The 144,179-nt window shown below is 43.6% G+C and overlaps 1 protein-coding gene and 1 non-coding gene across 3 annotated transcripts; both read right to left on the reverse strand.

The window, feature by feature from the left end:
* Positions 1-22,911: 22,911 nt before the first annotated feature.
* Positions 22,912-53,841, reverse strand: LOC139356308 (actin, cytoplasmic 1-like). 2 transcript variants are annotated; one of them, XM_071070037.1, is made up of 11 exons: positions 53,117-53,841; positions 48,644-48,758; positions 48,311-48,484; positions 45,536-45,642; positions 44,070-44,207; positions 41,546-41,616; positions 36,784-36,854; positions 35,350-35,394; positions 34,148-34,314; positions 25,682-25,805; positions 22,912-24,333 (listed from the first exon to the last, which is right to left on the reverse strand). In XM_071070037.1, exons 1-11 carry the CDS (start codon positions 53,698-53,700, stop codon positions 23,005-23,007), a joined length of 2,925 nt encoding a protein of 974 aa, XP_070926138.1. In that variant the 5' UTR covers positions 53,701-53,841; the 3' UTR covers positions 22,912-23,004. The 2 variants fall into 2 exon arrangements, with proteins under 2 accessions (XP_070926138.1, XP_070926139.1); XM_071070038.1 differs by lacking the exon at positions 53,117-53,841 and adding an exon at positions 50,245-50,473.
* LOC139356449 (U6 spliceosomal RNA) lies at positions 42,729-42,835 on the reverse strand. Its single transcript, XR_011608421.1, has one exon. It is a non-coding gene; the product is annotated as a U6 spliceosomal RNA (small nuclear RNA).
* Positions 53,842-144,179: the final 90,338 nt, after the last annotated feature.

Genomic DNA, 144,179 nt, shown 5'->3' on the forward strand with positions numbered 1-144,179 from the left:
TCAGTCAGCTCGCCCTGCCTTCGCCCAAATTCTACGTCTGGCCAGGGCCACAGAAGGCCGAGTCCCCTGGGTGGTAATACTGCCTGCTTCCTACGCTTGAATATGAAGTGCTCCTCAAGATGGCCTGTGGTCCGCCTCTTGGCAACCAACAAGCACGCATTGCCATATGAGGCCTGAGGCACTGACTGGAGCCCCAAAGGCAGCACACAGTCTGCTCCTGAGCCTGCTGCTCATTTCCTTTACGTGGCTCCATGTGTAGCACGTTTGTTGAACTGAGGCTTCCTCATGCCGGGCAAGGCCAAGTTGGCTCAAAGAGCAACCAGCCACCTCTACAAGGGTGTGCCAGGAGCAGGTGGACCAGCCACCAACCTCACTCGCTGATGGACATGGTACATCAGTTCTTCTACCCTAAAGGTAGGGCCGAGAGGCAGACCACGGGCCGTCTTGAGGAGGACTTTATGTTCAAGTGCAGAAAGCAGGCAGGATTACCACCCAGGGGACTTGGCCTTCTGTGGCCTACAGTGCCATATGAGCCCTGAGGCATGGACTGGTGCCATCTCTTTTATACAAAAATTAAAGATGGATTAAACAGTTCAACATGCCGTCTGTGTTTCCTCAGCCCTCTGTTCCATCAGTCATTAGGTGGAGGCCATTTAGCCTGTGGGAACCTGGCCATTACTGCTTCCTTGAGTAGCTGAGGCTGCTGGCTGGCCCACCTGCTCCAGGTGCACCCTTGCAGAGGTGGCTGGTTGCTCTTTGAGCCGGCTTGGCCTTGCCTAGCATGCACAGGCCCCAGCTATTTACACCCTACTCCGAATTAGCTTGTCCCAAAGTCTGAGTCAGGCCAGGACCAGAGAAGGCCGAGTCCCATGGGTGGTAATCCTGCCTGCTTTCTGCACTTCAACATAAAGTCCTCCTCAAGACGGCCTGTGCTCTGCCTCTTGGCAACCAACAAGCCTGCACTTCGATAGGAGCCCTGAGACGTGGACTGGAACCCCAAAGGCAGCACTCACCCTGCTCCTGAGCCTGCTGCTCGTTTCCTCTATATGGTTCCATTTGTAGCACGGTTGTTGCACTGAGGCTTGTGCGTGTCAGGCAAGGCCAAGCAGACTCAAAGAGTAACCAGCCACCTCTGCAAGGGTGTGCCACGAACAGGTGGAGCAGCCACCAATGTCACTCGCTGATGGACATGGTACATCAGTTCTTCTACCCTAAAGGTAGGGCCAAGAGGTAGACTATGGGCCGTCTTCAGGAGAACTTTATGTTCAAGTGCAGAAAGAAGGCAGCATTACCACCCAGGGGACTCGGCCTTCTGTGGCTACAGGGCCACACGAGCCCTGAGGAATGAACTGGTGCCATCTCCTTTATACAAAAATTAACTTAAGATGGATTAAACAGTTCAACATGCCATCTGATTTTCCTCAGGCCTCTGCTCCATCTGGTGGCTTCCACTCAGGTTGTGGGAATCAGGCCATTCCTGCGTCCTTGAGTAGCTGAGGCTGCTGGATGGTGCACCTGCTGCAGGTGCACCCTTGCAGAGGTGGCTGGTTGCTCTTTGAGCCAGCTTGGCCTCGCCTGGCATGCACAGGCCACAGCTACTTACACACTGCTCCAAATCAGCTTTTCCAGAGTCTAAGTCTGGCAAGGGCCACAGAAGGCCGAGTCCCATTGGTGGTAATCCTGCCCGCTTTCTGCACTTGAACATAAAGTCCTCCTCAAGATGGCCTGTGCTCTGCCTCTTGGCAACCAACAAGCCTGCAGTTCCATTGGAGCCCTGAGACATGGACTGGAACCCCAAAGGCAGCACACACCCTGCTTCTCAGCCTGCTGCTCGTTTCCTCTATATGGTTCCATTTGAAGCAAGGTTGTTGCACTGAGGCTTGTGCATGCCAGGCAAGGCCAAGCTGGCTCAAAGAGCAACCAGCCACCTCTGCAAGGGTGTGCCAGGAGCAGGTGGACCAGCCACCAACCTCACTCGCTGATGGACATGGTACATCAGTTCTTCCACCCTAAAGGTAGGGCCGAGAGGCAGACCACAGGCCATCTTGAGGAGGACTTTATGTTCAAGTGCGGAAAGCAGGCAGGATTACCTCCCAGTGGACTCGGCCTTCTGTAGCCTACAGTGCCACACGAGCCCTGAGGCATGGACTGGTGCCATCTCCTTTATACAAAAATTAACTTAAGATGGATTAAACAGGTCAACGTACCGTCTGCATTTCCTCAGGCCTCTGTTCCATCAGTCATTAGGTGGAAGCCACTCAGCCTCTGGGAACCTGGCCATCACTGCTTCCTTGAGTAGCTGAGGTTGCTGGCTGGCCCACCTGCTCCAGGTGCACCCTTGCAGAGGTGGCTGGTTGCTCTTTGAGCCGGCTTGGCCTTGCCTGGCATGCACAGGCCCCAGCTACTTACACCCTACTCCGAATTAGCTTGTCCCAAAGTCTGAGTCTGGTCAGGACCACAGAAGGTCGAGTCCCATGGGTGGTAATCCCACCTGCTTTCTGCACTTGAACATAAAGCCCTCCTCAAGACGGTCTGTGGTCCACCTCTTGGCAACCAACAAGCACGCATTGCCATACAAGGCCTGATGCACTGACTGGAGCCCCAAAGGCAGCGCATACCCTGCTCCTCAGCCTGCTGCTTGTTTCCTCTATATGGTTCCATTTGTAGCAAGGTAGTTGCACTGAGGCTTGTGCGTGTCGGGCAAGGCCAAGCAGGCTCAAAGAGCAACCAGCCACCTCTGCAAGGGTGTGCCAGGAGCAGGTGGAAGAGCCACCAACCTCACTCGCTGATGGACATGGTACATCAGTTCTTCTACCCTAAAGGTAGGGCCGAAAGGCAGACCACAGGCCATTTTGAGGAGGACTTTATGTTCACGTGCAGAAACCAGGCAGGATTACCACCCAGTGGACTCGGCCTTCTGTGGCCTACAGTGCCACATGAGCCCTGAGGCATGGACTGGTGCCATCTCCTTTACACAAAATGAACTTAAGATGGATTAAACGGTTCAACATGCAATCTACTTTTCCTCAGGCCTCTGCTCCATCAACCATTAGGTGGCAGACACTCAGGTTGTGGGAACCTGGCCATCCCTGCTTCCTTGTGTAGCTGAGGTTGCTGGATGGTGCACCTGCTCCAGGTGCACCCTTGCAGAGGTGGCTGGTTGCTCTTTGAGCCAGCTTGGCCTTCCCTGGCATACAGAGGCCCCAGCTACTTACATGCTACTACGAATTAGTTTGTCCCAAAGTACGAGTCTGGCCAGGATCACAGAAGGCCGAGTCCCATGGGTGGTAATCCTGCCTGCTTTCTGCACTTGAACATGAAGTCCTCCTCAGGACGGCCTGTGCTCTGCCTCTTGGCAACCAACAAGCCTGCAGTTCCATAGGAGCCCTGAGACATGGACTGGAACACACAAAGGCAGCACACACCCTGCTCCTGAGCCTGCTGCTCGTTCCCTCTATATGGTTCCATTTGTAGCACGGTTGTTGCACTGAGGCTTGTGCATGCCAGGCAAGGCCAAGCAGGCTCAAAGAGCACCAGCCACCTCTGCAAGGGTGTGCCAGGAGCAGGTGGACCAGCCACCAACCTCACTCGCTGATGGACATGGTACATCAGTTCTTCTACCCTAAAGGTAGGGCCAAGAGGTAGACTATGGGACGTCTTCAGGAGAACTTTATGTTCAAGTGCAGAAAGCAGGCAGCATTACCACCCAGGGGACTCGGCCTTCTGTGGCTACAGTGCCACACGAGCCCTGAGGCATGAACTGTGCCATCTCCTTTATACAAAAATTAACTTAAGATGGATTAAACAGTTCAACATGCCATCTGATTTTCCTCAGGCCTCTGCTCCATCTGGTGGCTTCCACTCAGGTTGTGGGAATCAGGCCATTCCTGCGTCCTTGAGTAGCTGAGGCTGCTGGATGGTGCACCTGCTGCAGGTGCACCCTTGCAGAGGTGGCTGGTTGCTCTTTGAGCCAGCTTGGCCTCGCCTGGCATGCACAGGCCACAGCTACTTACACACTGCTCCAAATCAGCTTTTCCAGAGTCTAAGTCTGGCAAGGGCCACAGAAGGCCGAGTCCCATGGGTGGTAATCCTGCCCGCTTTCTGCACTTGAACATAAAGTCCTCCTCAAGATGGCCTGTGCTCTGCCTCTTGGCAACCAACAAGCCTGCAGTTCCATAGGAGCCCTGAGACATGGACTGGAACCCCAAAGGCAGCACACACCCTGCTTCTCAGCCTGCTGCTCGTTTCCTCTATATGGTTCCATTTGAAGCAAGGTTGTTGCACTGAGGCTTGTGCATGCCAGGCAAGGCCAAGCTGGCTCAAAGAGCAACCAGCCACCTCTGCAAGGGTGTGCCAGGAGCAGGTGGACCAGCCACCAACCTCACTCGCTGATGGACATGGTACATCAGTTCTTCCACCCTAAAGGTAGGGCCGAGAGGCAGACCACAGGCCATCTTGAGGAGGACTTTATGTTCAAGTGCGGAAAGCAGGCAGGATTACCTCCCAGTGGACTCGGCCTTCTGTAGCCTACAGTGCCACACGAGCCCTGAGGCATGGACTGGTGCCATCTCCTTTATACAAAAATTAACTTAAGATGGATTAAACAGTTCAACGTACCGTCTGCATTTCCTCAGGCCTCTGTTCCATCAGTCATTAGGTGGAAGCCACTCAGCCTCTGGGAACCTGGCCATCACTGCTTCCTTGAGTAGCTGAGGTTGCTGGCTGGCCCACCTGCTCCAGGTGCACCCTTGCAGAGGTGGCTGGTTGCTCTTTGAGCCGGCTTGGCCTTGCCTGGCATGCACAGGCCCCAGCTACTTACACCCTACTCCGAATTAGCTTGTCCCAAAGTCTGAGTCTGGTCAGGACCACAGAAGGCCGAGTCCCATGGGTGGTAATCCCACCTGCTTTCTGCACTTGAACATAAAGCCCTCCTCAAGACGGTCTGTGGTCCACCTCTTGGCAACCAACAAGCACGCATTGCCATACAAGGCCTGATGCACTGACTGGAGCCCCAAAGGCAGCGCATACCCTGCTCCTCAGCCTGCTGCTTGTTTCCTCTATATGGTTCCATTTGTAGCAAGGTAGTTGCACTGAGGCTTGTGCGTGTCGGGCAAGGCCAAGCAGGCTCAAAGAGCAACCAGCCACCTCTGCAAGGGTGTGCCAGGAGCAGGTGGAAGAGCCACCAACCTCACTCGCTGATGGACATGGTACATCAGTTCTTCTACCCTAAAGGTAGGGCCGAAAGGCAGACCACAGGCCATTTTGAGGAGGACTTTATGTTCACGTGCAGAAACCAGGCAGGATTACCACCCAGTGGACTCGGCCTTCTGTGGCCTACAGTGCCACATGAGCCCTGAGGCATGGACTGGTGCCATCTCCTTTACACAAAATGAACTTAAGATGGATTAAACGGTTCAACATGCAATCTACTTTTCCTCAGGCCTCTGCTCCATCAACCATTAGGTGGCAGACACTCAGGTTGTGGGAACCTGGCCATCCCTGCTTCCTTGTGTAGCTGAGGTTGCTGGATGGTGCACCTGCTCCAGGTGCACCCTTGCAGAGGTGGCTGGTTGCTCTTTGAGCCAGCTTGGCCTTCCCTGGCATACAGAGGCCCCAGCTACTTACATGCTACTACGAATTAGTTTGTCCCAAAGTACGAGTCTGGCCAGGATCACAGAAGGCCGAGTCCCATGGGTGGTAATCCTGCCTGCTTTCTGCACTTGAACATGAAGTCCTCCTCAGGACGGCCTGTGCTCTGCCTCTTGGCAACCAACAAGCCTGCAGTTCCATAGGAGCCCTGAGACATGGACTGGAACACACAAAGGCAGCACACACCCTGCTCCTGAGCCTGCTGCTCGTTCCCTCTATATGGTTCCATTTGTAGCACGGTTGTTGCACTGAGGCTTGTGCATGCCAGGCAAGGCCAAGCAGGCTCAAAGAGCACCAGCCACCTCTGCAAGGGTGTGCCAGGAGCAGGTGGACCAGCCACCAACCTCACTCGCTGATGGACATGGTACATCAGTTCTTCTACCCTAAAGGTAGGGCCAAGAGGTAGACTATGGGCCGTCTTCAGGAGAACTTTATGTTCAAGTGCAGAAAGCAGGCAGCATTACCACCCAGGGGACTCGGCCTTCTGTGGCTACAGTGCCACACGAGCCCTGAGGCATGAACTGTGCCATCTCCTTTATACAAAAATTAACTTAAGATGGATTAAACAGTTCAACATGCCATCTGATTTTCCTCAGGCCTCTGCTCCATCAGGTGGCGTCCACTCAGGTCGTGGGAATCAGGTCATTCCTGCGTCCTCGAGTAGCTGAGGCTGCTGGATGGTGCACCTGCTGCAGGTGCATCCTTGCAGAGGTGGCTGGTTGCTCTTTGAGCCAGCTTGGCCTTGCCTAGCATGCACAGGCCACAGCTACTTACACACTGCTCCAAATCAGCTTTTCCAGAGTCTAAGTCTGGCAAGGGCCACAGAAGGCCGAGTCCCCTGGGTGGTAATCCCGCCCGCTTTCTGCACTTGAACATAAAGTCCTCCTCAAGAGGGCCTGTGCTCTGCCTCTTGGCAACCACGAAGTCTGCGCTTCCATAGGAGCCCTGAGATATGGACTGGAACCCCAAAGGCAGCACACACCCTGCTCCTCAGCCTGCTGCTCGTTTCCTCTATATGGTTCCATTTGAAGCACGGTTGTTGCACTGAGGCTTGTGCATGCCAGGCAAGGCCAAGCTGGCTCAAAGAGCAACCAGCCACCTCTGCAAGGGTGTGCCAGGAACCAGTGGAAGAGTGACCAACATCACTCGCTACTAGTCAGGGTACCTTAGTTTTTCTACCCTAGAGGTAGGGTCAAAATATCATCTGATTTTCCTCAGGCCTCTGCTCCATCAGTCTTTAGGTGACAGCCACTCAGGTTGTGGGAACCTGGCTATTCCTGCATCCTTGAGTAGCTGAGGTTGCTGGATGGTGCACCTGCTGCTGGTGCACCCTTGCAGAGGTGGCTGGTTGCTCTTTGAGCCAGCTTGGCCTTGCCTGGCATGCACAGGCTCCAGCTACTTACATGCTGCTCCAAATCAGCTTGTCCCCAATTCTATGTCTGGCCAGAGCCACAGAAGGCCGAGTCCCCTGGTGGTAATCCTGCCCGCTTTCTGCACTTAAACATAAAGTCCTCCGCAAGACGGCCTGTGCTCTGCCTCTTGGCAACCAACAAGGCTGCAGTTCCATAGGAGCCCTGAGACATGGACTGAAACCCCAAAGGCAACGCATACCTTGCTTCTGAGCCTGATGCTCGTTTCCTATATATAGTTCCATTTGTAGCACGGTAGTTGCACTGAGGCTTGTGCATGCCAGGCAAGGCCAAGCTGGCTCAAAGAGCAACCAGCCACCTCTGCAAGGGTGTGTCAGGAGCAGGGGGAACAGATGCCAACCTCATTTGCTGCCGTTCAGGGTACCTCAGTTTTTCTACCGTAGAGGTAGGGTCCTAGTGCCATCTGCTTTTCCTTAGGTCTCACCTCCATCAGCCGTCAGGTGGCAGCCACTCAGGCTGTGGGAACCTGGCCATCCCGGCTTCCTTGAGTCGCTGAGGTTGCTGGCTGCTCCACCTGCTCCAGGTACACTCTTCCAGAGGTCGCTGGTTGCTCTTTGAGCCAGCTTGGCCTTGCCTGGCATGCACAGGCTCCAGCTACCTACACGCTGCTCAGTCAGCTCGCCCTGCCTTCGCCCAAATTCTACGTCTGGCCAGGGCCACAGAAGGCCGAGTCCCCTGGGTGGTAATACTGCCTGCTTCCTACGCTTGAATATGAAGTGCTCCTCAAGATGGCCTGTGGTCCGCCTCTTGGCAACCAACAAGCACGCATTGCCATATGAGGCCTGAGGCACTGACTGGAGCCCCAAAGGCAGCACACAGTCTGCTCCTGAGCCTGCTGCTCATTTCCTTTACGTGGCTCCATGTGTAGCACGTTTGTTGAACTGAGGCTTCCGCATGCCGGGCAAGGCCAAGTTGGCTCAAAGAGCAACCAGCCACCTCTACAAGGGTGTGCCAGGAGCAGGTGGACCAGCCACCAACCTCACTCGCTGATGGACATGGTACATCAGTTCTTCTACCCTAAAGGTAGGGCCGAGAGGCAGACCACGGGCCGTCTTGAGGAGGACTTTATGTTCAAGTGCAGAAAGCAGGCAGGATTACCACCCAGGGGACTTGGCCTTCTGTGGCCTACAGTGCCATATGAGCCCTGAGGCATGGACTGGTGCCATCTCTTTTATACAAAAATTAAAGATGGATTAAACAGTTCAACATGCCGTCTGTGTTTCCTCAGCCCTCTGTTCCATCAGTCATTAGGTGGAGGCCACTTAGCCTGTGGGAACCTGGCCATTACTGCTTCCTTGAGTAGCTGAGGCTGCTGGCTGGCCCACCTGCTCCAGGTGCACCCTTGCAGAGGTGGCTGGTTGCTCTTTGAGCCGGCTTGGCCTTGCCTAGCATGCACAGGCCCCAGCTACTTACACCCTACTCCGAATTAGCTTGTCCCAAAGTCTGAGTCAGGCCAGGACCAGAGAAGGCCGAGTCCCATGGGTGGTAATCCTGCCTGCTTTCTGCACTTCAACATAAAGTCCTCCTCAAGACGGCCTGTGCTCTGCCTCTTGGCAACCAACAAGCCTGCACTTCGATAGGAGCCCTGAGACGTGGACTGGAACCCCAAAGGCAGCACTCACCCTGCTCCTGAGCCTGCTGCTCGTTTCCTCTATATGGTTCCATTTGTAGCACGGTTGTTGCACTGAGGCTTGTGCGTGTCAGGCAAGGCCAAGCAGACTCAAAGAGCAACCAGCCACCTCTGCAAGGGTGTGCCACGAACAGGTGGAGCAGCCACCAACGTCACTCGCTGATGGACATGGTACATCAGTTCTTCTACCCTAAAGGTAGGGCCAAGAGGTAGACTATGGGCCGTCTTCAGGAGAACTTTATGTTCAAGTGCAGAAAGAAGGCAGCATTACCACCCAGGGGACTCGGCCTTCTGTGGCTACAGGGCCACACGAGCCCTGAGGAATGAACTGGTGCCATCTCCTTTATACAAAAATTAACTTAAGATGGATTAAACAGTTCAACATGCCATCTGATTTTCCTCAGGCCTCTGCTCCATCTGGTGGCTTCCACTCAGGTTGTGGGAATCAGGCCATTCCTGCGTCCTTGAGTAGCTGAGGCTGCTGGATGGTGCACCTGCTGCAGGTGCACCCTTGCAGAGGTGGCTGGTTGCTCTTTGAGCCAGCTTGGCCTCGCCTGGCATGCACAGGCCACAGCTACTTACACACTGCTCCAAATCAGCTTTTCCAGAGTCTAAGTCTGGCAAGGGCCACAGAAGGCCGAGTCCCATGGGTGGTAATCCTGCCCGCTTTCTGCACTTGAACATAAAGTCCTCCTCAAGATGGCCTGTGCTCTGCCTCTTGGCAACCAACAAGCCTGCAGTTCCATAGGAGCCCTGAGACATGGACTGGAACCCCAAAGGCAGCACACACCCTGCTCCTCAGCCTGCTGCTCGTTTCCTCTATATGGTTCCATTTGAAGCAAGGTTGTTGCACTGAGGCTTGTGCATGCCAGGCAAGGCCAAGCTGGCTCAAAGAGCAACCAGCCACCTCTGCAAGGGTGTGCCAGGAGCAGGTGGACCAGCCACCAACCTCACTCGCTGATGGACATGGTACATCAGTTCTTCCACCCTAAAGGTAGGGCCGAGAGGCAGACCACAGGCCATCTTGAGGAGGACTTTATGTTCAAGTGCGGAAAGCAGGCAGGATTACCTCCCAGTGGACTCGGCCTTCTGTAGCCTACAGTGCCACACGAGCCCTGAGGCATGGACTGGTGCCATCTCCTTTATACAAAAATTAACTTAAGATGGATTAAACAGTTCAACGTACCGTCTGCATTTCCTCAGGCCTCTGTTCCATCAGGCATTAGGTGGAAGCCACTCAGCCTCTGGGAACCTGGCCATCACTGCTTCCTTGAGTAGCTGAGGTTGCTGGCTGGCCCACCTGCTCCAGGTGCACCCTTGCAGAGGTGGCTGGTTGCTCTTTGAGCCGGCTTGGCCTTGCCTGGCATGCACAGGCCCCAGCTACTTACACCCTACTCCGAATTAGCTTGTCCCAAAGTCTGAGTCTGGTCAGGACCACAGAAGGTCGAGTCCCATGGGTGGTAATCCCACCTGCTTTCTGCACTTGAACATAAAGCCCTCCTCAAGACGGTCTGTGGTCCACCTCTTGGCAACCAACAAGCACGCATTGCCATACAAGGCCTGATGCACTGACTGGAGCCCCAAAGGCAGCGCATACCCTGCTCCTCAGCCTGCTGCTTGTTTCCTCTATATGGTTCCATTTGTAGCAAGGTAGTTGCACTGAGGCTTGTGCGTGTCGGGCAAGGCCAAGCAGGCTCAAAGAGCAACCAGCCACCTCTGCAAGGGTGTGCCAGGAGCAGGTGGAAGAGCCACCAACCTCACTCGCTGATGGACATGGTACATCAGTTCTTCTACCCTAAAGGTAGGGCCGAAAGGCAGACCACAGGCCATTTTGAGGAGGACTTTATGTTCACGTGCAGAAACCAGGCAGGATTACCACCCAGTGGACTCGGCCTTCTGTGGCCTACAGTGCCACATGAGCCCTGAGGCATGGACTGGTGCCATCTCCTTTACACAAAATGAACTTAAGATGGATTAAACGGTTCAACATGCAATCTACTTTTCCTCAGGCCTCTGCTCCATCAACCATTAGGTGGCAGACACTCAGGTTGTGGGAACCTGGCCATCCCTGCTTCCTTGTGTAGCTGAGGTTGCTGGATGGTGCACCTGCTCCAGGTGCACCCTTGCAGAGGTGGCTGGTTGCTCTTTGAGCCAGCTTGGCCTTCCCTGGCATACAGAGGCCCCAGCTACTTACATGCTACTACGAATTAGTTTGTCCCAAAGTACGAGTCTGGCCAGGATCACAGAAGGCCGAGTCCCATGGGTGGTAATCCTGCCTGCTTTCTGCACTTGAACATGAAGTCCTCCTCAGGACGGCCTGTGCTCTGCCTCTTGGCAACCAACAAGCCTGCAGTTCCATAGGAGCCCTGAGACATGGACTGGAACACACAAAGGCAGCACACACCCTGCTCCTGAGCCTGCTGCTCGTTCCCTCTATATGGTTCCATTTGTAGCACGGTTGTTGCACTGAGGCTTGTGCATGCCAGGCAAGGCCAAGCAGGCTCAAAGAGCACCAGCCACCTCTGCAAGGGTGTGCCAGGAGCAGGTGGACCAGCCACCAACCTCACTCGCTGATGGACATGGTACATCAGTTCTTCTACCCTAAAGGTAGGGCCAAGAGGTAGACTATGGGCCGTCTTCAGGAGAACTTTATGTTCAAGTGCAGAAAGCAGGCAGCATTACCACCCAGGGGACTCGGCCTTCTGTGGCTACAGTGCCACACGAGCCCTGAGGCATGAACTGTGCCATCTCCTTTATACAAAAATTAACTTAAGATGGATTAAACAGTTCAACATGCCATCTGATTTTCCTCAGGCCTCTGCTCCATCAGGTGGCGTCCACTCAGGTCGGGGGAATCAGGCCATTCCTGCGTCCTCGAGTAGCTGAGGCTGCTGGATGGTGCACCTGCTGCAGGTGCATCCTTGCAGAGGTAGCTGGTTGCTCTTTGAGCCAGCTTGGCCTTGCCTAGCATGCACAGGCCACAGCTACTTACACACTGCTCCAAATCAGCTTTTCCAGAGTCTAAGTCTGGCAAGGGCCACAGAAGGCCGAGTCCCCTGGGTGGTAATCCCGCCCGCTTTCTGCACTTGAACATAAAGTCCTCCTCAAGAGGGCCTGTGCTCTGCCTCTTGGCAACCACGAAGTCTGCGCTTCCATAGGAGCCCTGAGATATGGACTGGAACCCCAAAGGCAGCACACACCCTGCTCCTCAGCCTGCTGCTCGTTTCCTCTATATGGTTCCATTTGAAGCACGGTTGTTGCACTGAGGCTTGTGCATGCCAGGCAAGGCCAAGCTGGCTCAAAGAGCAACCAGCCACCTCTGCAAGGGTGTGCCAGGAACCAGTGGAAGAGTGACCAACATCACTCGCTACTAGTCAGGGTACCTTAGTTTTTCTACCCTAGAGGTAGGGTCAAAATATCATCTGCTTTTCCTCAGGCCTCTGCTCCATCAGTCTTTAGGTGACAGCCACTCAGGTTGTGGGAACCTGGCCATTCCTGCATCCTTGAGTAGCTGAGGTTGCTGGATGGTGCACCTGCTGCTGGTGCACCCTTGCAGAGGTGGCTGGTTGCTCTTTGAGCCAGCTTGGCCTTGCCTGGCATGCACAGGCTCCAGCTACTTACATGCTGCTCCAAATCAGCTTGTCCCCAAGTCTATGTCTGGCCAGAGCCACAGAAGGCCGAGTCCCCTGGTGGTAATCCTGCCCGCTTTCTGCACTTGAACATAAAGTCCTCCTCAAGACGGCCTGTGCTCTGCCTCTTGGCAACCAACAAGGCTGCAGTTCCATAGGAGCCCTGAGACATGGACTGAAACCCCAAAGGCAACGCATACCTTGCTTCTGAGCCTGATGCTCGTTTCCTATATATAGTTCCATTTGTAGCACGGTAGTTGCACTGAGGCTTGTGCATTCCAGGCAAGGCCAAGCTGGCTCAAAGAGCAACCAGCCACCTCTGCAAGGGTGTGTCAGGAGCAGGGGGAACAGATGCCAACCTCATTTGCTGCCGTTCAGGGTACCTCAGTTTTTCTACCGTAGAGGTAGGGTCCTAGTGCCATCTGCTTTTCCTTAGGTCTCACCTCCATCAGCCGTCAGGTGGCAGCCACTCAGGCTGTGGGAACCTGGCCATCCCGGCTTCCTTGAGTCGCTGAGGTTGCTGGCTGCTCCACCTGCTCCAGGTACACTCTTCCAGAGGTCGCTGGTTGCTCTTTGAGCCAGCTTGGCCTTGCCTGGCATGCACAGGCTCCAGCTACCTACACGCTGCTCAGTCAGCTCGCCCTGCCTTCGCCCAAATTCTACGTCTGGCCAGGGCCACAGAAGGCCGAGTCCCCTGGGTGGTAATACTGCCTGCTTCCTACGCTTGAATATGAAGTGCTCCTCAAGATGGCCTGTGGTCCGCCTCTTGGCAACCAACAAGCACGCATTGCCATATGAGGCCTGAGGCACTGACTGGAGCCCCAAAGGCAGCACACAGTCTGCTCCTGAGCCTGCTGCTCATTTCCTTTACGTGGCTCCATGTGTAGCACGTTTGTTGAACTGAGGCTTCCGCATGCCGGGCAAGGCCAAGTTGGCTCAAAGAGCAACCAGCCACCTCTACAAGGGTGTGCCAGGAGCAGGTGGACCAGCCACCAACCTCACTCGCTGATGGACATGGTACATCAGTTCTTCTACCCTAAAGGTAGGGCCGAGAGGCAGACCACGGGCCGTCTTGAGGAGGACTTTATGTTCAAGTGCAGAAAGCAGGCAGGATTACCACCCAGTGGACTTGGCCTTCTGTGGCCTACAGTGCCATATGAGCCCTGAGGCATGGACTGGTGCCATCTCTTTTATACAAAAATTAAAGATGGATTAAACAGTTCAACATGCCGTCTGTGTTTCCTCAGCCCTCTGTTCCATCAGTCATTAGGTGGAGGCCACTTAGCCTGTGGGAACCTGGCCATTACTGCTTCCTTGAGTAGCTGAGGCTGCTGGCTGGCCCACCTGCTCCAGGTGCACCCTTGCAGAGGTGGCTGGTTGCTCTTTGAGCCAGCTTGGCCTTGCCTGGCATGCACAGGCCCCAGCTACTTACACCCTACTCCAAATTAGCTTGTCCCAAAGTCTGAGTCTGGCCAGGAGCACAGAAGGCCGAGTCCCATGGGTGGTAATCCTGCCTGCTTTCTGCACTTCAACATAAAGTCCTCCTCAAGACGGCCTGTGCTCTGCCTCTTGGCAACCAACAAGCCTGCACTTCGATAGGAGCCCTGAGACGTGGACTGGAACCCCAAAGGCAGCACATACCCTACTCCTCAGCCTGCTGCTCGTATCCTCTATATGGTTCCATTTGTAGCACGGTTGTTGCACTGAGGCTTGTGCATGCCAGGCAAGGCAAAGCAGGCTCAAAGAGCAACCAGCCACCTCTGCAAGGGTGTGCCAGGAGTAGGTGGACCAGCCACCAACCTCACTCGCTGATGGACATGGTACATCAGTTCTTCTACCCTAAAGGTAGGGCCAAGAGGTAGACTACGGGCCGTCTTCAGGAGAACTTTATGTTCAAGTGCAGAAAGCAGGCAGCATTACCACCCAGGGGACTCGGCTACAGTGCCACACGAGCCCTGAGGCATGAACTGGTGCCATCTCCTTTATACAAAAATTAACTTAAGATGGATTAAACAGTTCAACATGCCATCTGATTTTCCTCAGGCCTCTGCTCCATCAGGTGGCGTCCACTCAGGTCGTGGGAATCAGGCCATTCCTGCGTCCTCGAATAGCTGAGGCTGCTGGATGGTGCACCTGCTGCAGGTGCACCCTTGCAGAGGTGGCTGGTTGCTCTTTGAGCCAGCTTGGCCTTGCCTAGCATGCACAGGCCACAGCTACTTACACACTGCTCCAAATCAGCTTTTCCAGAGTCTAAGTCTGGCAAGGGCCACAGAAGGCCGAGTCCCCTGGGTGGTAATCCCGCCCGCTTTCTGCACTTGAACATAAAGTCCTCCTCAAGATGGCCTGTGCTCTGCCTCTTGGCAACCAACAAGCCTGCAGTTCCATAGGAGCCCTGAGACATGGACTGGAACCCCAAAGGCAGCACACACCCTGCTCCTCAGCCTGCTGCTCGTTTCCTCTATATGGTTCCATTTGAAGCAAGGTTGTTGCACTGAGGCTTGTGCATGCCAGGCAAGGCCAAGCTGGCTCAAAGAGCAACCAGCCACCTCTGCAAGGGTGTGCCAGGAGCAGGTGGACCAGCCACCAACCTCACTCGCTGATGGACATGGTACATCAGTTCTTCCACCCTAAAGGTAGGGCCGAGAGGCAGACCACAGGCCATCTTGAGGAGGACTTTATGTTCAAGTGCAGAAAGCAGGCAGAATTACCACCCAGTGGACGTGGCCTTCTGTGGCCTATAGTGCCATACGAGCCCTGAAGCATGGACTGGTGCCATCTCCTTTATACAAAAATTAACTTAAGAAGGATTAAACAGTTCAACGTGCCATCTGCGTTTCCTCTGGCCTCTTCTCCATCAGTCATTAGGAGATGCCACTCAGCCTGTGGGACCCTGCTTCCTTGAGTAGCTGAGGTTGCTGGATGGTGCACCTGCTCCAGATGCACCCTTGCAGAGGTGGCTGATTGCTCTTTGAGCCAGCGTGGCCTTGCCTGGCATGCACAGGCCACAGCTACTTACATGCTACTATGAATTAGCTTGTCCCAAAGTACGAGTCTGGCCAGGATCACAGAAGGCCGAGTCCCATGGGTGGTAATCCTGCCTGCTTTCTGCACTTGAACATGAAGTCCTCCTCAAGACGGCCTGTGCTCTGCCTCTTGGCAACCAACAAGCCTGCAGTTCCATGGGAGCCCTGAGACATGGACTGGAACCCCAAAGGCGGCACTCACCGTGCTCCTGAGCCTGCTGCTCGTTTCCTCTATATGGTTCCATTTGAAGCACGGTTGTTGCACTGAGGCTTGTGCATGCCAGGCAAGGCCAAGCTGGCTCAAAGAGCAACCAGCCACCTCTGCAAGGGTGTGCCAGGAACCAGTGGAAGAGTGACCAACATCACTCGCTACTAGTCAGGGTACGTTAGTTTTTCTACCCTAGAGGTAGGGTCAAAATATCATCTGCTTTTCCTCAGGCCTCTGCTCCATCAGTCTTTAGGTGGCAGCCACTCAGGTTGTGGGAACCTGGCCATTCCTGCATCCTTGAGTAGCTGAGGTTGCTGGATGGTGCACCTGCTGCAGGTGCACCCTTGCAGAGGTGGCTGGTTGCTCTTTGAGCCAGCTTGGCCTTGCCTGGCATGCACAGGCTCCAGCTACTTACATGCTGCTCCAAATCAGCTAGTCCCAAAGTCTATGTCTGGCCAGGGCCACAGAAGGCCGAGTCCCCTGGTGGTAATCCTGCCCGCTTTCTGCACTTGAACATAAAGTCCTCCTCAAGACGGCCTGTGCTCTGCCTCTTGGCAACCAACAAGGCTGCAGTTCCATAGGAGCCCTGAGACATGGACTGAAACCCCAAAGGCAATGCATACCTTGCTTCTGAGCCTGATGCTTGTTTCCTATATATAGTTCCATTTTTAGCACGGTAGTTGCACTGAGGCTTGTGCATGCCAGGCAAGGCCAAGCTGGCTCAAAGAGCAACCAGCCACCTCTGCAAGGGTGTGTCAGGAGCAGGGGGAACAGATGCCAACCTCATTTGCTGCCGTTCAGGGTACCTCAGTTTTTCTACCGTAGAGGTAGGGTCCTAGTGCCATCTGCTTTTCCTTAGGTCTCACCTCCATCAGCCGTCAGGTGGCAGCCACTCAGGCTGTGGGAACCTGGCCATCCCGGCTTCCTTGAGTCGCTGAGGTTGCTGGCTGCTCCACCTGCTCCAGGTACACTCTTCCAGAGGTCGCTGGTTGCTCTTTGAGCCAGCTTGGCCTTGCCTGGCATGCACAGGCTCCAGCTACCTACACGCTGCTCAGTCAGCTCGCCCTGCCTTCGCCCAAATTCTACGTCTGGCCAGGGCCACAGAAGGCCGAGTCCCCTGGGTGGTAATCCTGCCTGCTTCCTGCACTTGATCATAAAGTCCTCCTCAAGACGGCCTCTGCTCTGCCTCTTGGCAACCACGAAGTCTGCGCTTCCATAGGAGCCCTGAGATGTGGACTGGAACCCCAAAGGCAGCACACACCCTGCTCCTCAGCCTGCTGCTCGTTTCCTCTATATGGTTCCATTTGTAGCATGGTTGTTGCACTGAGGCTTGTGCATGTCAGGCAAGGCCAAACAAGCTCAAAGAGCAACCAGCCACCTCTGCAAGGGTGTGCCAGGAGCAGGTGGAACAGCCACCACCCTCACTCGCTGATGGACCTGGTATATCAGTTCTTCTACCCTAAAGGTAGGGCCGAGAGGTAGACCACGGGCCGTCTTGAGGAGAACTTTATATTCAAGCGCAGAAAGCAGGCAGGATTACCACCCAGGGGACTTGGCCTTCTGTGACTGCAGTGCCCACGCGCCCTGAGGCATGAACTGGTGCCATCTGCCTTATACAAAAGTTAAGATGGATTAAACAGTTCAACATGCCATCTGCTTTTCCTCAGGCCTCTGCTCCATCAGGTGGCATCCACTCAGGTTGTGGGAACCAGACCATTCCTGCGTCCTTGAGTAGCTGAGGCTACTGGATGGTGCACTAGCTCCAGGTGCACCCTTGCAGAGGTGTCTGGTTGCTCTTTGAGCCAGCTTGGCCTTTGCCTGGCATACACAGGCTCCAGCCACTTACACGCTGCTCTTAATCAGCTTGTCCCAAAGTCTAAGTCTGGCCAGGGCTACAGAAGGCCGAGTCCCCTGGGTGGTAATCCTGCCTGCTTTCTGCACTTGAACATAAAGTCCTCCTCAAGACAGCCTGTGGTCTGCCTCTTGGCAACCAACAAACCTGCAGTTCCATAGGAGCTCTGAGACATGGCTGGAACCCCAAACGCAGCACATACCCTGCTCCTGAACCTGCTGCTCATTTCCTCTATATGGTTCCATTTGTAGCACGGTTGTTGCACTGTGGCTCTTGCATGCGAGGTAAGGCCAAGCCGGTTCAAAGAGCAACCAGCCACCTCTGCACGGGTGTGCCAGGAGCAGGTGGAACAGATGCCAACCTCATTTGCTGCCGTTCAGGGTACCTCAGTTTTTCTACCATAGAGGTAGGGTCCCAGTGCCATCTGCTTTTCCTCAGGTCTCAGCTCCATCAGCTGTCAGGTGGAAGCCACTCAGGCTGTGGGAACCTGGCCATCTCAGCTTCCTTGAGTAGCCTATGTTGCTGACTGGTCCACCTGCTCCATGCGCACCCTTCCAGAGATGGCTGGTTCATCTTTGAGCCAGCTTGGTCTTGCGTAGTATCCACAGATACCAGCTACCCACTCGGTCCTCCAAATCAGCTTGTCCTGTCTTGGTGCTAAATTCTAAGTCTGACCATGGCCACAGAAGACCGAGTCCCTGGGGTGGTAATCCTGCCTGCTTTTTACACTTGAACATGAAGTCCTCCTCAAGAAGGCCTGTGGTCCGCATCTTGGCAACCAACAAGCATGCAGTACCTCAGGACCCCTGAGGCACTGACTTGAGCCCCAAAGGCAGCACATACCCTCCTCCTGAGCCTGCTGCTTGTTTCCTCTACATGGCTCCATTTGTAGCACAGATGTTGCACTGAGGCTTCTGCATGCCGGGAAAGGCCAAGTTGGCTCAAAAAGCAACCAGCCACTTCTACAAGGGTGTCCCAAGAGTCGCTGGATGAGTCACCAACCTCACTTGCTGTCGGTCAGGGTACATCAGCTCTTCTACCCTACAGGTAGGGCCCCAGTGCTATCTGCTTTTCCTGAGGACTCTGCTCCATCAGCCATCAGGAGGCAGCACCTCAGGCTGTAGGAACCTGGCCATCCCTGATTCCTTGACTGGGTGAGGTTGCTTGATGGCCCACCTGCTCCAGGCGTACCCTTGCAAATGTGGCTGGTTGCTCTTTGAGCCAGCTTGGCCTTGCCTGGCATTCACAGGCTCCAGCTACCTACACACAGATACTCCGAGTCAGCTTGTCCCAAATTCTAAGTCTGGCCAGGGCCTCAGAAGGCCAAGTCCCCTGGGTGGTAATCCTGCCTGCTTTCTGCACTTGAACATAAAGCCCTTCTCAAGACGGTCTGTGGTCTACCTCTTGGTAACCAACAACCCTGCAGTTCCATAGCAGACCCGAGACATGGGCCCCAAAGGCAGTGCACACCATGCTCCTGAGCCTGCTGCTCATTTCCTCTATATGGTTCCATTTGTAGCACGGTAGTTGCACTGAGGCTTGTGCATGCCAGGCAAGGGCAAGTTGGCTCGAAGAGCAATCAGCCACCTCTGCAAGGGTGTGCCAGGAGCAGGTGGAACAGATGCCAACCTCATTCGCTGCCATTCAGGGTACCTCAGTTTTTCAACCCTAGCGGTACGGTCCCAGTGCCATCTGCTTTTCCTCAGGTCTCACCTCCATCAGCCGTCAGGTGGCACCCACTCGGGCTGCGGGAACCTGACCATGCCGACTTGTTTTTTTGTTTTGTTTTGTTTTTTGTTTTCTTGGGGTTTTTTTGTTTTTGTTTTGTTTTGCATTGTTGTTGCATTGTTGTTGTTTTTGCAGCCACAGGAGATTCAGCCAATTCAGATGCCTTGCTACCCACAATTTGGAACATTCCTTTGGATTTGACCAAGTCAGGAAGAGATGGGAGAAAAATGAAACAACAACAATAAAACCCCAAACACAAACAGAGTTCAGCAAAACTAACAAATGCATAATCCATATGATTACCGAGTGTTCTAATGGTAAGGAGAAATTAAAAGCAGCTGGTGGGTAATCTTACATTTTAGTCATCAAGGAAATATTTTAAGACAAAACTCTAATTCAGCTACTTACCTGGAAATAAGGTTCAGGCTAGTCATCGTTCTCTGCCCTCTTAGAAGCTGGAAAAAACTTACACTCACCTTCCCTTAAGAAGCTGAAACTCAGGAAAGGAGGTGCCTGCTCTCCATCATCATGGAAGCAGGAAAACTTGCCATCCTTGTTGGAAATGAGTAAAACTTTAGAAAAGAGATATACAACAAAATCAACCATAGATCTCAACCAAATTTTGGGAGATCAGAGGCTCTCTGTTAAGCTCCCCAACCTCAGCAAATTATCGTCTTGGTTTGGGCAATAAAGATAGCCCAGGTTGGTATCAAGCAATAATGAGATTTCTCAAAGGTCAGGACCACCTTTGTAATGTCCTCTTTTTATCTTTAATGGTAGTCTGTTTTGTCAGAAACTAGGAGTGCAACACCTGCTTTTCTCTGTTTTCCATTTGCTTGAAAGATTTTTTTCCATTCCTTTATTTTGAGCCTATGTATGGCACTGCATGTGAGATGGGTTCTTTGAAGATGGCGTACTCCAATGGGTACGGTTCTTTATCCAGCTTGCCCCCATGTCTTTCAATTGGAGCGTTTAGCCCATTTACATTTAAGGTTAGTAATGGTACATGTGGATTTGATCCTATCATTATGTTGTCAGATGGTTATTTTGCAGACTTGTGTATGTGGTTGGTTTTTAGCATCACTGGTCTGTGTACTTCAGTGAGTTTTTGTAGTGGCTGGTGGTGGTGTTTTCTTTCCCTATTTAGTGCTTCCTTCAGGAGCTCTCATAAGGTAGATCTGGTGATACTGAATTCCCTCAGCATTTGCTTGTATGAAAAGGATCTCATTTCTCCTTCACTTATGATGCTTAATTTTGCTGAACATGAAATTCTAGGCTGAAAATTCTTTTCGTCAATAGCAGTTGGTGTAGGCTGGGGTGGGTGCTGCACTCCCCTGTGCTGTCAGGGCAAGTACAGCAAAATCAGGTCTCAGAGGAGAACTCTTTCAAAAGTGAACCCCCACCACAGCACAGCTGCTCTACACAAACGTGGCCAGACTTCTTTTTTAAGCAAGTCCCCTTTTTAAAGAGGGGAACTCTCAGACCTGATCTCTGCTGGGCAATATTGTACATGAGATGTGGCTGGTCTAACCTCAGCATTCCTAAAGTGCTGGGATAAAGTGTCTCATGAGAGCAAGTGGACCCTAGAGAGAGAGCTGTCCCTGCCCTCTGGGCTCCACATCACCTGACTTGCTGCTCCACCACTTTGCTCCTCTCCTGGGTGCTCCATCCCAGAGACATGTGAGTTAGCAATCACTAGTGTAATCAGCCCAGGATGGAGGGTCTGTGCTGTGGGCCCAAGCCAGGGTTGCTTGTCTGGTGATGAGCAGTGGAGGGCATGTCATGCACATGGGAGATGGACTGGCTTGCTCCAATAAACTGCAGCTTATTGGAGGTGTTGTCAAGGCACTTAGGGTCTTTGCTCCCTTGATATTCTGAGGGTAGCAAGGGCAGTTCCACTGCAGAGACCGTGGCAGAAAGGATTTCATTGGCTCCTGGAAGCTGTCCAGGGAACTAGCAGTTGCTGCTCGCTTGACAGCTCTGGTGTGGGCTGGCTAGAGACCCAGGCCAGGAGGACCTGCCCATCAAGCAGACAGTCTGGCCACTTTTCTGTAGGGCTGCTGTGGTATGCTGGGGGTCCTCTCCCATCCCTAATTGCCTCGTATTTTCCAGGGAAGATGATAGCCTGCCCCTTCCTCTGGGAGCTCTGTACCACTGAGGTGCGAACTTGTTGCCAATCTGAACACACCTGTGAGACATGTCTGGAGGCAAGTGGAGAAGTCTTACCTAGTCAGGAGAAAGAACAGGGACTTGCTTTAAAAAAACATCTGGCCACATTTTTGTAGAGCAGCTGTGCTGTGCTGGGGGTTCACTTCAGCCCCTGGTTGCCTCAGACACTCTGAAGCCCTAAGGCTAAAATGGCTGAGTCACCCAAACAGTAAACAGTCTGGTTCTCCCCCTGGGAGCTCTGACTCAGGGAGGCCTGAGACCTCTGTCGGCCAGAGAACAGCAGTCAAGGTAGCCGGAGACCCTGGTTGAAAGACTTCACCCGCTGACCAGAAATGGGGTCGGTGACTGACGTAAACAAGAGGCTGGCCACATTTTCGTAGCATGGCTGTGCTGTGGTACCTCTTCCATCCCTTGTCAGCTTGGGCTCTCCAAAGCCTGCAGGCCAGAACAGCTAGTCATCCAAAAAGCAAAGGAGGTGGCCTGTCCCTCTCTCTGGGAGCTCTGTCCCAGGAACATTTCAAATTTCCACTGGCCAAGGAATGCTGGCGGGGGTAGCTGGAGGCCCCAGGTGGGAGGTCCTGTCCAGTGAGGTGGAACAGGATCAGGGCCCTGCTTACAGAAGCAGTCTGGCAGTGGTCTGGTAAAGCAGCTGCTCTGTGCTGCGGGATCTCTTCTGTCCCTGGTCGGGGCAGGCTGGAACGACTAAGTTGCCTGAACAGGAAAGATGGTGGCCTGCTCTATCTTTTCTCTCAGAGTTAATCTTGTTTGATGGAGCTTAATTTTCAGCCTGTTGATTTTACTTTCTACATTAGACTTGTTCAGAAAGAATCTGTTATATTTTAGGTTAGATATATGAGAATTCACTGTTTTCTGTAAATAAACCTGTTCATGTCTTGTTCTCTGGAAAGAAGTCTCTTTTAGCTATCTGACTTTGGTCACAGTCATGTAGAGCAGTAGCCAGTCCACAATGACATAACTGAATTTCCATTTCCAGTGTTTCCTTGGTGTGTCTTACATTGTCCAGAACTGAGCATTTTATTCTCAGTTGTCAAAATGCTAAGCTGTTCACTGTATTGAAATACTGTGCTTCCTCATTCAATTTTTTTAAGGTGTGCACGTTCATCCAATTCTTCTCAAGTCAGAGTACAGGTAAGCCCTGGCTGCCTCCAGCCACTCTCAGGGAGACCAAAAGCTTTCATACACCCCGAGTTGGGGTACAAAAAAGGGGGCCATGAAAACTGTTCAAAATGAAACAAAATCAAAAAGTACTCAGGCGAAGATTTTAAAAATTTTGCATTACATAATTTACATGAAAGCAATGCTATCATCTCCCCTGTGTGAACTCGGGAGAGGACTGGGCCATTCTCCTTAGAGAGAAGTGGGGTGGCTTTTAGGAGGGCAAGGGGCTTCCTGAAACAACGCATCTCACAATATTTGGAATGACTATTGAAAAGAAGAACAATGTACAATCAGAGTCCTCAGCCACATTGTAGAACTTTGGGGGATGCTCACTCCAACCAACTGCTGTCACCTTCAGCATTCCAGTTTTTAAATCCTAAGTCAAGTCAATTAAAAAAAAAAAAAATTGAAACAATAAAACAAATAAAGCCATGCCAATCTCATCTTGTTTTCTGCGAAGTTTGGTTTTGTCAAGAAAGGGTGTAACGCAACTAAGTCACAGTCCACCTAGAAGCATTTGCGGTGGACAATGGAGGGGCCTGACTCATCATACTCCTGCTTGGTGATCCACATCTGCCGGAAGGTGGACAGCGAGGCCAGGATGGAGCCACCGACCCACACGGAGTACTTGCGCTTTGGTGGAGCAATGATCTTGATCTTTATTGTGCTGGGCGCCAGGGCGGTGATCTCCTTCTGCATCCTGTCGGCCATGCCAGGGTACATGGTGGTGCCGCCAGACAGCACTGTGTTGCTGTACAGGTCTTTGCGGATGTCCACGTCAGACTTCATGATGGAGTTGAAGGTAGTTTCGTGGATGCCACAGGATTCCATGCCCAGGAAGGAAGGCTGGAAGAGCGCCTCGGGGCAGCGGAACCGCTCATTGCCGATGGTGACGACCTGGCCATCGGGCAGCTCGTAGCTCTTCTCTAGGGAGGAGCTGGAGGCCGCTGTGGCCATCTCCTGCTCAAAGTCCAGGGCGACATAGCACAGCTTCTCCTTGATGTCACGCACGATTTCCCGCTCAGCGGTGGTGGTGAAGCTGTAGCCACGCTCCATGAGGATCTTCATGAGGTGGTCAGTCAGGTTCCGGCCAGCCAGGTCTACGCGCAGGGTGGCATGGGGGAGGGCATTCCCCTCATAGATGGGAACACTGTGGGTGACCCCGTCACCGGAGTCCATCACGATGCCAGTGGTACGGCCAGAGGTGTACAGGGACAGCGCTGCCTGGATGGCCACGTACATGGCTGGGGTGTTGAAGGTCTCAAACATGATCTGGGTCATCTTCTCGCGGTTGGCCTTGGGGTTGAGGGGGGCCTCGGTCAGCAGGATGGGGTGCTCCTCGGGAGCCACACGCAGCTCGTTGTAGAAGGTGTGGTGCCAGATCTTCTCCATGTCGCCCCAGTTGGTGATGATGCCGTGCTCCATGGGGTACTTCAGGGTCAGGATGCCTCTCTTTCTCTGGGCTTCGTTGCCCACATAGGACTCCTTCTGACCCATGCCCCCCATTATGCCCTGGTGCCTGGGGCGCCCCACGATGGAAGGGAAGACAGCCCGGGGGGCATCGTCGCCCGCAAATCCAGCCTTGCACATGCCGGAACCGTTGTCAATGACAAGCACCGCGGTATCATCATCCATGGTGAGCTCATTCAACTGCATAGCCTTTAAAAGATCATCATTCTCTTTTTTCGTGCTTTCAATTTCCTCCAAATATTTCTCTTCTCTTAGCTGGCTCTGATGTTTCATCGTGTCTAGCTCCAGTCTTAGCATGGCAATTTCTTCCTGCAACGTACTATTTTCATGCAAGAGATCTTTTTCTTTCTTAGGACAAGGAGAAAGCTAAATAAACAAAGGGAACTTTTAATTAGCACTCAATAAAATGACATATCATGATTTCTTCTGAAATTAAAAAATAACATGTGTATTTGTATAATGAAAGAATCCCCATAGTGGACATTTAACTGGAAAAAAAATTGGACAAAATTTCAAACCTAATAGAGTGTAAATTCCCAAAATTTTAAGTATTTATTTAAAGACTATGAAAAATAAATCACTAGAGGATTTTAAAGAATCTCAGAATTTATAAAGCCTTTCTCTGAGTTACAAAAAAACCCAGAGGTTAAATTCTTTAAGTTCCTTTTACTGAAGAACATTTTACTGATATTCTACATTTCTAATATTTTTATACTCAGTTATAAGAGTGACATTTATTCATAATGGTTAAATCTAAGCATTGTACCCTTCCACAATGTACACATCTGCATCTAAGCACTGTACCCTTCTACCCTGTACACATCTGCATCTAAGCATTGGACTTCTACATGCAACACTGAACTCATTTAAGATCACGATTCTTAAAAGGAGAGGTCAAAAAATATATACAAGATGCAGGATTTTCCCCAGGTCTCCTGATGCTACTTCTAGTGATCCTCCACAAAATCACAGTTACTTCTATGGTGTAAATACATAAATACAAAAGAAGCCTTTTATTTCAAACTACGAATGGTAAATAAGATGGAACTTAGAGAGATTTTCTTAGAAATCACGAGATTATTTGCCATTGCAATAACTTTTCTTTCCTCTTTACAATGTTTGAAACAGTAGTAAGTGTGAAATAGGGGAAATACACTGAACTATTTCTCTAGGAACAAAATATTTATCAATAAATTATCAATAAATGTGTATCATGGCATGTCATTGTTTTCAAAGCTCTTTGCATTGAAATGAGAAACTTCTCAGAGCAAACTGTTCCTCTCTGCAAAAGCAAGGATAATGACATCCACAATGTGGCCTCTGACCCAGCTATACATTTCCGACTTTCCTATCAGTGAAAATAATCAATTCACTTCTCTATTAATATTTTCAAAAAATAAACCCATGTCCAAAAACTAGAAAATTTGTTTTTACTAGCGAAATTTATTTTTGATATTGGAAAGATCATCAATTCTGATGAAAAATATCAAATGCTTCTCCTTTGGATTGAGGCCATTGCTCGACTGCTGCAGGCAAATGGAGTTGAATTCAGAACATAGCTTTATCCTATATGTACATATGTAGATATATGACAAAGGATATATAGAATATATACACACATATATGAGACTTAAAAATCCTTTATATTTCCAAAATATATCATGTTTTAAATATATACATATATGAAAAATTTGAAAATAACTAAAGAAAATACCTCAGAATTCATTTTCTTTTCAGTCACTTCTATCTGCTCTTGTTTATTAGTCAGAATCTCATCTTGTGATATTCCAGTGTTCTGTTCTTCAGAAACTTGCTTCTGAGTATCATTTTGTTCATCACTAGAAGAAATTTTAATTTTCATGAAATACTGGAGGTGTCCCTAAAATGATCTACAGGGCACGATGGCGCCATCAGACGTCATTCACACGATGTATATCTGCACATGAATCCTAGACAAGGCAAAGGGGTCTCACATCTGTTAACCCAGCTGCCCCAACCATGTTGGCACCAGGGACTGGTTTTGTGGAAGATAATGTTTCCAGGAACCTGAGGTGGGGGATGGTTCCAGGATGATTCAAGCACATTACATTCATTGTGCACTTTATTTCTATTATTATTCATACATAATGAAATAATTATATAACTCACCAAAATGCAGAATGAGTGGGAGCCTCAGCTTGTTTTCCTGCAACTAGATGGTCCCATCTGGGGGTGACAGGAGACGGTGACAGATCATAAGGCATTAGATTCTCATAAGAAGTGAACAACCTGAATCCCCTGCATGAGCAGCTTACAACAGGGTTCGAGTCACACTCCTATGACAATCTAATGCCACCGCTGATCCAACAGGAGTAGGAGCTTGGGTGGTAATGGGAGATTTGATAAATGAAACAGTAAAGTCTCAGAAGTTACAAATTAAATGAATACCATCAGTAGCACCACTATACACCAACTACGACCAAGCTGAGAGTCCTTATCAAGAATCCAATCCCTTTTACAAAGGCTGCAAAAAAGTGTGAAATACCTAGGAATATACTTAATGAAAAAGGTGAGTGATCTCTATAAAGATAACTGGAAAACACCACTGAAGAAAATAATAGATGATGCAAACAAATGAAGATCCATCCTATGTTAATGGACTCAAAGAACTGATATCATGAAAATGACCATAGTGCCCAAAGCCGTTTACACATTCCATACAATTTCTAGCAAAGTACCAATGTCATTCTTCACAAAGTTATTTTAAAATGCTGACATTTATGAAGGACCACAAAAGAGCCTGAATAGCAACAGACATACCAAGCAAAAGGAACAAATATGTTGGCATCACATGACCTGACTTCAAATTATACTCTAAGGCCACAGTAACAAAAACAGCGTGGCACTGGTATAAAAGTAGATACCTAGATCAATGGAACAGAATAGACAACTCAGAAATAAAGTCACTACAACCAAATGATCTCTGAGCAAGGATACAAAAACATACACTGGAGAAAGTACACGTTATTCAACAAATGGAGCTGGGGAAAAAAGATAGCCACATGTTGAAGAATGAAACTGGATCTCTATCTCTCACCATGTACAAGAATAAATTCAAGATGGATTAAGGGCCTAAACCTAAGACCCGAAAATATTGGCCTAGGCAAACAATTTATGATGAAGACCCAAAAAGCAAAAGCAACAAAAATGAAAATAAATAAGACCTAATTAAACTAAAAAACTTCATCAAAGCAAAAGAAATAATCATCAGAGTAAACCAACAACCTATACAATGGGAAAAAATATTTGAAAATTATGAATCTAACAAAGGACTAATATCTACAACCTACAAGAAACTCAAACAAATCAACAGGAAAAATACAAAGAATTCCATTAAAAAGTGGCCAAATTACATGAATAGACCTTTCTCAAAAGAAGATGTACAAATGGTGAACAAGCATATAAAAACATGCTAAATATCTCTAATCATCAGGGAAATGTACAATAAAACAACAGTGAGATATCACCTCACTGCAGCCACAATGGCCACTTTTAGAAATCATAAAACAACAGATGTTGGTGTGGATGTGGTGAAAAGAGAACAGTTATACACTGCTGGTGGGAATACAAATTCGTACAAATCTATGGAAAACAGTATGCAGAGTTCTCAAAGAACTAAAAGTAGATCCTACCATTTTATCCAGAATTCTCATTTCTGGATATCTACACAAAAGAAATCGTACTCTCAAAAAGATACCCGCATACATATGTTTACTGCAGCACAATCCACAATATGCAAAGATACAGAATCAACCAGTGTCCGTCAACTGATAAGTGGAATAAAGAAAATGGATATATATATATCTCACATCACATATATATATCATATATATGTCTGTGTGTATATACACACACCATATACATACATATACCCAAGACTGGGTAATTCATACACATACATACCTGAGACTGGGTCATTCATAAAGGAAATAGGCTTAATTGATTCACAGTTAGGCATGGCTGGGGAGGCCTCAGGAAACTTAACCATAGCAGAAGATGAAGGGGAAGCAGGCACCTTCTTCATAAGGCCGCAGGAGAGAGGGAGAGAGAGAAGTGAAGGGGAAAGAGCCCCTTAAGAAACCATCAGCTCTTCTGAGAACTCACTCACTATCACAAGAACAGCATGGAAGCAACTGACCCCATGATCCAATCACCTCTCACCTGCTCTTTTCTCTCAACACCTGGGAATTACAATTTGACATGAGATTTGCATGGAAACACAAAGCTAAACTACTGGGGGGTGTATCCTTACTTTTAAAATATCTAAATGTCATTATTTATAATTCAAAAATGGTAATTTTTATTAGTTATGATTTTATTTGAAAATAAAATGATCTGGTAAATTTTCTTCACTTTTAACTTATTCAGTCAAAATATATAAAAAGCTGGATTTGCCAGCAGAAAATTGTAACTACTTTTTAATGAGATAAAAATGTATAACAATATCATGATTACTGTACAGAGAAGAAAGTGAACAAGAAAAGAAAAGGAATTTAAAAAGAGAGAATATCACTACCATATACATACATGAACTGACAAGGAGACTAAAATCTCCTACTAGAGATTATGTTAGGACTTGAGCAAAAGCTTCTAAAAATACCAAAAGCAAAAACAAAACAATTATTTTCAAGAAATAAATTATACACAGAATTCTTCTGGTTAAGATGATGTATCAAAAAAAATCATCCTGAGAGCTATTATTAACCAATCCATCATAACCAAAACTCTAAGTCTACAATTCTGGAATATTAAAAAGTTTCATTTTGAACATAGTTAATGGAAGGCAACTTTTGAACAGAAAATTTCTGGTTAAAGTTGACTCAACTTAGGAAAGAATTGACCTGTAGCCATGGTAACAAGAAGCCACCCAGAGCCAGTTCAAAATCTAGTCAATCCACCAATGACCACTGGCCTTGCTCACCAACCCATATCTATGTGAGCAGCTTGCTTCTGAAAGACAGCCCAGCAGCAAGAGCTGCTCCATCAGAATAGACAGTGCCTGACCAGTATACGTCTTACTAGAGGAAGCAAAAAATTCCAACTCTGACTTTTTATTTCAAATACCAAAGGTCCATAATCCCTTGGAAAGAATTTGTGGTCCATTAAATTTACCACTCTAATAGTTTTTAATATAAAATACTAGTGGTCGGGCGTGGTGGCTCACGCCTGTAATCCCAGCACCTTGGGAGGCCGAGGCGGGTGGATTGCCTGAGGTCAGGAGTTCAAGACCAGCCTGACAAACAGGGTGAAACTCCCTCTCCACTAAAAATATGAAAATTAGTCGGGCGTAGTTGCGTGCACCTGTAATCCCAGCTCCTCAGCTGGCTGAGGCAGGAGAATTGCTTGAACCCAGGAGGCGGAGGTTGCAGCGAGCTGAGGTCACGCCACTGCACTGCAGCCTGGGTGACAGAGCAAGACTCTGTCTCTAAATAAATAAAATACCAGTAAAGTCTGCAATTCCTCTCACTCATTTTACCATAATTGCAATTATCATGATTACCAGTAAAAGAATAGTGAATAACCACAATATTGGGCTTTTCTCCCTAAGCGAAAAAATATTAATATAAACAATGTAGCGTATTATAAAGTGCCAAAAGAATTTTAAAAATGCATATAATCACCTGGCAAAATTGTTAAAATGAACCTTGTCGAACACTTTTTAAGTGAGACTCAATCAAACAACATATCCAGGATAAACTCCACTCCTTTGTCCAATAACTATTTATTAGGTAGCTACGTCTCATATGTTAGGCCTTTTTCTAGGAAGTGAGGATATGGTAATGAACAATAAAACCCCTATTCATGAGAGTGAGATAAACACACAATACAACAGACAGGTAAGGCAAAATACACAGTACGTTAGAGGAGAAAAACTAAAGCAGGAAAATGAAATGTTTATGTGTTTGATGAGGAGGGTGGTGGGAAAGTTGGGAGGCCAGAAAAGCCCCTGCTGAGAAAGAGGATTTTTCTTTAATACAAAGAATATTATATTTGTATATCAAAGACTCTAGAAAGTGATGATGTTAACAGAGTTGATGTCAAGATACAAACAGGTTTAAAGTTAGAGATGATAAACCACTGTTTCACTGAACCTTCCCTTGATTATGTTAGACAGCATCCCTGGTAGGCTCCCAGCTGAATCTTAAGCATGATGTGTCCTGGTGATACAATTGTAATTCCTTTCTGCTAGTCATCGTTCTCTCTCTTTTTTTCCTTTTCCTTCATTTTTCTCTGGACTAGGAATTGTGCTGGTACACGGTTCTTCCTCAGAAAGTGGTTATTCCTTAATGTGTTTCTTTTACCCCTTTTCTTCTTAGAAAGGGGATTTTAAGTAAAGAACTGAAGAGATGGAAAGCTAGATGAATATCCAGACACAGGGAACTTCTAAGGGCAGACAGAGGTGTGCCTAGAGTCTAAGCACTAGGGATAGGTAAGGAATAGCAAGAAGCTCAGTGTGGCTGAAGCAGAGCAAAGAGGTAAGGAACAGAAGTTCAAGCAGGAGAGGTAACATGCCAGATGGTTTACTGCCTTTTGGTTATTAGGAGGAACTCTGTCACATACTCAAAGAGTGAAATGGGAGGCAATCAGAAGGGCTGGGGCAGAGGAATGACACAATTTGACTTATGTTTTAAATCCATCCACTAAGTTAAGAATTGATGAAAGGGGAAGTTTTTAAAAACCAGGACTATCAATTCCCAGTCTACGACACTCATCTAGACTGCAGATGATGGTGGCTCAGATGTGCAAGATATGACTGGCTTCGGGATACATTCTTCAGGTAGGCCTGGCATTTACTGAGAGATTAGATGTGAGGTGTCAGAGAGAGAGAAAGATGAGTCAAGAATGACACCAAGGTTTTTGGCAGAGCGACTGGAAGAGTTGCCCTTAACCAGAGGAGGAAAGACTACCTGAGCTGTAGATTTCTGGAAGGCATCAGGAGCCCAGTTTTGCATCTGACAAGTGTATGATACCCAACAGCTAATCAAATAGAGATGTCAAGTAGGCGGGCTGATATAGAGATCTGGAATTAAGGAGAGAGACCTGAGCTGGAGACATACATTTGGAAATCACTAGCACATACACAGTAGAAAAAGTCATGAGGGGCAAGGCATGGTGGCTCATGCCTGTAATCCCAACACAGACAGACAGATCACCTGAGGTCAGGAGTTTAAGACTAGCCTGGCCAACATGGGGAAACCCTGTCTCTACTAAAAATACAAAAATTAGCCGGGCATGGTGGCGTGCACTTGTAATCCCAGCTACTCAGGAGGCTGAGGCAGGAGAAGCACTGGAACCCAGGAGGCAAAGGTTGCAGTGAGCCAAGATCATGCCACTGAACTCCAGCCTGGGTGACAGAGCGAAACTCCATCTTAAAAAAATAAAAAAGTTATGAGAAAGAAGATTGAGGACTGAGCTCTGGGAAACAACAACGTCCAAAAGGAGAAAGATGAGGAAGAGCAAGCAAAACAGACCACGATGAATGGACTAGAAAGGCAGGAGGAAAAGCTTGAGGGGGTGAGGTCCTGAAAGCCTAGTGAAGATGCCATTAGGGAGGAGATGTCCTTCACTGGCTCAAATATTGCTGACAGATTAAATGAGGTGTAAGAAAAAATGCCTAGATTTAGTTACAGAAAAAAGTAGTGATAACCTTGAGAAAAACAACTTTGGAGGAGTGCTGACACCGAAGACTTACTGGCATTGAGATCAAGAGTGAACAGAAAGAAAACCTGAGTTTGTGAGTGTAGACAGTTCTTTTAAGGACATCATACTTAACACAGTCATGACTGAGAATGATGTAATTTTCTTCCACAGTCATGGAAAAGTGATAGACAAGCAATAGCAGTTTTCAAATTGTATATAGCAGGTGGAGTTTTCAAATTTTATATAACAATTATGTATTTTAAAGTTTATAAAAATTATATACATATGGCATTAAAAAATGCCAGACTGAGATACTAAAGGTCCCTTGAACATTTCTAGATTACATAAGCTGATTATCATTTTCTTCATGCTGATACATAAAGACCAAGAAATACTGAAAGTTTCAGGGAGAGTATTTCTTGCTTGATAAAAATCAGCCAATTCTAGGAGAGTTGATACTCATCAAATATACAAAGTCATTGATCACAGTAAAATACTGAGTTCTACTAACAGGAATAAAGTGGGAGAAATGCAGAAAATAATCTTATTTTTATTTTAAAAATTTTATGAAGCCACTGTTGAAAAATACGGTGAGGTGAATACTGAAATATATCCTTTTCTCAAAGGAAGGATAATGTCACACGCAGGGGACTTTTACAAATAAGAGTCACTGCATTAGCAGCACCTTCCTTTTAGCACAAGGGTCGGAAAATAAGCACCTGTGGGCCAAATCCAGCCCACTGCCGGTTTTTATAAGTCAAGTATCTTGCAACGCAGCCAGGCTTACTGACTCTACAGTCCATGGAGTCAATTAGCTGGGTGTGACGTTACACACCCGTGGCCCCAGCTAGTAGAGAGGCTGAGAGGGGAAGATCGCTAGAGCCCAGAAAGTCAAGGCTGCAGTGAGCCGTGATCACACAACTGCACTCCAGCCTGGGCAACAGAGCAAGACCCTGTCTCAAGAAAATAAATATATATAGTCCACAAAGCCTAAAATATTTACTAACTGGCTCTTTGCAGAAAAAGCTGGACAACTCCTGGTTCAGCAGATAAAAGATCCTTTGATGTATTTTAATAAAATTTTTACCTAATACACTGAAATGTTTATATTAAATCTAGATCCCCACGTATAATCCCTCGGCAATATTCAGATTGAGGGTCCAATATTTCAGCACTCAGGCCACTGACAACACAAATTTAGTCACTAGCAATCTTGTGGCTAACAAAGTACAGTGTCAATGTAGCATGTAGCTTCCATTTGCAACACAGCAGATATTACAAGAATTCTAACAAGAATTCTTAAGATGCGTCATCAAACTAAATGCTTTAAATACAATTGAATTGTGAAATAATCAGTACTCTCTAGATCTAACCTCATCTTAAAAAAAATGGTTTATACTACCTTATTTTGGGGGTATGGAAACTGAGCTATTTCCTATTGATAAGGAATTAGACTAGCTCCAACTTTTTGATATAATAATGCTGTAATAAATATATAGGTAAGTATATATGTAACATATCTATACAAACATCCTTTACATGTATTATATATCCTTACTATGTTATATATGTGTGTGTGAATATGCCACTAAATTAATGCTCAAAATGTATACTAACAGTGTATGAAATGTCTTTTCCAACAAAACCATTTCCTTTGCAGCAACATGGAAGGAGCTGGAGGCCAGTATCCTAAGCAAACTAATGTAGGAACACAAAATCAAATGCCACATATTCTTACTCATTAGTGGGAACTAAACAATGAGAACTCATGGACACAAACAGGAGAATAACAGACACTGGGGCCTACTTGAGGATGGAGCATGGCAGGAGGGAGAGGACCAAAAAACTACCTTTTGGGTATTTTGCTTCTTATGTAGCTGAAACCTCCATGATACAGTTTACCCATATAACGAACCTGCACATGTACCCAAGAAGCTAAAATAAAAGTTCACTAAAAAGAAAAGAAAATGCCTGGCCGGGCGCGGTGGCTCAAGCCTGTAATCCCAGCACTTTGGGAGGCCAAGATGGGCGGATCACGAGGTCAGGAGATCGAGACCATCCTGGCTGACACGGTGAAACCCCGTCTCTACTAAGAAATACAAAAAAAAATAGCCGGGCGAGGTGGCGGGCGCCTGTAGTTTCAGCTACTCGGGAGGCTGAGGCCGGAGAATGGCGTGAACCCGGGAGGCGGAGCTTGCAGTGAGCTGAGATCCGGCCACTGCACTCCAGCCTGGGCTACAGAGCGAGACTCCGTCTCAAAAAAAAAAAAAAAAGAAAATGCCTTTTCCCTCACATTTGCCAATACTGGTTATTTTTCAAATAAATTAATCACCGGAAAAAATGGTAACTCATTGTTTGCTGATTTTCATTTTTCTGATTACCAGGCAAGGCTGAATATCATAGTAAAAGTATAAAATGTGTTCATCATGAATATTAGCCCAAATTAGGATTAGTTTGACAGCACATGGTTGTCTCCTGTTAAATGTTGCCAGAGGCTTACCTGTGACACTCTTCATTCTCAGTGTCAGGAAATTGCTGACTTTCAGGTGTTCTGCTCTTTCTTTGTGGAATTAATCCATCATCACCATTGCCAGCAGCAGCACCATCAGTCAGGTTTTCTGGTAAGCCCACATGATTACTTCTGTGCTTCTTCACTTCTTCTTCAACCTTGAGTGGAAGTTTGATATTAAGGATGGTTATCGTTTTATTGAATAGAAAGGATCTTTTCAATTGATTTTATCACTTGAACAGTTTATCATTATTTTAGTCATTAAAAATACTTCACATTTAAATTTAATCATATATACAGAACTAGTAGCATATAATTTTATGATGTAATTATCATTAGTATCTCACTAAAATTTTTGAAATGTTTGCTTGATTTCTGTTTTACTGAATAAAACAGAATTTTCCAAAATTCAAAAAGGGCCCTCCTTCATTTTATGCTTTTATTCCCAACCACTCTTCAGAATCTTATATATGTATTTACCCCATTTGACTCGTGGGAACACACACATAAAAAGACAAAGACGCAAATTGTGTCTCCTGTCTTTACCACCTAGATTTTACATTCAACGGTCAGATTTAGAGGATGAAACACTGTGGGGCTTCAGGAGTAGAAAGGAAGATTGCCCTTTTCTGCACTAAGATATTCTTCTCCCACTGCCTTTGATCATTCCTTTTTCATTTGGTTCCTGGGATATCGAAAACACGATTGTGCTCACTGAAACATGGGAACCAAAGTTCGCCACAACACAATGAGCAGAGTGAAGCTGCTGAGGCACAAGCGTGGAATTCCAGAAAATGAGATGCTCCCCAGATTTCACATTCAATAGCCATACAATTTTCCAGCTGGAAAATACACAGAATAAGAAACTGTCCTCTTTAGCCACATTGTCTATTGATAATCAGACTAAAACCAAGAAAGATAAAATGACTGATCCAAAGCTCCTAAAGTGGCATTACTTAGCATTTTAAGGCACCATTCAGGATTATTCCATAATAATGAAAGAACATCTCTAGGGTTTGCATCTCTTTAAAACTCAGTATACAGAATTCTTTCTGAGTTAAATATTAAATTTTTCACTGGTGATTTATGCTACTTACATGATAGGATCATGTATGCCTAAACTTACTACACTTTGTTAAACAATGTAACATAAAAATCTAATTCAACAGAAACATCTGAATATAAAGGTATACCTCTCTATCACAATCCTTATTTATTTCTGGTTCTTCAGACATTTTCTGCAAATGCAAAAACAGAAGGTTAATCTGCTTGCTGTATTTCCGTGATGTCTCCTCTTTCGGAATTTATGTTTTTAAAATAATTTTATTCTTCAGTAATCAAGTATGGACAATGAAAAATAAGAAAATAATTAAACTTAAAATTTAACTGTTAAAATAATTAAATAATTAAAATTAAGAATTAACTTTTTAATCTACATGTAGCTACTGCCACATCACTGGCTTCTAACATGTGAAAAATAATTCACCTTAGATAAAGGGAGAAGAAAAACATGAACCAGCAAACTTAACTTTTCACCATTTGTTTGGACTAAACTTAATTTGTTATGTGTTAGATCTACCAAAAATGAATTAGCAGATGATTTGTAGTGTTTCAAAGGCTTCCTCACTTGAAAAGGGTTTACCTCACGAAACCCTAACTAGTGAGCCCCTACATTGCACTGAAGTCCTTTTTTTAAAAGATTCCTAACTGAACTGTACGCACGCTTTAAATTATTAGGAGTTGAAATAAACACCAAACAGAAAGAAATGCAAATTCTTAAATTTTAATTGAAATTATATGCTGTAATATGAGAGTGTTATGAATCTAGATTATGTGCTTAAGTCCAGTTCTATAATGTGTACTAATGACAGTGGATAAAATTGTTTGATAATCTGTACTGATTTTCTGCAACTGAAGTAAGTTTGAATGTTACTGTGTTTGTGCATCAACACCAAAGGTCCCATTCTGCAAGATGTGATTCTTGGAATAGGCAGTTGGGTTGCTTTTATGAACCTGATTCCCTCCCTGAACAGAAACGCTGAGGTCAATGAGAGACCACAAGGCAGAATATATCTTTAACCTTGGTATCAGTGACTGACAATAGAAAACTGCAGATTTTCAATCACTAGCCATGATTGCTCCTTAACCATGAATCCAGCTCAGGGACCATCAGGATTACATTGTTCATAATTCTACTGCTTAATAATATAATCCAATAATTGATGTTACTTTATCATGTTAGGGTGTTTTAAAAATAAAAGAACAAAGTTCTGGAATTTGTTTTTGCCTCTATTCCAAAAGGAAAGATTAGCTATAAGCTAATCAAAAAGGCAGATAAGAATATTTTAAATAAGAATACTGCAAAATTAGAGTATTTTAAATTTCACAGTGGTTATGTTTTTGAAGTTAAATATCAAATGTCAATTAGAATCCATTGATTCTTCTGTTAATGAGATTGCTGAATTTATTAAAATAAATTTTAAGAATCTATTTTTAAATTCTTAAAAAAAAGAATCTATTGATTCTCAAAACCTAGCCCGAAAGGTAATTTCATTTGGACTATCTAATATTATTAAAGCAAAGAAAACAACATTAAATCAAAAATTTAAATTTAAAAGTTTCCATGCCTCTGGCTGGCTATTTTCACTGCCTTTAAGCCTTTGTGACTCTTCCTCTGATGTCAGCTTTAAGTCTTGTTCTGTTGAGAAATCCATGTATTCAGTTAAAATGAACCACTTAGAACAGTTAAAAACTATTGTCTTTATAAAAATAGATTTAAGACAACATTTTATTTTATTTCATAAATTCAGGGTTTAGTCTTTCATGAAATAGTTACTTAGGAAATAATTATCCAAAACTTCAACAAACCACTTGGGGAGATACCTGATGTGATTCACTCACAAATTCATCCACCCAACAGAAATGAACAAAACCACCAGAAACACAACTTTAAAATACAGTAGAAACGTATAAGGTGACATGGTATGTTGTTCTCCACTTCCTAACAGTGAAGCAGTAAATGTAATGAAAAGAAAATTTAGTTTTCCTGCACTTAGCTACTCTGACTCTAAGGATAGCAACAGGCAGGACCCAGGAAAGGTCAGGGTGACCCTGTCTGAGAAGCCAGAGCCCACAGGTATGGGCTCCAGACACCCCAGAGCAAGGTTAAGAAAACAAATTCCTTTCCCGTCTCCCCTTCCCCTTAGCATTTACTCATAGCTATTTTTATAAATGCATATATTTTGCAACTTTCTGTTTTCCTTCAAAGCAGCTGCAAGGTCACAGGCTATGCTGAGGTTGCAAAACTGTCACTATATGATTAATTGCCTTTATTCTGCTTCTGGAAGCTTGCCTATATAAGCCAAGCCCTCCCTTTGTTCAGGGCTCAGCTTTTGGATGCAAATCTGCTGAGCTGATGTGTACCTAAATGAAATCCTCCTGTTTCAGCCACAGGGTCTCTCCTGCCTCCTGTTTTTTGCAACAATAGTACCTTATAAACGATTTCCAAAATTACTACTGACTGACACCTTTATTAGTGTACAATGTCTTCCTAACATCTAAAATGTTTCCCTCCAGGATTCTGACAAATTTATTTTTTTCTTTCTTTTTTTTTTTTTTTTTTTTAGCTGGGGTCTTACTCTGTCACCAGGCTGGAGTGCAATGGTGCATTCTCAGCTCACTGCAACCTCCGACTCCCTGGTACAAGTGATTCTCCTGTCAAGCCAGGATTACAGGCATGCACCACCATACCCAGCTAATTTTCGTATTTGTAGTAGAGATGGGGTTTCACCATTGGCCAGGATGGTCCTGATCTTCTGACCTTGTGATCTACCCGCTCCAGCCCCCCAAAATGCTGGGATTACAGGCATGAGCCACCACACTCAGCCTTCTTTTCATCTCTTAAAACAATGCTGTGTGAAGTCTTCCTTGATTCTGCATGTCTTTCCCCAAATAAACAGGTACCTCCCTCCCTGAGGCTGCCTTAGTACTTCAATGATTTTTCTACTGCATCTTTACCACCCGAACTGTGCATTATTCCTCCACGTGTCTGTCCCCTCTGCTCCAAGACTGCAGAGGACAATCCTGCACATTGTCTAACTCACATTTTACTCAGAAATTTCTTACTGAGTCCTGCTACATACATGCTAGGCATTAGGGTTTAAAAAGAATGAAAATAAGGCATGTCAGGGATGGCTTTTCTAGAACACATGCCTAAGCAGAGACTGAAATATTGAGGCCAGCCAGATTAAAAGGGTAGAGGCAGGAAAAGATGACAGCATGCCATGCAGCAGCAAGGGCAGGAGCGAGGCCTAAAAGAGGGAAAGGATTTGCCTGCAATAGAAGGATGAGTGAGCAGAGCATTACCAGCAGGTCATCAATGCCAGAGAAAGGGCACACAGGGAAAAGGGCTAAAGATGGAGAGTGGGGCAGAAGGCAGATTATGAAAGCCTCACATCCAGGTTAAATACTAGTGTACAACCTGGAAAGCTGGAAATTATCTGACATTTCTCTCTGTGCCCCAAACCTTTCTCACTCAATTATCACTAAATCATATTGACTATACCTCTTTTCTGCCTCTGCTTTATACTCCCACTACCACTGGGAACATAAACATTTACAAAATGCTTTTTATTTAAAAGAAAATGCCAACTATTAATGCGTTTTTTACATGAAAAAAATTAAGCAAAACAAATGAAAAAAGCATAACACCAAAAAAAGGCCAACATATTAAAATGAGTAACTGAGATTCTGAACTTTATTTATTTCACCATGGATGGGTGAAAACCTTCTAATACACTGATACTAGTCCAAGGATGTGTGACAAGGAAACTATAGTTCACTACTGCAAAAGCTTCCTTTGTCTCCTGGTTTCTTTACCTGGTTCCCTTCCATCAATTCCAGCAAACTATAGGCCACAGGCCAAATCTAATCTGCCTATGGCTTTGTAAATAAAGTTTTATAGGAGCTCAGTCATGCCTGTTTGCTTACATAGAATCATCGTGGCTTTCACACTACAACAGCAAACAACAGCAGGGTAAGTAGATATGATAGAGACCACATAACCTCAAATATTACCCACCTGGTCCTTTACAGAAAAAGCTTGCTAACTCGTTTTACACCATGACCAGAAGGCCTTAGTACTAAAATTTAATATTGCAATTCCCCTGCTCAAATGTCTCCAATGAGCCTCTGCAGCAAACACTGTGGGCTCCCTTGCAATAGCCATGCCTTATTCTTTCTTGCAGAAGAAACACAAGTCTATTGGGATATTTATTATCTCAATCCCCCTCCTCAGCCTCAGAAACAGAAATGTTTATTCTAAGCTAATCACATATTTGCCTTCCCAGTGCCTGGTTTGGGAATGAGCATGTGATGTGACCCAGCCAATGAAATGTTACAGGAAGCCCCTTGCATGCTTCTAAGTTTTCTCCCTGTTTAAAAGACACATGTGAAGAAAAGCAGCTCTTGTGATGTTGTGCTGTGAGAACAAGATGTTTGGAGCTGCTGCGATTAGCCAACCCTGAAAGGAGACATGAATAAAACACTGCCAACAGCACAGCTGAAAGAGGAACAAGTGGGATACCTAAGATATCACCGAACAACCAAAACAACTCTGGTTCCTACTGTTTTAGCCACTGCTCATCAGTATTTGCAGTCCAAACCATTCTATCTGGTAAATTTCCTATGGCCCACAGGATAAGACCTACTCATTTCTACAGTATTAAAACGTCTACCATAAATTTGCCTTAGCTAAGTATTCACCTCATTCCCAACCTCTGGTATCTCACACTTTTGGTACTAGCAAAAGTGAACTGCTTAGAAACCCTGAAAAGTTCACTCAAGCATCTTGTCTTTTGCACTTGCTGCTCTTTCTGCCAAACAGGCAATCTCATTAGACGTTCCTTCTGGCAAACACACCAACTCGTTCCATGTTCCTTCTGCCAAACATTATTCTTCTGCTTCTTTACCTAGAAAAATTCTTCTCACTCTGTATGTTTACCTTAAATCACACCTGTTTTTTTTCCAAAACTTTTATTCCTCATCACATATGTCTGGCACATAATCAATATATAATAAATCATAATTATAAGCTTCCAGTGGGCATCTAGCACACAGCAAGCACCGAACAAAGTAGTAAAATAATAAAAACGACAATGATAATAACAAGCTCCTGTCTGTATTTTTGTTTGTGTTCTGTAGCATTACAAAAATGGTTAGTATCTAAAAGATATTTGATGGTTATTTGTTAAGTGGACAAGTGAAAACATAGATAGAAATGTGTTCTTTGAAAATTCTGTTGAAAAAGCACAGAAATGGAGACAGCTCTATCACGAGCACCTTAAAGATCAAAACTACATCTGTTCCATCTTTGTCTCCCGCAACTTATGAAACCTACCTTACAGAAGCTCTGTGATAAATAGATAGCTAAAGGTGTCCTCCTACAGTTTGGATTATACAATGTATCAGGTGTCCACAACCCACTAGCATACTAGCATTTTTGTTATTGTGAAACATTTTTCTACTTTTATTATAATCTACTGAGCCTAGAGTGGGGCAATTTGTATATTTATTATGGCAATCTTTTGGCAAATGATAGCAGAGCATCTTGTTCTAACAAAATTACTGTTACCATGACAATTAACTAGCAGGTAGAACACATCTTGTTCCAACAAAGTAAATGTATCTCTTTCCAACTTCAAATGAGGAGGAATGAAGTCAGTAATAGTGAAACCTTGTTGGGACAAGCATGTGTAACACGACTTGTGCTTAGCATTCTTGTGATCAAAAATTCCTTACTTTACTTTTTTATCTATGGTAGGACCACCCAGAGCAGGAGTCCACAACTCCCAGGCCACAGACTGGGACCAGTCCATGGACTATTATGAGCCACACCACACAGGAGGAAGTGAGCAGCAGGCAAGCCAGGGAAGCTTCGCCTGTGTTTACAGCCACATCCAAAGGCTCACATTACCGCCTGAACTCTGCTTCCAGTCAGACCAGTCAGAGAATTAGATACTCATTGGAGCATGAACCCTGTTGTGAACTGCCCGTATGAGGGATCTACGCTGTGTGCTTCGTATGAAAATCTAATGCCTGATGATTTGTCACTGTCTCACTTTGCCCCCAGATGAGACCGTCTAGTTGCAGAAAAATAAGCTCAGAGCTTCCACGGATTCTACATGATGCTAAGTTGTATAATTATTTCATTATATATTACAATGTAATAATAATATAAACTAGCACAATAAAGTCACATGATTGAATAATCCTGAAACCACTCCCACCTTCCCTCAGCCCATGGAAAGATTGTCTTTCACAAAACCAATCCCTGGTGCCAAAAAGGTTGGGGACAACTGACCTAAAGTAATTCACTATCACAAGTCTTACCTGGATTGCTATTTTCAGAAGAGATTTTTAGCATCCGTTTTTCTTTGTAGTCAGAAAATAACTGGCAAATTCTATGTATAAAATGCAATAAACCAAATTACTATTTTAATACTGATATTAAAAATACTTACCAAATGTAAAATTCTTAGAGTATTTCTAATATCATAATATCAGAACTTAACAGTATTATCCCATTCACTTGTGAGTACATTCTACAAACTTCTCTTTAAGCTTCTAATTAAAGAAGAAAACAATGTAAGGTGAAATGCTCAGAAATCAAGGGCATTGTGACCCAGTAAATTAGCTTACATTATCATGACATAATAGAAAGCATCTCAGCTCTGCGTAAGTCCTAGCTCCATAATGAACAGCTATTTGTTCTTGGACAATTTGCTTCTCTTAGGCTCAATGCCCTCTTCAACAAAGTGAGGACTTTGCTGCCTTATTTCATATTTCACTAGGTTGTTAAAAAGATTTAACAAGATATTTTTTAAATGCTCAGAGAAATAGTAAAGCAATGGAATAATCTGTTCCTAAACTTTATGACTAAAATTATCTTGGAATCCCAAATAAAACCCAATGTGTATTTTGTTCGTAGGTTCTAATACGCAAATGTAGTTTTCAGAAAATGTTATTAAGTCCTAATTTTGCTTTTCAGTTGTCCTACTCCTTATGGCTTATAATTCAGGGCATCTCAACTATGTCATAGTTTGCAACTAAATTTATTCATAAATATCTCATTAAAGTAGCTAATGTGATTGTCCACTATTATGGAGTTGACCAATCACACCAAGGGCAGAAAAACTAATGGATGTTAAGACTTGGCTTGGACCAATGATCCTTCTCTACAGACTCCAACTCTGAGCCAGATGTTTGTTAGGATAACGCTTTATATTGATGTTCAATGCCAGCTGGCAGGGGAGACCAAAACTCTTATTTTTTTTAGTTTCCATGAAGAAGTTGCAAGTTGACATTTTCTAGTTTTCGACATACATGCTAACAATATAATTTTGCACCGAACATGTTATTCAGCTCTAAGTCATCTCATAGACCATCTTACATGACTATTTTTGCAGCGCAAATCACAATTTCAGTATTTTGGTGGCACCCATCTTTTGCTTTGCTTCACAGTGTTTCCTTACAGCTAGTCAGCAAATAGTCAAATGACCTTCCAGTGACTGCACAGAATATGGAATGCTTCAAAAATTTGTGCTGCCTCCTTATGCAGAAGCCACGCTAATTTTCTCTGCATTGTTCTAATTTTAGGATATGTGCCGCCGAAGCAAGCACAAAGCCCTACTTTTACACATGATTAGTGATGAGTCATGGACGAGGCTTGGCTCTGTTAAGTCCAACTATGGCTTCCTGTGAGGTAGAATTTCAAAACATTTTAAAATCTTGAGCTAGAGATAGGAGTAGCTTGGATGATTTTCATTATCATGTAAAACAGATCACTCAAGGGGCCAACCACAACTGGGAGTCCCTGCTAGGGGAAGGTTCATATAGGACTTTCTCCTGCCTAAGGTTCTATACAGGATATAAAGGTGCCTCACAGCACAGATCTGGTAGCAAAGAAGAAGTAACAAACACTGATCTCTTTCTCCCACGTTATTTGAACCCCTCTGACCCTTCAGAACAAGCCCACCTGATATCTGCTAGAGAAAAGACCAACAACTGCCTCAAAGGATCTCTGACCATGAAGGTCTCAGCTAATTCTTGGCTAAGATGTGAGTTCCACATTAGGTTCTGAATATGGGGGGAAGGGTCAATCTGCTCACTTTGTCTGCGGATAAAGTCAGGATGCCCAGCAGCCAGAGCAGGGTGCTGGTGCTTTGGGAACAATGGCTGAGAATATAAGCATAGGTATGGGAACTAAAATACGCTGTAACTTCAAAGTCACCGCATGAATTGCCAGGAAGGCTTGAGGGATCTGAATCAGTAAGGGCATCTTGGTGTCAAAGGTCAACCATTACCAGGCAGCAGGACCAGTTTGAGTGGCAACAATGCAGCCACAGAAACAATGGAAACAACAGAATGACTGGAATGTCCTTTTTTGCCTCCTCCTTCTGACTTGATAAAAGGGACTGTCTTCCTTGGATTTAGTGAACCCCTTCGGTTCCTGAAAAATTCATGGAGTATGTAGGAGATAGTCCCCAGAGGACAGTACAAGACTTTCTGCTAAACTGGACATTTCAAGACCCAAATAACTAATCAGAAAAATCAAAGATGTGACACCATTTTTTATCCCATGCATAGGTGTTATACTTGGATGAAATTAACAATGTTGGGATCTCTAAGGATAAAGGTCTTAAAAGTCCTGAGATAAAGAATCCTCCACCCACTGGTACTTCTAACTTGTCTTGCTTTTTTTCTGATTTCTGGCTGATGCAGGGTACTAACTCACTGCCATTCTAAAACAACCTGAACCGAACTATGACATCTCACCTGATACGTAAGACGCAATTGTTATAATTATTTTAAACCTCAATTTAGCATTAACTCCCCTTTTAATGTAAACACTTACACATTATGATGACTAGAAACAGCATACTCTCTGGCCGTCTGTCCAGATAGATCTTGAGAAGATACATCAATATTTTGCTCAAGTAGAAGGCTGACTAGACTTGCTGATCCACAACATACAGCAAGTATGAGAGCAGTTCTAAAATGACAGAGATAATTTCTCCCTTAGGAACTGCAATAAAGTTATTTTTAAAGCTAATTTGATATATTTTACCAATTTAACATCTTGTCTCTCCGTGCAGAATCAAACATTTACATGCACCAAAAGACATAGCATCTTGGGTGCTCAAGTGTTCATCTTTGTAAAATAACACCAAGGTTAAAAGAAAGGTACAAAAAGGAAACCTCTTATCTCACTGGGGCATTGCATAGTAGAAGCTACTAATCTAAAGTCCTTTGATGGGCAAGAAACAATGTTAGGGCCACTTATCTGAAGTGGACAAAGATTTAAGTGAAGATTTCATCACAGCTTCCCTAGACTGATACGCTGTAATAGAAAATTAGCTAGAGGGTAACATAAACAAGAGCTCTCTGCATGCTGAAAGCAGTAATAATAATAATAGTAAGAATAGTAGTCACAGGAGTGTCAGTTAATGATGCCAATAAGCATGTACTAGGCACTGAATTAAGTGCCATATATATCTCTCTTACTTATGCACAGTCAACTTTGAAGCATATATTCTCCTGCTTTTCATATATGACAATACATTTGGTGGTAAGTAACATTCCCAAGGTCACACACCTAGCAGGTAAGAAAGCTAGGAATTAAATTCTGTCTTGTGTGAATCCAAAGCCTAGCTCTTTTCTCTTTATCACCCACCTACAGCTTGCCTTCATGTAAGGAAAAGTGTATCCACTTAAAACTATCTTCACTCCCTCTTTCCATACCAATTAAAAATAAAAACATCAAAATACACTGGAAATAAAAAAGGAAGAAAGCTGTTGAACCCACAGTATGTGGGAATAGCAATTAATTGTCATGTAGGGATAAGCTAACATTAATATTCTTCAAAGAAAGCAACTTAAAGCAGAGTCATTGAAAAGACAAAAGAATTTTCAACCCCTACTTATGTTTAATATAGCATATTTAGTGGAAAAGCATGTAAGACACAGAGGTTAAAAACTGGTAGAAAGGGTTAAGAAGTTCAATACTGAGTCATAAAGTAAACTGAAAGTTAAAGTTCACACTTCATAAAATTAATACGAAATCCCTCTAGCTAACATAAGATCATGTAACCAAAACATCATACAACAAAGAACATCAGTCAATACAATAAGAGAAGATGAATCCTACAAAAACTGTTCTTTATGTTGCCCAGTCCAAATAATTGTTTTTCTACCTGACTGATTTGTGTTGATACTGATCACTGTCCCAATAAGTATACATTAATCTTATTAATTTAACATTTATGACTTGAGTAACTGCTATCTAGTTAACAACACACAGATTGAAAGAAATAACTATACCTTCCATATCTATCAAATGCATTTAAATTAGCTTTTTTCTTGATTAAAAATTTCACCACTTGCTGTTTTTGTTCATGTACGCCAAGTAACAGCGGTGTGAGGTCATGCTGTAAAACAATATAAAGCAAAAACGAATGTAATTCAAAAAAGTACACATTCCTCAACTGAAGCGGAAACTTTATATAAGATCCTACGGACTTACACGCATACAAAGTAAGTAAAATGTAGCTGCTTCCTTCTCAATCTTCTGTGCTTTCCCACGTGCTGCTCCCTCCCTTGGAAACACCCCTCTCTGCCTCACCACATCAACTCTGATCATCTCAAAAACTCACTTTCAACATTCACTGCTTCCAAGACTCTTTGCTTCTAACCCAGCATTTGGCAAGCTTATTGGATGATAATATTTTTCCCATCTAAACAAAGAGCTTCTTGAGGGCAGGGGCTGTATCTTTTATCTCTATATCCTCCACCCTAAGAAAAATTGTTGTGTATAAAGCAATAATAAATAATATAAATATAAATAATACTAAATAGGGTATTACTCTGTAAGCTGATGAATATTAAGCCAATAATATTCATTTTAGGCCGGGCGCGGTGGCTCAAGCCTGTAATCCCAGCACTTTGGGAGGCTGAGACGGGCGGATCACGAGGTCAGGAGATCGAGACCATCCTGGCTGACACGGTGAAACCCCGTCTCTACTAAAAAATACAAAAAACTAGCCGGGCGAGGTGGCGGGCGCCTGTAGTCCCAGCTATTCGGGAGGCTGAGGCAGGAGAATGGCGTGAACGCGGGAGGCGGGGCTTGCAGTGAGCTGAGATCCGGCCACTGCACTCCAGCCTGGGCGGCAGAGCGAGACTCCATCTCAAAAAAAAAAAAAAAAAAAAAAAAAAAAAAAAAAAAATTCATTTTAATGTCTCACCACAGAGATAAAAGTCAGACTAGACCAGGAATGGTGGCTCACACCCGTAATCCTAGCATCTTGGGAGGCTGAGGCAGGTGAATCACTTGAACCCAGGAGTTTAAGACCAACCTGAGAAACATGGCAAAAATCTCATCTCTACTAAAAAAAAAAAAAAAGAGAAATACAAAAACTGAGGTTGGAAGACCATCTGAGCTTAGGAAGGTCAGGGCTGCAGTGAGCTGTGATTGCACCACTGCACTCCAGACTGGGAAACAGAGTGAGACCACATCTCCAAAAAAAAAAAAAAAAAAAAAAAAAAAAAAGTCAGATTAATGTAATTGGATAGGAAAGATTTAAAGAAATCAGCACATATCCAACTCCAACTCTTCTACAGATATCTTAAGTTTCTGAGATATAAGAATTTACATATTACATTTATGTATTCAGTGGTTCTTAAGCAGGTGTGTATCCAGATTTTGAGAAAATTGTTGTTGTTGTTATTGTTGATGTTAGAGACAGGGTCTCATTATGTTAACCAGGCTAGACTCGAACTCCTGAGCTCAAGCAATCCTCCCCCCTCAGCCTCCCTAGCAGCTGGGACTACAGCCATGCACCACCATGCCTGGCTTCAAGGAAACATTTTTAAACATACATATCTAGGCTTTACTGGACTTACTCTATCAAAATCTTCAGGAAAAAGCCTAGACTTACTGATTATTTAAAAATTTTCCTGAGGTTACTGGGATGCAAATTTCTAGCTGGAAGCTAGTACAACAGACAGTTAATTCAGTCTCATTTCTCACCCACGTGACCAATTCTCTTTCTCATTTGAAGATTTGGCCAAAAAGAGGAAAGAGTAGGAGACAGACTCATTTGCTGAAAACACCACATAATTTTCCCCGGTAAGAGAAGAACAAGGTCTAGTAAACTCAAAATCCAACTTGATCTTGTTACTTAAAGCTCCTTATCTCCCACCTTCCCATCCAGACATGCTAGATTTGAAAGCAGAGTTGAGACTCTAACTGGCCATTTCTACCAGAATAGGGTACTAAGTCAGTTAATTACTTGTTATTCCCTCTGCTCAAGGGTTTCCCATTACATGACCACCTATTTACTGCCAATCTGGTTCTTCAGAGGCCTCCTAAAACTGATCTCTAGGCAGTTCACAACTCACTAACTCCCTCTCCCAAAATGAAAACTGTCAGTCTCTAAAACTGAACCTTGTCTCACCATACAAAGGAAACAAATAAATGAACAATACACAGACACACACACACACACACAGACACACACACGCATATGCACGCAACCTCTTTATGGTCTTTTCCCTCTATTACCTAATTTCCAGACTGGCCTTGATATTTCTGATTGCTCTTTTTCCCTTTCCACTTCTGCCTCATGAGCAATCAGAAATATCTTAAGCCTTGCCACTGAGAGGTGCATCACCTCATATCTATTACTGTTTTTTAGGAACTTGCCAAAGCAGCAGGATTTCTATTCACTGAAACATGTTTAAGTGTTCTTGGAGTTTTCATGTAAAACCTATTTCAGGGCAAATTTTGCAATTTTACATTCATTAGGGAAAAAAAAAAACCTAGGAGGGAAAAATTGAAAAATAATAAGTATTACCTTTTACCAATTCAGTGTTTTCAAAAAAGTATTTACCACAAGTGCATTAAAAAAAACTGTACCCTCAAATGCTTCTTTGAAAGTAACAATATTTAAAATAAAATCTTAGATAATTAAGTCATTTCAAAATATTTTCATTCAGGTTATGCTTGAGCTTCCAAATATGGAAAACTGGCCCTTACACAGGTCACTGTTAAAATGAATGCATTTCAGTATTTTGAAAAGAAAACTGGTAGATCTATACCTTGTTTTTTGATTCAATAGCAGCACCATGTAAAAGCAGTGCTTTGGCCATTAATTTATCTTCATTGTAGATAGCATAGTGTAGAGCAGTATTTCCATACTCATCTGGAATATTTGGATCAGTGCCATGTTCTAGCAACATTAATGCACATTCATCTTCTTGGCATTGTACAGCCTGTCAGTGTTAGACCAAAAACAAATTATAAATGCTAGGAATTCAAAGTAACATTCCACAGCTTTCACCAACTAGTTACATTTAAAGGAGAAAACTCATTTTTGTGCTATGTATTGAAATCAAACCCATCTCACACTGATATAGTCGGCTACTGCATACCTTTGTCAGAGCTGTCCTGTTTTTGTTGTCAAGGACATTAAGTTGACATTGTCTGTCCAGCAGGAGTTTTACTACTTCTGAATTCCCATTGGCAGAGGCCAGATGTAGAGCAGTCCTAGGAGAGTGAGAAGACTTTTTAGGAAATTGTTAGTGCACTAGCTACAGGCACATCAATGATTCGTGTAATTACAAACACTGAATAGCCTGCTGTTACTCTGCCTTCAAAACAAACATTTACTTTTCCCATGAAGAAAGCACACTATTTATTACCTCTCATTACTCGCTGTATTAATGAAAGAGCAGCCTATTTGAATAGAAACAGCACAGCCCTTGGATGACATTCAGCTGGGACTGGAACCCTACTTGAAGCTCTGTCGCTTCCCAGCTGTTGCTTAGCCTTTTGGTGTCTCAGTTTCCTCATCAATAGAATGGGAATGAAAATAGTAGCTTTCTCACAGGAAACCACTGTAATGCTTAAATGAGACTCTACGCAAAAGATATAGAATAGTTCCTAACACAAAGAACAGCTCAATAATTGTTAGATATTATAATTTCTACTAATACCCTAAAGACATTTGAATTAAGTGAGATGATACAATTATACCTACATTCTCAGGTATGTTTTAAAGACTACAGGTAACGTTGTATTTCAGTGATTCTAAGATGATCATCGTCTCCATGTTGTCTCCACTGAAATACCACTTATAATTCATGATTTACTATAATTGGCGGCATTTAAATACTTCTCTTATTGAGACATAAAATAATGGGGCATCATATAACCCCTGGTGCCTTACATTAAGTAGAATATGTTATAACAGGCCTGGGGCAGTTCCAGTCAGATGACCAGCATTTAGATAAATTTTAGTTCTTAAAAAAACTATGGAATAAGAGGGCTGAGGTGAAAACAAAAATTTCTAAAATAAACTAATTCTTACTTTGGTTTTCAAAAAACGTTAAGCCAAAGAAAACCTGGAAATTCAAATAAACACCATGGGCTCATTGGTTTCAATACTTAGATTTATACAATGTATGTACATCAGATATTTCCAATCTTTCCTATTAGGATTTAAGACTGTTATAAATTTCCTCTTTTTAAAATGGATTTATGAAACTATTTGTGGAGCTTTTTTCAACGTTTACATTCAGGGGTACAGGTGCAGATGTGCCGGTTTGTTACACAGGTAAACGTGCGCCAAGGGGGTTGGTTGGACAGATGATTTCATTACCCAGGCGTTAAGCCCAGTACCCGTTCACTCTATTTCCTGCTTCTTTCCCTCCTCCCACCCTCCACCTCCGATAGGCCCCAGTGCGTGTTCCTTCCCTCTAGGTATCTGTGTGTTATCATTTAGCTCCCACCTATAAGTAAGAACATGCAGTATTTGGTTTTCTCTTCCTATGTTAGTTTGCTGAGAATAATGGCTTTCAACACCATCCTGTCCCTGCAAAGGACATGCTCTCGTTCTTTCTTTTATGGCTGCATAGTAGTCCCTGCTGTTTATCTACCACATTTTAGTTCTTAAAACAACTAAAACAGTCTTTATTCAAGACTTATAAAAGTTCAAAAAGGCAATTAAAGGTTATCTTTTACTATTTTCTACCTTCAGAAATGTTTTTGTTTGAAAGGAGGGAGGAAAAGCTTCAATTGAGATTAAGTCCTAATGCTCCAACTTTAAATCTCTCAGCTTGCTCATGCCCAGCAGGTAAACATGAAGTTTTCAAAGATGGAAGGATCCTGAGAGATAGTAGAATACGCCTGCCACATAATAGGTGTCTGGCTTATGTCTGATGACTAAATGGACTGAAAGAATGGATAAACGCAGCTTGGGAGTTCAATATTTTTAAAGGAAACTGCTGTAGAGTAGGAGAATACATCTGCAACAGTAATAATCATTTATATTTGCTATTTTAATTTTCATAAGTACATAACTCAACTAAAATGAATCACACTTTTTACACATGTTAACCTATATATAATGAAAAGATAATTATATAATAAAATGTATATACAATAAAATCTACAGGAACAGGTAAACAGAATTTCTCTACTTCTGAAGAGGATAAAAGTTCACAGAAGACAGCCATCCACAGAAATAAAAATAAATAATAGAATGTGAGGAATTAGTTGTATCTATGCAAGCAGCATATTCCTTCTCTTCCCAAGGATTATTTCATTACTAATGAACCTTAACTAAACTTCAGATGTTCATTGCAGAAATCACAGATAAGAGAAAGGAAAAAACTTCACTTACAAATCCCCAGAAATAAGTTTGATTATATTTTCTACATATTTTCAGCTAACACAAGAGCAGATTATATTTGTGTATATGTGTAACAAACTGATTTTTTTCTCACTTGATATAGCAAAGTACATCTTTGCATGTCAACATATCTCTGTATCTACTGATGCCCTCAATAGTTACTTATTATTCCATCCTATGGATGCACTGAAATTTGTTCATAAAATCTATGAATTCTTCTAAATACACTGCTGTTTTAAGCAATACTAAGAAAAACAGATGTATCTGTTTCGTAAAGATATTTCAGCATAATGGAATTGATCAGTAAAAAGCATATACATTTAAAAAATGTGGTTCTTACCACTAAAGTGTGTGTTTGAAAAGCTGCAGCAACTTAAACTTTGAACAACTATATATGTACCACTGTTCTTCATCCTCACAAACTTTGTGGATAAAAAACAGTATTTCATTCCTTTTTTTTTTTTTTTTTTTTTTTTTTTTGAGATGGACTCTCACTCCATCGCCCAGGCTGGAGTATAGTGGCGTGATCTCGACTCACTGCAACCTCCACCTCCCTGGTTCAAGCAATTCTCTTGCCTCAGCCTCCTGAGTAGCTGGGATTACAGGTGCATGCCACCATGCCCAGCTAATTTTCTGTATTTTTAGTAGAGATGGGGTTTCACCACACCGGCCAAGCTGCTCTCAAACTCCTGACTTTGTGATCCGCCTGCCTCAGCCTCCTAAAGTGCTGGGATAACAGGCATGAACCACTGCACCCGGCCTTTCACTCCTCTTCTAACTTAAGTAGAAAACAGTATTTCATTCCTCTAACTTAAATTCCTTCTCCTACCAGGAACACTGTTTTCCTACGTACGTAGGTCACCGGTAGATACGCTAAAAAGTACTATGCCCAATTTTAGAATGCGTATTTTATTATTACATCTGCATATATAGGCCGGGCACAGTGACTCACGCCTGTAATCCCAGCACTTTGGGAGGCCAAGGTGCATGGATCACAAGGACAGAAATTCAAGACCAGCCTGGCCAAGATGGTGAAACCCCATCTCTACTAAAAATAAAAAAAAAATTAGCCAGGCATGGTGGCAGGCGCCTTTAATCCCAGCTACTTAGTAGGCTGAAGCAGAGAATTGCTTGAACCTAACAGGCAGAGATTGCAGTGAGCCAAGATCACACCACTACACTCCAGCCTGGCCAACAGAGTGAGACTCTGTCAAAAAAAAAAAAAAAAAATATATATATATATATATATATATCTGCATATATAAATAGGCATTTGTGTTTTCTTCTGGTATGTTTCTCCTTTTGTATATTTAAAATTTTTAATCTATACTCTTATTTTTGTGACATAAAAATCTAGCTAGTTTTCTCCAAAAATGAATTATGAACAATCCACCTTTTTTAAATAATACAAAATATCACCATTATCAAGTGCTAAATTCTTACATATATTTGGGTATTTCTGGATTTCCTATTCTGTTCTACTCATTGATCTTTTCGGCTGTTAGTAAACAATTTGTGGAAATAGCACATGAACATTTTGATATCTGGAAAAGCAAGTCTTTTTCCATTCTGTTACAAAAAAATAATTTATCACAATAAGAAAAGACAGCATGTGTAAAAACTCTAAAACTTTCCTATTTTTATTTGGCTTAGGTAAAAGTGATAAACAGAAAAAGCTCACATCTTCAGAAAATTCAATCTTCCTTTTCAAGCACACAAACCTTCTTGCCATTTCAGTTTCCTTCTAAGGTTCCTCAGTAAAGAACATATTTACATAGGGTACATTGATAAAAAATCCATACTGGATTTTATTTGAAGAATATTTAGCCTTGAAGTTGATATGTTATGGGGCTTCATTCTTAGTTCTCAATATACACTTTTCTATAATACATAGAACATTGCTTTAAAATGTGTACATTAAAAATAATCCGCTGCATCAACTTAATTTTTCAAGTTAAATCACTTTAAAACAATCTATTAGTGTTCTGTGAGGGAAATTATAATTGGATTGGAAATCAGCTCAAGTTTTGTTTTGTGTTGCGGCTCAGGAAGGGACCTGTGCCCTGACCTCTGACCTCGCTGAGGTTTCCACACCCAGGGTGGTGTGGGGCCTGCGGAGACAAGAAAGCCAGGTCCCCCTCCTCCCCCACCAGGAGGATATGTCCCCATCATCCCCCCACGTCCCTCCTCCTCCCAGCCCAGGCCCGGTTACCTCTTTTGCTTGTCCGTCTTGTTCACGTCAGTGTCCCTGAGCATGATGATGAGATCCTTTCTGGGGACTTTACCCCACCAGGCAGCTCTGTGGAGCTTGTCCAGATCTTCTCGACGGACGTGGTACCTCGGCTCCATGAAGGCACTATGGTCGTATTCTTCCCAAGCGCCTACGTTGCTCTTGCTGCTCCTGACTGTCTTCACAGCGGAGTCATCCTGGTCTCCAGAAGCGCCCAGGTTGCTCTTGCCGCTCCCCCTGCGGCAGGGGAGGCAGTGGCAGCACCACTTGGCCATCTTGCTCCTGAGTGTCTTCATAGCAGAGTCGTCCTGGTCTCCAGAAGCGCCCACGTTGCTCTTCCTTCTCTCCCTGCAGCAGGGGAGGCAGTGGCAGCACCACTTGGCCATCTTGCTCCTGAGTGTCTTCCTAGCGGAGTCGTCCTGGTCTGCAGAAGCGCCCAGGTTGCTCTTTCCGCTCCCCCTGCAGCAGGGGAGGCAGTGGCAGCACCACTTGCCCATCTTCCTCCTGAAACCAAATGGCTTCTTCACAGAGGACGCAGCCGGCATGGAACCGACTTCAGCCACCATCTGCTTTTAACAGCAGATCCCGTCTACCAACCAGTTTCACCAACTAGCAGGTAACTGCGGGTTTCCGATCTGTTTGAAGAGAAAGATCAATCCCGGCCAAAACCTGCCAACCCCAGCAGGGGAGCCCAGCCCACCCCACCCAGGGAAAACCCACGCCCACCCCAGGAAGGGCCAACCCCCCCCCCCCCAATAAAACACCCAGCCCACCCAAGGGAATGCCAAACCCAGCAGAGAAAAGGTCAAGCCCAGCAAAGGAACTAGGGAGGAAAGGTCAACCCAAAGGAGAAAACGTCAATCCAAGGAGGTCCGAGGAGGAACAGAAGGCCAAGCGACCCACGCCAAGCCAAGCAAAGAACGCAAAGCCAAGCCAAGCCGCTACGCGCGTGTGCCGTGCGCGTGCAAGCCGTTACAGGCCAGCCAGTTACCAGTTACGCGCGTGTGGCGTGCGTGTACAAGCCGTTACAAACCAGCCAAGCCGTTAGGCGTGTGGCGTGCGCGTGCAAACCGCTACAGGTCAGCCAGTTACGCGCGTGCGGCGTGCGTGTGCAAGCCGTTACAAACCAGCCAAGCTGTTAAGCGCGTGTGGCGTGCGCGTGCAAGCCGTTACAGGCCAGCCAAACCGTTACAGGTCAGCCAAACCGTTTCGCGCGTGCGGCGTGCGCGTGCGGCGTGCGCGTGCGGCGTGCGCGTGCATCTCAGGTGGCGCCAGTGCACGTGGCACAGACAGTGGCGGATCCGTGCAACCCGCATGGTTAAGTCTTGGCGCCACGAATGTCACTGACAGCCTTGTGTTCCCAGCAAACTTCCCCGGAGTCAGCGGAGCTTTCAGGCCATTGAGAAGCCTCTGGTGGGGGAAAAAAGCCTCTTGAAGTAGGACTGGGCCTGAGCGCCTGGAACCTGAGGATGCTGACAGCCTCCTATGAAGAAAGCCCCCAAGACACTCCTGGCCGTGCTGTTGTGCGTGGCAGCGGCTGCAGCTCGGAACTCGGGCTGAGGGAGCTGGCTGCAAATGGCCTCAAAATCGCGGAGCACAAGACGCCCACCGAGCCCAGTGCCTGCCTGAGGTGCCTTCCACACTTGCTCCTCTTTGGTCGGCACACAGAACACGAGGCCATCAGCGAGGGGGCACTTGCGGTCACGGGATCGCGGCCACCTCCTGCCCCGGTGCCCCCTGCCTGGTGTCCAAGCCAGAGCCAACAGCTGTGGGGCTTCTGGCCTGGGGGGCTCTGCTCCACTGGCATGCAATAGGGTCAAGGTGCAGGCTGCTGTGTCCAGACTGGCAAGAGGAGGCTTGGAGGAGCACCTCCCACGGATGGGGAGATGCAGAAAGTCACCCCCCTGTGCAGATCCTGGGTACAGGACACTGTTCCCGCCTCCCTGGTGCTGGCGTCTGAGCTGGACCAGGGCAGTGGCACCTCAACCCTCCTGCTGCATAAACTCCTCTTGCTTGATAATAAACTAAATTTTGAATGAAACAAAAAGAAAAAAGACACACACACTAAATTTCCTTGTCCCTCTGTGATCCCGAACCAGGAAGCAAGGGGAAGCCTGACCTCCTGGTCTCTCCCCCCAGCTGCAGGCTGAGCAATTTCCTCCAGTTGGGCTCAGTGGGACCGGGCTGCCCTTCCTTCCTGCATGGACATCCCTATATCTTCCATTGCCCCATACAGAGTGCCATGATCCGGGTTCAAATCCCGGCTCCAGCACTCGCAGCCTGAGTTACCTGGCAAATGCCTTGCCCCCAGGCACCTGCTGTCTGTGTCCTTCCTGACAGGAGGGACGGGAGGTGCTGTCCCTGACATGAAGTGCTGTAACAGTCAAACAAGCGGAGCACGAGACGCCTGGGTGGGGGACTGCCCTGCTGGCTGCTGGGGGTGCTCACCGAAGAGCACCTCCCATCTGCCCACATGGCCTTGCAGGTCTCAGCACTTATTAGGCACCTGACTACGGTAAATCCCTAAACAAAGCCCTAAGCTGCCCTGGGGAATGTGACCAGGGCGTTGGACCAGGAAGGACAGTCTGGGGTGCCAGGCATGAGGATAAGCCAATCTCTTCCCGGCAGCTTTGGGTCCCAGGGCACCCTCAGTGGACAGAGAACCCAGAGATGCCACAAGGCTTGAGCTGCATCCCCGAGTTCCAGCCCAGCCATGCCGGGCCCAGGGGTACTTTGGGCACTAAGTTGGGATGAGGAGGGGCCAGGTGACACTCCTGTGTTCCAGGATCTGGTCAAGAGGGTGGTACCCTGTCACTGCCTGGCTCCACCTGGTCCCAGTGGAAGAAGAAGAGCAGGAAGCTTCTAGCACCCACCCTCTGGGCCACCAACAGCCAGATCCACAGTGTGGCCACCTGAATCAGCACCACCTGCCTTGGGGACCGGAGCATGAAGGCCCAGATATGACCAGCACAGTGGGGCAGAGGATGCAGGTGGGCAGGATGTGCTGTGCGGATCCAAGGAGCCCCTCTCTCGAGGCTGGGGCATAACCTCTCCATCTTATTGACGCATAATATTTTAGCTCTTTGTAGGGTACATACTGTAGCAGGACGAGCCGCAGACGAAACTCCTCAGACACCGGATTAAAGAAGGAAGAGGTTTTTTTATTCGGCCAGGAGCGTCGGCAGACTCGCTTCTTAAGAGCCGAGCTCCCCAAAAAAGAAATTCCTAGCCTTTTTTAGGGCTTACAACTCTAAGGGGTCCACGTGAAAGGGTCGTGATAAATCGAGCAAGCATGGGAAATGTGACTGGGGGCTACATGCATCAGCTAACAGAACAAAAAGTTTTACAATGCTTTTTTCATACAGTGTCTGGAATTTACAGATAACACAAGTAGTTTAGGCCAGGGGTTGATGTTATTACTATTACTTTGTTTAACTCCTAGGACTGGGTGGTGGTGCCAAGGTTGTCTGGCTATTTATCTTACTTTTGTTTCTCTCTCTCTTTTCTCCTGTCTTTGAACTAGGCAAGGTGGGGGGAGGAGGGCAGCAGGAGTAGTAGTGGTCTCCTTCCTTAATACAAATGCTTGTTACATGCATAAAATGTGTATTCTGGTTACTTTGAATATTTACACATAATATTGTTATTTAGTCACCATAGTCTGCTGTCAAACATTACAGCTTATTTCTTCTAACTGCGGTCTGTACCCAATAGCCAACTTCTCTTCATTCTCCCTTCCACACCCCGTCTTCCCGGCCTCTGGTACTAACATCGCATTCTCTGGGTCCATGAGATCAAGCTTTTTTTTTAGCTCCTACATGTGAGTGAGAACCTGCGGTATTTGTCCTTCTGTGCCTGGCTTATTTTACTCAATGACTTCCAGATCTACCCTTATTTCTGAAAATGACATGATTTCATTATTTGTTATGCCAAATAGTATTCTACTGTGTATATTTAGTACATCTTACTTATCCATTCATCAGTTGATGAATACTTGCATTGACTCTGTATCTTTGCTATTGTGAATAATGCTGTGATAAACACAAGCATGCAAGTTACCCTTTGTTACACTGAACTTTTTCCTTTGGAAGAATACCCCTCCCCCACACACCCCCACTCCCCGCCCAGTGAGATTGCTGGACCATACAATAGCTCTCGGTGTTTTTAGAATTCTCTATACTGTTTCCATCATGCTTGTACTGATTTGCATTCCTACTGACAGTGTAGCAGAGTTTCCATTTCTCTGCATTCTCATCAGCATCTGTTATTTTTTGTTTTATTAATAATACCCATTCTAAGTGAGGTGAGATAATATCTCGCTGTGGTTTTGATTTGCATTTCCCTGATCAATGATGTTGAGCATTTTCTCATAAACATCTTAGCCATTTGTATGTCTCTATTTCTGTCCTTTGCCCATTTTTAATGGCATTGTTTTGTTAGCTGCCCCCGCAGCCCATGGCCCATAGCCACTCCCACCTGAGCACGCCTGGGGGCCTAGCACAGCAGCTCCTCGCCTGGAATCCAGCATATGCCCTTCCGGACCCGGGCAGTCCTCCCGATGCTCTGCCCAGCCCTGCTGGGAGGGTAGCCGCTGGGTTGGTGTGGCTGCAGGCAGAGACCTTGCCTGCCCTACTCAGCCTCCTGCACCAGCGCCGGGGAGGGTGTCCAGCGCATGGGAAGGTGTGGGCTGGCTTTGAACTCAGGGGAGCTGGAGCGGGCAAGCTGGGAGGGGACCGTGGGCAAAGCCGTGGGCTGTGGGCTGTGTTCAGGAGGAGGTTTGTGGCCCACCAAGCCTGTGGTGGCGGTTAGGGACGTGTAGTCACAGGACTGGGCAGGGCCTGGACCAGTAGCCCAAAGTCGGCCTCAGCATTGGCACAGCAGGACAGGCCTGGGAGGCCCACTGCGAGGACTGGACTGGGTGGAGGGTCTGAGGCCCTGGCCAGAGTCACAATGGGGCACAGATCAGGGTGGTTGGAGAAGCCTCCTAGGGCAGAATAAGAGAGTGAGGACTTAGGACTTAGGGGAGTAGTACAGGAGGAGTTGGGTGTGCCCCCTAAATCTCACAACATACCACTAGGTGCTGTGGGGTTGTCCCTGTCCCCACCACACAGGATGCTGACATATCTGCCACCTTCACCGCCTTCAGGCCCAGATGACTCACCCTGAGCAGTTAGAAAAGCACAGAGAAACATTCATCCTGTGAGAAGCTCGGGAAGCCGCTTCCCTTCTCAGGACACCTCCTGAGGCAGCAGAGGCCAGGCTGGCAGGGAAGGTGGGACAGCCAGAACATTCCTGGGGCTGCCCTGACACCTGGTGGCGGCCCTCAGAAACCAGCAGCTGCATGGAGGAAGTGCCGGCCAGCAGGAGTGCAGGAAGGGGGAGAGAGGAAGGAGGAAGGGGAGAGAGCAAGTCCATTCTAGACCAGTGGTCCTCAAACTTGAACCTGCAGTGGCATCACCCTGAGTGCTGTCCCTGACTCAGGAAACTGCTGGAAAACTCGGAATTGCTGGAGAATCTGCATTTCCAAGAGGTTCCCGGAGGCTGCTGTGCTGCTGGTCCGGGACCAAGCCATTGGTCTGAGAAAGGAATGAAGGGATGTCTGCGCTCCTACTGGGTGCCTACCGGGTGGTACTGTTATTACTATACCTTCCTTATAGAGGAGGCCACCGAGGCTGGAAAGGCCATGTTCCCACACTATCCACGTCCGTGCCCACAGAAGTGATAACCTTTTGAGATCAGTGCAGCCCCAGAGACCTCCCTAAGGTCACATCTGCACATGTGCACATGCTCCCTGCTGCACATCTGTTGAGCAGGTCACAGCCTGGGTTTGTCTGCACCAGGCAGACAAGACAGCTCCTGAGAATGGGCCCTGCCCGGCACACCTGCCCAGGCACTGAGCCAGGAACACACAAGCTGCTCACCTGGCCTCTGACAGGTTAGTGAAAGAACGGGGCAGGGCCTGCCTGGGGTGCTGCACAGGAGCACCTAGCTCACTGCCCTTTGGAGATGACCCTGTTTGAGAACTGCCATTCTGATGACACAGCAGTGGAGGGTCTGGTGGAGCTGCCAGCTCCCCTGGGGCCCAGGAGGAGTTGCCTCTGACCTGTTTCCCAGTTCCCAGGCAGAGGCATGCCCAGAGAGCCATGCAAAGCCAGTGCTGGGCCCCTTCCTTCCTCCCACTGGCCAGTGACTGTCCCTGGGCTCAGTCACACCACAGGAGGGGAGGAGGCCATACTGTCCAGTGTCGCTTCTCTCAGCATTGTGCTGAGCTGGAGGGAAGGCTAGGAGGCCTCCTAGAGGAGGGGACACCTGTCCAGCAGCTCAGTGGAGGTCAGTTAGGTGAGCAGGGAGGGAGAGGAGAGAGGAAGGCAGAGGTCTCAGAAAGGGCGGGGCTCGGAGGCCAGGACCAGGGGAGTCAAGGCTTTACAGAATCACCTGAGGGCAGGCGGAAATGCAGACTCGGGCCATCCCAGACTCCCTCAGGACGTTGTGGCTTTAAGTCCCAGGAAAATGCATTTCTAACCTGCTCCTGGCCACTGGAGTTTAGTCCTCAGGATTCCCAAGACCTTGGCAAGGTGGCCAACTTGTGCCCCCAATACCAGGTAAAATGAGAGCAAGGTGCCAGGGTAGCCTCTGCCCCAGCCCAGCCCACACTGCCTGCTCCCTGCCTGCTGGGGTCCCACAGGTCCCAGAGCCAACCACCAAGCCAAGCAGGACCTCAGACCTGTCCAGGTGCCTCAGGGCTGGCACACCACGTCTGTCGCCTCATCTGTAAGCCTGCATCATGAGAAACACGTATTGTCAGTAGTTACAAAGGTTCCCAGCACCACTCTCCGTGCCTCCCGTCTGTGCTGGCTCAGCGAATGCCCATCACAGTCTTCCAGGGTGCTCCTACTGCACCTGTCGTAAACAAAAGGGGAAACGCAGAGGCGAGCTGCCCCCCACAGCACACAGCTGGTAAATGCCCGGTGATGGCTCAGGCCAGACATCACTGCCACCGTGCCTCGTTATCCCCGCGTCCACCAGCTTAGGTTAGTGGTTGAAGGGAGAAAGTTCTGCAAGAAGAGTAAAAGTGGGGCATTATGCAAAGACCAATAAAGGGTCCTGGGAATACAGAAATGCCAAGACTCCATGTTTACACTCCCTGGAGGGGCAGAGGAAGCCTTTCCCACCTGCAAAGCTCAGGCGTGGCAGGGCCTTCCTTGGCCATGAGAACAAGAAGGGAATGGTCTCATCTTTGAGGGCTATGGAGACACCAACTGTCACCCAGTTTTACAAATAACAGAAGAGAAGCTCAGGAAAAAAGGAGCAGAGGAAGGGTCAAACCTACAGAGGACTCAGTGTGCCCAGCACCGCGCTCGGCCTTCCCACACACTCAGGCCACTTACTCCTCTACCAGCCCTGTGGGCTTGGTGTCATCCCTCCCCTCCCGTCATTCACAGAGATGAAAAGGCTCAGAAGGGCAAGCTCTGAATCTGGGGCCCGACGTGGTGTAATCTGGACCCCACATAGTGGGGTGTAATCCGGACCCGTCACTCATGTGGTGTGGTGTAATCTGCACCCCACATAGTGGGGTGTAATCTGGACCCCCACATGGTGGGGTGTAATCTGGACCCCACGTGGTGTGGTGTAAGCTGGACCCCACATAGTGGGCTGTTATCTGGACCCGTCACTCTGGTGAGGCCTGGGCAGTGCTCCCACTGCCCCCTCTCCAAGTATGGTCTCGCTGACTGCTGTGCCCCCTCACCTGGCACAGCACCCGGTGGCAGCTCATCCCGGTCAGCTTTGCTGTACGGCAAACAATGCTCCCCCTGCCTTCCGTGACATGGAGCCCCTGAGGGGCAGCTGTGAAGGCTCTGCTGCATGAGTCCTATCTGGGACCACAGGGGAGGGAGCAGCTCCTGCAGTGGGGAAAAGGATGAGAAGGCTGCAGAAGCCCCCTCTGCTTCCTAAAGCACCTGCTCAAACATGACACACTCACGCTCCCTTCCCCCAGGCACGGCACACCACCCGTGAGGCTTGGACTCTGTTCCTCTGGTGGGCAAGATGACACGGACAGGCACTCGGCATCGGGCAGGAACTTACAGGCTGCTCACAGGAAGGGGCAGCAGGACAACCAGGGGCAATAACGCGTCGTCCTCAGCATGACTTTAATTTAATAAAGGACAAACGGATGAAGGAACTATATTCCTTGCTGGAAAGGGTGAACATCTTCTCTAGGTCCATCCACACCAGTTGATAAGTAGGGAAAGAAACGATCGAACAGCAACAAAAATATCCATGACCAAATGACATTTGTGTTGTGTGAACTAACGATCTGCTTGTAATATGCAACCACTGGCTTTATGAATCAGTAAAAACTCTGCAAAGGAAAGTTAGTATAAACCCAGCTTCCACCGAGCATTGACGATACTTGACAATCATGATCTGTCATTAACTATGGCCTGTTGCGTTTATCAGCAGCTGAGGCAAGGGCCATTTCTTCCTGAGCTCAGACAACACCTCCCAGACTTCAAGCACTGAGTCCAGGCCACATGATTAGCTCTCACCACTGGAAGGGGAGCGCCACTCCAGAGCTGAGGATGATGTGTCTTCACTGTCTTTTTTTTTTTTTTTTTTTTTTGAGACAGAGTCTTGCTCTGTTGCCCAGGCTGGAGTGCAGTGGTGCTATCTCGGCTCACTGCCAGCTCTGCCTCCCAGGTTCATGCCATTCTCCCGCCTCAGCCTCCTGAGTAGCTGGGACTACAGGTGTCTGTCACCACACCAGGCTAATTTTTTGCATTTTTTAGTAGAGACGGGGTTTCACTGTGTTAGCCAGGATGGTCTCGATCTCCTGACCTCATGATGCGCCCGCCTCAGCCTCCCAAAGTTCTGGGATTACAGGCGTGAGCCACCGTGCCCCGCCTTCACTGTCTTTTCTTCCAGCAGGTTGTGTAAGTTCCCACAGCGGATTCCAAGGCAAAGAGAGAAAAGCAGCTTTGGTCCCTGAACAACAGCCTGGAGCAGAGAATTCTCATCCCTTTTGAACCCACAATGGACTGCGACTTGAACAAGAAATAGAGCTTTTCGGTCAGGTGCGGTGGCTCAAGCCTGTAATCCCAGCACTTTAGGAGGCCGAGGCAGGCGGATCACCTGAGGTTGGGAGTTTAAGACCAGCCTGACCAACATGGTGAAATCCTGTCTCAACTTAAAATACAAAGTTAGCTGGGCATGGTGGTGCATGCCTGTAATCCCAGCTACCCAGGAGGCTAAGGCAGGAGAATCACTTGAACCTGTGAGGTGGAGGTTGCGGTGAGCCGAGATCCCACCATTGCACTCCAGCCTGGGCAACAAGAGAGAAACGCTGTCTCAAAAAAAGAAAAAGACGAGACAAGAAATAGAGCTTTTTCTGCATTCAGCTGCTGATTTGGGGTGGCTTACTACAGCAGCTGACCTCGTGTTAACCTCGTGTGTACAGCGCTGACTTCCGCTTCTACGTCCTGGTGATCCTGGAGGTGAGCTGTGAGCTGCACTGCAGGAACCTTTAGTCACCGACTAGTTCCACACCACACTGAGGGGCCCCCAACCAGGAGTAACTGGTACATCCTAGCATTGTTAGCTATAGAAAAAGTCAAAATGGTATTGGATAAATTATGGGACAAATAAAACGAATAAACAGGTTCTTTAAGTGCTGATATGGAAATATCAGGTATGTTAAGTGAACAATTAAGGCACAGAACAACATACAGAGAAGTTTTTAAGGTCTGACCCAAGGACCTTGAGACTGCCCAGGATCCTTTTACGGGGTCCGCTAGGTGCTCCCTTTCCAACTACACAACAGTATAAGGATGTACATCCTTCATATATCCCAACCAAAAAGCGTCATGACAGTTGGAATGCAAAGATGAAAATCCAGCTGTCTTCTACTAAGCATGGCACTAAAGAAAATTGTGATGTGAAAACAATGTCATGCTTCACTGATTCTGTTTTGAAGAATAAGTTTTCTACGTTCTTTTAAAATGTCGCTATAGGCCGGGTGCAGTGGCTCACGCCTGTGATCCCAGCGATTTGGGAGGCCGAGGCGGGCAGATCACCTGAGTTCAAGACCAGCCTGGCCAACATGATGAAATGCCATCTCTACTAAACAAACAAAAAAAAATTAGCCGGGCATGGGGGCAGGCGCCTGTAATCCCAGCTACTCAGGAGGCTGAGGCAGGAGAATCGCTTGAGCCTGGGAGGCGGATGTTGCAGTGAGCCCAGATCATGCCATTGCCCTCCAGCCTGGGCAACAAGAGTAAAACTGCCTCAAAAAAAAAGTCACTCTGGGTGGCTCATGCCTATAATCCCAACACTTTGGGAGACCAAGGCGGGCAGATCACCTGAGGTCAGAAGTTTGAGACCAGCCTGGCCAACATGAGGAATCCCTGTCTCTAATAAAAAAAATACAAAATTAGCCAGGCGTGGTGGCGGGTGCTTGTAATCCCAGCTACTCAGGAGGCTGAGGCAGGAGAATTGCTTGAACCTGGGGGGCAGAGGATACAGTAAGCCAAGATCACACCACTGCACTTCACCCTGGGTGACAGATAGAGACTCTTTCTCACACACACACACAAAAAAAATTAAATAAAAATAAATATCACTATACAATGGGTTTATCATTTTGTAAATCTCAATTTTATTTTCTAATATAATATTGATATAAATCACTTTTTTTTTTTTTTTTGAGACGGAGTCTTGCTCTGTCGCCCAGGCTGGAGTGCAGTGGTGCAATCTCAGCTCATTACAAGTTCCGCCTCCCGGGTTCCCGCCATTCTCCTGCCTCAGCCTCCCGAGTAGCTGGGACTACAGGCGCCCACCACTATACCTGGCTAATTTTTTGTATTTTTAGTAGACATGGGGTTTCACCATGTTAGCCAGGATGGTCTCAATCTCCTGACCTCGTGATCTGCCTGCCTTGGTCTCCCAAAGTGCTGGGATTACAGGTGTGAGCCACCGCGCCCAGCTGATTCACATTTTAAAAGCTCTTTGGGGGCTCAAAAACTTAGTAGTGTAAAATCATACTGAGATTGATTCAAGCACCACTGTTGTATATCGTATACTACTTTCGTGTAAAAAAGAAAGAAAAATCATCTTGTACTAGCTTACAATGCATAAAGAAACCCATTAAGGATAAACCACTATCAGTGGTACTGGGCAGATGAAAGACCTTTTACTGAATGTATCTTTTTGTTGTTAATTTTCGAGCTATGTATAATCTATTCACGAAAGTAAGTTAAAAAACAAACCCTAGGGGGCTGGGCGCGGTGGCTCACGCCTGTAATCCCAGCACTTTGGGAGGCCCAGGCAGGCGGATCACGAGGTCAAGGGACTGAGACCATCCTGGCCAACATGGTGAAACCCTGTCTCTACTAACAATACAAAAATTAGCTGGGCATGACGACGTGCGCCTGTAATCCCAGCTACTCAGGAAACTGAGGCAGGAGAATCGCTTGAACCCTGGAGTCAGAGGTTGCAGTGAGCTGAGATCGTGCCATTGCACTCCAGCCTGGCAACAGAGCGAGACTCCTCTCAAAAGAACAAAACAAAACAAAACAAAACAAAACCCCTAGGGGCCAGAGGAAGCAGGAAGGCCAGCCCCAGAGAAGATGGAATAGGCCAGAAAGTCTGTGTGTGGATGACACCACCTCAGCCCAACCCCTCCAGAAACATGGTCTCCAGGCAAAACATCAGAGGATTCTTCTCTAAACAAACAAAAGCAAGAGACAGAGCTTCCAGGGTGTGGCTCCCCCAACTTAACTGTAACCGGCAAACACCATCACCACACAGCCAGGGTCTGCAACATGGGAGGCAGCCAGAAATAACTGTAACCGGCAAACACGATCACCACACAGCCAGGGTCTGCAACATGGGAGGCAGCCAGAAAAGCTAGCCCAGAGGAGAGGGAGGCAATTCAGGAACTAAAATGATTTTTTAAAACAAAAATAACTGGCCAGCGTGGTGGCTCACGCCTGTAATCCCAGCACTGTGGAAGGCTGAGGCGGGCGGATCTCGAGGTCAGGAGATCAAGACCATCCTAGCTAACACGGTAAAACCTCGTTTCTATTAAAAATACAAAACATTAGCTGGGCGTGGTGGCGGCGCCTGTAGTCCCAGCTACTCCGGACGCTGAGGCAGGAGAATGGCGTGAACCCGGGAGGCGGAGCTTGCAGTGAGCTGAGATCCGGCCACTGCACTCCAGCCTGGGCGACAGAGCGGGACTCTGTCTCCAAAAATAAAAAAATAAAAGTTAAAAAATAAAAATAACAAAAAACAAAAACAATAAAAGTTAAAAAATAAAAATAACAAAAAACAAAGTAATGTATCCATATATGCTGGAGAAGTTATTGGACACACACTGCCGGGGAGTCTGGGTGGGAAAAATAGTGTCCATTTTCTCACAGCCATCCCGAGTGTGACTACACAGGCCACTCCTGTTTGTGGAAATCATATATTCACATGGCACAGGGAACAAGAAGGCGTTTTAACCTCAGATGTGGAGACCTACTACCTGCATATTCCTGAGTAAATTATTTAACTTCTGGGCCTTGGTCCCTCCAGTGGAACTTGGAGAATACCTCCCTTACAGAGTCACTAAGAATTCAGTGAGTTGTCTCTGATGTGACGATATAGTCTAGCATTTGGTAGGTTCTCAATAAATGGCATTCTTATGATCCATGACAGCAGAAAAAGCTGAGAGTATGTTACTACAAAGTAATTTTTTAAAGACACAGAAGTCACAATGAAACATGCTTTAAGGTTAATGCTTTAATGTATTGACATTTTCACTTACAAATGTACAATCTGCATATGTAGGAAAAAATCAGTTCTCTAGACACAACAGAATACTAGAGACGGGAAAGCAATCACAAAAAGATCAACTCTGGGGAGAAAGTGGAACTGCATTCCATGCCTTCATCTACACACACTAGGGAAGGAAAAAGAAATATTACAGAGGATCAAAACTTGTGGAAAATACACTTGGGTCATTTTGTCTCAACTGCAGGACCTTCTTATGATCCAGATGGCTACCTTGAGTCCTGGATAACCTAAAATGGGCAAAGTCTGGCCTTGTTCACAAATGATGACCCGAAACATTAACAGTTCTCCCTCTCCTCTTTAATATCCAAGACCCTGAAGCTGACTCAAGGAATGAAAAGAACAACCGGATCAGCATGTATATAATGTCACTGGCCAACTTCTTCAAGGTATGGATTATTTAAAAGTACACATGGAAGTAAAATGCTTACTCAAACCTGAATAAGAAGTTTCTTCTAACTCAAGTACTTCTTGACTTATATGAAGTGTAGCACTGTAAACAAAGGACATCATTGAGAAACCGAGGCTATCAAAACATTGGCATCTATGGGAGTTGTGGCCAAGAAATAAAATACCTGAGTGACCTTATCCCGAGTATGCATTTTACACCAGGATCAAGTCACTAGTGACAGTCAAGTTCCAGGCTCATCTACGGCTGCCTAATGAGGCTGGCCCCACTGGGATGGGGACTGGGGAGGGGACACACATGAGTGCCCAAGCTTCAGTCCACACCTCTCCCCTTCAGCCAGAAGCAGCCAAGGGAGCACAGGAACATCTGCCTCAATAGCATTTTGGCAGCAAAAATCAATACTCTGTGGTTCCTGGAATTCTCACCCAGCAATTCCAAGTTCAAAATTACCAGTACAACATGAAAAACTGTTAATAGTTTTTAAGTAAAGGGTACACACAGCTTTAATAATGATTATAATCTGAAGAAAGTCATTCTTCTTATACAGGATGGAGAATCCTCAAAGCAACATTTTAAACCATGGACACTAGAGTTGTCATATATTACATCTATTCAGAGATGAGAGATAAACACACATCCTTCCATGTGGGAACAGATACTCCCATGTCAACACGTCCCCTAGGATCAGAGAGAAAAGCAGACCCATGGTCACCACTCAGTTTCTCTGGCATCTGACTTTAGATGGAGTCCCAGGTAGGTTGGCCTAAGTTGGCCTCAGAGGGAGGCGGCTGAGCAGCAAAGCAAGACAGCATGTGTGTAACCAGCCAGGCAAAATAACAAGTCTGTGCTACCTGGAGTGTATTTTCAGGACAACAGGACCATATGGAGTGTGGGGCAGGGACATTCACTGTGCTAAACTGCCTCTGTAAAAGCACACTGTTGAAAGCATGCAGGACAGAAAACTGGAATAATTCAGAGCTTAAAAACAAGAAATAACAGAAATGTGAATATTTCAAATACATACTTCAGAATATTGAAAATAAGAGCATTTGACAGAAAGGCTGGAATGGTTTTTCCAAAGACTCACACATTTTGGGGCTCAAAATTCAATGTTCTAAGCTTCTCTATCACAAAGAGATCAAGAACAAAAGCAAGGCTGGGGATCCTGGCCAGGCTGAGTGGTACCTTGAGCCGGTCCCTGTGTCCTGAGGGTCCCTGGGCCCCATTTCCCACCCATAACCCAAGTCTGCTCAGCTACGGTCTGCCCTGGTGCTCTGTGAACAGCCACAGGCCCCACTTCTGCACAGGATGGGCCTTCAGAGAGATGAGAACATCTCCCGCACAGCGCAACCCCATGAAGGCCTGAAATGGGAACGCCCTAACTAAGGCTCTCCTTCCGCTCCCTCGCTGTTCCTTTAACATTACTTCCTCAGCAAGTAGAAAACTAGGCTATCGGGAGGCTTAGGCAGACACACACTCAAACAGCTCTCTTGGCATAAAGCAAATCTGCCTCCACACACTTGTTTGTTATTGTTCCGGCTTCTCCAAGTTTTAAAGGATAAAGCCCTCAAACTTGCAGGCTCAAATCCATTCCCAATGCGGGAAACGTTCTCCAAGTATGGCTACCAAAACCATACCAGAATAAGGTGAGAAGCAGCAGCTAGAGTCAGGCAGACTTCTGAAGCATCATGTTTCAAAGGCGGGCTGTGTCCTGTCATCCTGAGCCGTAGGCCTTGCGGGGGGCCTGTGGAGCCCCAGAGGGCAGGACAGGGGCTCTCACACCATGGCCCTGGGAAGTACCTGGGAGCTTACCAACCCACAACTCCTAAAGTAACAAGCAACCAGTTCTGGTCTGTGGTTTGAAAAAGTTAAATGGAAAGCTATAGCTTTTCTTGCCACAATCACTCATTAGGCATACAACACTATATTACCAGCATAACATGAAAATAAATTAACCCTTAAGCACTACACCTAACTCTAAAAAGAAAATGCCTTTCAAAACAGGTATGCTCAAATAAGGTGTTCCGAGAGTTGCACAAGGACAGTCTCGGAATGAGCCAGTGCCCCGGAGAGCCAGCGTTTGAACACAACAGCACAGTTCAAACCTTTCTCTGTGGTACTTATGTGGATTAGTTACAATTATGACATCACTACTTTCAAAGGAACCATTAAAACTATTATTAAAAACATTTGTCACAAACAGAAATGCCCTGCAAATCATATTATTGCACACAGGGTTATCAGAAGCTATGCACATCAAGACCTTGAGGCCCCTAGAAGACCCAAAATAGAGACCCTAAGGCCATGCCCGTGGCTGCTCCTGCCAGCATGCCCAGTGCCAGGTCACTGTCGTTGTCTCGATACCGCTCTCGAATGATGACTTGGTTAGCAGGCTGCTGTCCATAAAGTCCTAAAACAGAAGGAAAGTAGCAGATCTCTAACCAGCAGTTTGTGAAGTTTAACATCACGTGAAGTGCCAGTTCTCCTTTCACAAAAGGGATCTGCTGTCTCCTGTCACACTGGCACCCCAGCCCTCCTCCACAGCAGGCACATCGTGTGGCCCACATCCCTGAAATCGCACTGGGAGGAAACCAAGATCCTCAGCTCACTAAGGGCCAAGGTCCCTAATCTGCAAAGAGCAGAACCCTAAAGAAGCTTTCAGACTCCAGCCTTTGATTTCTACTTCAGCCCTCCACACCATGCTTACTGGGTGGCAGACAAATGGGGAACATGGGAGAGACACAGTGCCCAACAAAAGCCCAAAAAGGAAATGCTCACTTAAAGCAAATTAGCTTCTTAGTATGCATGCAAACCAATTTTTAAATTAAACCTTAAATCTGCACATATAACTTGATTTTTTTTTTCTTTTTTTTTTTTTTTTTTTTTTTTTTTGAGATGGAGTCTTGCTCTGTGCCCAGGCTGGAATGCAGTGGCATGATCTCAGCTAACTGCAACCTCCACTTCCCGGGTTCAAGCTATTCTCCCACCTCAGCTTCCTGAGTAACTGGGACTACAGGTGCCTGCCACCATGCCCGGCTAATTTTTGTATTTTTAGTAAAGACAGGGTTTCACCATGTTGGCCAGGATGGTCTCAAACTCCTGATCTCAAGTGAGCCACCCACCTCGGCCTCCCCAAGTGCTGAGATTACAGGCGTGAGCCACAGCGCCCGGTCTACTCTTCTTCTTTTTTGAGACAGAGTCTCACTCTGTCGCCCAGGCTAGAGCGCAGTGGCTCGATCTCGGGCCACTGCAAGCTCCGCCTCCCAGGTTTACGCCATTCTCCTGCCTCAGCCTCCTGAGTAGCTGGGACTACAGGCGCCCGCCACCACGCCTGGCTAATGTTTTGTATTTTTAGTAGAGACGGGGTTTCACCGTGTTAGCCAGGATGGTCTCCATCTCCTGACCTCGTAATCCACCTGCCTTGGCCTCCCAAAGAGCTGAGATTACAGGCGTGAGCCACCGCGCCCGGCCCAGCCTACTCTTTTTTACTACATGTCTTTATGGAGAAAAAATATTTATGTTAAGAGGTGAAAACTTCAAAAAAACAAACCACAGACAAATTTAATATTTAATTTGCAAGACTAAAATTTACAACTGGAAATGTACTGTTTGCTCTCTTCCATGCTTCACAGCTACAATGCCTAGTAGCTAAGTAGCTTTCAAACTGCTCAGGTATTAATAGGGTTAGCTTTCCTCCTTGATCCTCTATTCCTTTAATGGTTCAAAGGCTGGCTGGCCAGGCTATATGGCTGGCACCTGTAATACCAGCACTCTGGGAGACTGAGACGGGTGGATCACTTGAGGCCAGAAATTTTAGACCAGCCTGGCCAACATAGTGAAACCCTGTCTCTTCAAAATTTACCAAAAAAAATTAAAAAAATTAAAAAAAAAAAAAATTAGCCAGGGGTAGTGGCGCATGCCTGTAATCCCACGCTGAGGCAAGAGAATTGCTCGAACCTGGGAGGCGGGGGCTGCAGTGAGCTGAGATCCTGCCACTGCAATCCAGGGTCTGGGCAACAGAGTGAGACTCTGTCCCCCCCCCCAAAAAAAAAGAAAAAGAAAAGAAAAAAAACAAACTACTCACTAGTGATGTGCACATGTGGATGAAGAGCAGAAGTGAAACCCTCAGTGATAACAAAGGTGAACATTTCCAACCACTTGCAGCACTACATACACTGAAATGCTCTTACTCAACTGGGTGCGCTCTTATCCCTATTCTGCAGATGGGCAAACCGAGGCACACAATGGTTAAGGACACTAAGGCCACACAAACCCAGGCATTCTGGCTACAGTATGCATTTATACCCACTAATGCCTCAAATCCAACAGAAGATGATGAATGACAAAAATCAAAAGGCACAGAGTAGTACAATGAAACCATTGTAAATATAAGGGCTGATCTCGTACAGGTAACAGTATTGGAAGCAAGTGATTATTTTTGCAATGTTTAAATTTCAAAACTAGGGAATTATGGCATTTACTTTCACAGCCCTGACATTTTAAAACATTCAGTAATGTTAACTCCAACTAGCCAAATGTAACACGATGAAACCTGTGAGCTGACCTAATGAGAAGCTCTCCTGGAAAATCTGCATTCTCCTGCCCTTGCAGGTCATGCTGAGGTCTGCTGGCTGCAGGACCAGGCCACTCTCCTGTGGCTCCTGCTCAGCTCTGCTCCTGCACTGAACTCAGTCCTTGCCAGAATCAGCTGTGGATGCTTCCAGGTCACACTATTTTAATTGCCTAGTTTACTAATACTACATAAATGGTCAAAATGTGAATGAGAAAAAGGCAGACACAGTTTCTATGGCAACTAAGATACTACAGGAAAACTAAATAAAGGAAGGTACTTTTACAAATTATCATCAAATCAGGGAATGGAGAAAACTATAAAAGATGGAAGGATGGGAGCACTAGAGTCTCAAAATCTAGAAGTCTGCTCTTGGACTTACCCCTGGAAACTGCAGTGCAATGACGTGTCATGAGGATGGTCTCTACAAGACAGAAATAGAAGACTCCAACCAAAGGAGCCAACTCAAAGCAAACACCCTAACCCCACATGATGAGAGAGCCGAACGAGCACCCACTAGTGGGTGAAATCACAGCACAATGTTTACAGAACGTCTACAGTACTCTGTACTTTCTCAATTGGCTGACCAACCACTGGTCCCAATCACTCAACAGAAAGCCTTAACCAGCTCTGTGCGTGACTAGGAGGGTTCTTGTGGACTAGCTCTAGGCTCTGAGACCCTGGCAGACAGGATGGCATGGAGGTGGCAAAGCACCCATCTGGTTGTCAGCACAAGCTGCTGTGTATCAACCACAAACCCAGCTGACCCTTCCACAGCAAGCAGGTCTGGGGGCTGCCTGGTCACCACCCTGAGGCAGGCTGCATAATGCCCACTGATCCAGCCCCTTACGTGGCAAGCATTCCGAGTACTGCCTGTGAGAGTGCTACTTCTACTCTACTGACGAGAGCTAAGGGCAAGGATGGACTCATTTCTGGAAGCGCCCTAAACAACCACGTCCGCAGTATCTGTGCTCTCTGTACAGTAAGAAAACAGCGGCAACTGCCCTAAGAAGCTGAGAAAGAGGCTGGCTCTCATGTGGCAAGGCTAAGGCTTAAAACTCACCACCCCATGGGATTCCAACAGAAAAATGTGCAAAAGGAAAATGATTCATAAAAGGGGATATAAACTAAAGCAACTCGATGATTCCACTTCAGACTTACTGAAGCTATCAAAACTTTCAGAGCACAACAAGCAATCTTTATGGAATTACAGATAAACCACAGCATCAGTAACTGCTAGTGATATTATCAGTTGGTAAATCATTCTGGGATCAACTTGGTAAAATGCTATCCAGATTTAATGTAATATTAAGAGTTGAAATGATTACAAATCTGGGATGTCCCTTAAACTAATCCAGAGGTAGAGAAAGGAGGCTGAGGTAGAGATAAAAGATTAGACATGATGTGGTAACTACTGAAGCCAGTGATGGACACATGATAGTTCATTATACCATCATCCCTATTTTTTATGTTTGAAAGCATTTATATTTTTAAATCATATCCAAAAGAACCCTCAAAAATGTCTATGCTTTCTGACGTATTAATAGAGATGCTTCTCAACTTACAATGGGGTTACCTCCCAATAAACTCATCGTAAGTTGAAACATCATAGTCAAAATGCATTTAATATGCCTAACCTACTGAACATCATACCTTAACACAGCCCACCTTCAACTGCTCAGAGCACTAACATCAGTCTGTAGCTGGGAAAATCAGCTAACACAAAGTCTACTACAATCAAGTGTCGAAGATCTCATGTAACTGAATGAGTACTACACTGAGAGTGAAAAACAGAATGGGGGTAGGAGTACCTGAAGTACGGTTTCTACTAAATGTACATTGTTTTTGCACCATCGTAAAGTCAAAAAATCATTAAGTCAAACCATCCTGAGTTAGGGCCTGTCTGCATATACAGATATATTCTAGTTGGGGGAGGAAAAAAAAAAGAACTATATTCTAGGCCGGGCAAGGTGGCTCACACCTGTAATACCAGCACTTTGGGAGGCCAAGGCGGATGGATCACCTGAGGTCATGAGTTTGAGACCAGACTGGTCAACATGGTGAAACCATCTCTACTAAAAATACAAAATTAGCCGGGTATGGTGGCACATGCCTGTGATTCCAGCTACTTGAGGGGCTGAGGCAGGAGAATCACTTGAAACCAGGAGGCAGAGGTTGTAGTGAGCCGAGATCATGCCATTGCACTGCAGTCTGGGCAACAAGAATGAAACTCCATCTCAAAAAAAAAAAAAGAAATATATTCTAATGCATATTCAACAGGAACAAAAAGGAAAATGACTAAAGATGTTCAAAGAAGTATCTACAATAGCAAAAAAAGAAAAAAAAAAGAGAGAGGAAAAAAACAGCCAATACTGGAAGGTTTAGTAACACGTCACCCAATATAATAGGCAATTACTAAAAATACTTATGAGTATTACGTAGCACTTGGGATTCAATACATATAATTTAAAAACAAGACTAGAAACATAAATGCATGATTATAAGGAGAAAATATTTTATATGGAGGAAGTACGGGACGTCCTCAAATAATAGTTTCATTTAACGTAGTTTCATTATAACATTAATAAGAAGAAAAGAACCGATTCCCCTCGGGGCACCGCCTGTGCAGAGCGGGAAGGTTCTTTCCACGTTTGCGTGGGTTTTCTTGGGATAGGTCAGTTCCTTCCCATCCCAAAGATGTGTCCCTGAGGTGAATCAGCGTGTCTAAACTGTCCCAGTCGGAGTGAGGGGGTGTGGGTGAGTGTGCCCTGCAATGAGATAGGATCCCATCCATGGTGCATTCCCACCTTGAGCCCGGAGCTGCTGGGAGAGGGTCCAGCCACCCATGGCCATGAACTGAAATAACTGGGTAAATAATTATCTTACTTGTCTTTATTAATCTTACATGTATGTATAGCTCACATTAATTTCAATGGTTAATATTAGAAGTGGTGATGTTTTTGTGACCAGAAATAAGCCAGAGAAACTTAACTCTTGTTTATATCAATTAATCTGCGGTAACATCAGTTTCATTACATGTTGTTTCACAGAAACTCAGAGTTTCCAAGAATCTACTGTTGATGTTAAGTGAGGACTTACTGTAATTCAAACAAAAGTATGTGTGCTAGACTCACAAGACAATGGACAAATATTTAATCTGTCATAATTCTTTATTATTTTAATGGTTTTTCAACTTGACATGAAAAAGAGTCAAGCAAAGCAGGATCCTCCCAAGTCCCTGCTAGTTGAGTGACTGTGCCTCAGATTCCCAGAAGAGAGCATTGTGGAATTTCTCTATTTCTACTCCAGACTCCAGAACCCGTTTTAAGTGCTAAATGCATCCAAAGCCAAAGCAACCACCAACAACTACAAGGACACCATTTGAGATTGTAACCAGAGGCCTCCTTGACTTCTCTGGGCACCACGATCAGTGGCCCACCCTTCTGGTACCAGCTCACTTCCCTCTGCCTCTGCACTGAGACACCATGCTAGTTTTGCTCACAGCCCAGGATTCCTCCTCCTCCTGCAAACCCCCACATTCCTGTCTCTCCTGAGCTCAGCCTCTGGCTCCAGCCCACCCACCTGTGCATCCTGTGCTATGGTGCTGTGCCCACTGTGCCTGGCCAGCCTCACTTCACAGGGGCCATTGACCACAGTTCTGCCCTCCCCACCCTCACTGCAGCCCCAGCAGTGGCCAGCATTGTCCCACACCTCCACCCTGCCAACCACCTTGCCCAGGAGACCCAGACATGATACCCCTACACCAGCTACTCACGCCTGCCATGTGTTTCATGTAAGGTGAAGAACAGAAAGAACAGACTCCAAGCCCAGAATAAATACAAGCCCTTTCCAGGCCTCTACTCCACTGTGAAACAGAACATCACCTCAGTAGTGATAACTTTCCAAGGACCTCACCAGAAGAACAGCTGAAAGGTCCCTCTCATCCCTCAAAATGGGCCTCTTACTCTGGCTGCTTCTCAATGTAAGTGAATCCCAATAAGTATGAAATTCTCTGAGAACTAATCCAGACACAATTAGCAAAGTTCTAAAAATCAAGCCTACTCTAGCTTTGCAGAGCAATATGAAACTACCAAAGGCTTTTTTAAAGCACAGTAACACAGTGATTTGTGGTCTACAACCAGAAAATACAGCTCACTTAACCTTAAACTGAAAAATAAAAATGTTTACAGGTCTCTCTGGTCTACTCAGCAAATGGACAGAAATGAGGAATGAAAGGCTGGCTTGAGTTACCTGCATATGGGTACTGGTAGGGCACGGCATACGCCTGCCCATTCGCAGCATAGACAACTTGAGTTCCTGGCGGGTACGCACCACTATATGGCCCATAGCCGTACGCCTGCTGAAAAGAAACAGGCCCATTAGAAATACAATTGTGAAACTTCTAGTAATGTATTAAAATTGTGGTCTCCAGGTTGCAATCAATAAAATTTAACAGTCAAAAAGACAAAACAAAACATGAAACAGTGTGGTTATGCCCCCTGTTTTAAAGTTACTAAAAAACAAACAAAAGCTACAATTGGAGCCCACTTTCAGGCTACAGAATGAAGAAGGCAGAAAAACACAACAAAAAAAGGGAACTGGACTTGCATGAGATTTGGATTTCAATTCAGTTGTGCTGTTAACCTGACCTTCAGTAAGTCACCTACCTAGGCCTTCCTTTGCCCATCTGTAAAATGATACGGTTGGACCAGGTGATAAGGAGATTCACCGAAACCACTATCCTCCAGGTGAAGCCAGCCTGGAAGCAGAACCCTCTGTGGCCCAAGTTCAGCAATTCCAGGCACAATATAGAAGATGAGGGTGTCCTGAGGTACCTGGGCAGGTGACTGATGGTTTTCGGGCTGCACACACCTATGAAAAGACATGGCTAGAAATGGGCAGCAGACCCACCTCAACCGGCAGTGAATGACCACTATGTGCTGAGAAATACTGAAATCAAGACCGGCCTTCCTGGCATACTCACAGGCGAGAGGAGATCAGACATACTTGCACAATCACTGTCATTCTGTGACAAGTGCTCTGATACAGGGAGAACAGAGGTGTAGCCAGGCAAATGTGTGTGTAGATCTAAACCTGTTATCTTACAAAAGCAGGAGACAAGACTCCCACTTCTCGAAGATGGAGTAGACATTCTTTCCTGTATTCCTCCTGCTAAGTACAACTACAATCTCTGGAAATTATATACAAAGCAAACACAAGAAGACTGAAGAGTGAGGAGAAGGCAGACGGGCAAGGAACTTTAGCACCCGAGGGAGGACCTGGGTTTCCTTTTTGCTTCACACATCCCACACTGGGTAATGGGGAAGGTGGCAAGCTGGAAGCGCCAATCAGTGCAGACCAAAAAGACCCTGAGAAGAGCTGCTCACTTTAACAAAGAATCTAAGAAAGAAAGGAGCAACCTAGCAAGACAGATCATTTTTAGACAATAACCTCTCTACTCCAGAGAACCACCACAGAAAAACCTTCAGCCTCACACCAGCAAAGGCCAAGTGTGAAGAGCCTGAATTTCCATGCTCAGCAGGCACCGCCGGGTCCTCAGAACACCGTTGAGTAAGACTGAGTAGGGGGCTGGGAATTTCTTCCCTGCCAGATGGAAACAAAACACCCCCATCCCGCTGGGTGGTGTCCACGGAGACCGTGTGGGGAGCCAGAACCCCACTCCCACCCAGCAGAAAATACAGTGCCCTCCCTATTCCACTGAGACCAAGCCGAGAGTGAGTCTTTCAGGACGTCTCAGTGGCAACCATGGTATCAGCGGAGGCTCTGGGGGAAGCAGTAAGAGCCTTTCCTCTTCTCAGACAGGGTGATTTCAGTGGAGATCTAGTGAGAACCTAAATTCACAACTCCCTCCACAGCGACAAGAAACCTGGACCATGGGTGTCAACTGAGGCTCAAGGCGAGCCTGGACTTCCACCTCTACCTGGCAGCAATAAAGCAGCCCCCGAGAAGCAGGTCTGCTAAAACATGAGATTTAAATAAGATTCAGTCTTACAGTACTTAAAATGTACAGCTTTTGATCAAAAGCCATTCATCACACCAAGAACCAGGAAGATCTCAACTAAATGAGAAAAGACAACAAAAAACACAAACACAAAGATGGCAAAGATGTTAGAATTATCCGGAAAGATTTTTAAAGCAGCTATCATAAAAACTTTTCAACAAGCAATTATGAACATACTTGAAATAAATAAAAAATATAAAGTATCTACCATAAAACAGAAAAATCTCAGTAAAAAGTATATAGATACATACATTCAATTTTTTATATATCAAGATATAAAGAATAACCAAATAAAAATTTCAGAACTAATACAATAACCAATTTAAATAGTTCAATGAATGAGCCCAACAACATAATGGAGATGACAAAAGGAAGGAATCCATAAACATGAATATAAAGGGTAGAAATTACCCAATCAGAACACAACAGAGGAGAAATAGATTGAAGTAAAAAAAAAAAAAAGAGCATCTCTGGGACACATCAGACTAACAGGGATGTCATCAGAGTGCCAGAGGGAGTAGAACGAGGCTGAGGTTGGAAAAGCACTCAAGAATAATGGTTTAAGGCCAGGCACGGTGGCTCACGCCTGTAATCCCAGCACTTTGGGAGGCCAAGACGGGCGGATCACGAGGTCAGGAGATCCAGACCATCCTGGCTAACACGGTGAAACCCCATCTCTACTAAAATACAAAAAAAATTAGCCGGGTGAAGTGGCGGGCGCCTGTAGTCCCAGCTACTTTGGAGGCTGAGGCAGGAGAATGGCCTAAACCCAGGAGGCGGAGCTTGCAGTGAGCCGAGATCACGCCACTGCACTCCAGCCTGGGCCACAGAGCGAGACTCCATCTCAAAAAAAAAAAAAAAAAAGGAATAATGGTTTAAAATTTCCCCAATTTAGCAAAAACCCAAGCCCATATATTCAAGAAGCTGAATGAATACCAAACAGGATAATCCCAAAGAAATCCATACAAATACACATTACAGTCAAACTTTTGAAAACCAAAGTCCACAGAGCAAGCAGAAGGAAGGAAATAAAAGAGTACAATCAATGAAATTGAGAAACAGAAAAAGTGAATAAAACAAAAAGCTATTTCTTTGAAGCTATTTATAGAATTAATAAAACCTTTACTAAACTGTCAAAAAGAGCAAAGACAAATTACCAGTATCAGGAAAGAATGAACTGGAAGATTTTTACTATAGACTCTGCAGACATCACAAGGATAATAAGAAAACACTATAAAGAACTCTACACACATAAATCAGACAACTTATAAGAAAAGGAATAATTCCACAAACACTACAAACTATCAAAACCTACTCCATGCAAACTAGAGAATCTAAGTAGACCAGTCACTATTAAGAAAGCTGCATCTGCAGTAGGCCTGGAGGGAAAGGTCATATGAGGATACAGGGAGGAGAAGGCCATGTGCAAGCTCAGGAGGAGCCTCGGGAGAACCAACACTGCCAGCACCTTGATCTTGGGCCTTCAGCCTCCAGAACTGTGACAAATAGACGTGTGTTGGTTAAGCCAAACAAAGGAAAAAGAGGCCGGGCGCGGTAGCTCACGCCTGTAATCCCAGCACTTTGGGAGGCTGAGGCAGGTGGATCATGAGGTCAGGAGATCGAGACCATCCTGGCTAACATGGTGAAACCCCGTCTCTACTAAAAAATACAAAAAATTCACCAGGCGTGGTGGCGGCACCTGTAGTCCCAGCTACTCGGGAGGTTGAGGCAGGAGGATGGTGTGAACCCAGGAGGTGGAGCTTACAGTGAGCCAAGATTGCACCACTGCACTCCAGCATGGGCAACAGAGTGAGACTCCGTTTCAAAAAAAAAAAAAAAAAAAAGGGAAAAAGAAAACAGATGTTGTCATTTAAAATCTCCCAAAAAAGAAACCTCTAGGACCTGACAGTTTCACTGGAGATTTCTATCAAATTTTAAAGAATTAACTCCAATTCTACACAATTTCTCCTAGAAAAGAAAAGAGCAGAAAACACTTTCTGATTTATTCTATAAGGTCAGTATTGCCTTGATAAAATAAGACAAAGCACAAAGACAGAAAACTATAGACCAATATCCTTCATAAATATAGATGCAAAAATCCTTAACTAATATTAGCAAATTGAATTCAGCAATAAATAAAAAGAATCATACACCATGACCAAGTAGGTTATCAGCAATAAGGCTGTTTCGCTTTTTTTTATCATTTGTGTGTTCACTGGAGCAGCACTTCTCATCTCTTTTGATAACTTTTCCTGTGCACCCACCACCTGGCAAACTGGCCTAGCTTTCAACCTTTCTCAGCTGCCACCATGTCTTCCTCACTAAGCTTCATCATTTTTAGCTTTTGATTTAAAGTAAGCAGCCTGCAACTATTATTTACTTGAACACTCAGAGGCCACTGGAGGGCTACTAACTGGCCTCATTTCAATATTGTGCCTCAGGGACTAGGGAGGCCTTAGGAGAGAAAATGATGGGAACATACAACATTCAACAATTAGGTTTGCCATCTCATATGGGTGCATTCATGGAGTCCCAAAACAATTACAACAGTAACATCAAAGCTCACTGATCTCAGGTCACCACAGTACATACAACAATCATGAAAAAGTTTGAAATATTGTAAAGAGTTACCAAATGTGACACAGAGAACCAAAGCGAGCACACACTGTTGGAAAAATGGCACAATAGACTTAACTGACACAACGTTGCCACAAATCTTCAATTTGTAAAAATTGCAGTATCTGCAGGGCTCAAAAAATGAGGTATGCCTGTATGTATTCTGTGCCTATAGACACCCTACCTTTTTGTTTCCTTTCTATGTTTTTAAGAAAATGCTCTACCACTCAGTTAACATGAAACTTTATCGATAGTGTTCAGTTACACAAAGATAGGAAAATTGTCATACTGTGAAAGGTCATAAGTACTAACATCCTATAGTAAATGTTAAGACCGTGTTCCAATGTCAAATAAGCTCAACACTTCTCTAAATGAGGATTACAAAACCCACTGAAGATTCTGATAAGGTGATTCCACTGAGTGAGTTGAGGAGAACTGTTTAATTTTGCATCTTCCTTAAACAAACTCATTTGCAAAGTGAATTTCTTGTTTTCAATACACCAAATATTTACTTAGAAAAGAACTCATTATCTGAGTAAGAACTTTTAATCTATTCAAAATTTCTCTACCTTCATTCCTTCTCTCTAATGTGTCTTATTAATTCAGAGTAAAACCAAGAAAGAAACCCCATACTATTAACACTTTCCATTTTTCTTAACTCTTCAGTATTTACCCTGACATATTACCACTACTGTGATTCCTTTTGAGCATTCTGAAATGTCTCCATGAACATTTCAGAAAATCCTTTACAGTTCAGTCTGGCACGGTGGCTCACACCCATAATCCCAGCACTTTGGGAGTGCAAGGTGGCTGGAGGTCCGAGACCAGCCTGACCAACATAGTAAAACCCCGTCCCTAGTAATAAGAGAAAAAAATTAGCTGGGTGTGGTGGTACACACCTGTAATCCCAGCTATTCAGGAGGCTGAGGCAGGAGAATCGCTTGAACTCAGGAAGCAGAGGTTGTAGTGAGCCAAGACCATGCTACTGCACTCCAGCCTAGGCAACAGAGTGAGACTCTGTCTCAAAAAAAAAGGAAGGAAGGAAGGAAGGGAGGGAGGGAAGGAGGGAGGGAGGGAGGGAATCTTTTATAGTTTAAACCTCATTCTGCTTTAGAAGAAAATGACATATATATAAATGTTTAGGTTTAGAATTAATAAAATAAAAAATGATAAAAATACAATGCTGGCCTAGCACAGTGACTCGTGCCTGTAATCCCAGCACTCTGGGAGGCTGAGGGGGGCAAATCAGAAGGTCAAGAGATTGAGACCATCCTGGCCAACATGGTGAAACCCTAACTCTAGTAAATTAAAAAAATTAGCCGGGTGTGTGGCGTGTGCCTGTAGTCCCAGCTACTCAGGAGGCTGAGGCAGGGGAATCTCTCAAACTCAGGAGGTGGAGGCTGCAATGAGCCAAGATCACGCCACTGCACTCCAGCCTGGCGACAGAGCAAGACACTGTCAAAAAAAAAAATGCTTACAATATTTTATGAAATCTATTTAAATGTCCTTTCTGGTACTGAAAAAACTATGTCCTCCATCCTTCAGTTCTGAAGGCAAACACATCTGTTTTGTAAACTGTGATGCAGGTCACTTCGGCCTTAAACTTGATCAGTGCTTTAAACAATACAAACAGCAAACACGTTAAAGGCAGACATTTAAAAACACCATTTCTGCTAGATGAATTAAAAAATCTAACATAAATCTAACAGCATTTTTAAAGGTACTATTCTTCCTAAATTTTTGTCTGATTTTAAACAAAAGACAACAGAGAATTTAAAAGAAAAAAAATACAGAAATCCCTTTTAATCTATTATAGGTCAGATTCTCCAAGAAATAGACACAGATTTTACACACGCTTGCTGGGGAGCACTGTCAGTAACAGCACCCCGGAGGTGGGAGGCACGCAGGAATGAACAGGGATGCAGCTGCACTATGAGCTCAGAAGCCAATGTGGCCCTCCTCGGGGCAAGGGTGGGCAAAGTGACCCAAACACTTACAGCAGCTGGGGAAATTAGTGCCATCAGTATTCAAAGAGGGGTTTGGAACTCACGTTATGGCATTCACTACATAATTCCTTCCTCCAGAAGTATTCCCACATCTACACATAGCCAGAATCACATTTAGGTGAGTACTCACTGACTTTTACTAAGTATATTTCTAGGATTAAATATTCTTTAAAAATGTTATAGAGTATATAGTATTCCATTTTATGTATATACCATAATTCATTTAGTGCTAACATTATTTCAAAGGTCAGTGATTCCAATTTTCCCTCTTAAAAAGAACACTACTGTAATAAATGGGAACAAAATATGTACATCTTGAATGACTTTCTCAAAAGAATCAGAGACATGAGAGTCCAAAAGAAAAAAAAAAAACATTGAGAGTAAATACTCCATATACTCAAAATTTACTAAAATTTGCTTCCTAATAAGGTTCATAATATCCTAGCAAATGCTACCATGCAACTTTTCCAGAAACCTTGAAAAGGGGTATCTTACTATCATAAACATACTCCACTGATTGGTGTTAAAATTAAAGAGCATTGTAGCATAATTTTCTGAAAATTATCATATCCTTTGCCTATTTTTCAAATGTGTTAGTGTATTTTCCTACTGATCCATACAAGTACATCACTTATTTTAGGCATAGAAAAGCCATTTATGGAATTAAATAATTACATAATAATTATATATATTTTGATTTAGTTTTAAAATGTGTCTTAGTATAACTATTTTGCTCATCTAGAATTTAACTCATCACATGATGAGGACTATATATTGAAGTTTTTTTATTTGCTACCAAATACCTTATTTTCTCAGTATCATTTGTTGAAAACTATAAGCTTCCCACTATTTGTTTTTGATTTGTGCAATAATCACCCCTCTAATTTCTTAAATGGAAATTATTTTTGCATAATATTGCTTTAAAATGTTATCTTCAATAACTAATTTAGCAGCTAGCAAGGTGATCAGAAATCTTTTGAACTACAATAAAGCTATGCTAGAGAACTTCTGGCCTAGAAGTGAGCCAACAGCGCCCCAACGTGAAGAATGATAGGGCATGGTAATTTCCTTCCATTGCACTTACATGAAATGTGCTGTGGCTGCTCTCCTGTAAGGAACTATTATTTACTTACCTTGTGGTAATTGAGGGTGCATTCTCGCTTCACTATCCACACTTAATCCTGTCAGCAAAGGCAGTTTATGAAAGAGCAAATCAAGATTCATGTACTATCCACGGATAAGACAAAAGAAGTCTACCAGCCAAGGAAGAGATGAAGTCAGCCTAGGTCTGTTTAGTATTCTGACAAGCCAGTCAAGAACTCAACAGTTTCTACACCTTTAATTATACTGTGTAATATACAAATAGGAATAGGAGGAGAAATGGTCTTACTAATGCTGGGGAGGAAGAGATAAAGCCTGAGAATAGTGAAATGCCTATGCTGAAGATAAAGGGACTATAAAGAAATTGTAAGGACGCAAATGACCCTATGGTACTCTATGCAGAAATTTGTATTTTAAAAAATTATTTTATTATCAACAACAGAACAGCATTTCATCTCTAAATTTTTATTTAACGTTAACAGTCACAAATTTCAGCTGGTTTTACGATCACAAGGCAGAAACAAGTCACATTAATAAAATAACAGCATATAACCACTAACCATTCTCAAATATCTTTAAGGAGATAATTTTATCAAGTTTTTAAAACAATTTTTAATGCAAATTTTAATTATGCAAAAATAATTTCCATTTAAGAAAACAAAATAGGTGGCCAAGCACAGTGGCTCAAGCCTATAATCCCAGCACTTTGGGAGGCTGAAGCAGGAAGATCGCGTGAACCCGAGAGGTCAAGGCTGCACTGAGGTACGACCATGCCACTGCCCTCCATTCTAAAAGAGTCAGATCGTGTCTCAAAAAATAAAAAAAAAAAGCATCCACAAACTATGTCACACAGAGCTTTGTGAGGTTAAGCACTATCTATTACCTTCCAACCACTTAAGAGGAAGAAAATGTATAGCTCCTCCTACTTAAAATATTTACATTTAACGTGTCAGAAAATACCTAAGGCCATGCATGGTGGCTCATATCTGTAATCCCTTTGGGAAGCCAAGGCAGAAAGATCGCTTGAGCCCAGGAGTTTGAAACAAGCCTGGGCAACATAAGGAAACCCCATCTATACAAAAAAGCTTAAAAATTAGCTAGGCCAGGAACAGTGGCTCATGTCTGTAATCTCAGGATTTTGAAAGGCTGAGGCAGAATCACTTGAACTCAAGAGTTAGAGACCAGCCTGGGCAACACAGTAAGAGCTCATCTCTACCAAAACTCAAAAAAAGTAGCCAGATGTGGTAGCACATGCCTGCAGTCCCAGCTACTCAGAAGTTGAGGTGGGAAGAACACTTGAATCCAGGATGTCCAGGCTACAGTGAGTCATGATTACACCACTGCATTCCCATCTGGACAACAGAGTAAGACCCCAACTCAAAAAAAAAAAAAGTAAAAGAAAAACAGAAAATACCTTAGCCTGATACTTTTTAAAATAAATACTATTTCCAGCTACCTACTTATAAAAATACGATAAATTGTTAATTACTATGATAGTAACACAAAAATAAAAACTATATAATCAGCACTCAATATTCTGTTGTAATTATGCATATGATGGGCTTTTTTTTTTTTTTTTTTTTTTTTTGAAGGAAAGATTGACAAGGTGTGGTGGCTCTCACCTGTAATCGCAGCACTTTAGGAGGCCAAGGTAGACAGATCACTTGAGCTCAGGAGTTCGAGACCAGCCTGGCCAACATTGTAAAACCCCATTTCTACCAAAAAAAAAAAAAAAATTAGCCAGGTGTGGTGGCACATGTCTGCAGTTCCAGCTACTAGGAAGGCTGAGTCAGAAGAATCACTTGAGCCTGGGAGGTGGAGGTTGCAGTGAGCTGAGATGGCACCACTGCACTCTAGCCTGGGTGACACAGTGAGACTCCATCTTAAACAAACAAACAAAAGTAAACAGCTAACACTAAACAATTTGGAAACAGGTGGTTAATGCAATAGTGAATGTGTAAGCAGAAGAAAACACAGATATACAAGAGTAAAGATGCCCTGATGGCCTCAAATTCTGGGAATCTTTTACATATAGATACAATAAAACTTCAGCATCATTCTCTAGTATACAAACTTATTCCGAGTAACCAAAAATATTATACATAATTTCAAAGTTAACAGTTGCAAAACAAATGATTGCCTAAAATCGTCATAGAAAAATATTTGAGACTAAATGTAAAAATTAAATAACCTGGGCCAGCTGTGGTGGCTCACACCTGTAATCCCAGCACTTTTGAGAGGCTGAGGTGGGTGGATCACTAGGTCAGGAGATGGAGATCCTCCTGGCCAACATGGTGAAGCCCCTGTCTCTACTAAAAATACAAAAATTAGCTGGGCGTGGTGGTATGTGCCTGTAATCCCAGCTACTTGGGAGGCTGAGGCAGGGGAATTGCTTGAACCAGGGAGTCGGAGGTTGCCGTGAGCCAAGATCGCGTCACTGCACTCCAGCCTGGCAACAGAGCGTGACTCCATCTCTAAATAAATGAATAAAATAAAAAATAAACATTTTGAAGTATGGTCATAAAATGTGATTTGAAAGACTTAAATCTATAACTACTATTCAAGAAAAAAACTATTCCTTAAAACTAAAAAAACATAAAATTATATATTCTACAAAAACAAATCAACTTCATCTACGGCCCAGTCCTACCCAACTATGGAATGTCAGAATAGAAGGTCTCGCCATGGACTCAAGAGCTGACATGAGGAATGTTACCACCATCCTGCTCTTTGAAGACTTCTCACCTTCAACAGGCAGAGTGGACATTGCTACTTGGGCCATGATCTTTGTGCAAGGGAAGTAATCAGAAAGTGAGTGGTAGAAATCTGGTGTCCTACACCCACATTCAGGGCTTCGAGGGTCTCCCATGGGCTGCCTAATTCATAGTTTTCTTGCCTAAGAGAAAAAATAAGGCTTAGAAATTATGTACTTGATTTGCCCAAAACTCTCATCAGCTAGAGAATCCATCCCCTAACTTTCTATTTAGTGTTATTTCAATAAAATTACATCAACATTACACCCAAAATAAATCCAGATGGCTGAGTCAATCAGTGAAATTTCTCCCAAGGAGGAGGAGGAGGAGAGGTGCTTTACAACCCAGTGATGGGCTACCACAGCTCAACACAGGACAGAGCTGCCAAGCTCCTTTTCTCCCCTGCATATCCCAACACAGCAAAGAGTGGGTGCAGTGGACTGAGGCTGGGTGGAGATAAGTTCCTCTTTTTACTAAAAAAAAATAGATCACAGGCATCAAGTAACATGTGAGATTCTTTATAACACAGCATATTGTTCTCTTTGAAAAAAACCTGTAACATTTTGTTAACAGCAAAGACCCTCAAATGAATTTCAAACACTATAAATATATAACACATCAACAGGAAATACTAACTGTCAGCAAGGATATCAAAAACCTGGAACCTTTATGCACTGCTTTTTGGAATGTAAAATGGTGCAGCCCCTGTGGAAAATGGTTTGGCAGTTCCTTGAAATATTAAGCATAGAATTATCATATGATCCAACAACTCCCTTTCAGTGTATATACTCAAAAGAACTGAGAGCAAGGACTCAAACAGGTATTCGTACACTTGTGTTCACAGCAACATTATTCACAATGGTGAAAAAGGTACAACCAACCCTAATGCCCATAAATAGGGGAATGGATAAGCAAAACATGATATACACGTACACAGAATATTATTCAGCTGTATAAAGGAAAAACAATTCTGGCCAGGTTTGGTGGCTTACACCTTTAATCCTAGCACCTTGGGAGGCCAAGGCAGGCAGATAGCTTGAGCCCACGAGTTCGAGACCAGCCTAGGCAACATAGCAAAACTTCATCTCTATAAATCTTTTTTAAAAAATAAAATTCTGATAATGCTATAGATGAACCTTGATAGCACTATGCAATCCATGCATGTAACAAAATTGCAATTGGATTCCATAAATGTATGTAAAGTTTTAAAATGGAGAATTTATCAAGGAAGAAATGTGACCCACAAAGAGCAGAGAGGAGTGAAACAGGAAAGCCACCCAGCCAGAATTGGTGTTGAGCTAAGAGAGGCTCTCCACTGTAGGAAAATGGTGAGTAAGCAAGAGCTGCTGGTGACTCACCCTTCTGCCATTGATCTTTGAAATCCTGGGCCCAGAAAATCCCCCAACACCTTCCCCACAGGGCTCCTCAACTGACACAGAGAGCTGCATGGAGTCTGGGCAGACCCTCCAGTCAGGGCCACATGGAATCCTAAGGGCCTTGGACTCCTGACCACAACAGTGCCAGTTGCGAAAGCTCTGCCACTAGGGGAGGACAGGCTCTCTCACATGCCCCCAGGATAGGGGCCATACCTACAATGCTGAGGAGCAGACTCACCTCCTGTCTCTACTCTATCTCCTATAGAGGCCCCACTTCCACTACACCTCGCCTAGAAATGCCCTCTGGCCTGGGTCCCAGCGCAGCCACTTAACCCCTACTTAAGCACTCAGGCTAGTTGCAACTCTGCAGACAGAGCTCCCAGAGGTAACTGACAAGCCTGCTGTTTCTGCAATTGCCATGGCCCCAGGCTCTACCTCTCATAGGCTAGGGAAGAACTAAAGAGCCCAAGAACTACTATAGGCTTCCAGCATACCACGGTTGCCTTACAGAAAAAGTAGACAAACTGTTTTCCACGTGGGTCCCCTTCCCTGCTACTCTTCACTGTATAGAGTCTCCTGACGTGGGCCCCCAGCACAGCCATTCTGCCCCCGACTACTCCCATGGGTTACTTCAGTCAGTGACCATCTCTGCATCTCTCCGCAATGGAGCTTTCAGAGGCAACCCATAGGCTCCCCGCCATTGCCACTGTAGCAGTACCACCATTGTTGGCCTTGGTCTGGGAAAAGAATGAAGACCCTGATTGCTTTGCTAGCACTTCCAGCATGCCACAACCACAAGATGGAGAGAAGCCCAGTCTCTCTTCTCTGCGGGCTTCTGGCTCCCTTCTCTTCACCAGGTGGAACCCTGTGCTTAAGCCCACAGTGCAGCCACCTCACCCTTGGCTGAACATTCTCACTGACAGAGGCTCTGTGCCTCTCTAGGGTGGAGTTCCCGGAGGCAACTGACAACCCTTCTGCCATTACTGCTGCGGTGATCCTGCCCTTGCTGCCCTCAGGCTGGGGAAGAAACAAACAGCCTGAGTGTTTTGCTCATGCCTCTAGCAGGCCACAGCCAACAGATGGAGGAGAGCCCAGTCTCTCTTCCCTATTGGCCCCAAATCCCCTGCTCTTTACCAGGCAGGGGTCCCAGCGTGGGCCCACAACGTAGCTGCTCCATACCTGACTGATCAATCTGATTGGCAGCAGGTCTGCATATCTCTGAGGTGGTACCCCAAGAAACAAGTGAAAGGCCTTCTGCCATTGCCAAGGCCAAGGTCCCCGTCTCTGCTGCTCCCAAGCTGGGGAGGGAATAAAAAACTTGAGTTAACCCCAGGGCTATGATGCCAGCCTGGGAGTGCCAAGCCAAGACCTGTGGCTAGTACTCAAGTGGAGGAGGAGCCCCCACTCTCACAGCACTGAAAGGGGGAATGGCTGCAAACACAAGAAAATACAGAGGACCAGTGTTGCCAAGAGCCTATCCGCTGGCCATTACACTTATGTGCCATCTACTCAGTTGCAGCTCAAACATTAACACCAATAATACTTTGCTATATGTCCCCCTGTGAAATGAAAGACAAGAATTCAGCCTCAAGGACACTTTGCAAAGTCTTGGGCCCTCTGAAAACATCAAGGAGTAAAACAAGCTGACTGTACTGAAATTACAACAGTTAAAGAAACACCAGCCTACATGAATGAAAAGAAACCAGCACAATGCAACTCTGGCAATGCTAAAAGTCAGAGTGTCTCCAAATGACCACACTAGCTCCCAAACAATAGTTCTTAATCAGAATAAAATCGCTGAAATGACAGAGAATTCGGAATCTGGATGCCAATGAAGATCATCAAGAATCAGGAGAAAGCTGAAACCCATTTCAAGGAATCTAAAAAATTCAGTGAAACTATTCAAGAGATGAGAGATAAACTCGCCTTAAGAAGGAACAAAACTGATCAGATAAAGCTGAAAAACTCACAAGAATATTTTGTAGTACAATCATTAATATTAACAACTGACTACATCAAGCTGAGGGAAGAATTTCAGAGCTCAAACACCAATTCTTTGAATTAATTCAGACAAAAATAACTGAAAAACGTATTTTTTTAAATGAACAAAACCTTTAATAAATATGGGAATATGTGAAGACACAAAATCTACAACTCACTGGCATCTCTAAAAGAAAGGGAGAGAGAACAAGAAACTTAGAAAACATTTTTGAGGATATTGTCCATGAGAATTTTCTTAACCTTCCATGAGAGGTTAAAATTCAAATTCAGAGAATTCAGGGAACCCCCAGGATATAGCATACAAGATAACCATCCCCAAGACATGCAGTCGTTAGATTCTCCAAGGTCAATGTGAAAGAAAAAAATATTAAAGGCAACTAGAGAGAAGGGGCAGGTCACTTATAAAGGAAACCCCATCAGGCTAGCAACAGACCTTCCAGAAAAAATACATGCAACACAAGGGCAGGCACGGTGGCTCATGCCTATAATCCCAGCACTTTGGGAGGCCAAGGTGGGCAGATCACAAGGTCCAGGAGATCGAGACCATCCTAGTTAACACGGTGAAACCCTGTCTCTACTAAAAATGGAAAAAATTAGCCGGGCATGATAGCAGGCACCTGTAGTCCCAGCTACTCAGGAGGCTGAGGCAGGAGAATGGCGTGAAACTGGGAAGCAGAGCTTGCAGTGAGCCGAGATCGCACCACTGAACTCCAACCCAGGCGACAGAGCAAGGCTTCATCTCAAAAAAAAAAAAACAAAAACAAAAAACAAAAAAAAACCATGCAAGACAAAAACAATTTGGGGGCCTATATTCAGCATTCTCAAAGAAAATAAACTCCAACCAAGAATCTAATCACACCAAACTAAGCTTCATAAACAAAGGAGAAAAGATCCTTTCAAGCAAATGCTAAAGGAATTCATTACATTATCCTGCCTTAAAAGAGATTATTTGTCAGGTATGGTGGCTCGCCCCTGTATTCTCAGCACTTTAGGATGCTGAGGCAGGCAGATCATGAGGTCAAGAGATCAAGACCATCCTGGCCAACATGGTGAAACCCCATCTATATTAAAAATACAAAAAAAAAAAAAAAAAAAATAGCTGGGCGTGATGGCATGCACCTATAGTCCCAGTTACTCAGAAGGCTGTGGCAGAAGAATCACTTGAACCTGGGAGGCGAAGGTTGCAGTTATTAGCTGAGACGGTGCCAATGCACTCCAGCCTAGCAACAGAGAGAGACTCCATCTCAAAAATAAATAAATAAATAAATAAATAAATAAATAACAGAGATTCTTAAGAGTGTATTAAACATGGAAATGAAGAACTACTACTGGCCACCACAAAAAAAAAAAAAAAAACAAAAAAAAACACCACAACTAAGGGCCTGGGCAACATGGTGAAACCCCATCTCTACTAAAAACATACAAAAATTAGCGGGGTGTGGTGGTGCACACCTGTAATCCCAGCTACTCAGGAGGCTGAGGCAGGAGAATCACTTGAACCCAGGAGGTGGAGGTTATAGTGAGCCGAGATCACGCCACTGCACTCCAACCTGTACAACAAGAGTGAAACTCCGTATCAAAAAACAAAAAAACAAAAACAAAAAAACACACACACTTAAGTACATGGGCTATTTACACTATAATGTAAATACACAATCAATTTTACATTACAAACAGCTAACAACACAATGTCAAGATCAAATCTGCACATATCAGTATTAACCTTGAAAAAGAATGGGCAAATGCCCCATTGAAAAGGCACAGAGCAACAAGTTAAATGAAGAACCAAGACCCAACTGCATGCTGTCTTCCAGAGACCCATCTCACATGCAAGGAAATGCATAGGCTCAAAGAAAAGAGATGGAGAAAGATCTACCACGCAAATAGAAAAAAAAAAAAAAAAAAGAGGAGGAGTTACTACTCTTATTTCAGACAAAACAGACTTTAACAATGATCAAAAAAGACAAAGAAGGGCATTTCATAATAAGGGGTTTGATTCGATGAGAAGACTTAGCTATCCTAAATATATATATGCATAAATTTGTATATATACACATACACACACACACACACGCATATATATATGTGTGTGTATATATATATGTGTGTGTATATATATATATATATGTATCTGCACCCAATACTGCAACATCCAGATTCATAAAACAAGTTCCTAGAGACTTATGAAGAGACTTAGATAACCACACAATAATACTGTGAGACTTTAAAATCCCACTGAAAGTACCAGACAGTTCACCAAGGCAGAATACTCACAAAAATATTTAGGATTTAAACTTGACACTTAACCAAATGGACCTAACACTCATCCACAGAACACTCCATCCAGCAAAAACAGAATACACTATCTGCACATCACACAAACTCTACAACTGACCACCACATACTTGGCCATAAGGTAATTCTCAACATATTCTAAAGAATCAAAATCATACCAACTACACTATCAGAATATGGTGCAATAAAAATAGAAATCAATACCAAGAAGATCTCTCAAAACCATAAAAATTTAATCAAAACTAAATAAGCTGCTTCTGGATGACTTTTGGGTAAAGAATAAAATTAAGGCTAAAATCAAGAAATTAAGTGAAACTAATACAGACAAATATACAACATACCTAAATCACTGGGAAACTGCTAAAAAAAAAGTGTCAAAGAGAATGTTTATAGCACTAACCATCCACATTAAAAAGTTAGAAAGATATAAAATTAACAAGCTAACATTATATATTTTTATTTTATTGTATTTATATATTTATTTTTGTGACAGAGTCTCTGCTACCCAGGCTGGAGTGCAGTAGTGCAATCTCAGCTCACTGCAACCTCTGTCTCCCAAGTTTAAGCAACTCTCCTGTCGCAGCCTCCTGAGTAGCTGAGACTACAGGCTTGTGCCACCATGCCCAGTTAATGTTTGTATTTTTAGGAGAGACACACAAGGTTTCATCATATTGGTCAGGCTGGTCTCAAACTCCTGACCTCAGGTGATCCACCCGCCTTGGCCTCCCAAAGTGCTGGGATTATAGGCATGAGCCATTGCACCTGGTGATATATAGAGGAACCAGAAACGTAAGAGCAAATCAACCCCAAAGATAGAAGCCAAGAAATATTAAAACTGAACTAAATGGAGATTTTTTTAAAAACTGTACAAAAATCCAATTAAAATGACTTTTGAAAGAAAATTGATAGACTGCTAACTAAAGAAAAAAAGATTTTCATAAATACAATAAAAAATGACTAAAGAAATATTATCACTGATGCCACAGGAATACATGAAACAATTAGATAACTAATATAAACATTTCTATGCACACAAATTAGAAAACACAGAAGAAATGGAGAAATTCCTGGAAACATACAACCTCCCAAGATTGAATCAGGAAGATATTAAAACCACAAACAGAGCAATACTGGATTCTGAAATTGAATCAATAATAAAAAAGCTTACCAGAAAAAATCCTGGACCAGATGGATTCACAGCCAAATTCTACCAGACATATAAAGAAGAGCTGGTACTAGCTGTACTGAAACTATTCCAAAAAAAGTAGGAGGAGGGACTTCTTCCTAACTCATTCTATGAGGCCAGTATCATCCTGACACCAAAAACTACCAAAAACAGAATAAAAAAGGAATTATCAGGCCAATATCCCTGATGAACATAGATGCAAAAATCCTCAAAAAAATTAGCCAACTGAATCCAGTAGCCCACCAGAAAAGCTAATCCACCATGATCAGATAGGCTTTATTCCTGGGATGCATGGTTATTTCAACATATAAAATTAAATGTTATTCATCACATGAACAGAGCGAAGAAACAACCACATGATCTCTCAGAAGATTTATTAAGATTAATGCAGTAAAGGCTTTCAATAAAATTTAACATCCCTTTATGTTAAACACCCTCAAAAACTAGGCATCAAAGATATGTACCTCAAGATAATAACAGCCATCAATAACAAACTCACTGTCAACATCACAATGAAAGGGCAAAAGCTTGAAACATTCCTTTTGAGAACCAGAACAAAACAAGAATATCTACTCTCACGACTCCTATTAAATATAATAATGAAAGTCCTAGCCAGAGCAATCAGGCAGGGGAAAGAAATAAAAGGCATCCAAAACAGGAAGAGAGGAAGTCAAATAATTTCACTTCACAAATGATATAATTCTATACTTAGAAAAGCCCACAGTCTCTACCCAAAGGTTCCTAGATCTGATAAAGAACTTTAGCAAAGTTTCAGCACACAAAATAGATGTATGAAAATCAGTAACATTTCTATACACTAACAACATCCAATCAAAAATACAATTATATTCACAAGAGTCACAAAAAGAATAAAATATCTGGAAACACAGCTAACCAGGGAGGTGAAAGATCTCTACAATGAGAATTACAAACCACTGCTAAAAAAAAATTAGAGATGACAAAAGCAAACAGAAAAACATTCCACACTCATGGATATGAAGGATCAATATTGCTAAAATGGACATACTACCGAAAGAAACTTACTTTCCAATTCAATGTTATTCCTATCAAACTACCAACGACACTTTTAACAGAATTTTTTAAAAACGAAAAATCTTATTTGAAACAAACAAAAAAGAGGCTGAATATTCAAAGCTTTCTATGCAAAAGAACAAAGCTGGAGTGATCATATTACTCGATTTCAAACTATACTATAAGGCTACAATACCTAAAAGAGCATGGATACTGGTACAAAAATAGACATACAGACCAATGGAACAGGCTAGAGAACCCAGAAATAAAGCCACACAACTAAAACCATCTGATCTTTCACAAAGCCAGCAATAACAAACAATAAGGAAAGGACTCCTTATTCAATAAATAGTGCTGGGATAACTGGCTAGTCATATGCAGATGATTGAAGCTGGACCACTTCATTATACCATATACAAAAATTAACTCAAGATGGATTAAAGACTTAAATGTAATATTTAAAAGTGTAAAAAACTCTGCAAGAAAATCTAGGAAATATCATGCTGTACATTGGCCCTGGCAAAGAATTCATGACAAAGACTCTAAAAGCAATTGAAACCCAACCATCACAAAATTGACAAGTGAGACCTAATTAAGCTAAAGAGCTTCCGTACAGCAAGAAAAACTACAAACAGTAAACACACAACCTACAGAATGAGAGAAAAAACTTACTTATCCAGCAAAGGTTTAATAGCTACAATCGATAAAGGAACGTAACTCAACAAGCAAAAAACAACCTTGCTTAAAAATGAAAAAAGAACATTAACATACACTTCCCAAAAGACACACATGCATCCAACAAGCATATAAAAATACTCAATATCAGTTATTAAAAAAATGCAAATCGAAGTCATGAGAGACCATCTCACATCAGTCACAACAGCCATATTAAAAAGGCAAAGAATAATAGATGGTGGTGGGTGGTGAATAGAAAAACCTTATACACTGCCAGTGGGAATGTAAATTTTTCCAACCACTGCTGAAAGCAGTCTGAAGATTTCTCAAAGAATTTAAAACCAAACTTCCATTTGACCCAGCAATCCAATTTTTTGGTATACACCCCAAAAATAGAAATCATTCGACTGTAAAGACACATGCATACTTATGTCCATTGCAGTACTATTTACCATAGCAAAGACATGGAATAATCTGATGTTCTTCAATAGATACAAGGATTTTACAAATGTGATATATACATATATATATACACACACACACGTGTGTATATATACACACATATATATATATACACGTGCACACACACACAAAATGAAATAGTATTCAGTCATTAAAGAAGATAAACTTCTGTCCTTTGCAGCAACACGATGAACCTGGAGAACATTAAGTGAAACACACCAGGCATAAAAAAATAAATACTTCACATTGTCACTAATATACAGAATCTAATAAAGTTGGTATCATCGAAGTACAGAGTAGAATGGTGGTTACTAGAAATTAGGGTGTGTAAGAGTGCAAAACGAGGAGAAAATGGTCAATGGGCAATAAGTTACAGTTAAGTAGGAGGAATATATTCAAGTGTACAGTAGAGTGACTATGGTGAACAATTTTGTATTAAATATTTCAAATGGCTAGAAAAGAGAATTTTGAATGTTCTCACCACAAAGAAATAATAAAATGAGATATCAGACATGATAAATCCCATAATTTATTACATATGTAAACATGTATCTAATGCTCACATTATGCTCCAACGATACGTAAAAGTATTGTGTCCATTAAAAACAAAATTAAAGGCCAGGCGCAGCGGCTCATGCCTGTAATCCCAGCAATTTGGGAGACTGAGGTGGGCAGATCACCTGTGGCCGGGTGTTTGACACTTGTCTGGCCAACATGGTGAAACCCTGTCTCTACTAAAAATTCAAAAATTAGCCGGGCATGGTGGTAGGCACCTGTAATCCCAGCTACTCGGGAGGCTGAAGCATGAGAATTGCTTCTCATGCTGGGAGGCGGAGGTTGCAGTGAGCCATGATCATGCCACTGCACGCCAGCCTGGGTGATAGAGTGAGACTCCATCTCAAAAAAAAATTATAGAAGGAAAAAATGAGGTCATAAACTAACCATCTGCCCCCAAATTGTATAGAAAGACATACAAATAAAGATAATGACAACTCACCAGAAGAGAAACCCATAAGAAAAAACTTCAGTAGCGATTAGTACTATGGTAGAAAACCTACAATGTAATTGAGGAATTGCTGAAGCTGAGAGTGGACAAGTTTGAGAGTGAAAATCTTCATGGAGGCCAGTCTTAGTTCCTCCTCACTTTTGAGAGTTTTATTTTCAGAAGCCTTACCAGATTCTCACAGGAGTAACAGAAAAATCTTATCTTTCTGGCATAGGGAAGGGAAATGTACCCTACTAAAAGCCACTCAGAGCATTCTGTTCTTACCAAGCTCTGCCATCATTAAACTGTTTTAGCAAAGCCTAACCTACTGGGGTTTTGTCAGAGTTTATATGACCTGAGGTAAGGGAAATACCCATCACCAAACTGCTGTAGTATTCAGTTGGGAAGAAGAGAAATATTCAATTTCAGACCACTTGAGCCCTTCATGTGAGTGAAGGGACATAGGCAACTCCCATTCTCTCTAGCCTTCCTGTCAAACCTAAGGGCGTGGGAAATGTGAGGCATCTTCTAAGAACACAGAGCCACAGACTCACTAAAAGACACAACAACACTCACAGTGGTTGGAATGAACATATCCTCTGTTCTCAATAAATGTACCTGGACAAATTGATGGGAGCAGAGGTAATAAGCAACCTACATTTTCCTCCCTGTATCTCATGTTCTGTGTCACAGATGTATCCTCTGGAGGACAGAGCAGTTCTCCTATGTTTCTCTAAAAGAAGTAAGATTTTTCTGACTCCCAAAGTAATTTTGATCTAGTTCAATTCTGAAAACTAAAATCCACTAAGGAACATATACAAAGAACACCACAAATCACCCATACGGAGCCCACAGGGACACATTAGGAAATGTGACATTGTGTTGTAGTAATTTTGAAGGCTGGATTATTGGGAGTTATATTTTGTTGACAAGTTCTGAGAATATACAATCCACTAGGCAGAAGCTACACAGAAAAATGAGCTTTGACATTAAAATGTTTGAAACCCAGATGGTACAACAAAAGTTTCAGAATTGTACACTCTATGCAGCATGACTGTGGATGTGTTGATGTTTTATATGTATATTATTTGATGTGGAAACGAGTGAGGAGGCTGCATTATCCAGAATGTATATGAGATAATCAGAGTTAACCACGAAGTGGGTAAAATTAAAATAAGGATGGTGATCATTTGGAACACTAAAGAACATTGATAATGAGAAATCTACAGTTTTTTCCAGATATACGAAATACGTTTTCTTTGTTATTAAGACTAACATACTTTCTGCTTCTGTTATGCTTAAAAATGCCTTGTTTTTCCCCCAAGCTTCCATTGAACTTTCACCCAACACCTTCTTTTCTTCAACATCTTCACATTCCTTCAGGATCACAAATCTAAGTACCATGACCTGATCAGCTATCACTTGGCCTTCATTCATGTTCCTCACTGTAGTGGATGCTTGGTCTCCAGATATGCTTGAATCACTGCACTTAGGGAATGAGTTCAAATCTAAGTCCTTGTTCTACATTAGCAGAGTGAGGATGGGCCTATGTATCTCTAACACCTGTCTCCCGAGTGTACACCAAGCCAGAATCATCAGCCCCAGCAACTGCTGGTTGGCAAGGCTTAAACAAATGTTATTTTGTAAAGAAATTCACAAATAACATTATCACTGTCTTGTCTTTTTTTTTTTTTTTTTTTTTTTTTTTTGGTCAATTTGTCTTTCGGTAGTAACGTAATATTCTTAATTGTGGCTTCTTCTAACGTGATGCATACCAGTCTACTTAAGGTCAGCAAATACTGTTCACTTTCTCTAATGAAGTCCTTTTTTCACTCTGACATTATCCGGGGATGTCTTCATTATAGAAATTACACTGCATTCAATCGCACACATGGTGATCCTTTTGTCCCAGCATCCGAGGCAATCCCAGCACCTTCACAGCACCAGCATCTCTCCAAGAGCCTTCCCAAAGAAAAGGGCCATTCAGACCATCCTGCTGTTAGTGAGCTACTTTGTGTTCTGAGAGGACCTCATCATATCATCCTCTTCAACCCTACTGTGGACATATAACCCAGTCATCCTGAGTGTGCGGAACCTGGTGGGCAATGTCTATGCCACTGTTGCTCCACTGGTACAAATTAGCTGATAAAAGGATAGCTGACATTCTCCAAAATATGCAAAGTACTATAAAGTTTTAACAAGTTAGCAATGGAAAACATTTCTAAATACTAGTCTTATCCTATAAATTGTTCAAGTAGCCTTGGAATTCTTTTTACCTTACTTAATAAAATGCATGGAATCACACTTTTATTAATATTTATCTGATTTCAAAATGGATGCATCCAAAAACCACGTAATTTCTTTAGTTCAATGTCTACCATGGGTCGACATTTCCATGTCAAGTCTATTACACTTTTATTTTCATTTTACCTTGGTAGCAGAAAATGTTTCTCTCGAAGTATACTCTTAACAATTTTCTATCGGCAATCAAATCTCTCAAAGTTTTTACTTCTGAAAAAATTTAATTTACTCTTATTTATGAAAGACACTTTAGCTAAATATCCAATTTTAGCTTTTATACTATGCTTGTTCATTAGAACATCCCTGACTGGAAATAATATGTCAATTTGGAGTTTACATTTAATCTATAACTTATTTTAATGGGTTTAAAATAAAATTTACATGTAAATACTTGAGATCTTCTTTATTAATGAAATTTACTTATACATTAACTATAGCCTCCATGAATAAGGTCCTCAGTCCTTATTCATATTATAAAACAGGTTTGTACCATTTGACCAGTATCTGATTCCCCCAAGACACAGCCCTTGGTCACTAGCATTCTAGTGTCTCTAACTATAATTCAAACCCTTTTTCAGACTCCACATATAATTGAGATAATGCAGTGTTCTTCTTTCTGTGTCTGACTTATTTCACTTAGCCTAATGACCTCAAGATGATCCATGTGGTTGCAAATGGCAAGTTTTTTTTCAAGGACTGAACTGTGACACACACATACACACATGTGCACACATGCACATACATATATGTTAAATTTCCTTTTGGTTGTTGTTAAGATACTACAACAGGCTGGAGTGCAGTGGCGTCATTATAGCTCACAGTAACCTCTGAATTCTGGGTTCAAATTATTCTCCCATCTCAGCCTCCGAAGTAGCAAGGACCACAGGGGTACACCACCATGCCTAGCTAATTTGTAAGGACATGGTCTTGCTATGTTACCCAAGTTGATCTTGAACTTCTGGCCTCAAGTAATCCTACTCCCTCAGCATCCCAAAGCACTGAGATTACAGGTTTGAGCCACCATGCTCAACTATGTAATATTCTGTTTATTAACTTCTGTGTTAATGGACATTTAGGTTGTCTTCATATCTTATCTATTGTTAATAACGCTTCAAAAAACATAGGAGTGAAGATATCTCTTCAATATAGCAATTTTACGTTCCTTGGATATTCACTTAGATGTGAGATTGATGAATCATATGACGGTTTTATTTTTTATTATTTGATGAACCTCCATGCTGTTTTCTATAATGGCTTTACCATTTACATTCCCAGTGATAGTGCACAAAGGTCCCTTTTCTCTACATTCTTGACAATATTTGCTTTCTTTTGAATTTTTGATAAATATCACCTTAATATTTGTTTGAATGAGATCTCATTGTGGTTTTGATTTGCATTTTTCTCATAATTACTAATGGCTTCTTTAAAAGAATAACATTTAGTTTTTGGCTGCTTTTTTAAAAAAGTGTCACTTTTTATTGTTACTTTTATTTTGGGGGGTTAAGTTTCATGAGTTTCTTGCAGATTTTGAATACTAATCCTTTATCTGATATTTGGCGTACAAGTATTTTTCTCCAATTCTGTAAATAGGCTTTTAATGACACTGACTGTCTTTCACCATGCAGTAGACTTTTTAGTTTGATGTAGTCCCACTTTTTTCCTGTGCTTTTGGCATCAAATACAAAAATTTACTGCTAGGACCAATGCCAAAGAATTTTCCTCAGTGTTGTCTTCTAGAAGATTTTTGGTTTCAAGTCCAATGTCTACATCTTTAATATATTTTAAATTAATTTTATGTATGCTGTAAAGGTTGGGTGCAATTTGTTTTTGTATGTGGATATCTCATTTTCCCGACACCATTTATTGAAGAGTTTATTCTTTTTCCATTGTGTATCTGTATGCCTTTGTTGAAAATTCATTGACTGTATACAGATGGATACATATAGCTGAGCTCCCTATTCTGTTCCAGTGGTCTATTTGTTTGTGTTTATGCCAATATTTTGCAGTTTTGATGACTACAGCTTTGCTATATAGCTTGAAATCAGGCACTGTAATGCTTCTAGCTTTGTCCCTCTTGCTTAAAATTGTTTGGAGTCTTTTATAATTCCACACAAACTGTAGATTTTTATAGATTTTTGTTGAAAATGCTATTGGAATTCGGATAGAGACTGCTTTAAATAATACACCAATTTGAGTAGTATGAATGTTTTAGTATTAATTTTTCTGATCCATGAACACTAAGTATTTTTAAATGTGTATTTTCGATAATTGCCTCCATTAATATTTTACAGTTTGTGTTGCACAAATCTTTTACACTCTTTATTATATTTATTCCTAAGTATTAGGTTGGTGCAAATGTAATTGTGGTTTTTGCCATTACCAACCTAATACTTCATTCTTTTTGATGTTATGGTAAATGTAACTGTCTTCTTGATTTTTCCCAGGTATTTGTTGTTGGAGTAAAAAAATGCAACTGATTTTCTTTACATTGATACAGTATCCTGCAAACTTCCCTAGTTTACCAGTTCTAAATTTTTTTCATGTAATGATGAGCACACTGGCCTGTGTTTACACATTAATTGATAGTATCTATTAAGGTATCACAGTGCCTAGAAGTGTGCTCTGTTGTATTTCTGCTGTGACAAATTCCATAGCATCTTTTAGTTTAATCTTTTCTTAAATGCTTTGGTTTGCTATTTGATAATAATGTGTGTCTTTGGTTACTTTTTAATTGTGAAACATATTGATCTCCATGACTAGTCAAACTTTCTAATAAAGTTCTTTCATAGTTTTATGTATATTTAGTTAATATAAATCAAAATGGTAAATTTTTATGATAGTTTTAAAGTTACTAAGGTTGAAAATATGTCAGTTTTTCACTGGTCATGAGTCTGTGGTTTCCTTATTTCAAACAATTATATATGTCTATATATATGTGTGTGTTTAATAGCTTACAATCTTGCCCAACATATTTGTATATAGTAAGCAAATACTAATCAAAATTATTAATCAAACTATCATCTTCATATTATTCTTCAAATGGCATATTGTTTGTTCTAATTAAAAACTGTGTTTATGTCTTATATAATTATCAATAAAAATTAGAAAGTCTACTTTGTCTGCCCTCTTGAGAAAATCCAAAGTTAAATGGTATTTTTACTAATTTCCTTTAGAATCACTACCTTATTTTCCTCCACAATAAATGTAAACATTAAGGATAAAATTGTATTTCAATGATCCATTCTACAATAGACTTTGGGTCATTCATTGATTGGGCTGAAGCCTCACTCTATATTATTTCTGATTTTTTCATGTTAACAGCCTAGAAAATCTATTACTCATAGAATATTACAAATTAGAAAATAATTTTTTTTTTTTTTTTTTTTTTGAGACAGTCTCGCTCTGTCACACAGGCTGGAGTGCAGTGGCGCGATCTGGGCTCACTGCAAGCTCCACATTCCAGGTTCAGGCCATTCTCCAGCCTCAGCCTCCCAGCCTCACCTGTAGCTGGGACTACAGGTGCCTGCCACTGCACTTGGCTAATGTTTTGTATTTTTAGTAGAGGCAGGGTTTCACCGTGTTAGCCAAGATGCTCTCGATCTCCTGACCTTGTGATCCACCCGCCTCGGCCTCCCAAAGTGCTGGGATTACAGGTGTGAGCCACTGCACCCAGTCGAGAAATCAATATCTTGGATGTACAAATTATAAAAGTAAACTGAAAAGTATAATATAAAATATACATTTATGTATTATGAATTGTCACTCAAGTAAAGCAGAAATATTAGTTTAAAATACTTTCACAAAGAAAAGTCCAGGGCAAAATAACCTATGTAAAACATTCTACCAATATTCAATAAATAATTCATGCTAATTCTTCAGCAGAAAATACTTCCAAAAAATGAAGAAGAGGAAACACTTTCCAATTAATTCTAGAGCCCAGTATTACTGTAATACTAAGGCCAGACACAAGTATAATAGAAGGACTGTGGGCAAATATGCCATATTCATATAGACACATACATCCTCAGAAAACATAGGCAAGCTAAATCCAGGCACATAAAATGTGAATATACACCAAGACCAAATGTGATTGTTTTGCAAATGCAGTTGTGACTTAATATCTAAAATTCAATCAAGATAATGCCCAATACTAGTAAAGAACAAAAAATGATTCTGTAAATAGGCACAGAGAAAGTTACAAAAATCAAGCATCCATTCCTGACAAAACCCCCAGCAAACTACTGATAGAATAAGATTTTGAGACCCACTAAGAGGTATCTATGAAAAACCTATAACTAACGTCATACTTAACGGTGATAGACTTGTGCTTCTTTACCTGAAAGTTTGGAAGGCAAGAATTTCCACTTTAACCACTCTACTCAGCAGTGTACTGGAGGTATTAGCCAGGGAAATTCTACAACAGAAAAAAAATTGTCCAGATTTAAAATAAAAATAGAACTGTCATTATTGCAAATGAAATAATTTTCTGTAAAAAAAGGGATTCACTAAAATATGAGTAGAATTAATACACAAATTTATCCATGTTACAAGACAGAAAACTGGCATGCCAAAGTAGATTATGGTTTATATAAAAGCAACCAACAATTAAAAATAAAATAAACAATTCCATTTATAATGGTATCAATAAAAAACATTAAGAGAAAAAATTTAAGAGAGGTACAGGAATTTTACACAATTTGTAATGCTGAAAGAAATCAAAGATAAACTGAAAAATAACTGGAAGTCATCTTATGTTCAAGGATGGTCTGTTTCTAAGACAAAGGACACATGTTTGAGGGGATGGATACCCCACCCTCCAGGATGTGAGTGATTCTTATGCACTGTATGCCTGTATCAAAACATCCCATGTAACCCATACTTATGTATACCTACAATAATTTTAAAAATACTTAATATTCTTCGGATAACAATACCCTATAAATTGATTTACAGATTCAATGTAATCCCCTCAAATTTCCAAGTGTATTTTTTTAGAAATTAGAAAGTCTCTCACTCCTTTAAATCAATATATATGTACAGAAAATCAAATTGCACAAAACAATTTTTTAAAAAGAAAAACATAATCAAATGACTTGTACTTCCTAATATCAATTCTTACTAGAAAGGATAGAGTAGGATTCCGCAGTTTCTTCACATTTTCCGTATGTTCTGACCAAGAATACACAGACACTTGACTGCTCTGTTATTCCGTGGCCTGGACACCTGCATGCTTTCCCCTGCAGACCTGAACCCAAGCCAGGGCCCTGACCATTCACAGACATCAGTAAAGGTGTTGTGTTTAGGTTGTAATTCGAAACACTTAAAAGTAAGTATCCCTGGTCCTGGAACAGATTCCTTAAGCTCTACTATAAACTGCATAACCAGACCCCTCACTGCAGACATATCTAGAAAAAGCATCCTTGGTCTCCTTTTCTCCCAATAAGATGAGCTGCAGCGCCCACTGTGGGTACATCCCTTAAGAAATGCTTTGGGATCATGATACCAGGGTTTAGAGTTTACTTCTTTGTAATCCTAACCCCCTTTATCTCAGAACAGTCTGGGGAAGTCCCTTGTGAAAATTCCCCTGTGGTCACCTTTGGGGCAACTCCAGGTAAGTGCTGAGCTGGAGGAAGAAGTAGGGGAGTCAGCAGAATTTTAAGGAATGAGCTGGGGAAAAGAGGATCCCACTGGGAGATCCTGAGATGCTTGCAAGGGTCTGTGTGGGCTTTGTTGCCTTTCCCTCCCTGATGCATACGAGCAGCCCCAGAGATGCTGAGACGCTCCAAAATCTCCAGCAGGATACAGGAGGCTGATGGAGGGTCTGAAATTGCAAAGGGTCAGTAAGGAAGTTTGGTGCTTGGACATACAGGGACAGAACTGGTTGGCATCAGCCATGGCGGCCTTCATATTAACAGGCAGGGGAATTGCTTAAAACAGGGAGGTAGAGGTTGCAGTGAGCCGAGATGGCACCACTGCACACCAGCCTGGGCAACTGAGCTAGACTCCATCTCAAAAAAAAAAAACAAAAAAGAAAATGGGGGTTGAACACAGGTGGCTCAGGCCTGTATACAGTTCCAGCACTTTGGGAAGCTGAGGCAGAGAGATCACTTGAGGCCAGGAGTTTGACACCATCCTCGGCAGCATAGCAAGATCCCGTCTCAACAATAAAAAACAAAGAAATTAGCTGGGCATAGGGGCAAACGTCTGTAGTCCCAGCTATTTGGGAGGCTGAGGTTGGGGGATTGTTTGAGCCCAGGGGTTTCCAGCTGCAGTGAGGCATGATCAAGCCACTGCACTGCAGCCTGAGTGAGAGAGCAAGAGCTTGTCTCTAGGAAAAAAAACAAAAGACATGCAAGTTTTCACCACCTTCTGAGAGTAATCGACTTTCAGGAGGAATAAAGAAAGAAAAAAAAAAAGACCACTAAATGGTTGAGGGTGTGTTCCTGGTTAGGGTCAGTTGCTAGCTGAGTAGTATCTGAAAAATTCATTAGTAAAACTACAGCCCTAGGGATGAGTCATGAAGTTAAATGATGAATGTTAAATTCATTAGAAACGCCCATGGTCTTTCTTTACATGAATTCCAGTGAAAAATTCCTAAGTGCCTAAATAGTAAGGGGTCTGAAATGATAGCAGCTCTTTACTAAAGACTAAAAAAGGAAATGGCATCTTCAAGAATCATGAGAGAGTTCCATGCTGAAGAAGCTCTAATTTTGCATTTGCTCAAGTATTGATTTGATTTGGCTAATATGACACTAATCTTAGGTAAAGCGTGCAAACAACTCCATCTCCTCATTAATAAAAACTGAGTAGGTAGTCTAGTATCAATTCTGATTTTTAAGAAGCGAGTTAGAAAAGAATTATGGAATCAATAAGATGTTTGAATAGTTAGTTACAAGCTATTCAAAGGAGAATTCAAAAAACCACACAATATGAGGACATAAAGTATGAAATAAATTTCACTAATATATTTAAAAATAAACTGATTAGACAGGCAACAACTGGGCACAGGTCTCCTCATCTCCAGCAACACAAACCCAGTCACGCAGCTATGGGGTTGAAAAGGCTGCATGGTCAAAAAGGAACTGGTCCGACTTGAGATTTTTTACTTTGCATTTTGAGACAGAGTTTCACTCTGTCACTCTGGCTGGAATGCAGTCCTGCACTCATAGCTAACTGCAGCCTTGATCACCTAGTCTCAGGGGATCCTCCTGCCTCAGTCTCACCATAGCTAGGACTACAAGTGAGCATCACAACTCCCAGCTATTTTTTTTTTTTTTTTTTTTTTTGGTGGAGAGAGAGACCTTGCTATGTTGCCCAAGCTGGTTTCAAAACTCCCACCCTCAAGAGATCTGCCCACCTCGACAACTGGAGTAACTGATTCTACAGACACACACCACCATGCCTGGATAATTACATGTTATTAATTTTTATTTGTGTAGAGAAATCTTGCTATGTTGCCAAGGGTGGTCTCAAACTCCCGGACTTAAAACAATTCTCCTATCTCTGCCTCCCAAAGTGCTGACACTACAGGCATAAGCCACTGCACCGGCCTGACTTGAGGTTTCTTTAATCTATCATCCCTTACTTCATATAACTGCAAAAGCCAGTACTGTTTTTTATTATTCTTATTATTATTACTTAGTATTTCAACAAGAATCAACCATCTCTCAGGACTGGGCGCGGTGGCTCACACCTATAATCCCAGCACTTTCAGAGGCTGAGGTGGGCGGATCACAAGGTCAGGAATTCAAGACCAGCCTGATCAATATGGTGAAACCCCATCTCTACTAAAAATGCAAAAATTAGCCAGGTGGGCTAGCAGGCGCCTGTACTCCCAGCTACTTGGGAGGCTGAGGCGGGAGAATCTCTTGAACCTGGGAGGCATAGGTTGCAGTAAGCTGAGATCATGCCACTGTACTCCAGCCTGGGCAACAGAAAGAGACTCTGTCTCAAAAAAAAAAAAAAAAAATTCAACCATCTCTCACCATTGCCATGACCGTGGTCAGAAACACGTTATCTCCTGCCTGGATGTTGCCACATTCAGGACTCCTGTTTCTACCCAAATCTCCCCACAATCTTTCTCAACTCAGCAGCCAAGGGATGTTTTTAAATCAGAAGAAAGATCACGTTGCCTCTCTGCTCAGAACCTCCCGCAGTTCCCATCCCAGTCAGAGTAAAAGTCAAAGCCCCAGCAATAGCCTCCCAGGGCTTACACAATCTTTACTGATCTCAGCCCAACAACTCCCTGGCCTCCTCCCCTACTTCTCTTCCCCTCCCACTCCCCCCACCCGGCCCCACTGGTCTCTTTCCTGAGCTTCAGACACATCACGGAGTTCCCTTCTAGCAACTTTATCCTGTTGTTTCTGCCTACAACGTTCCTACCTCAGCACCTTGGCCAGCTGCTTCCCCCACTTCAAGTCTTTGCTGAATTTTCACTTAGGGCGACCCTGGCCACTCTATTTAATATTGCCATCTGTACCCATTCCTGCCATGCTCACTCCTTTTTTTTTTTTCCCACAAAATCTCGCTGTGTCACTCAGGCTGGTGTGCCATGGCATGATCACAACTGAGACCTCGAACTCATAGGTGAAGCAATCGTCCTGCCTCAGCCTCTCTAATAGCTAAGACTACAGGTGCATGCCACCACACCTGCTAAGTTTTAAAAAATATATATACGGCATCACTATGCTACCCAGGCTTGTCTTGAACTCCTGGGCCAAAGCAATCCTCCTGCCTCAGCTTCCTAAATACCTGGAATTATAGGTGTGGGCCACCACCCCTGGGTTCATGTTCATTTCTTCTTGCAGCTGTTACAAACTGCCCTACATTGAGTGCCTTAATACACCACAAATCTACCACCTAACAGTTCTGGGAGCCAGAAGTCCAAAATAGGTCAATTAAGGCTAAAGCCAAGGTGTCAGCAGGACTGCATTCCTTCTGGAGGCTCCAGAGAGGATGTGTTCCCTTGCCTTTCCCAGCTTCTAAAGGCCACCCCCATTCAATTGGCTCATGGCCCCTAACTGCATCTTCAAAGCCAGAAGCGAAGCATATTCAAATCTCCTTCTCTGACCTCTGCTTCCATCATCACATCTTCTCCAATTCTGACTCTCTTACCTCCCTCTTTCTCTTATAAAAACCCTTGTGACTGCTAGACACAGTAGTCGTGGCTCACACCCATAATTCCAACAGTTTAGGAGGTCAAAGCGGGGAAACGCTTGAGGCCAGGAGTTCAAGACCAACCTGGGAAACATAGCAAGATCCCCAACTAAACAACAAAAACAAAAAGAAATAAGAAAAGAAAAAATTAGCTGGGCTTGGTGGTATGCATCTGTATTTTCAGCTACTTGAGAGGCTGAGGTGAAAGGGTCGCTTTAGCCCAGGAGGTCGAGACCAGCCTTGGCAACGTAACAAGATCCCATCTCTACAAAAAAATACAAAAATTAGCTGAGCAAGGATGGTGTGCACCTGTAGTCCCAAATACTTCAAAGGCTGAGGCGGAAGAATTGTTTGAGCCCAGGTGGTTGAGGCTGCAGATAGATATGACTGCATCATTACACTCCAGTATGGGTGAAAGAGAGACACTCTGTCCAAAAAGAAAAAGAAAAGAAATACACATTTGGTTTCTGCCCTTATCCCGGCACAGAGCTTCTAAAGTTCTCATAAACTTCTCAGTGATAAAGGTGATAGGAGCATCTTCTGTTTCAATATTTGATCTCAGTCCCAGGTTTCTAACACAAGAACCTCTAAGACCTTTGGGATCTCCACCATAGTAAGAATGCATTTGATGATGTTACTGAGATGACTGGGTGACTGAAAGCTTCTAGACAGCTTCAGGAGGAGGGCTGGTTGCCAGAAGAGCAAACCATGTGATTAGAGGCTTGGAACTGTCAGCCTCACCTACTGAGCTCCAGAAAGAAACAGTGGCTGAAGATTGACTTAATCACCAACAGTCAACTGATTTCATCAATCATGCCTGCATAATGAAGCCTTCATAAACACCCTAAACAACAGGGTTTGGAGAATGTCTGCGTTGCTGAACACAAAGGGGATACTAAGAGGTAACATGCCCAATAGAGGGCATGGAAGCTCTGTGCCCCTTCTCACATACCCTGCCCTGTGCATCTATTTCCCTTTTTTTTTTTTTTTTTTTGAGACAGGGTCTGGCTCTGTCTCCCAGGTTAGAGTGGCACAATCGTGGATCACTGCAACCAGTATGCCTCCCTAGTTCAAGCCATCCTTTCACCTCAACCTCCTGAGTAACTACAAGTGTAGGCACATGTCACCGCACCAGGCTATTTTAGAAAAAAAAAATTTGTAGAGATGAGGTTTCACAGTGTTGCCCAGCCCGGTCTTAAACTCTTGAGCTTAAGCGATGCTCCTGCTTCGGTCTCCCAAAGTGCTGAGAATACAGGCAGAAGCCCAGCATGTGTACATCTCTTTCATTGGCTGTTTCTGAAATATATCCTTTACAATGAACCAGTAATAGAAAGTAAATTGGTGAGATCCAGTGGCTCACGCCCATAATCCTAGCACTTTGGGAGGTTGAGATGGGAGGATCATGTGAGCCCAGAAATTTGGGACCAGCCTGGGCAACATAACAAGACGCCATCTCTACAAAACATAAAAGAACATAGCCAGATATGGTGGTGCAGGCCTGTACTCTCATTGGGAGCCTGGGGCAGGAGGATCACGAGTCCAAGAGTTCAAGGCTACAATGAGCTTTGATCACACGGCTGAATTGCAGCCTGGCAACACAGTAAGACCCTGTATCTCAGAAAAAAAAGAAAATAACCTGTTTTTCTGAGTTCTGCAAGCTGTTCTAGCAAATGATTCAACCGAAGAAGGGGGCCATGAGATCCTGGTTTCTAACTGATTGGTCAAAAGTACATCTAACAACCTAGGACTTGCAATTGGCATGTGAAGTGAAGGTAGTCTTGTGGGACTGAGCCTCTATCCTGAAGGGTGGGCACTAACTCCAGGTAGTGTCAGAATGCAATTGGGGGATACCCAGTTGGTATCCAGATTGTCCGAAAACTGGTGTAGAATCTCCACATGCACATTTGGTTGGAAGTGTTTGACCACAGCTACTATTCAAGAGAAAGAACTACTCATTATTTAAAAAAAAAAAAAAAAACATAAAATTATGTTCTACAAAAAACAAATCAACCTTATCTACAGCCCAGTCCTACTCAAATATGGAATGTTAGAACAAAAAGTCTCATCATGGACTCGAGAGCTGACATCAGGAATGTCACAGCCATCCTGCTCTCTGAGAACTCATCTTCAACAGGCAGGGGGGACACTGCAACTTGGGCCATGATCCCTGCACAAGTAGTAAAAAAATGAGTAGTAGAAATCCAGGGTCCTAAACCCATATCCAGAGCGGTAAGAGTTTTTCACCGGCTGGCTAATTTACAGTGGTCTTGCATCAGAGGAAAAATAAGGCTCAGAAACTAGGTATTCAAGTTACCCAAAACTCTCATCAGATACAGAATCCATCTGCTAACTTTCTATCTAGTATTAATTCCATAAAGTTAGAAAAATATCACTCCAAAAATAAATCCATATGGCACCTAGCATCAATGCATTTCTCCCAAGTAAAAGAGGAGGCAAGGGGCTTTAAAACTCAGTGATGGGTTACCACAACACAGGACAGTGGTACAAAGCTCCCTTTCTTCCCCGCATAACCCAACACAGAAAAGAGTGAGTGCAGTGGAATGAGGCTGGGTGAAGAGAAGTTCCTCTTCTTACTGAGAAAATAGATCACAGGGCATCAAGTAACATGTAAAAGTCTTTACAACAAGGCATTTTTTAAAAAAACATTTTCTAATATTTTGGTATCAGGAAAACCCTCAGATGAATTTCAAACACTATAAAAATGCAATACATAAACAGAAAATATTAACTGTTAACAATAATAGAGATAAATTGGAACCTTTATGGATTGCTTTTTGGAATGTAAAATGTTACAGCCCACTGTGGAAAATGGTTTGGTAGTTAACATATTAAGCATAGAATTACATGATCCAACAACACCCTTTAAGCTCTATACCCAAAAGAACTAAGAGCAGGGACTCAAACAGGTATTTGTACACCCGTTTAATAGCAGCATTATTCACAGTGGCCAAAAGGTAGAACCAGCCCTATGCCCATCGGTAGGTGAATAGATAAAGAAAATGTAATATACACATACGCAGAATATTATTCAGGCATTTAAAAAAAAAAAACTCACCAGGTTCAGCAGCTTACACCTGTAATCCTAGCACTTTGGGAGGTCAAGCCGGGCTGGTCGCTTAAGCACAGAATTTTGAGACCAGCCTGGGCAACACAGCAAGACCTCACTTCTACAAATAAAATTTTTTTTTTAAAAAAGGAAATTCTGATAGTGTTACGAGCCTTGACAGCATTATGCTAAGTGAAATAAGCCAGACACAAAAGGACAAATATTGTACAAGTCCACTTATATAAGGTATTTGGAATAAACAAATTCATAAACAGAAAATAGAATAGTAATTGCCAGGGGCCAGGAGGAGGGTTCAATGGGGAGCTATTGCTTATGGGGTACAGAGCTGCAGTTTAGAATGGTGACAAAGCTCTGGAGATGGAGAGTGGTGATGGCTAACAATGCGGATGTGCTTAAAACACCAGGGACCTGTGTGCCCTTAAAAATGGTTAAGTGTTATTTTGTATTATGTATATTTTATCAAAAAATAAAAATAAAACACCAAAACAGTACACCACATAAGGACGTACTAAGATGGCAAAATCTAAAGCAACTTTTTAAAACCCAGATAGTTTTTCTGTGAACAGCATACGAATTAAATGCTTATTAAAAATTTGCCCCTTTAATTTAGTTGAATTAATTCTACTTTCAGAGATTAAATAATTAAATACACTTAATTGAAAGCATAACTGAAAAGCTAAACACTGAATGCAGGAAGAGGAACTGTAAAAACACATCTATGTACATAAACTAATTGACTGACAACACTCGAGTATCCCTTAACTAAAGCCCCAGTATTACAGAGAAGATGGACAAGCACTTGAAAAGCTGTCAGCAGGAAACTGTTATACCTAAAAATGTCAATAAATCTGCATTAAAGAGAATGTTCTATTTTTCTATTATTAAAGGTTGTCACCTAGCGTTACCATCTGTTACCACGTGCACTGACTACTAGGCCAGATTTAGACATCAACAAGTAATGAAGCATACATACTTAGGAAGTTACAATTTATAATAAAAACTATGATCAGAAAAATAGTATTTGCATCATGAAGACCTTCAGTTACCACTTAGTTTTCATCCTCATAGGCTTTACTGATCAATATAGTAAAGAGGTATATTAACTCTTATAACTTAAAACAACTTGTTGCCTAGGAAAGCATACCAAAAAGAATCATCTTTTATTTCCAAGACAGGTGTTTTAAGAATAATATAATCTGTAAAAGAGAATAGACATACAACAGGCCAGGCATGGTGGCTCACGCCTGTAATCCCAGCACTTTGTGAGGCCAAGACAGGCGAAATCACAAGGTCAGGAGATCGAGACCATCCTGGCCAACATGGTGAAACCCTGTCTCTACTAAAAATACAAAAATTAGCTGGGTGTGGTGGTGCGTGCCTGTAATCCCAGCTACTCAGGAGGCTGAGGCAGAAGAATCCCTTGAACCAGGGAGTCGGAGGTTGCAGTGAGCTGAGATCATGCCACTGCACTCCAGCCTGGTGATGGAACAAGACTCCATTTCGAGGAAAAAAAATAAAAAATAAAAATACAACAAATACAGTAACACATAAAATCTCTTTTTCTTTTAACCTTCTGCTGGTCCTTCAGTTGCTGCTGGTACTGTTCCGTCATTGCCTTCTGAAGAATGATGGCTTCCTAAAAAGAAAATAAACATATAATAAACCAATAAAAACTCACAGTGAAAGACAAAAGAGAATCTAGATAACAATGCAATCATTTTTAAAATATAATAAACATGAAAAATGATTTTTTAACTCAATGGAAAAAATACTTTCTAATTCAGAAAAAATTATAACACTTCTATTTGGAAGCTAAAAAATATTATTTTAGAATACAAATACAGAGTAGACCAAAGTAGGTTTGTGGATTTAACATTAGTTACTGTAACTGTATGATAAAATTACTGGATATTGCAACCTGAAGAAGCACAATTATGCTTCAAGTACCATGCTCATCTGTCTCACTCACACATACACACACACACACACACACACACACACACCCCGAAGTGTGAATGCTTGCTTTGCTCAGACACTTAATTAACTTTCTATAAATAAGTTCAGGGTTTGCTGTAGAATGCTTCCTGCTTTCCATTTTCACTATGGTGAAAGCTATGGAAACTCGATCCCCATAATTTAATCAAAGTTGTACTTAAAGTAACTCATAAGTAAAAATTTAAGATCCTATCTTCAGTATCAAGAAAACATTTTAATCCGGGTAATATAATCTGCTTGCTTCTAAAAACTGGGACATAAAGCAATAGATCAGTTAGGCAGTCACATGGTAAACAGGTTTATCCTACTGGAGCAGAAGTTTATTCACAAATAGGAAAGAAAGAATCTAAGATTATCAGAGCTCCAGTAAGGATTAAGACCACAAGTTGCCCCTAGTATACATCCACTGTCCTTAAAGATCTGAGCTACTAACATGGAAAAGATTGAAAAACACTGCCTTCAAGTATAAATAAAAATGTATTACATTTCGGAAGAATACATTGCTTAGGGGGAAGGGAAGCAGATGCTCATCTATTTTGTCCTATCTATTGATAAATAAAGTCAGAAGCTGTACTAAAACTAAAATAAAAGTTATACATACATTTTCTCTTAATTTTTAAAGAGTAATGATTAGTCTGAAAAACTCATTTGGTGGTTACTGTTCTTGAATTAAAAGTGCCATACTGAGGTGAAATCTTTTTGGTTTTCAATACCTAGCTTTATTATGTCACAATTATCTTGGGATTCTTTTCAACTTACTGCATATTGTGAAAACTCACCTGAATTCAAAACTTTAGGTAAATCTACAAACATCTGTGAATCCATCTTTAATTAACTTCTAAAACACACTTTCTCTGCACACATTTCCTTTCTCTTTTTTTAACTTTAATATTTGGATTTAGGAAGCATTAAGTTCTTTGACTGTAAAGTCAAAGAAAAAAGAGATATGAGGTCAAAGGAATGATAGATAATAAAGAAGAGGCCGGTAATTAAAAAGTAAAATTTCAGTAAAGAATGACAGTTAAGATCGTTGTTCATGTTACTACCTGAACACCAAGGGTTTGGTCCAGGTCCTGCTGCTCACCAGACAGTAACTAGTCATTGAGGTGACAAGTATTACCAAGCAAGAAAGCTTTAACCTGGTGCTGCAGCCCAGGAGATAGGGGCTCAGTCCCAAATTTATCTCCCTGACTGACTAAAACTAGGGTCAGGAAAGAAATGTAATAATGTGTAAGAGAACAGAAATTAGAGAGGGGCAGGAGGCAGCTGGTGCTGAGATCTGATATTTTTCAGTTATTTGATACTTACTGAAGGTCTTTTTTTGAGGAGAGAACTCAGATAAAACAGATACAAGTTTCAAGGTTTAACAGCAGGGTCAACTCTTACGTTGATCCAAACAAAACCCTATCCATGGGACAACTGGGCCGGTGTCAATGTAAGCAATAATTCTATAGGTCCTTTTGTTTAAAATCTGAACAATTAAATTTATATTATATGCTAAACATAAGGAAAATACATCTTATGTACTCAAGGCCAGAAGAGAGAGAAGTAAAACCTACTACTAATAGCCTATGAGTGTCAAGTTTGGGAACACTATAAAAAATTACAAAAAAGTAATAAATGCATAAAAGTTACAAATTAACAAGTGCTATTTCAGAATTCTTCTAAATACTAAGTACATGAACTTACTAATATTTGCATTACTAACCACACAATAAGAACCCGACTTCTGACTATTCTGAGATAAGGTATAAATGTGTACCTTTACCTTAAATGGGAAAGTGTGTCTTGTACCCACTTTGAGATTCGTGAAAGGGAAAACTGATTTGAAAAATGTTTGCTTGTCAAGTTCATTTATATGTTAAGAAAAGGTCAATACAATTTTTCCTTTTCAATGTAGAAAAGTAATACATAATACTATAGTTATAAATACTAAAACACAGTCTGTGGAATACAAGAAAACATTAAATACAAACACTATGTAGGAAAATGGAGGTAAAAAGATGATACCTTGCAAAGACTTCAGTAGAAGATTTTTATCAACGTCATCGCTTCAAAAGGGCATGTTTTAGGATACAAAGATAATACTTCAACAGTAACCCTCCCTCCCCAGGCTAGAGGCAGTGACTTATGCCTGCAATTCCAGCACTTTGGGAGGCCAAGACAGGCAGATCACTTGAGGTCTGGAGTTCGAGACAGACCTGGCCAACAGAGTGATACCCCATCTCTACCAAAAAATACAAAAATTAGCTAGGTGTAGTGGCATGCACTTATGTAGTCTCAGCTACTGGGAAGGCTGAGGCAAAAGAATCCCTTCAACCTGAAAGGCGGAGGTTGCAGTAAGCCCAGATTGCACCACTGCACTCCAGCTTGGGCGACAGAGTGAGAATCTGTTTAAAAAAAAAAAAAAAAAGTCATGTTTACATAGAGTTAGGCTGCACAGCTCACTCTCTTAACCATCCTGTAATTCTGCCCACTCTATGCTATGCTCAGTCACTGACGCACTTGTTTGGTAGCTCCCTTAGAGCTTAGAACCTAGGTTTTATGTCCTGCTCTACAGCTATATAATTTAACAATTTTCCTCTTGAGTTTGTTGGATTCTAACCCTATATATAACAAATCTTATTAATAGTACTGAATCTTAAAGGAGGCTGTGATGTCTTTAGTCCCTAGAAATATTAAACAACCTATAAACAAACGACCATATGAGAGTAAACAATCCAAATTTCTACATGCTTTAAAACACTGAGGCAATGTACTGAGAAACACACCTAAGAAATTGCAACCAATCTACTCTGGACAAAAATTTAGACACTGTCTCTTCAAAATAAGCTATCTGGTGGTACTTATGCATATTCTTACATATAGCAACAGTATTTTACATGCCATAACCTTAAAAATAATTTTAAAAGTGTCAAAATTATAAGCCTTAATCCATCTCTGTGGGCTTGAAAAATGATACAATATACATTTGTTTCTTTAAAGTATTCAATAAAATGCATAAACTTCTAGAGCAATCACTGAAAAAAGGGTTCATACTAAAGGTTGTAATACTAGGAAAGAGGGCTCAGTACTGCAGGTTCTTAAAGGCAAAAGTTAATAAAGCCTTGCTTTTGGTTGTGAATCCTGGCCTTAAAACATTATTCACATGATCTCCCCTTCCTTTTCCTATTGTAAAGATGTGGTGACAAACCAGGTTTGCTCATGCCGATAATAATCTTGAAAACAGTGGCAGAGAAATAACATGAAGGGAATATAGTTTACTTAATGACCTCCTAAATTGGAACTTATTACCCCATGCCTCTTGCATATCTCCAGACTAATATAAAAGAGGTATGAAATGGCTGTTTCCTACCAGTATTTTATTTGATGCTTCATTTTTTTTTTAATTACTTGTATAACTACCTACAATGCGTTAACAGGAACAGGAAAGCATAGCTATTCAAGTAACTAAATAATTATATAAATCTCTAAGACATAGTAATGGACCAATTATTTTTAAAGTACAACACACTGACAAGTAGTTTATTTTTAACTCAGTTTTGGTTTGTTGTTAATGCCATTGCTTGGGAAAAAGCAAACAAAAGCAGGAGGAGGTGAAGGAGAAACAAGAATAGAAACAAATAGAACCAGCAGCATAAGCAAGTAAAGAGGAACGAGATGATGATGATGATGAGAATAAAACAGACTGGAAGAAAGGAAAAAGAACAGGTGAGGGAACCAGAAGGCCTATTATGATACCTTTTTTCCCCTCCTTGATTCATGAAAACTGAAAAAGTTCAAGACTTTTTTACAACAACAACAAAAAAAAAACAAGCAAAAAGATACACAATCACCCCCTAAATTTTGTTAAGACTGAGATAATGCTCCATTCACGTCTGGCTCAGGTGCCAGCAGAAGGAAGGGACCCTCCAGATTCTACAGAAGAAGGGGGAGGACTCCTCCTTGCCCTGACGGCACCTCCACTGCTACCACCGAGGCCCAAGGCACAGCACCCACAGCTTCCTACCCATGCCAGGCCAGGTGGCTCCGCAGCGCTCCTACTCCCACTTCCCAGGACCCCAGACTTGCGGCTGCTGCCACCACTAGGGCCAATGCCAATACAACCACCGCTGCTGTCGCCCTCGATGCACTGGCGCTCCCTACAAGGCTCTTACCACCTGGCCACAGCCACAGCCCTGCCCCCCAACCTGGCCACAGACGGCGGCCCTCCTACCTACTCCTCCAAAGCACCAGCCACCGCAGCGAAGCCAGCCGCCACGTCCCAGGCTCCAGGCTCCAGGCTCCAGCCTTCACTTTCCAGCGTGTGGCAGGTTGTTCCTCCTTCTGGCACGGAGCAGCTGAGCCAACAAAGTCAGAAAAGCCTAGAACATGATGCAGGGAGTGGTAACGTTAGAGCCTAACCTCGTCATAGTGGCTACTGGGTGGCAGTGACAGGTTTCAGTTAACTGGAGACTCCACAGTGGCCTGCTCCCCATCCACAGGAGCCGTTGGGCCCACCGGGGCTGCGGCTCTTCGGCGAGCAAGAACAGCAAAACTCACACCCAGCCACCACCACCCCGCCTGCCCTGTCCCCCCCTCCCCGCAACCCCCGCCCAATCCGAGTGCCAGTTTCCGTTCCTAACGCCTCCACCCACAGGGCCCTGTCCCCCCATGACGCCTGCTACTCCGTGTCCAGGGATCCCAGGTTGTCTCAACACAGAGCAAGACGACGCAGACCCGGGAACCATGACGGGTGTCGGGGCCCTGCCATGCTCATGATTCCCATGGAAACGCTGTGCCCCCACCGGGCTAAATCACGAGCAGTAGGAGGTCTCCCTCTAGATTCTGGAGCCTGGCTCCTTCCTTGGAGGTCACCGCTGTGGCAGCCACCTTTGCCACCACCAGCAGTGTAGCCCTCGATAGTGTCCCGAACACCCCCACACTCCCAGGAAGTATAACCACCGATAGCGCCCCCAACCCGTCCTCACCTCGAGCACCCAATAGCGACCCCAAACCGCCCCCATACCGGAAGAAATGACGCCTAGAACAGCGCCCCAACCCGCCCTCCGTCCCCGAGCACCACAGCCCTGGATAGCACCCCAACCCCCTCCCAGCTGCAGGCAGTGATGCCCGGAATAGCGCCCCCACGCAGTGGGCAGTGCAGTTGAGGATACGCACCTACCGTGGCCGCCTTTCTACCACTCCGGCAGCTGTGCCGTCTCTGTTGCAGCCACCAGCCTCAGCGAGGCGAGCCGCTGTGCCACAGGCTCCGGCCTCCAGCTTGCGTCCGCGGAAACCACCTTCTCCTCCCGCTATAGCACCGTACAGAGCCAGCCGCTAGTCCGCCATCTTACTGCTCCGGCTGCACTTCAGTCTCTGTCGTCGCCACCAATGTTCTGATTGGATGAAAGAAAACCTCTAGGCTTATTCTGATTGGGCTTTCCTATCATGTTCTGATTGGTTAGCCTAAGGCTTGCTCTCATCCAATCAGAACATGTAGTCCAGGAACCTTGGTATATAAAGCCTGCTAAGCGGGAGTCAGCCTGTTCCAGGCTCTTTTGCTTCTGTGTGTTCTGCTGGTGTGTGCCCAGCTTAGAAGTGGGGAAGGGGCTGGGCATGGTGACTCATGCCTGTAATCCCAGCACTTTGGGAGGCCGAGGCCAGTGGATCACGAGGTCAAGTTTAAGACCAGCCTGGCCAAGATGGTGAAACCCCCGTCTCTGCTAAAGATACAAAATTAGCCGGGAGTGGTGCTCCTGTAGTCCCAGCTACTTGGGAGGCTGAAGCAGGAGAATCGCTTAAACCCAGGAGGCGGAGGTTGTAGTGAGCCAAGATCGCGCCACTGCAGTCTAGCCCAGGTAACAGAGCAAGAATCCATCTTGGAGGAAAAAAAAAAAAAAAAGAAAGGGGGAAAGAAAGAGCCACCTGCTGCATGCTGGAGGCTGTAGCCTACAGCTGCACAGCTGGGCTCACTGCAGTGAGTGGCAGTGATGCAGCATGGCAGGAGCAGTAGGATCTGGATGATTTCCAGCTTCATCCATGTCTCTGCAAAGGACATGAACTCATTCTTTTTTATGGCTGCATAGTAGTCCATGGTGTATATGTGCCACATTTTCTTTATACACCAAGCAATAAGATTTATCATCTGGGAGGCCAGGTGCAGTGGCTCACGCCTGTAATCCCAGCATTTTGGGAAGCCAAGGCAGGCAGATCATGAGGTCAGGAGCTCGAGACCAGCCTTACCAACACGCTGAAACCCCATCTCTACTAAAAATACAAAAAAAAAAAAAAATTAGCCAGGAGTGGTGGCGCGTGCCTGTACTCCCAGCTACTCAGGAGGCTGAGGCAGGAGAATCACTTGAACCCAGTAGGTGGAGATTGCAGTAACCTGAGAATGAGCCACTGCACTCCAGCCTGGGAGACAGAGGGAGACTCCCATCGCATAAATAAATAAATAAATTAATTAATTAAATTTATCATCTGGGGTATCAGGCGAGAGGACTAGCTAGGTTGGGTACATGGAATTAGAATTCCTGAATGAAGAAATTCAAAATTAAAGTTAAGAATATTATTGGTCTATATAGCATTTACAGAAAGGCCAAAGAGACAATATTCCAGACTATAGAGGTTAGAGAAAATCAAGTTATCTATCTTAAGAGCACATTTTGTATTTTGTTTTTTTTTTTGAGACAGAGTCTTGCTCTGTCACCCAGACTGGAGTGCAGTGGCGTGATCTAGGCTCACTGCAAGCTCCACCTCCCAGGTTCATGCCATTCTCCTGCCTCAGCCTCCTGAGTAGCTGGGACCACATGTGCCCGCCACCTTGCTCGGCTAATTTTTTGTATTTTTAGTAGAGAAGGGTTTCACTGTGTTAGCCAGGATGGTCTCGATCTCCTGACCTTGTGATCCACCCGCCTCAGCCTCCCAAAGTGCTGGGATTACAGGCGTGAGCCACCGCGCCAAGCCCAGCCTCCTTTTCTTTCAATTTTGGCATAACACAGAACTCAGCAAAACTTTGACAGTAAATACTATTTACAATATTATTGTCTTCTCTATCTACTTGTTTATTTACTGAGAAAAAAATGTCAGCGTAATCACAGAAGCAACCTAATAAATAAACTACACCTTGATTATAAGAAAGAATGAAAATTGATTCATCCTTCTTGAATACAGAGTTTTAAAAATTCTTAAGTGAACTGTGGCTTATTGAGTACATCACAATACTTTTCTGTTACAAAAACAAAGACAAATGACTGCTTTGGGGTTATTTCCCCAAATAGCTTCCATGGGTTTCTCCATCTGGTACATTGCAAAACTTCTTTTAACACCTAAGCCCTCAGGAGAATTTCACAGCCGCTTTGTAAATCCTGGAAGTTCAGGAAACTGCCAACACATGCTGACCATGCTAAGTCCCAGTCTCCTTGGAAAGGAGTCTTGATAGTAGTGGACTCTTCCTTGAGGAAGTCTCACATGGCAGAAAACCAAGCGACTGTAACACAGGGTCTAGTTGTGCAGTGATCTGCCTCGCTCACTGTCCCTGGGGTTCATTTTCCTCAGCTGGGCACACACAGAATTATGGCTTTCTTTGAACAGAGTTCTTTTGTATCATACGTACCTATGTTAGAGCCATTTGACTCCCTTCATTGTTGGTGGTCTCCAAGCATAAGAAGAATATTATAGGTCAGGCATGGTGGCTCATGTCTGCAACCCCAGCTCTTTGGGAGGCCAAGGAGGAAGGATCACCTGAGGCCACGAGTTCGAGACCAGCCTGGACAACACAGAGAGACCCCATCTCTACAAAAATTTTTAAAAATTAGTTGTACATGGTGGTGCATGCATGTAGTCCAAGCTACTTGGGAGACCGAGGCAGGAAGATCACCTGAGCCTGGGAGGTTGAGGCTGCAGTGAGCTATGATCACACCACTGCACTCCAGTCTGGGCAAGACAGTGAGCTCCTATCTCAAAACAACAACAGCCACAACAACAAAAACGTAAAAAGAATATATAAACGGGAGAATGTGTTCTTAGAACTCACCCACTCGAAACTCGAGGACATCAAATTGACAGTCTTGGTGACTTTCTAGGTAAAAAAATCTTCAAAATGATTATAAATAGATGATTTTTCCTGATTTGGATTGCTGAGAGTTCATTCACAGTTTAGGTTTGTCGAGTAATTCCTGACTCCATCATAGCCAGGAGAAGTAAAGTTTCCTTCAGAAGTGTTTGGAAGAGACCCACCACACACTAAGAAAACAGAAGGCAACAGAGAAAGTAGTAGTAAGATTCAGGCCACAACAGAAGAGATAAACAATACAGGAATAGTAACTAAAACATCAACATTACTGCTTTGATTTGTTTTTCTAGATGCAGTCAGGATTATGATTATGGGTAAAAGGCATGCAAATTATGGAAGTTTCTGCAAGTTTATAAAGGAAAAATGTGCAAAAATCAGTTCTCTATCTTCCTGTTGGTGTAGATTAGGTGGCTGGGGTTTGGCTCTGTATCAATAAGTTAAAATATTGAGGCCTACTGTTCATTAATATTTAATTTAGAGGAATACCCAAATATAATGGTGGCAGGTCCTAATGGCTTGATTAGCAATTCTCCACTTGATCTAATAATTTAATTTAAATCAAACAGATAATAGGACATTGACCTACCAATGAATTTGCCCCCTTTTAATAAAGTAATAGATGCTTCTTGTACCAATGAAATAATTTAGTGTTTTTTTTTTAATATTCACTTCCACTTCTAAATTTTAAAACCCTTAGGTAATAGCACCAATCCAGGAAATAGGAGGATATTTCTAATTAGAGACCATATCTTGCTTAATTTTGAAATATTCTATATCAAATCAAACCTCCCATTTATTTTCACTGGAAATACGTGTGTGAATAGATGACTAGAAACAATAAAGCCTGTTCTGTCCCCAGCAAAATTAATTACTCTCCGAGACTAAGCTACCTTCTAGGAGGTAGATGCTCTCTTTCCGCACCAAATAATTGACCAAGGACTATGGGACAGGTCACCAATCCTCATGGTAACACGACTGAAACTGTGCTAGAAGTTCATCTAATGGCATTAAAGTTTTAAATTCACCACAGCAGTTTCTTCCTGAAATCAGAAAGCTTTTTTCTGTCTGCAGTAAGTTTTTGATCTGCTTATATGTGTTTGTCTTATGTCAAATATTTCAAGTGAACTTTGATCACTAAAGGGAAAATGGATGGCTCTGCTGCCATTGGCAGTAGCTGGGGGGCATCTGCAATGCACCTGATCAAAATGAGGTACATTTACAACATCCCACATTATCTGCATCTTCACTGGAGGTATAAGAAGCAGTGAAGCCTCCATATGGCCTGGATCCATCCATGTGAAAAAAAATGACTTTCATTGTGTTTCCTGAAGATTTAATCTCACTGCTTACATTCACACTACTACACAGTTTCTCTAGCTGGGGTGAGTTACTTCTAATGCCATTGAATACCTTTGGGAAAGAGTTTAACCTTTAGACACACAATCCATCTTACTGCATATTTCCTAGGAGGTGATATTCCCAGCCCAGACCCACTTCCTTCTATGGGAACCCTGCCCTAAAATGAATGATCTAACAATGCAGGTTTCTATCCCAGTGCCACAAGCCACTATGTTACCCTGAACACATTTTGTGACCTCAGGATGATTTCACTAGAGTGAAAGTATTGCAGTAATGCCTTCCTGCCATGGGGTGATAGATTAAAAGCTGCTGTACACTTTGGAACTAGAAGCCGAGCTCCCAATGTAAAGGAAGATAAGCCATCATGCTTACAATGTGGTGTGCAGAGCTCACTGATGGGCAGTTTTTCTTAACAATGCATCAGGACTTTTGTTATTTGGAAAGGAAGCTTAAATGTTAGTTTCTGATGATTCGATGTATATAATGAAGCAGATATTTTTATATATTTTAATTTTTGTTTATTTTTTGAGATGCGGTTTTGCTCTTGTTGCCCAGGCTGGAGTGCAATGGCATGATCTCGGCTCAGCTCGCTGCAACCTCTGCCTCCCAGGTTCAAGCGATTCTCCTGCCTCACCCTCCCAAGTAGCTGGGATTACAGGCATGCACCACTGTGCCCAGCTAATTTTGTATTTTTAGTAGAGACGGGGTTTTACCATGTTGGTCAGGCTGGTCTCGAACTCCTGACCTCAGGTGATCCACCTGCTTCGGCCTCCCAAAGTGCTTGGATTACAGGTGTGAGCCACCATGCCCGGCAAGCAGATATTTTTTAATACCTTGAAAAGTAATTTGAAAAATCAATCTCCATATGCAATTAAACATAATAGTTCGTTCCTCGTTAGTTATGGATTCAAAGCTTCAATTTTCTTATTTGAATTTTTAAGAATGAATTATTATTGACTCCAAAATATTAAATAATAACTGTAGTCATTACATAGTTACAATAATTGGCAAACTATTGTTCCAATGCTATACAAAAAAAAAATTTACATGAAATAACTAAACAATAATTCATTAAGTGATTAATATTCCAGTGTTTAAAAGGATTTGAATGACTCGAGATTAGAAATAATGACTCAGACTATGGCACTAAAAGTTATGCAGTAGGAGAATGCACTCCACAACAAAAGATGTCAGCTTTTAAATTTTACTATAATTAATTAAATTTAGCTCTCTGGGGCTTCTGGTCTAAAGTGTCTTCTGGCTCACTAGACCAGAAGAAGAGTTTGCTATCATTTACTGAGCAGACAAAAATACCAGTCTTTGCTCATCATCTACTCAGCCTGTCTTATCCAATCAGCATAATACCCTCCCGGGCAGATAACAGTATCCCTGTTTTCCAGATTAAGATACCAGAATTCAGAAAGATGATGTAATTTGCTGAAGTTCAAATAACTAGCAATAATAGAACTGGGATTCAAACCATCCTTCTGATTCCAAACCATGAAGTAGTGTATAAAGAAACAGATGAGGACAAATATTTCTATAATGCTGAATACAGGAATGGGCATCACATTGCTAAAATCAAAAGAGATTAGAACCAACTATAAGGTTAACGGGACATGTTGGAAACCATGATCAACAGCGTTATCCTGCCTCTGAGTCTGCCTTTGGCATAGAATCACAATGACTGAACATGTTATCGTCATCCATTTATCACAGAGTTCTGCTCTTAGAAGCAACCAGAATGCAATTCTCATCATTCTCCTCTAATCCCTTTTGTACTCAGAAACTACAATTCTCAGAATACAAATGGATAGGAAGTAGGCATGTGAGATTTAGGACAGGCTATAAAATTTGCTATAAGCAGGGACAAAATCAGATACAGGTAGTATTGTAGGATGCACCAGGTGGCATAGCTTTTCATTTTCTCTGTCTGTAAGAGTCAGATAGGCAGGTGGGTTTGGAGAAATTTTAGTCTCAGACCAGCTGGATAAGGCATTAGCCAGGAAGCAGTGCAATAAAAGTTAAAACTGCCTCCTCTGCACCGGCAGATCTTCTTTCTTCTTCACTCTTTTCTCTTTTTTTTTCTTCTCCTTCTTCTTTTCTCTTTCTCCCTCTCCTTCTCAATCTCCTCCTCCTTCTCTTTCTCCTTCTTCTTCTCCTTTTCTTCCTTTTCTCCTTCTCCTTCTTCTTTTTTTCTCCTTCCCCTTCTCCCTCTGTCTCCTTCTCCCTCTCCTTCTCCCTCTTGTTCTTCTCCCCCTTCTCCCCCTCCTTCTCGTCCTCCTTCTCCTTCTTCTCCCCCTTTCATCTTTCTTCTCCCTCTTTTTGGCAAGTTCTCAATCAAATAGAGTGGGGGCAAAGGCCAACTCACATGCCCTTGTTTGGAGCAGAGTAAAGAGGAACCAAAATAAACATTGAACAGATAAAATATATTATAGAAAAAGGAATGTGGACATTATACTAAAGATTCAGAAAAAAAATTAATTCTGAAAGTGATTCCTTGCTGGAGTTTTAACCTCCCCAAGAGAAAAGACCTGTGGATATGACATTTGTAGGTTTCCCTGCTTAAAGAGTCAGGGCACCCTCATGCATACAGAGATGCGAGTCATCCTGTTGGTAATTCATTCTTAAATATGAATGAACAGCCAAGGATCAGCAGACATTTAGGGAATTGACTATTGTAAAAGGTAGAGACCAATATGAGTAAACAGGAGATAGGAACATGAAGAAAACTGACCCCACATAAGCAACACAAAACTTCAAAGTGACTATTAATATATTCATGTACATATTAATATAGTGAACATATAAAATATTTAAATATATATTTTTCAAAGAACGACGGTAAAATAAAGATAATTTCAGGTATATCATTTCTGAAAAAATGTATTGCCCTTGCCCTTGTCCTTGGGGAGCTACAAGAGGGTATGCCTCACCAAAAGAGGAAATTAATCAAGAAAGGGACTTGCATAGCATCACAAAGCCAGCTTTCTAGCCCAGGAGCAGAATGAAGGAACTTGCAAATCTGAAGACAAAGGGAAATTCTGAAATGACAGCCAGCATCAGGTTTGCAGCTGATGGACAAAGACTGAAGGAAGGATATTACTGAGGAAAAGAAATGGAACTGATATGTTTTACTACAGAAGGTGAAGATGCACACCCAGGGTGGAAAGGGTGTGGAAGAATTAGTGATCAATGCGTAAAACCCAAGAAAATATAAAGAGGACACAATTATTATTACTCCTTGGGAAAACAAAAGCAAGTGTTGCCATAGTACACTACTTGGCTCAGTCATGAATGGTATTTACATGATCATGGTAATGTCAACTGAATGACAATTTAAGCAAAAGCTGTGACATATGTATTTTGGGAGACATTTGGGAGATTATATAAACTGTACGTACTTCATGTGCATTTGTGGTGGCAGAAGGCTAATGCTAATCTTCCAGAGTAGGATGTGGATAGATAATGTCCAAAAAAAGCAAAGAGTAGTAGAATAGGAATATTATTTAGAAACAATGACATAAAATCCACCAGCAGTAGCTGCAAGAGTTATAAGTTGATAATTAAGGGATAAGGAGATAACAAGTAAGATCTGCTTTGGAATTTGTGGTTGTGGCTACAACTGTTATCTTTATTTGAGTTCTAAAACTATGAATGTTCATATTCTCTTTCCTAAAGGACATGTGAATACTCCGCCTGTAAAATTCCTAATAACCATTATATTCGTATGATTTAAACTACGAAAATAATTTCAAAGGTAAAAAACAACTGTTATTTATTTTTTGAACTCTCCAAATATTACTCAATAAGCATCCATTATATTTATAACCAGAAAAACAGACTAAAATTAGAATTCAAGTGGATTTATATCACATGATTACAAGTATATAAAATATGCTTTGCCAAGAAGAGATGAGAAAACACATCAAAATATGGTATAGTGGGAGTGGTTAGTATTTTTTTCTACTTCATCTTTGTTTATATATATTCAATCAATAATAGGAAACAAAGTTTCTTTATAATAAACAACCTTAGTCCAAAATTTCCTGGCTCTCAAACAAAAGAAAACACACTTGGTTTCTTATTTTCAAGATCTGAAAGACAACAGTTAAATCCTTCAGATATTAGAACTTGGAAATAAAATCTGAAGGTTGAATGAGATCATTTTAGGGCAATACAAAGTGGTCATAAGATACAAATATATTTCATATTTTTGAAATTCACTACCCAACAGGAGACAATTAAACTGAAAGCAAAAGTGGCTTCTTATTAAAGGGATAATGATAGTACCTCTACTATCCATTCATTCAACAAGTATTTATCTCTATTATGTACAGGCATTGGGGATTCAGTGAATCCCCAGCAGTGAATGAAACTATAGCTTGACCTCAAGGAGCTTACATTCTAGTGGGGGAAGCAGACAATAAACTGATGAACAAATCAAAATGATATATGGCAGCAGGTGTGAAATGCTGTAAAACAACATGGCAGAGAAGGGTCAGGCCAGGGTGGGGTCTGTAATATAAGGTACTTATACCACATGGATTAAAAGGCATTCAAGCAGAGACCTGAACGAAGTGAGGGTGTGGAGCAGGCCACCATCTGAGCAGGGGTATTCCAGATGAAGGCAACAGCTGGACAGGGAGAATCTCAGCACATTCAAGGAACGGAACGGAGGCCAGGTGGCTGGACCTCAGCAAGCAGAGAAGAGGGGAGTTTGAGATAAGGCAGACAGGTAGAAGAGGGAGGGGCAGCGGGTAATATCAGCCAGGTGGGCCACAGGTGCAATTTGGGATTTTCCTCTGAGTGAGATGAGAAGCCATTAGAGGATTTTCAAAGGGAGCAATATGATGTAATTGAGGTTTAAAACCATCACACGCTGCTGTGTTGAGAACGTTGGGAGATGAGAATGGAGGCAGGGGGACCAGGTGGAACTTGCTAAAATAATCCAAGTGAACAGTGGGGGTAGTAGTAGTAGGGATAATAAGTAGTTTGATTGTGGATATTTTTAAAGATACACCCAATGGGACTTGCCTAGAGATGCCATATAGGGTGTGAGAGGAAGTATTCCAAAATAGACATCAAGATTTTTGACCTTAGCAACCAGAAGTTTGGAATTATTTCCTGAGATAGTATATACTGCAGAAGGGGCAAGTTGGGGGGAGAAATGTGCTAATATTAATCCAGTCTACCTATCTACAGACACATATGTATGTATAGCACTTCACAGTTAACAATCTATTTGTTATTCACACTCAGGGATCTCATTTGCTTTCTTTCACTGCAGGAAGCTGAGAGTGCTGAAGGCACATCTGAAACCACTGGAGGTTGGCGACATAGAGGTCAGGTAGCAGTGCTCTCCCACCAGGAGTCCCTCTGCACCCCCGGAGAGAGCAACCATTATGCAGGACGACCCATCTGCTCAGAACTTTCGGTGGTGGCTTGTGCTGTGACTCTGGTCCCATTCACCTATGTGCTGCTGTAGGCTTAGCTTCCCACAGCCTCCCCAGTTTTGCCATTTGTCATTATCATTCACTCTTAAAATTTATTCTGACCCTGATGCATGGAGTGATAGCCATTAGCCTCTTAAAACAACTTTTACAATTAGTTTGACAGTTTACTGTGTTTTGATCTCCCAACAATACTTAGAATCTGTCTGAGTTATAGTTGCATAGACGGCAATTTTCCTGACCTAGTTTTCTGACTACGATTTGTGGGTCAGTAAACTCCTTAAATGATGGAATATAACATCTCAGGCCGCAGGGAACACTTACTATCACATGCTCGTTGTTGCAGGATGGATGCGTGGCCGGCCTCAGGTTGTTAAACGTTAGGGTGATCCGCCTTCCCTCTGGGGTGGTGATTCTCCACTCGTAGATCCGGCCATGAGGATTTGGGTTCTGTTAGTTGGGAGAAGTAGATGTTCCAGCAGAGCCCTGAAGACCCCCACCACACTCTGATGTGAGGGGCAAAAAGCTAAGAAAACTTCCAATCAAATCGAAGTGTCTCTTTCCATCAGGGAAGCTCTCAAAATTCAGGTATTTAAAAATTATCCTTCTAGACAAAATTATTCTCTGTATTTATGTGGGTGACGATTTTAGTAAATATATACATGCATTTCCTATCTCTATTAATATTTAACCCTGGCTTCCATGGATGATAGTCCACAGACAGCAATTTAATTATCATCATGGCCCAAGAAATATGAGAGACCAATGAATACAATGAACTTAAGAATCAGGAAAAATGGGTCAGGTGCAGTAGCTCATGCCTGTAATCCCAGCATTTTGGGAGCCCAAAGTGGGCAGATCACGAGGTCAGGAGTTCGAGACCAGCCTTACCAACATGGTTAAACCCCGTCTCTACTAAAAATACAAAAATTAGCCGGGTGTGGTAGTGGACACCTGTAACCCAGCTACTCAGGAGGCTGAGGCAGGAGAATCGCTTGAACCCGGGAGGAAGAGGTTGCAGTGAGCCAACATCGCACCATTGCACTCCAGCCTGGGTGACAGAACGAGACTCCATCTCAAGAAAAAAGAATCAGAGAAATAAGCTAGGAGTGGTGGCTCATGCCTGTAATCCCAACACTTTGGGAGGCCAAGGCAAGACCCCATCTTTACAAAAAAATCAGGAAAATCAGAAGGTTAACGTAAGTATCCAGTTCTTCCAAACAAGATCTTTATTTCATCTGAGTTTGTTGGATTTGCAGTAATGCAAATTCTGAGTAACTACAGGACTTTCTTAAGGCAGGCACTGCAGTATAACTCTCATCCTCTTATTATATCTCTCGTGATACTAGTTATTTTCCCTTATAGCATTGATCACAGCTGTAATTTTTCATTTATCACTGTGATTTTTGATTAAGGTCCAAGAAGATAGGGGTCATGTTTTGTTTTGTTTTTCAAACTGTTGTAACACCAGTGCCTAGCACAGTGTCTGTCCAATGCAGGTGCTCAATGTTGTTTTGAATGAATCAATGAAATCACCTTCCATGCTGGATTCAAATCACAGTCTGAATCCTGAGACAGAGAGTCATCTGTGACAAACCTGACCACGGCAGTATTGCTACAAGTGTCTATGCTGTCAGGAATGGTGTTTGCACAGCATCTGCCCAAGATGCCTCCTGTGAGAGACAAATAATTAAATACATACGTCCAGGTGATTGATTTCTTTTAGTGTCTATTCGAAGTGTCCTGCGTGTACAAAGAAAATAATAAAAAACAAGACCTTGCCCATGAAGAAACGTTAATCTCTGTCAAGAAAACAGGAAAACATGAGTGAAAATTAACATATTCAAATATATGAAGAAGTGAAAAAAAATGCAACCAGTTAGGGGAAGGATATCTCGGGACAATGAGGAAGGCTTGCTTATTTGGTTGAAAAAGTGCTCTGAGACAACAGAGTGACAAATATCTGCCTTATGCTGCTGCCAGGAGACATGCATGACCTTCTCTCTGCCTCAAACTATAGAACACCCCTCAAATAATAGCATGTGGCAATGGGATGTCTCAGCAGCAACAGGTTGCCTTCCCACTACCATTGCTCTCCCCAAGTGACCTCCAGGATAGGCTATATGACACCTGGGCTCTGGGCATCCATTGTTAATGGTAGAATTGAGGGAGAGAATCGCTGGTACTGCCCAAAGCTCATTAATCTGCACTTCTTTGCAGAGTATAGACATGTTTGTGCCTTTCTTGGAAATGAAGAAACTTCAGAGGCTGAATAAGTACATGCGAAAATAAACACCCCAAAGAGAGCAGATACATTTCACTCACCGGAAGTATGATAGTCCCAGATCTCCATGAAGTCTTTTTCACAGCTAGAGGAATTCTGAAGGTTAAAATCTTCAAAAGAGATGGTGAGATAGTATCTGGAGAGCCCCTGGAGATGCCACTCACAGAATAAGTTGTCTCTCTATGGAAGCATTAGATGGCCAATGCTTTCAACAATACAATTTTGCCCTGCTACTCTTCCCCCACATTGAGCGAAAGAAAGAAAGAAAGAAAGAAAGAAAGAAAGAAAGAAAGAAAGAAAGAAAGAAAGAAAGAAAGAAAGAAAGAAAGAAAGAAAGAAAGGAAGGAAGGAAGGAAGGAAGGAAGGAAGGAAGGAAGGAAGGAAGGAAGGAAGGAAAGATTTGAAAGATTCTATGTCAAATTTTGTTTTTTTCATTTCGCCAGCACATGTGAAAACTTTTAGGTGCCAAGTGACTATGAATTGAAGTTTTTAAAATTCTGAAAATGGTTAGTGCTTTCCTCATTATTTGAATTCTAGGGTTGATGTAAACAGAAGTGACACCACAAGTCCAATCCAATAATGGGAAACAAGATGACCACTAAATGGCATATTCTGTAATGTCACATTAATTCTTTTGGTACACTGCGTTAGAGCTATTAGTCGCAAGCAAGTTTTATCTCAAGAACAAACTGGTAGACTCATCTGACCTGCCTAGAACCCTGTGTTGATTCTAAAGACTGAACCCAAGCTCAGCTGGAAGGAGTACTGTGGGGACGCCTGCCATTTCTAGTTTTACTATCAACTAAACTGTTCACTACAGTAACTGATATCTCAGGGCCTTGAAAATTACTGTTCAATTATGTCTTATTAGCTGGATGTGATAGCTAATTGAATTACATGCAGCTTGACTCGGGATATAACATGATCTATGGTATAGTTAAATATTGTTACAACTAGGCTTTCTGAACTTTTGCTATATTAAATATTTGCCTGGTTTGTGTCTAGACCTATTAGATACTAAGTTATATGCTATCATGACCATACTATAGTGAATCTTCAACAAGCAAAATTACTGCTCAGTTTTTAAATAAGGAAATCAAAATCCTGAAGAGACATATTTGCTTTTTATCCAGTGACTGATTTGGCACTAGAGACTCAGAGAAAAAAAAAAAACCTTAATTATTTTATATATGATGAGCAATTTAAAGACATTGTTCTAAGTATAGTTATCTGGTTCTTAAACAGTTTTATTACTTAAAGTAATAAACATACTGTTGTTCTTCCTTTTCCTTAGTGGATACATTCCAAGTCCCCACAGTGAGTGCCTAAAACCTCGGATAGTACCAAACCCTATAAAGACATATAGACAATTTTTTTCTATATATATGTATCTATGATAAAGTTTACTTTATATATTAAACATAGTAAGAGATTAACAACAATAACTAATAATAAAATAGAACAATCATAACAGTATACTGTAAGAAAAGTTATGAAAATGTGATCTCTCAAAATATCTTGGTGTACTGTACTCACCTATTTTTGGGGGCCTCTGTTTACCAAGGGCATTGAAACCATGGAACATGAAACCATGGATAAGAGAGAACTACTGAATTTCATAGTACACAGAAGAAACAGGAGTTTGATTCAACTACACGTATTTCTTCACAAATAAGTTAGAAAAAATATAAAATATTCAAGTTTACTAAGATTACATTTTAAAATAAAAATTAAAAGAGAAATTAAAGTTGATGACTGTGGTTTTAAACATTTACACTCCTTACTTATTTCTAGCAAGGGACAGTATCCGTGTACATAACCCACTCTGCTAATGGCAGAATGACTGGTACACTGTGTTTTCAGGCCTGAGTTATTAAGCATTTCCCTTTTCCCCTAGATTTCCTTGCAGTATGTGTTACTGAAAGAAATGAATTGCCCTGAGACATGACAGTTAAAAAATACTAACTTTGGGTAGGAAAAAAAATGAAAATGTAAGTGACATACTTGGGTGTCACTTCAATATCAAATTGATCTTCAAATTGCCGCTGTATGCATGTTTACAGTGGAGCCACTGAGATCCAAATGCAATCAGCATGCGGGGGGGTAATTATCAGAGTGGTTGGGAGAGGTCACATTCCCAGCAGACTCAGCTTCATGGATGTAGACATTGGCCCCACAGGCTGTCAGCAAACACAGTTAAAATCAATCTATGCTCTGGTGAAGGAGATGCATTCAAAGGACACAAATCATCTTTTAAAGTCAACTTCTCTGTAATTTGTCTCAATTTCCTTTCATCTGTTATGATCCTCATTTTCTTTTCCAGCAAACGAATTCTCAGTTTGCTATCGAGGGAGCTACCAGGTGTGACACTTTTTAATTTGCCAGACCATCTAACTATTCTCATTGGAAATTTCATTCTTTCTTAAAGCCAACCAAATGCTTATGGCGCATGGTGCATGGGGCAGAACATCACAGAAGCATGAATAAATATCCACCACTTCAATAAGCATGTAAGTATGCTAGCAGTTACAGCTTCCCACTGAGTGTTCAGTGCAGCAGAATGATGCAGAGCTATGATCGTGGTGTATTCAAAAGACTAAGCAGATGTATCTTTGCACAACTCTGGAGGCATTCATTCATTACATCTCTTCAGGATTTAGATGCATTTGAGAAACAAGATCAATGGCATGAGACAATTTATTAGCCATGTTTTGCCAGATGATAAAGGAGCTTTTTAATACTTCTTTTCTAGAAAAACAAAGTATTATCAAAAAATACTTTTCTATTTTCAATAAATATTCTTTGGCATTTTCAACAAACAAACCAGACAGGAGTAAATGTACTTACAATGCCAATGAAATTAACCTGTCCAATCACTTAGCCACACAGATACTTGATCTGCTCAACTCTAGCAACATTTATGTCCACTGTCACTCATCCACTTATAGTCACATCCTGAATTCTGTCAATACCTCTAACTCCCCCATCTCTGAAATTCTAAATTGCAAATCCCTTTCATGAGTTCCAACTCCCTTGCTTCATGTCTTTCCTTCAGACTTCCCTTGCAAAATACCAACTCCATAGTTGTGTTTGATTCAAGCCATTCATTCATGGAAATTGATGCCCCTGCAAATATATGTTCTCCCATCTCAACATCGCCAAGCAATTCACCCATTTCTTTTCATATAAACTACAACAGCCATTTGGAACTTCATTCCCTAAACCCTTGACTTTCCCCATTTCCTCTTGGTTCTCAGCACACTACATTAGGTTCCATTTTACAAAGAAAGTGAAACAATTACATGATAATCCCTTCCATTTGTTACCCTTCATTTGTTACTATCCTTAATAAATTCATCCACATCTTTATGCTCTATTTTACCCTCTGTATATTATCTTCCTGTATCTCTGGATCAAGTTCCCATCCTATTTTCTCCTCTGGGATCTTGCCCTATTTAATCTCTCTCTCCCTCTCTGTCTGTCTCTCTCTTTCTCTCTTTTAACCCTTCTTTCTTCAATCCTATGAAAGCACTCATGTTCTCCCAAGTCACCTCACAGTTATATGCCCAAATAACTTTTTAAATTCTTATTTTATATCCACAGCTTTTAACATGATCACATTGTCCTTCTTTACATTTTTGTCCCTTGACTTCTGTGACACCAAGCTCTTCTCCTTTTACTCCTCACATCATTCTTCCTCTTGGAATGAATACTGTATTAGGCACCTCTCTCCAGGGCTTCCCTGACATTGCTGAAGGGCCTCAGGAATCCTCCTGTAGGCCTTTCATCTCACTCTAAATAATTCCCCAATTGCTGTTATACATCCTGATGACTTCAACTATAAGTAGTCTCTTAACAATTCCCATATTCACAGATTCAGTCTAGACCTCTGTTCTGCCCTACAGATTCCTGTTCCGACCACTTAGTGGGCATCTCCAGTGGAGGTAATTCAGAGGTTTCAAACTGAACATGTCTCAAATGAGGACTCTCATTTGTTCATCATCCAGAGTTCCATACCTGAGTCTGCTGATGACAGTGTCAGCCCTTCTTCCTACGGACACTCTGTATTCACTTTACTGCCTTATTTTTCTCCTTCATACCTTTCACCATATGACATATTACATATTTTACTTATTTATTGTCTGAGTCTTAACACTAGAATTAGGCTCCATGAAGACATGGATTTTGTTTGTTTACTGCTATATCCCTGGGACCTAATACAGTATCTGTCCCATGGAAAGTTCTTAATAAATGTCTGTGGGATGAAAGGATCCACTCAGCCAAAAACCCAACAACTGCTTCTAAGGCTTCTCCCATCCCTTCCCTCCTGCCTCACATCCAGCTGACCTCCAAATTCACTCCATCCCATACTGATAATATCTTTGATATGCCCCCTCTCCTACTTTCTTACTGGCATTGCCTTAGTTCAGGGAGTAATATTCTTCCTAAATTACTCTTTCATCTGGTCTCTCTCTCTTTAGTCTTCCCTGCTGCCAATGTTTTCAGTGTTGCAGCCACATTAGTGTTTTTAATCTGATCACACTGTTCAGGCTTTGGAGTAAAATCTTCCAATGCCTCCCACTACCTTTTGATGAACACGTAACTAACTTATGGTGGCATCCATGGCCCTGAGCACAGTGATTCCTGCCTGCTTCATCACTATTATGTTTACCTCTTTTGACTCTATTCTAAAGCGGTGGTGAATTCTTTCAAATTATTGAATATGACTTGTAACATTGAGACTTTCTATGCACTCACATCTTTTTATCACTGATTGGCAAATCTCTTCATCTACTTCCTCTGGAGCCCTCTCTGATGTCCTGGGCTGAAGTAGGTGTTTCTGTTCTATACATTCCTCTTTCTAGCACTGATTATACCATATACCATGTTCTTTTTTTTTTTTTTTTTTTTTTTTGAGACAAGGTCTTGCTCTGTCACCCAGGCTGGAGTGCAATGGTATGATCATGGCTCACTGCTGCCTCAATTGCCTGGGCTCAAGTGATCCTCCCAACCTACCCAACTTAGCTTACTGAGTAGCTGGGACCACAGAAGTGTGCCACCATGCCCAACTACTTTAAAATTTTTTTGGTAGAGAGGAGGTCTTTCTGTGCTGCACAGGTTGGTCTCAAACTCCTAAGCTTAAGTGATCCTCCTGCCTTGGCTTCCCAAAGTGCTGGGATTATAGGCATGAACCACTGTGCCCAGCCCTACATTGTTCTAATTGCACTCTTGCTTGTCTGTCTCCTGCACAACGCTGTGAACTCCTTGCCAGAACTTGGTAGTTTTCATGATGTGAAACACTTTGTAAATGTTTGATTAATTAATTAATAGACGAGATTAATAGGTGAGAATAAAAGGCATCTACCACAGGATCCTAGAAATCTCAATCAACCACAGCAAAAGAGTGTCTCTGGAGAAAAATGGTACAAAACTAGGTGATTCAATATCGAAAGATGTTCACAAAAGGACCTATGTTAAAGGCTGAGAAATAGGAGTGGCATGGGAGTAGATATGGTGGGAAGATAGCCAGATAGATGTGGGAAGTAGAAGGCTGGCTATAGTTATGGAATATGGTTGAGTTGGTAAGTAGAGAGAAATAAGAGTGATGCTATTGCTTCAGGTTGCCAACAATAGGTTGTGAAATCAAAAGACTTTTGTTTAAGTCTGATGTCAACTACAGTCATAATAAGCTTTAAGAAAGACAGGGAGAAAGCAATGGCCATAACCATACTTGCATGAACAGTGAGTCCATAAAGAAATAGAAGAGGTGCAATGTCAAATATACCCTTAGTGTATCTCTCAGTGTATCTGAATTACCATTAAATGTTGACTTTAAAAATTTAAATCAAGACTGAGTCTATTGGCTGGGCACAGTGGCTCACTCCAGTAATCCCAGGACTTTGGGAGGCAGAGGCAGGTGGCTCACCTGAGCTCAGGAGTTCAAGACTAGCCCGGGCAACATGGTGAAACCCCATCTCTACCAAAAATACAAAAATTAGCTGGGTGTGATGATACATACCTGTAATCCCAGCTTCTAGGGAGGCTGAGTAAGGAGAATCACTTGAGCCTGGGAGGCGGAGGTTGCAGTGAGCTGAGATCCCACCACTGCACTCTAGCCTGGGCGACAGAGCAAGACCTGTCTCAAGAAAGAAAAAAAGACTGAGTCTGTCATAAATAAAAATAGAAAAGTAGAGTTCTGTAGGACGGTCTGATGTCTACTCACTAGACTCAAGACACTGCTACTCTCAAAATGCTTTGGTACCAGGTGAAAACCTTCCCATTTGTGACTCAGCTGCAGAGCTCAGCATGGAGAAAGAGAGGGATGAGAAGGTCCCAGCCTAGAAACCCATAGTGCAGGTGCCTAGAGAGTTGCATTAAAGCTCCCTCCTTGTGCCAGAGCTCTGTGCACTGGGAAGTGACCAAAGCCCCTTCCCTGGTGTTTTGGACCTTACTCCAGCTATTTGATTATTTCTGTGTGTCAGTTCGTAAACACTCTTACTCATTTATTTTACCAAAATGAAGAAATGATATTGACTTTAAATCTCATACAATGTGCAATAAAACATATGATTTCATTGAGATATATATATATATATTTTTAGGAACCTGGGATACAAGTAGTAGGATCATTTTGAAATCTGTATTATCTAACTTCTGGTGGGACAAAAGCAAAAATTTATCATATTTTATTTACTTATTTATTTATTCAATTAAACATTACTAAAAAGTAAAGTCACCAAAATCAAATCATTACAGTAGAATTAAATGCAATTATAATCAAGTGTAATTAAGTACAATCAATTAAGTAAAGATCTTAGATAACATATAATTCAATCAGTAATAACAGAATCAAAAGATTATGTATTCCTTTAAAAACAACATACACATTATTACAAAATAAGGCAAATGTAATTCTTATAATGTTTCTATAACTAGATTTAACTTACAATTAGACATCTTATAATGGAAAGGTCTAAGGAATTTCAGGGATCACGAAGAATAGTTTATCTTATACTCATGGAAAATTTCACTTTGGTCACTAATTAGATATGTGGCCTTGAAAAAGTCCAAGCCTCATTTTACTTATCTTTAAAATGGAAATAATGATACTTTACTTGAAAAGTAGTCACAATGAGATATTGAATGTATCAAACATAATAAGTACTTAAGAGTAGGCATTCTTATTAATTCTATTACTTTTAGTTCAGAAAAGAAAACTTTATATGTTTTTTCTCAAATCTATTTAATCAAAGATGACCAAGCAATTGCAGGAAAAGTAGATATAATTCTCAGTGAAAATACTTACCTAAACTCTTTGCCTCATATTTGATCTTAAATCCTTGCCCCTTATTACTATGAGGGGTGGTAGAGCAGACTGGGTGCTGCGAGGACCCTGCCTCGCTTGGGGCTGCAGGAAGGGCTCGACCCAGGTTGGGCGGCCACGTAAGTGATTGCTGGTCCTATGGCCTCATCAGGACCTTTCGGGCTGTCGCTGTGCACCGAGGAGGTCTCGATGGGTCGGTGCTTGTTCAGGTCAAATGAGGTCCTGGCGAGGGTCATCGGCATGCTGTGGCCCTTCCAGGTGTCCCAGACTACCCTCCTCCTCGGTCGGTCACCTCAGGCAGTTGCCTACTCTCGGCGCCCAGGTGTTCTGACTCACAGCGCGGCTCCAAATGGAAACCAGAACCTGGGCAGCTACGAAGTCCTGCAGGCAGCCACGGACAGGGTGCTGGCGATGGCAGCCGGGTGGCACGGCCGAACTGGGCGGTGGCAGTGGAGGATTGGCTCGCCCTACTGGGGTCTGGGACCCCCAGAGCATGGCAGCCAAGAGGATGCGGGGGGCGGGCGCTGCAGCCTCCAAGGGCACCCAGGCTGCCTCAGTCGCTTGACTTTCCGGAGCCACAGTGCTCCCTTGGGCATCCCCACTCCAGCTCCCCGCTGCAGCCCCTTGGAGCCTTGGAACAGCAATTCTTTCAACACATATTTTTGTGTGTGTGATTATGAGGTACTTTTTTGTTTGTTTTGAGACAGGGCCTCTCTCTGTCACTGCAGCCTCTGCCTCCTGGGTTCAAGCAATCCTTCCACCTCAGCCTCCCGAGTAGCTGGTACCACAGGCATGCATCACCACTCTCAGCTAGTTTTTTGTATTTTTGTAGAGATGAAGTTTTGCTATGTTGCCCAGGCTGGTGTCAAACTCCTAGACTCAAGTGGTCCTCCCACCTTGGCCTCCCAAAATGCTGGGATTACAGGCCTGAGCCACTGCACCTGGCAGTAATGGGTATTAAACATACAGCAAGAACAAAATTGGAACAAATTTCTGCCTTAATGAAGTTTAAATCCAATGAGAAAAGAGAGACAATACACAAACAATGGTACTTTGCATGGAGAGCGAGGAGGCTGGGAAGAGAGATGAGGCAGGAAGGTGCTTGGGTGGTGAGGGGTGGAGAGGGTACCCCTTTTCCTACTGGGTAATTGCTACAAGAAATGTGAGAAGACTTTGGCAAGGCAACATTGAAGGAGAATCCTGAAGGGCGAAGGGAGAACACCATCTGGGGTTTAGGGCCAGGATTCCAAGAAGGGCACCCACAATGCAAAGACCTGTTAAGAGCTGACTTTATGGAAGATATAAAAAACAAACTGTGGAAACAGTCGATTCACAAATGGAGAAGAATGCCCACTCACTGACTAGCTTAGTACTCCCAAAAATGAGCAGGAAGAGATTGAGTCACCTTTAGAGAATGCAAGGCTAGAGAGAGTCATTGATTACACACAGCGTTATAAATGCTTATGTAAATGTCAAGAGAGACAATTTTGATGCTTAAGGGAGAATTAACTGCCCTGGTTCAAGCACTGAAAGACAAGAGACTTAAAGTCTCCAAAGAACAAGAGGTGAATTTTGCAGAGATGCTAAAAGTGCTGAGTCCCTGGAATAGGCCATGAGATTCACCCCCTCACAAGCAGCTGTTCCAAACCTGCCCTGGAGGCCAAGAGCTGAGCTCTACTGTGCCCTCCTCCAGAAATGTGCCTGGGTCTTAAAGCAGTGCTGTTCCCTACCCTCCACTCAGGCCTTCTGAGCTGCCAGCCTCTGTTCACCCACATGGACCTTCTCTGAAGGTCACTGGACCAAGTTGGAAGCCCCTTCCTCCACCTTCACATGCTGCAAATATGTGAAGAGTCACATTTTTGCAAACAAAAAAGAGTCAGCTTTTTCACGGTGGATTTTTCCAAATCTAAAGAACGCTTAGCTTCCTGGAACACGCCAAGAATTTGAGGTTTACTACTCTTCACAGAAAGTTTGGATTTTCTTTTATTACCAGTGACAGAGATGCTGTACTTCACAATCTCATCTTTTATTAATATTGAAAGATTATTAAACTACATTTCTCAAGACAATGCATCGTATTATTTATCTATTAATGTCATCAGCAATTTCTATTTTATTGTCTATATACTTATTGTATTAAACTTTATTTATTTATTTTGAGAGGGAGTATTGCTTTGTTGCCAGGCTGGAGTGCAGTGGTAAGATATTGGCTCACTGCAACCACCACCTCCCGGGTTCAAGCCATTCTCCTGCCTCAGCCTCCTGAGTACCTGGGACCACAGCCACACACCACCACGCCCAGTTAATTTTTGTATTTTTAGTAGATACTAGGTTTCACCATGTTGGTCAGGATGGTCTTGATCTCTTGACTTTGTGATCTGCCCACCTCAGCCTCTCAAAGGGCTGGGGTTACAGGCATGAGCCACCACGCCCGGCCTATTTATTATTATTTTTTTTAAATTACAATTTTATTTGAGTTACCAGGAGAAAGATTCCCTTGTGGGTCAAATCAAATGTTCAGAATCATAACAGGACATAAAAGATTGATCCTGAGCACAAGCTCATGAGGTGGGGACCAAAACAGACAGAAATAAGACAATACTCCGTATAAAAAATGAATGGGTGGCTACAAACACACACACACATGCACACACACACAGGGGCACGTGCACGTGTGCAAGGATGAAATATTTAGACAGAGGCAAATTTCACATGGTCATTTCTCTCTCTCTCTCTCTTTCTTTCTTTCTCTCTCTCTCTCTCTCTTTCTTTTTTTCTTTCTCTCTTTATTTTTGAGACAAGAGTCTCACTCTATCGCTCAGCCTGGAGTGCAGTCACTGCAACCTCTGCCTCCTGGGTTCAAACAATTATCCTGCCTCAGCCTCTGGAGTAGTTGACTACAGGTGCGTGCCACCACACCCACTAAATTGTTTGTTTATTTATTTATTTATTTATGTTTTAGTAGAGAAGGGCTTTCATTGTTTTGGCCAGGAAGGTTTTGATCACCTGACCTGGTTATCCATCCAACTCAGCCTCCCAAAGTGCTGAGATTATAGGCGTGAGCCACCATGCCCTGCCCTGTTTCTTTTTAAATACAGGTTTGTGGCGGTGGGATTTTGTTTTCTTCCAGTTATAAGAAAAGGCCCCAAAGTGCATATGTCAGGGGGAAAAGGCAGAAATGAAGCAACAAAGTAGTTTTCCCTAGAGGGACATGAATGGGAGAAAACAGGAAGCAGTGTTGGGAGAATTCACTTTTCTCACCCCCGGGCTTCTTGCATTTAATTGTTGGTCCACAAAAATTACTTTTGTATTCTAGTTCTGACATCTTCCTTCTTGGGAGTAGACTTGCTGAAAGACCTCTGAACTGTAGAGAAGACCAGGGCCTCAGCTCAGCACTCACGGCTCTGTGCTCTTCTAGGGATGGACAGTTCTGGTAAGAACAGATGCCCAGCAGCCCTGGGCCCCCCAGCACCAGTGATGGTCCATACTCTCTGGGGGTGTGTCAGAAAATGGCACCAATTTTGAGGCCAGAAAGAGTAGGGGGAGGGCCTGCGGCAAGATTCCATGGCTGTCTTGCCTTGACTGGGAAGGAAAACTAAGCTGAGTCATAACAGGCCACTTCCTGCTGTTCCCCGCCCTCCACTCACTACTTTCCCAAACACATGTCCTCTAAGGGGATGATTCCATGACTTTTGGTCCTCAAATCCTCATTGGGCTTTGAGTGCAAGAGGAAACAGAATACACCAGCACTGCCCCCAAGAGATTCTCTGCCTTTCTAGCCCCCAAATTGTCCAATATAAGATATTCCACCCACCCCCACCTAGGCTGGGGCTCAAAAGGAAAAGGGATTGGTCAGGTAAGGACTCCTCACCCACAGTCATTTCCTCACCTCTGATTTGGGGCAAATATCCCTGAATCAATTAATAAGCAGTTGACAAAAATACCCATGATGAACTGATGGTTGAACAGGTCCTGTCCCACCTGTGGAGTACAAGTGTGCAAAGGGACAAGAGGTCAATGGTGGGGCTTGGTTGTGAGAGACAGAACTAACTGGATGTTCTAGGCCGACTAAGAATCCCTAACTCTAGCTAGGAAAGTGAGTGCTTCCACCTTTAAACAGGGGGCTTGCAACTTAGCTCATACCCAACCAATCAGATAGTAAGGAGAGCTCACTAAAATGCTAATTAGGCAAATACAGGAGGTAAAGAAATAGTCAATCATCTGTTACCTGAGAGCACAGCAGAAGGGACAATGATAGGTGTTAGGCAGGAATCTAGACCCAACATGGCAGTATCACCTGGCATGGCAGGCCCTTTGTTAGGTCTTCCCGCAGGCCCTTTGTTAGGACTTCCCACCATTCACTTCCTGCTAAGACTCTCAGTGTGCGAAAAAAGCCCGCACCCACCACAAAAACTCCACTCTGCGCAAGCTCCTGGACACGTCATTCCTCAGAAATCCAAACCTAACTCAGGAAAACTGAAACCTACAAACCCCGCCTACCTCACCCTATAAAAGGCCCTGGATACCCACCCTGAGTGCAACTGCCTCAGCCCTCCTCCTAGGGGACCGGTGAACCTCACCCGCAAGCCCAATAAAGGCTACCTCAGTTCTCATCTGCCTTGTGTCTTCTTACTCGGCTCCCTATTACATTACAATAGGGATATAAACCCAGGCATTCCAGCCGACAATGGCTACCCTCTTTGGGTCCCCTCCCTTTGTTTGGGAGCTCTGTTTCCACTCTATTTCACTCTATTAAATCTTGCAACTGCACTCTTCTGGTCCGTATTTGTTATGGCTTGAGCTGAGCTTTGGCTCCAGTCCACCACTGCTGTTTGCGCCTTTGCAGACCCACTGCTGACTTGCATCCCTCTGGATCCATCCGCTGTGCTCCTGATCCAGCCAGGTGCCCATTGCTACTCCCCATGGGGCTAAAAGCTTGCCATTGTTCCTGCACAGCTAAGTGCCTGGGTTTGTCCTAAGGGAGCTGAACATTAGTCACTGGGTTCTATGGTTCTCATCCGTGACCCATGGCTTCTAATAGAGCTATAACACTCATGCATGGCCCAAGATTCCATTCCTTGGAACCCATGAGGCCATGAACCCGAGGTCAGAGAACACCAGGCTTGCCACCATCTTCGAAGTGGCCTATCACTATTTTGGAAGTGGCCCACCATCATCTTGGGAGTTCTGGGAGCAAGGACCCTCCCCTCCCCGAAACAGTTGGATTCAGGGTGAAGATGGTTGGGGAGACACCCAGAGGGGTGGCAAGAAAACTCAGAGATAAATAAAGTTGGCCAGGGTTGTCATAGCCACCAACCAGCAGAAAGATACAGTGCCATCTTTCCCCAACACATTGCAGAAGCTGTGCTTCCACGTTTTGCAGCCCTGGGACCCTCTTTCTTGTTTCAAGGGTGCTTTATATGAGGGGAAAGAGCCCCCAGAGTAAGACACCCACAGCGTGGGGGACACAGGGTCTTTCTGGCACCCCATTCTGCAGCCCCAGACAGAGATGGGGGAAGAAAATATGTCTGGAGGGACAGAGCCTTCCCCCAGCCCTTATCCCAGCAAGCTGTAGACCCAAGGACTCCCCGACCTACCCACACCAACTCTTTACCTTCTACCCTGCACACTGCAAAGGCAGATAGCTGGGCTTCCTCCACTTAGAGATGGGGGAAGGAAGAACTTCTTCCTCAGGAGGAGGAATAGCTCCTTGTGAAGGGGAAGGAGACAAGGCCCTTCTCTCCCCCAGGGGCCCTCCACTCTTGCTGTGGGTTTTGGGGAAACTATGGGGGGAAGACCACTCTGCACACTCTCACATAACCTCACTGCACACAGGCCCAAAGATTGTCCCTGCCCCATCTCTTAGATACCTGCAGACACACATGCTCCTGCTCTGCACACCCCCTGTTGGAGATACAGTGGTCTCTGCCAGCTTTGTGGAGCTCAAAGTCCACTCGGCATTGGGTTGGGCAGGGGAGGCCATGGACGGCCCGAGTTATTTTCCCAGGAGGAGCAGAGAGGGGCGGCCCACCTGACACAGATCCTGGGAGTTGGGGGAGCTGCAGATCCACAGGCTGAGAGGCATCTTTGCCCTCCCCTCGGACCACGACTTCCTCCTAGGCTGGACTTGTCCCTAGAGACTGGAGGTGGGCGTTGGGAAAAGGGGCTGCAGGGGAGAACTCCATGTTCCCCTCCTTCCTGCGGCTGTCCCACAATTAAGAAAGGTGCTTCTTGGTGCTCCTTTTGTCCACTGCAGGTCTGCTGGGCAGGAGGCAGAATCGCAGTGTGCCAGGAACGCGTGGGGAGAGGAGGTAGGCGTTGGCTCTGCAGCGTGAACATCACGCTCCTGTTGTTGCCCTAGAGGAAGGAGAACCCTGGGGGCAGGGCGGGGGCAGGCAGCAGCCTCCTCTCTGAGAAAGAGATACAGAGCCTCTGGCACCGGTCCCTACAATGGCGGAGCCAGGTCCCCAACCCAGGGACAAGGAGTGGTTCCCACTGTGGGGACTGTGTGGAACCCCTGCCTGAGGGTCCTGGAGTCTCAGGCTCCCCCAGCCCCATGATGTGCGGGTGTGTGAGGAGCTGGGCGGGAGGCTGTGAAGGGAGGACGGAGTCGGCGAGCCAGAGGCAGGTCTCCCACTCCAGCCCGACGCCCAGGCCCTTCCATCAGGAGAGGAAACCCAGACGTAGTCAAGGGGAAACCTGCCGGGGAAGGAGCGCGGAGGCGGCAGGGAAAGGTTCCGTTGACAGAAGCAGCCGGAGCAGGGCAGGGGCCCAGCCGCGACAGGGTTTAAAGGACAGAGACGCTGCGGGGCGGACGCGACGCTGAGGACCGCGCTGAGGACAGGGGGGCCTTCACTCTTGTCCTGCAGGTGGCTGCAGGGTGGCCGCGTCCGGTTCTGAGAGACCTGGTCCTGGAGGCGGCGCTGCGGTAGTGCGGGCAGATCCGTGCTGCCTGGAGGCCACCCCAGTCCCGGGCCCCTTGCAGCTGGCGAGCCACTGAGACCTGGGCGCCGGGGCCGATGGCGAGGCGGCCGCTGTTCCGGGAACCTCGGCGCTCTAGCTCCGGGGCCGCAAGGTTCTTCCTGGCTCCTCCGGCGTTCTTCTCGGTTCCTTCGGCGTCCTGGCTGTGGGCGGGCTCCAGGCTTAGTCCTTCTAGCGAGTCCGGGTGTGGCCTCCGCCCGAGCCTCTGCTGGGTTCTCAGACGCCGGTGGCGCCACTGAGTGCCGAGGCGCTGGGACGCTGGAGGCTCCCGGCTTCACTCAGGGCGCGGACTCGGACCCAGAGCGGCCTTGGGAGCAGCTTGCCCGCCCACGCCTCCCCAGGCCCAGCGTCACCAGGCGTGGCCAGACCTGGCTGGCAGCCCCCAGATGCCGCCCGCGAGGGACCTTCCTGTCAGCTGTGCCTGTCCACCCTTGCCGACTTTGTTTACTCCACACTTTCAGCTTTAAACTTATAAGCTTTTTTTTTCTTTTTCTTCCTTTCTTTTTTTTTTTTTTTTTTTTTTTTTTTAATCTTCCCCCAGTCTGTGGGTTGTTTTTTATATTATTCGTTTGTTTTGAGACTGGGTCTGTCTCTGTTACCCAGGCTAGAGTGACCCAGGCTAGGGTGCAGTGGGCGATCTGGGCTTCCTGAAGCCTCAGCTTCCCAGGCTCAAGCGATCCTCCCACCTCAGCCTCCTGAGTAGCTGGGAGCACAGGTGCACACCACCA

The sequence above is a fragment of the Macaca nemestrina genome, chromosome 9 (genome assembly GCF_043159975.1).
Source record: "Macaca nemestrina isolate mMacNem1 chromosome 9, mMacNem.hap1, whole genome shotgun sequence".
Lineage (NCBI taxonomy): Eukaryota > Metazoa > Chordata > Mammalia > Primates > Cercopithecidae > Macaca > Macaca nemestrina.

Bases quoted from the DNA above. Each gene is read 5' to 3' on its own strand.
- LOC139356308 (XM_071070037.1), bottom strand. From the start codon at position 53,700: ATGGTGGCTGAAGTCGGTTCCATGCCGGCTGCGTCCTCTGTGAAGAAG. The intron at 44,208-45,535 runs GTATAGTTATTT...CTGTCATTTTAG, and splicing joins GCATTTGATAGATATGGAAG to AACTGCTCTCATACTTGCTG. The intron at 24,334-25,681 runs GTATTTTCTTTA...TTGTTTATTTAG, and splicing joins AAAAGAAAATGAATTCTGAG to CTTTCTCCTTGTCCTAAGAA.